We start from the raw sequence: 144179 nt of genomic DNA, 5'->3' as shown, positions 1-144179 counted from the left end.
TAGGCGCTAATTTCTGAAAGTAAAATGTGCGGTGCTGGCTGCACATTTTCCTTTCTGAATCACGCAGGAATACCTAATAGGGCCATAAATATGCATTGCATGTTGCGGGCGCTATTAGGTTCGGGGGGGTTGGACGCACGTTTTCAACCCCTTCCCTGAATAAGGGGTAACACTAGCGCATCGAAAATGCGAGTCCAATCGCAGAAAGGGCAGGAACAAATAACAACTCACAATGGGCCGCCTTTCAAACACAAACTCAGATTAAATATAGAGCAGATCAGTATCTGAATCATGACAACTTCATCCATAAAAAAGCAGCTAAAATTGTGAGTGCTTAGATTTCTATTGTGCAATACTGTGTCAGACCAATGGTGCACTATTTCCAACAGTGGCCAAGCCAGGTCACAAGTACCCAACAGGATCCCAAATACTAATTAGATACTAAGCTATTAACGCCTAGGGTTAAGTAGTGGATTTCCCTAAATCTACCTGGTTAATATTATTAACTTAATAATGGTTTATGGATTTTTCCTCCAAGAACTTATACAAATCTTTTTTAAACCCAGCTATGCTGACTTTTTAACACGTCCTTCAGCAATGAGTTCCAGAGCTTACTGGTCAATAGAGTGAAAAAAATTTCTCTAATTTGTTTTAAGTGTGCTACTTAACAACTTCATGGAGTCCCTGAGTCTTTGTATTTTTTTTTTTACTTTATTTTTAATTCATATATTATACAATTTAACATAGGAATCTCTGATAACAAAAATCAAGACACATTAAATAAGAAAAATAAAGAGCGTACTAAAGAAGAAAGAAAGTAATGTCCCTTGCTTAGGTGTAAAGAAAAAGAGGAAATCCAAAAATAAAGCTCCAAACATGGAGTAAAAGAAAAAAAGAAATTTCTAAAGATGAACAACATCAGCAAACCTTAATACAACAACCAAGTTAAGCCAGCATTAGACACTGTCACCCTTTTTTTTAAAAATTATGAAAACATCTTAGATGAGATGGCACAAAAAAAAAACCATATCTAGTATTTTGCATTCTCAGGATATATTTATACAGATAATGAAAAATGAAGTATGCCCTAAAAGCCATGGCCTCAAGGTGCATGAGAAGAAATTATTTCCTACAGTCCTGAGCAGTTCTAGCAATGTCCGGATAAATCCAGATTTTCTGCCCTTAATATAAAGTTTGCCTATCACACAAAAACAATCTCATAATAGAATCCCAGTCTTGTGAAAGAAAAGGAGACAGGAGCAGACCTTTGTGGCTCACCTCTGTTTAACCTGAGCGCTCTAAAAAAAAAAAAAAAGTCAGGTCAAGGCTATGCTCTAAACCCTGGCCACCTTGTGAGACTACATTTAAAGAGCCATCCTTATCCCCAGTAGAAAGAAAATGCACGTTCAGGTCAATTTTAAAACCATTACTCATGCAAAAAGGCCCACATGAAAATGCTGAGCAACGCATATTTTAAAAAGCCGCAAATTATGGCTTTTTAGACAAGCCTTTGAAATGGTCAATGAAGTTTAATCCATGCCTTTTATATGATAATGTTTGTGTTTCTAACCTGTTCTTATCCTTTTTAATGCTAATTTTTGTTTCTATTTTAATGCTTTTAATTGATATTGTATTTTTAATTTTCTTCCTTTTATCTTGTTTTTAAAATGTGATCTATGTAAACCGTAGATATAGAACTAGTTTCTGTGCAACGGTATATAAAAACTGTACAAATAAATAAATAAATACTTACATGCGTAAAAGCCGACAGCATTCTATGGAAGCACACATGCTAGCTGTGCTCGGGCATCATCTTAAAATTAGGAGCATACTTACCGCAGCTGGTGTATTTTAAAACATGCATGCGCAACTGCGCGAATGATTAAAAATTCCTGCGGTTCTTTGCTCGCTTATCGATATGTTTGTGCCTGCTCATTTAAAAAATACCATCTCAGGCAATAGGCAGTATTGCTTCTGAGGGAATCTTCATTATTTCCCAAATATATTTCTTAAATAAATCCAAGATCTACAATAAGAAAATTCAAACACTTGTAAATTAAGATATATGGTAGAATTTTCTAGATTTTCCAGCTTCCTCGCATGTATCATGCCTCCTTGAACCAAACTCAGCAGATAATTCTGGAACTTAGTAATCTGCCCATCTAAAACTTCTAATTTCTCCTTCTGTGAGGCTAAAGAGATCTCATTAATCTGAATCCGGCGATGTATGTCAAAAGTCACAATTACTAAAGAAGAAAGTCTTTTCCAAGGAAACTAAGGCAGTCCAGACAGTATCTAATACTACTGCAGCATTTTCTAAGATGACTCAATGAACAGTTCCACATTTGTTAAGGATCACGCCGCCAGGGAGGGCGGAGTTAGAAATATGTTGTGAATCTGCTAAGGACTTAGCAATCTGTTATGGATCACCTCCTCCAGAGGGGAGGAGTGAGTAATCTGTAATACTCCATAGGCAGGGTCAATGATCTGTTGTGGGTTGGCTCCCACAGAGTGGCAGTCTGTATTACTGCTCTAGTAGTGTAAGGAATAAACACTTAGTGGAAATTGGTGAATCCTTGGGCCGATGGCAGATGACAGCCCTAGGAGGATATCTGAGAGGGACCACTGGCTAGGCTGGAGTATGGAGAGAAACACAGATAGTTCTTTATTAGACAGGAAGTAGAACCACCAGAGTGGCAGTAGTGAGTTGATGTGCCCGGCAGGGCTGAAGTCCCTCAGATACTGGAACTGTGATCTCTGGGTTGCTGAGCTGTAGAGAGAGACTATAGGTAGTGAGTAGACAGGGTATGCTGGATACATAACCAGTAGTAGATGATACACTCACAATTGTAGATATCTGTAATGGCTTCTATACAAAAGAGTCTTCAGTATATTCAGGAACAGGAGCCGTAGGCGAGTACTGGTTCCTATATGCAGTCTGGAATAAGAACTCACAATATCTGTGTATGAGATGGCTTCTGGAATAGAAGAAAGTCTTTGGAGAGTTTTAGGAACATAGGCCCTCGTGAGCGAGTACCGGTTCCTATCTGCAATCTGTAATAGTAATGTACCAGATATAGGTATGCGATAGCTTCTGAGATAGAAGAGAGTCTGTGAAGGGTTTTAGGAACATGGGCCCTCTGGTGAGTACCGATTCCTATCTGTATTCTGTAATAGAACTCACAGTGTTCACGTCTGCGATCGCTTCCAGGCAGTAAGGAGTCTTCTGAGCATTCAGGGACATAGGCCCTCGAGGAGTAGTAGGATCCCATCTAGCAGTCTGAAATCAAGAAGAGAGAGCGGGACCCTGAGGAGCGGGTACCCCTTGGTAAGTTTGTGGAGGCAGAGCAGCAGAGAAGTTTCCTCCTTGCTAACCAATCTTCGAAGTAGCAAACGAAGACCTTTTAAGTTGGAAGCGGATGACATCCTTTCGGGGGGACGCCTCCGAGGTTCGCGCCCTTGCCGGTACAAACTCTGGAGTGTGTACGCACATGCGCGCACGCCCTTACATCATCAGGAACATGGCAGATCCGCAGCATCAGGCCAGCCCGGAGATTCCGGGGAGAAGCGGCGAGGAGAAGCCGCGGCAGCATCTGTCCGTCAGAGCCGAAGGGAGTCGCCACAAAGGTAGAGGGTGGAGCAAGGGCGAGAACAGGCACAAACGTAACAAAATTCCACTATCAATGGGATCCATAGAAAGACTTCTAGCTCTATCCTCTTCCCCACTGGCCAGAGGTGTGGAAATATAGCTGATACCCAGGACTGGGCCTGGGTCTAGATCAGATGATATGATTTGGCCTGAGGTCCAGACCCAAGACCTTGCCTGGGCCTGATGTTGGGACCCAACCAAGGCTAGGCCCCATTGCAGGGGCCTGGGTCTAGGCTCAGAGACCCAGCACCAGGCCTTCTCCCTTTATTCTCCTTCCATCAGAACCTAAAATTATGCCTTGTCAATGTTTTGTACCTAACTTGCCAGTGCATATGCTTTTTCCTATTTTTTTTTTCAGTTGGATCTTTTAGCTAAAATGGCCTCTTTCAACTCCCATTTTAATTTTGCCAGCTGTATTTTGGCCTTCCTGCTGCTTTTTTTAATGTGTGGAATACATCCGATTTGAGCTTCCAAGATGGCATTTTCAAACATTGTACATGCCTAAATTAAAATCTTAACATTTGTAGCTGCATCTTTTAGGTTTTTTTTCTATTCTCCTTATTTTTCAGTCTCCCTTTTGAATGTTAAAAGTGGGACAGTAGTTTTCTTAATGCTGTTCCTCCAATTATTAATCAAAGTTGATCACTGTATCATCACTGTTGCCAAGTGGCCCACTACTGTTTATTTATTTATTTATTTATTTCTTGGTTTTTATATACCAATGTTCATGTAAACATATCTCATCGGTTTACACTTAAGGGCAAATATTCATTTAAAAACATTTGCATTTCAAAAGTAAAGGAAAAGGTATAAATACATAGTTTTGTTATAAAATAATAAAATATCAAATAAAATAAAACATAGAATTTAAAATTTAAAATTAATGTTTCTAAAGATTAAAAGAAGTAGTTAAAATAATAAATATTAAATATTAAAAGGGCATAAAATCGATAAAATTATTGGAAGGCCTGTTGGAATAGCCAAGTTTTTACGCCCTTTTTAAATATTTTAATATCAGATTCCATCCGTAAATCTTGTGGCAGGGAGTTCCATAATTGGGGCCTGGCAATGGAAATTGCTCTTTCACGGACATTGTTGAGATGTGCAATTTTGGGGGATGGTATAGGCAACATCCCAGTACCTGTTGATCTTGTCGTTTTTGAGGGAGTGTGGAAATGTAGGACTGAGGTTAGTCATTGTATCTTTTCATTATACAATGTCTTGTGGATTAAAGTTAAAACTTAGGGTCTCATTTTCCACGCCGCTCACACGCGATAAGGGACCTTTCGCACGCGAAAAGTCCCTTATCGTGTGCGATACTAGGATGGGGGTGGAGTCGGGGTGGAGTCGGCCCCAGAAGAGGAGGAGTCGAGGCGTCACCGGGGCCGGCTCTGCGCCGACGCCGCGGACAGCGAAAAGGTAAGTGCCTTTTCGCGGCAGCTTTTGCTCCCAATAGCTATACCTCCTATGGTGGCACTATTGGGTGCGAAACCGGCAGCGATCGCACCGCGACAGTGCGATTGCTGCCATCTAGCGCAGGCCCTCCCCCCATTTCGGCCCCCCACCCCTCATCTTCTAAAGTATCGCAGGCCTGCGATACTTTAGAAAATGAGGCCCAAAGTGTTGGGTTCGATATTTGACAGGCAACCAATGTAGATCCTTCAATATAGGGGTAATGTGCTTAGATTTTCTAGTACCAGTCAAAAGTCTGGCTGCAGAATTCTGAAGCATCTGCAAGGGTCTTGTAGTATTAGCAGGCAGGCGCAAAAGCATCGCATTACAGTAATCTAGCTTCGAAAAGACAAGAGCTTGCAAGATAGTTCTAAAGTCATTTGGATATAAAAGTGGTTATAATCTCTTTAGAACATTCAATTTGAAATATCCATCCTTGATTATTCTTTTTATCCATGCTTTCAAATTTACTTCACAGTCCAGAAAAATCCCAAGATCACGGACCTCAAAGGAAATGGGATCGTTTTTGGCAGCTTCCAAAATTTCTAGTTCTTTTACTTGGCTTAATTTAGGACAAATGTATAGTATCTCAAGTTTTTTTTTTAATTAAGAAAGAGATTCATTTGGGTTAGTACTTTGCTGATTGCAGATTGATAAATGTCCCAAAGTTTAAGAGTTAAGTCTATTGATTTATCGATTGGGATTAAAGTCTCAACATCATCTGTATAGATAAAATAAGTAACTAAAACCAGATAAAATTCTACATAAAGGAAGCATATAAAATTAAAAGAGTGGCAGACAACGAAGATCCTTGAGATACGCCGTAGAGTAAATCAGTCTGTTCAGATTCTTTATCCTGGCATTTCACTTTATATGATCTGTTATTTAAATAGGATTTAAACCATTGTAGAGCTGAGTCTTTTAAGCCTACTTCATGTAATCTATTCATAAGAATTTTATGATTCACCATATCAAAGGCTGATGATATATCTAACATGATAAGAAAATAAGTTTGACTATTGTCAGAACCTCGCAGGACGGTGTCTTGTAATGAAACTAATAGGGTCTCTGTACTGTAATGCTTTCTGAATCCATATTGAGTAGGGAATAAGATGCTATGTGTTTCTAAGTATTCAGAGAGTTGATTATTGATTACTTTTTCTAAGATTTGGATATGCAAGGTAGGTTAGAAATGGGTCTAAGGTTTGATAGATCCTGAAAATTGGGTTGAGGCTTTTTCATGATAGGTTTTACCATGGCAGATTTGAGTATGTCAGGGAACGAGCCTTCAGTGATTGAAAGATTAATAATATCGGAAATTGATCTGGAAATTATATTAGTGATAGACTTTAGACGTTTAATGGGAATATAGTCAATGGGATGTAAGGCTGGATTCAAATTTTTTATGATGCCCTCAATTTCAGTTGAGGAGATTGTTTCAAAAGAAGTCAAAACAATTTTTGGATTGACTGGAAGAACAATGTGACTGGAGTCACAAAAAGGGATGGGTTTTTTTTAGTAGATTAAGAGTTTTTTCTCTGAAGTTATGGGCAATTTCATTGCATTTACTGATAGGGGAATCAGATAAAGAGGGATTGTCGATGGGGTTGGTTAGATCGTTAACATAGGCAAAGAGTGCTCTGGGGTTATATTGAAAGTTATGTATTTTATTTGAGAAAACATCTTTTTTTGATTTATTAGTGGATTCATTATATTTGTGTAGGAATGTTCTATAATTGTTTAAAGAAGTGATAGTGGGGGTTTCTTCCATTTCTTTCGGCCTGTCTCAAAGTATGTTTCAGAGCTTTAAGCTCAGGTGTGTACCAGGGAGATTTCTGTTTATTCATGATCGTCGTTTCTTTCCTGATTGGGCAACAGCTATCGGCTACTTTTTTGGTGAGGGAATACCAAGAATTAACAGCATTATTACTATTTGATAAATCTAATTCTACCAGAGCTTTTGACAGGTGTTTGGTTAGATCATCTAGCTGACAGGGCTTCCTAAATTCTATAAACTTTTTATTAGTCAAAGTTGTACAGTTAGGATATTGAATCTTAATGTTAGCTGAAATCAATCAGTGATCAGACCACGGAATTGGAGTAGCAGTTGGGATTGAGATATTATCTATGTAAGAGTTGATAAATATCAGGTCTAATGTGTGTCCTGCCCTATGGGTTGGGCAATTTACTAGTTGATGAAAGCCTAAGGTTGTCATAGTGGTAAGGAAAGCTTCACAGTTGTGGGACAGTGGGTCCTTATCTACATGCAAGTTGAAGTCTCCAAATATAATTGTTGGGATGTCCATATTTAGATTGTTGACAAAAAATTAAATTATTGGGGAGACATTTAATTCTAATAAGCTAGGAGGTACATAAAGTAGACATAGTTGAAGTATTTGTGATTTCAATAATGCAATTTCAAAATGAGGTGGAGAATTCACCGGTTGTAGTACTAAATTGAATTCCTTTTTAGTTAGTATCATAATACCACTGCCTCTTTTATTAATCCTAGGGACTGAGTGAATATCATAATTGTTTTTAGGTAATTGATTTAAGAGGACAATGTCAGTATTCTTGAACCAGGTTTCAGTTACTCCACAAAAATCAGGATTATGCTCTGAAAGAAGATCTGAAAGAACAGGTGTTTTTTTGACAAGAGATTGGGCATTAACTAGAATTAAAGATAAAATGCATAAACCTAATATAGATGAGTTAGAAACTAGAGGGACAGAAATTATCTGTCTTGAAGTAATAGGGAGTTTTGGTTTGCTTACTGTTTTTTTTACTCTTTTAAGAGAAATGATTGTGGGTATGTACACGTTTTCCATTTTGATAATAAGTTCAGTTAATCAAAGCAGTCTCTGTAATTAGAGAGCTGATCACATATAGCTTGGATATAGGAAAAACTTCAGGGAAAAATAAGGGGCAAAACCAAGGGGCATGCCACTTGGTTGCGCTCCTTCGGTGCGCGACGCCCGGCGCAGGGCGCCTCCAGCCCTTTGTCGGTGCTTTAACCCTTCTCATGGAGCCGATGACGCGTTCAAGTCGGCGTCATCGGCAGAGAAGGGGGGAGGAGCACTGCGAGTCTTCCTGGTGCTGGGAGCTGAGGCAAGCAGAAACAAAATTAAGAAAATCTAGCGATAATCCAGGTCTTGGAGGAGGCAAAGGCAAGTCCTACCAGCAGATGGAGAGTACAGATGAATGCTCTGGCCCTTCGCTGGTGCTTTAACCCTTCTCGGTACCTCTTGCACCAAATCCTGTGTTCCACTAAGCATTAGGTCTAGAATAGCTCCCCCTCTTATCAGCTCCTGGACCAGTTGCTCCATGAAACCATCATTTATTTTATCTAGAAACGTCTCCTCTCTAGCATGTCCTGATGTGACATTTACCCAGTCAGTACCGGGGTAATTGAAATTTCTCATTATATACAGCTTTTATATACAGCCTGTTATTGAGTCTGGTTTTTTATCTCCTGCAATTCCTTCTCCTCTTTATCATCGGATCCTGTACAATGAGCATTGCACCTTTTGGGAAGAGATAGGCCTCTGGTTTTGGCCAGTTTATGAAGAATGCAGCAGGCTAAAAGGTGGTGTCTCGGACCATTTTGGGGTTGTCGAGAGGACACCTCCCAGTCTGACCAGGCAGCAGAAACATGTTTTGAGTAGGCCAAAAATTCTCTTAATGATTGCCCTGATCTGCCTCTGAGCCCTGTTGTAGTGTTTAACTGCCACAGTCTGGGGTATGCTAGGGAGCGCATGAGCCAGGCTTTGAGTCGATCTCATCTATCACTAGTTGGGGTGAAGGCAGAAAAGAGGAAAAGTGAAATATTCCAAGCTGGTTGGCAGTGAGGTTGTCTCATGGTAGAAGCTGTAGCAATCCTTCTGGAGTAAAACTTAAATCACCTACAGAAAGAGCAAGAGAAAAAGGCAGAGGTTAATTGCCTATCTAGAATCCAGCCACTAGTGATGTGGCCATTCTGGAAGCAGTCATGAATTCCTGACTGTGAGAGGATAGGCATGACAAGACCCCAGAAATCAGAGCACTGTGCCCATGGTAATGTCCTTGGCTTTGAAGACCACCTGCATATTAAGGGCGTGGGAACCCTTGCAGTTCTGGAATGTGGCCTTGTTACTTGCAGTGGTCTTATAGCATGTGAGTGCCATCAGTAATCCCCAAACAGAAGGGAAGTTTGTCATTTGGGGAAATCAGTCATAATTTGTTGCTGTTGCTGTCTGCTCTGAGGGAAAGATGTATATATTGATGTGTTTTCCTGAGAAATGCAGTTAGAAACTACATATGTAGGTGGCTGATTGACTTAGAGGTATTGGGAAGGTACCATGTCAAAAAAGCCAGAACCATACACTCTTGAAGTGTACTGACAAGGTGTGGCCTAGGTCCTGCGCTAACTGCTAGCTTAGGTATAGTATGGTTACCTTGTTGAATCTGAACTTGTGCAAGATTTACTGCTCAGACAGATCCAAAATCTGGCCTAGTCCTGCATGTTCTCTCTAAGGGGTACCTCCTTCTTCTCTTTTGTTCTTCCTCAAACATTGCTTCCATAAGTTTATAATACTGATTTTGTCCATCAGTTCACCACCACTCTTCCCTCTTCCTTAAGCTAACTCCAAACAGCCCTAGTGATATACACACCCATGTTAGTTCCATCACACTCACATACACACACACATTCAGTTAACCCCAGTCAGTCCCACTCACCAGACATACACACTCAGAAATTCAGTGACATCCACTGAAAGGTTCCCCCAAAGAATGGAAGCAAACCTTGGAACAGACAGAAGAACAGATCTACAAAAAAAAAAAAAAATCCTAAAAGAACACACCAAACAAACTTGTGGGCAAGAATATGATTTGCCAATTAGCAGTCCTCACACTCTCCCTCTTCTCCTAGCAAGCTGCCATTTTCACTCATCACGAGAAGTCAGCATGCCAAATACCATGTTCAAAAAGATAACAAAGGTTTCAATTTCACGCATTAAATAACAGGTATAAAGTAAAATGTCTTCAGATTTTGAGAATCTCTAAATTGAACTATGGGAAACTAAAAGATATCCTTAATGGGACTCCTGAAAAGGATATCTCAGCTTCCCTCCAAAATAGCCTGTATTATATTACTTTGCTGATAAGGCCAAGTAATACATTTTTATTGTCATCTTGTGTTTTATATAGTTTCTTTTTAATATTTGATAATCTCTCATGAAGATAAGAATCTATCAGATAAATAGAGACAACTGCTACCCTATATATGGCCCTATAGTCTGGAAACTAAAAAAGTACAGAGCTTGCAAGTCCATTATTTTCTTTAAATGGCATGTGAAAAATTTTGACTTTGTAATTATATTAATTTGAAAACAGAAGCAACTCTGAAAACATTTTTTTTTTCAAAATGTCCATCTCTGTGTTTGGTTTAAAAAAGCTACTGCCCCTTTGGTTTTATGGTTTATAATGCCACATGGTGGATTATAATCCTGTTTTTCATTGTTGCCAATCTACATTTATATATGATCCATTCATAAAGTCTAATCAAAGTGCCGATTCAACAATAGTTCACACTTCAGACTCACAAACATACTACAAATTATTATGTATTTAGTTAATCCAATAAAAAGGTATCAATTTATATGTAACCCCTGTGTGCCACATAAGTGTAACTGTTGTTATTATAGGATGTGTAGTGCAAAGTGGAGGTTTTCCCATTATGGGAAATCTGTAAATGCTATAAATGTTGCCTGCATGGGATTAAAAGTGAGAAGATTCCATCTTTTGGTCAGAGGGTGTTGCACCCACTTAATGACAGACAGCTTGTTACAGCCTCTTTGGGCTTGGTTTAAGGAGAAGTTTATACAAACCTTGGCCTAGGTTCATCAAAATGCTATAAATTTTGCATGGATAATGCCTGCGATAAGGAAAAAAGGGTGTGTTTAGGATAATTTTTTCGTTACCGCACCTTGCGTAAGTATTTTATCATGCCCATGATATTTTTCACTTTGCAAGCTGTGAAGTGCCCAGACAGGCTTTTTCTTATATTTGGGCTGCTGTAAAAGTGAGAGTGAGAGTGAGAGTGAAAGAGAGAGACAGAGAACCTCTGGGTGGCACACATAGTAATCAACTATTTATTCCACTATAGGAGGGGCATCTAGTAACTCGAGGTGCGGTTTTGGTGATGGTCTAGGGTTTTAAGGCCAGTTTTACATGCACAGTAAGATGGATGAACAACACAATACACATCAGTGAAGATTTGAGGTGATTTTGACTGTGCATGTAAAACTGGCCCCAAAATCCTAGACCACCACCAAAACCGCACCTCGAGTTACTAGATGACCCTCCTATACCTATAGTGGGCTAATATTGCAAATTCCATTTTGGGCATATCGCACAGCTTAACACCAGGAAAAATGGTGTAGTTATTTCTGGCATTAAAAACATGTGTTACGCTATCACATGCTGCATTAATGCCTCTCATTTTCATAGACTCCTCCCCTTTTGAAAACATTTTCAAAATTTGCATTTGTGTCGCATGACGAGATAAATAACACAAAAGCTTTGGCGTTATCTCGGACGTTAGGGCCCTTACACATTTTGATGAATGACCCTGAAACTTTTTGGTCGGGATCTTCTCCAAGGGGTACAGATCTAAACTGAGGATGTAGCGGTAACCCTCTCCCAGGGTTATCTTAGGGGAGAAGCAGGAGTTAGGCAGAGATGCTCAACCAGAGTCTCAAGACACTTGAAAGAAAGAAAACTAAGATTTCTGCATGTGCAATACTGGTTTTGAAGATTTGAAGAAATCTGTACTTAACTGTGGTGGGAGCTTGCTTGGCCCAGGAGGCAAACTGTGCCAGCAAGAACTCTCTGCAGGGCTTGGTGGATTCCTGTCTGCAGTACCAGGGGGATTTCTTCCGTTGAGCTGATCAGGACATTATGAGTAACCAATTTTGATAATGGAACGAAAAGAGGGCCAGATAGGCCGAATGAAGAGACTGTGCAAAGAGAAAGGAGAGTAACTGTTACTGAGAGGAGAGAAGGATTTGATTAAGAACTGTGATTTTTGCTTTTTCTTATTACTGCTTCTTGTGCTTTTTCACTATGTTTCTGAAGCTACAGCAGTAAACTATTTCTATGTTGAACACAAATACTGGAGGGACAATGGCTTATTTCTTGGGAGTATCCCTGCCTAACTCTGGGCCTGCAGGTTATCCTGCCCCTAGCCCATAGCCCCAGAGATATTCTCCCCACCTTGGGAGAGTGACTCCAGTGCTCCCCAAGGCTGGGAAGCTGACCCTGATTGGATCAGGAGTTTACATATAATATTTTTGTTCATTGACCTTTTATTTTCACACACATTAGAACAAATTATTGCAGGTACTCTAGTGGAAAGTGGATGAAAACTAGGGAGATTCTGTAAAGTACAGCTGAGTGTCGATAATGGCAAAATAGGAGGTGACATAGGAATGGACAAGCACTTGATTACAGCTATGGTAGATGTAGACAGTCTTACAGAAGTGGAAATGGAGAGATTTACAAAAATGAGAAGAAAATGGAAAAGGCAGTTCAGGGTCAAGGAGAATGGCAAGATTATACAGAAATGAAAAAAATATGAGATCATAATGAAGGAGAGACATTGAACAGACAGTATTACAGTATTGAAGAGAATGTTGCTTTCGCCCATGCAAACTTTCATCATCTCGAAGATGTTAAATTGCTGGCTATTTTAGTAGAGTTCACATGATTGAGACAAGTGGACTTTGAAGACAGATCTGGTGTATTGTTAGATGTCTTCAACAAAGAGCTTATAGCAGAGGTGAAAAGTGGAAATATATTTATGTATTTTTATTTATTCAAAATTTCTTATTCACCAATCCCTGAAGGCCCAAAGGAAAATGTTATAAACATATAACATAAATTACATAATAGAACAATAAATAATATTAAAACATAAACAAATAATGTCAAAAATGTAAAACAATATACAATAAAATTAGCACTGAAAACAAAAAACACAAGATTAAATTCTGCATATAAATGCAAATCATTCCTCAAACTCAGGTTTTTTTTGTATAAGTACTCAGACACCTGGAAAAGTAATTTCATATAACCAGGCTTTTATATGTTTTGTAGAAGTTAAATATTCATTTATTCGTCACAGATACCTAGGCAGAGAATTTCATAAAATAGGGCCAGCGCAAGAGAATGTTCTTTTTAACATGTCCACATATTAACCTCTTTAATGGAAAGGAATACTAGTAGAACGTGTCATGATCGTAAAATTCTCAATGGAGTATAAGGGATTAATCGGTCATATAAATATTGTGGGCCTCCTCTATTTTAAGGCTGTAAAAATCCAAGATAAGATTTTAAATTTTGTAATGAAATTCAATCTGCAGCTACTGAAAGTTGCTTACAGCTGGTGTAATATAATCATGTAAATATAGCTTCAATAGTTATGCTACAGAATTTTGAACTAATTGCAGGCATTGAAACTGTTTTTGTAGTAAGCCAAAATATAAAATATTACAGTAATCATTAAGTGATGTCACAAAGGCATAGAAAATAGTTGTCATATCTTCTGAGAGAAATACAGATTAAAACATCACAGTATACAATAATGAAAAGAAGTCTGAATTAATGAAGAAATTGTGAGTTTGTAAAAAAAAACCTCTGAATCTATGATCACCCCTTTGACTTCCAAGTGGAAAGTGAGAGAGAAAAAAGTAGAGAACAAAGCATTACTGTTTTGAGGGGATGCCAGGGAGAATGGGGGATTCACCAGTGAGACTACTTAAATTCTGGATCATTGTGGTTCTTTGTATATTGTTTCTTTCCAAACAGTGAAAAAGTAAATCATATCCTTGACCTATCTTATTATAATCATTTACACCGCAATGTAATGATCTGTTTGGAATAGTTAAAATAAAGTACCAGGCAATAATTTCCACAGTATTTTTGTTATCATGCAAACATTTTCTTCATCAAAGTTGCAATCCTTCATTAGCATGACAATAGCACAACAACATAATACAGTTTTCTAAACTGATACTCTTCTGTGTAACTCAGTACAGTGAAAACACCTGTACAATAAGCATAGTTGTTGGTCCACAGAAAGACATTATTCCTTCCATCAGGACACTAATCATGTGCACACCTCTGGAACAAGCAGATTTCACTCTAATTTGAGTCTGACCAGAAAACACGATTTACTCTAAGATCCACTACAAAAATCCATTAGATTTTCTCCCACAGATGTTAGGGAAATCAGATGCAGATTTGCTAAAAATTGGGTGCCAATCCATTTTATAAAACGCTGGCTGTTAGCTTTCAGTGGGTTATTTTAATGTAAAGGGCTGTCCCTTTTAGCCCCTAGAAATTGTCCAGGCCCTTACAATTTTGTCTTCTGGTGATGTTAGAGTAGTGGTAGGGGTTGTTGAAGAGGAAAGGGAAAAAAAATATTGCAAGGGCTTCCCATGGAATAATTCTGTGGGGAAAAAAGTACTGCAGCAAAAATACGAAAAAAAATCTCGTGATGGGGACCCATTTGTCCGGGGCCATCATCTTCTTAAAGGGCCATGCCTGGCCTCAAAATAGCTAGACTCCAATGCTTGAAAGCCGCTCTGGCGTCTTGAGAGACCCCTTTCCACCCCACCCCTTATGGAGGCAGCCCACAAGTAAAAACAGTAGCCAAATAAAGAATTTAATGTGTGCCCCCTACCCCCAAATCCTCCCTCTTTTAACAAAAGGCCTCTGCAGTACAAGTTCAGATACCCCTCTCCCCCAGAACCCATGACCCACCCTAGCCGACACCCCGGGGCATACCTGGAGGTCTTGTGGTGTGCTGATAGTCAAGTGGGGCCTGGGCTCCCCTAGGCTCCAGGCTAGCCAATCACTGAATCCAAAATGGTGCTGGCTGGCCTTCATTCTAGGTACACCCCTAACATAATGGGGTATACCTAGTAAGAGAGCTGGCTGGTGCCATTTTAGATTAGGTGGCCAGCCTAGAGCCTAGGGAATGCTCCAGGGCCCACTAACCACCAGGTATGCCCCACGGGTGGGTGTGTGTGTGCTATGGTGATTCAGGGTTTTAGAAAGGGTGTCTGGCTTGTACTCGGGGGAGGGGGGCATCAACATGTGACTTAATTTTTTTTGGCTACTATTTCTATTTGTGGGCTGCCTCTAGAGTCATCAGAAGCCTCTTAATCCTTGGGAAAGGGGGGGCTTTTAAATGCTGAGGAGCCAGCTTTTTGGGACTGGCATGGCCTTTTAAGATGCATCCCAGATGCCTTGGGATGCACGTTAGGGTCCTGATGCCTCCAGAAAAAGTTAGTTACAATTCTTGAGTTTGTAACTATTTTTGTGGAAATTACATGGCTTATATTTTTTTGAAGCAAGCTAGGTTATTTTATTTACATAAAATTTGTTATATGATCTGCTTTGCCTGCATTTGCAAGATTATGCAGGCAAGCAGCTCATTTAAATCACCTCTATTATTGCACAATTTATACTTATTGCAGCTTAGTGCGTATACCCCTAAGTTTGTACCTTAGACAATGGAGGGTGAAGTGACATCCAAAGGTCACAAGGAGTGTGAGCAGGATTTAAATGCTGATTTCCCTCATTTGTAGCCCAGTGCTCTAACCTCTAGGCTACTCCTCCACTCTTCAAAAGGTTCATCAAAGTGTTCACAAAATGTTCTAGATTCAGCAAATTGCAAATCTGTTTTAAAAACTGTTCACATATAACTGCAGGGAATCCATTGAGAGCAGAGGAGGGACGGATAGGCAGGCCAGGTAGGTGAAAAGGAGAAGAAACAGGCGAGCAACAATCTGAAGAACTAAAAACAAGGACACTGGGACTGTCTACTTGGGTGTGCACATGCCCAGCGCTTCCCCATTTAAAGGGCCAGCAGTTGGAAAGTCCTGATGATGCCAGATGATATCACTCCCCCCCAGACCTATAAAAGGCCATCGCTGGCATTCTCTCACTGCCTCAGAAACAGGTTCACCTGCTCCTCAGTAGAGTATGTTGCTACTAGTGTCCTGTCTTCAGTTCCCGCATCCTGGTCTTCAGTTACCCTAGATGGTAATGATGTAACAGCATCACATGATCTCTTTCTCTCTCTCTCTCCCCTCCTGCACCAACCCGAAACCTGAAGATCGCACACCATGAACCTTTAAAGCTCCATTCATGCATCGTGAAATTTCCCAGCTCCATGCCTCTCTACCCTTATTCACTGCTTTCAAAAATGTTGCCTCCACATCCGACTATGGCACCCTGCCTACCTCCAGCACCCTAGGTGGCCGCCTTGTCCACCAAATGCTCCCACACGGCCCTGTGCAGATTAATGTAGTGGCCTGGAATTATCCTAAAAAAATGCAGAGCCAACTGTAGGTTCTAAGAGGCTTCAGGTCTAGTACTAAATCATGTAACTGAAAATGTTTGTAGTATTCAGCAAACTGGATTAATAGTACACAATCTGTTTGTCATGGGGAGGATGATTTTCAAACCATTTATGTGGGTTAATATTAATTTATGCATGTAAATTGGCTGGTGGAACTATATTTCCCTGTATCTAGAGGAGGTGTTTCTGGTGGTATGTTTTGTGCAGCATCGAAAAATTATGCACGTAGGTTGCGTATTCAAGTCTAGACCTTGTATTTTATCTTAGACAAAGCAAGTGCAAAAGTCCACAGGTAGAAAGCTCTCTTTGAAACTCGGTGCAAAGTCCGGGGGTAATAAAACGTACCTGAGTACTGTTGTCCCAAAACAGTCTGAAAACTGCCCCCTCTAAGCCGAGACACACACTAAATTCACAGGAACAAAGCGCCGTCCCTGAAGAGATACATAATGTGTAACAGTTCAAAATGTTTTCATGTTTGCCCATTCTGGGAGCCTTTAAAAATATAAAGCAGGGAGGATTTGCGGGCATTGTTCCTTCTAGCTTTAGCAGAGAGCTTTTGCTATCCCCCGAAAGCAAATAAAAGCCATTTTAAATGTTTCCTCTTCAGACTGAGTGGTGGTAAACTAAGTGAAGAAGACAAATGACCAGCTACAGGATTCAATTACAAAATGTTTGTTTCAAAAATTTGTTATGGAAAGAAATGCTGTAAAACAAACACACTCTGAACTATCCAGTGTGTGAGTGTGTATTCTGATAGCACAGAGTTCCAGTAGCTGGATTGGACATGGAGAAAACGGGAATCTTTTGTAATACCTTTCATTGAACCAACAAACAGACACTGCAGTACGTGAGCTTTGAAGACCACTTAAGTCTCCTCTTCAGATCTCCACTTTGCCTCTATTTGTTATGATGACAGCAGATAGCAGAGGAGAATAGCATAAAAAACATGCAAGGTGCACAAAGTAACAAACTTTAATATTGCATATGCACAGGCAAAATGGCAATCCATAGAAACATAGATACATGCCGGCAGAAAAAGACCATATGGCTCATCTGGTCTGCCCATCCATCCAATCTATGTAACCCTTATAATTCCCATCACTCCCTCAAAGATCCCCTATATTCATCCCATGCTTTCTTGAATTTAGACACAATTTTGTCTCCACCACTTCCACTGGGAGGTCATTCCATGCATCCACTACTCTCTCTGTAAAGACATGGTTCCTAAGGTTACTCCTGAGACTATCCCTTTTATCCTTTATCCCATGACCCCTTGCTCTAGAGTCTCTTTTCCATTGAAAGAGGCTCACCTCCTGTGCATGAAACCTTTGAGATAATTTAATGTCTCTATAATATATCCACTATCTCACCTTTTCTCTAGGACAGTGGTCCCCAACCCTGTTCTGGGGGCCCACCAGCCAGTCAGGTTTTCAGGACATCCACAATGAATATGCATGAGAGAAAATTTGCATGTTATAATTTTCTCTCATGCATATTCATTGTGGATATCCTGAAAACCTGACTGGCTGGAGGGCCCCCAGAACAGGGTTGGGGGACCACTTCTCTAGGGTATACATGTTTAAGTCTATCCCCATATGCTTTGGAATGAAGACTACTGATCATTTTAGTAGCCATCCTCTGGACCGATTCCATCCTGCTTATATCCTTTTCAAGGTGTGGTCTCCGAAATTGTACACAGTATTCCAAACGAGGTCTCACCAAGGACGTATACAGGGGCAATATCACCTCCCTTTTTCTGCTGACTATTCCTCTCCCTGTGCAGCCAAGCATTTTTCTGGCTTTTGCCATCGCTTTATCCACCTGTTTGGCCACTTTAAGATCATCAGATACAATCACCCCCCAGATCCCGCTCTTCTTTTCTGCTTAGAAAATTACACCTCCAATTCCTCTCCTTTGGGATTTACAGCCTAGATGCATTACTCTGCCTTTTTTTTATCATTAAAGCTGCCAGTCTCTAGACCATTCCTCGAGCTTTGCTAGATCCCTCCTCATGTTTTCCACACCTTCCTAGCTGTCTACCCTGTTGTAGATTTTGGTATCATCGGCAAAAAGACAAACGTTTCCTGACAATTCTTCCGCTATGTTGCTCACAAAAATGTTGAAAAGAACTAGTCCCAGGACTGCTCCCTGAGGCACGCCACTGGTAAGCCCCCCTTCTCTGAGTAAACTCCATTTACCACTTACTTTTGTCACTTCCCACTCAGCCAGTTTCTAACCCAGTCTGTCACTCTAGGTTCCCATACCAAGGGTGCTCAATTTATTTCTAAATCTCTGTATGGAACCATGTCAAAGACCTTACTGAAATCCTAGTACACTTAGGGGCAGATTTTAAAATCTGCGTGAGCGGGGTACATTTGTGCGCGCTACCCCGGCGCGCACAAATGTACACCCGATTTTATAACATGCGCGCGCTGCCGTGCGCATGTTATAAAATCTAGGGTCGGCACGTGCAAGGGGGTGCACACTTGTGCACCTTGCACGCACCGAACCCTAGGGGAGCCCCAATGGCTTTCCCCGTTCCCTCCAAGGCCGCTCCAAAATCGGAGCGGCCTTGGAGAGAACATTTCTTCTGCTCCCCCCCACCTTGTTTTACTTATTTACGCCTACCTCTGGCAGGCGTATCTTGCGCGCGCCGGCCAGCTGCCAGCGCGCCAACCCTGGCACAGCCGCTGTGCCAGAGGCCTTGGTCCTAATCCCGGACTGTCCCCAGATCGGAGCCACGTCCACCACCCCGCACCTTCCTGCCCCTTTTTCAAAGCCCAGGGACATACGCACGTCCCAGGGCTTGCGCGCGCTGCCGAGCCTGTGCAAAATAGGCTCGGCGTGTGCAGGAGTAGGTTTTCGGAGTTATGCGCATAACCCTTTGACAGTCTACTCCTATGTGCTCTTCCTTGATCCAATTCTCTGGTTACCCAACCAAAGAAATTGATCAGATTCATCTGACAAGATTTACCTTGGGGACAGGGTTGGAACTACATACATATTTTTGAATTGCTAAAGTATGTCTATATTTTTATTGAGAAATATTGTCCACACAAAATAGAAGATGCCAATATATGCAGTCGCTTTTTCCTTATGCAATTTTCAAAGTGAAAGTATATGCACCCTTTTACTTTGAAAATTAGTGCTAAGTTCCTCAGGTAAAATAATCCCCAGGAATGCAAATATGTAGCCAGTTTGAAAATTACCCCTACTCTATCAAGAAGTGTGATTAGTTTGTATTAAGTCACACTGAGGTCAATATTCAAAACCATTGACCTGGATAAATGGCAACTTTTTTAATACTGGTTTACTTATCCAGCTAAAAGTTAGCCAGATATGCAACCGACATTCCTGGGTGGAGGCGAGTTAGTTGAGTAACCTATCCAGCTAACTCTGATATTAGATGTTACTGAAATTGTTTTTCGGCTAAACTATGACTGTGCCCTAGAGCAGGTCTAAAGTTACTAGGCCTTGTGTGGACGGGGTAACTTGCCACTTAACCAGATATCTTCAAAAGACGTCTGGTTAAGTGGCACTGTTTACAAAAAAAAAAAAAATGTTAAGTGTGTAACTGTGGCTCGATTCCCCTTCAGTATTAAATAAATGGCCCCTACTGGGCTAAAACCCACCACCCCCCTCAATCCCCTCTGATGTATGTAAAATCTGTGTTGGGGAATTGTAGGTCAGGCCCCCCCTCTCTTTCTCTGCTTTTTTTTTTTTTTACACTCTATCTCCTTCCTGTCCCCTCTTCCCACCCTCTCTGTCCCCATGTCCCCCAGACCTTTAGAATGCCTGCTGGGGAGCAAGGTGTGTCTTTCCTGTTCCTGGCACTCCCAGCATTGAACTGACAGCAGTCATATTAGAAGCAATAAGCTGCCAGCATTGTTGTGAACTGACTGCAATGCTGGAAACTTAAGCATCCAGCGTGGCTGCTGTCAGTTCAAAGCTGGACGCGCCAGGAGCAGGTAAGAAAATCCTTCAGTCCCGGCAGGTGCTCTAAAGGACCCAGAGGGGGGAAGAATCTGGGGAGGGGGAGGGCAGTCTTCTAGAAAGAGGGTTGCGGGAGGGAAAAGGAGGGCAGGAGGGATCCCCCTCCAACACAGATGTTAAATAAATCAGAGGGGATCAAGAGGGTTGGGGTCTTGTCCCAGGAAGGCCATTTATTTAATATTTGGGGAGGAGGGAAATTGGGCCACAGGCCCACTCTTAACTTTTGTTTGGCAAACAGTGCCACTTAACCTGATATCTATTGCATTTGTGGCTCCTTGGGCTGAGGCAGGATTGGGTGCTACCTGCAAGTAGGAGCCCTGCAGGTTCCCACTGTTGGTAGGTGGACCCAGATGACACAGAGACCCAGTGGGAGCTTCGCCTATATCAGCCCCTCGTTCCCCGCAGGTTGAGCCTTTGGGTGCCGGGGCCAGCAGAGGTTAGGAGGGGGTCTCTGTAGAAGGCAGATGAGGAGATCCTAGAGTTGCATGAATCATAGGCAAGTGGAGGTCAGGCAAGTCTGAGGTCCAGGCAAAGTCAGAGGCAGGCAGGGGTTAGGCATATCCATGATTAGGCAGAGGTCAAAACTAGGGGGTCCATTTGAGAGGAGAGGAGGGATGGATAGGCAGGCCAGGTAGGTGAAAAGGAGAAGAACAGGCGAGCAGCAACAAGGAAGAAATCTGAAAAACTAAAAACAAGGACACTGGAACTGAAGAATTGAAGTCAAGGATGCGGGAACTGAAGACAGGACACTAGTAGCAACATTCTCTACTGAGGAGCAGGTGAACCTGTTTCTGAGGCAGTGAGAGAATGCCAGCGATGGCCTTTTATAGGGCTGGAGGAGTGATGTCATCTGGCATCATCAGGGCTTTCCAACTGCTGGCCCTTTAAATGGGGAGCGCTGGGCATGTGCGTGCCTAAGGAGAGGTGCATCAAGATGGCCCAGTGGCATCCTACCATGTGTGAAGCAGGCGGCGTCCTGTTGCATGTGAGTCTAGCAGCATCCAGCTGCACTGATGGCTGGAAATCTGCAGGCTGCATTGGAAGAGAAGAGAGGTGGTCCAGGCAAGGAGGTGAGTGCAACCAGGGCCGGTGCAAGCATATTTGGCACCCTAAGTGAGCCTTTTGTTATTCACCCCTCCTCCCCCTAACTTAACTACTGGTGGCAGTGGCTCCCTTCTTTGACGGTATTGGCTCTGGTACAGCACCCCTCTAGACCTCATCCTGGCAGGATTTTTCTGCCCCCAAAATCTTGGCACCCTAGTTTGCCTAATGGAAGCACTGACCCTGAGTACAACAGTTCATGGGCCCAGCTCGTGGACCACCAAACGCAACAATATCTTTGAAGATATCAGGATCAGTGGCAAGTTATCCACCCACTCAAGGCTGAATAACTTTAAAAAACTAATTGGTTGGGAGGCGTCAAGATGGCGGCACGCTAGATGCGGAGGCTCGGAGTGCCTGTGAGTTTCTCGGATAAACTTTGGTTTTTGCTTCTAACTAATGCCTCCAAAGAGAAAAGGACGTGTGAGGGTGTTTCCCTCTATACCTTCAACAATTCCCGGGCAAACAACGATCCCCGAACTTACAGCCATTATCCTGGGAGGGGTGGCTAAACTCCCCGCTGACGAAGCGGCATTGGGAGCATCGTTGCTGCCTGGGGAAACAACATTGAGCCCCCCTGACCTGCGGATACCACCCGCTCCAGGTTCATTATCACCACCATTAGCCGCGGACCTGAACACAGAACCAGTGAACAGGCCAGAGGGAGCGGAAGTGGTGTGGAGAGACTTGGGAACATCAGAGGAGCGGGGAAGGTCAGAATTGCCGAACGCAGGGTCCCTAAGCCTGCCAGGCCTCGGTGGAGGAGATGAACGGTCTCGAGTGGAATCTGGAGAAACCGTCGCAGAGGGAGATCTCTTGGGGGCCCAGGGCGGATTTGCAGCAATAGACCTTGTTAAACCGGGCTCGGTGACTCTTGAATCCCTATGGGAGTTGGTAGCCTCATATGGCCCATGTTTTCAAGGGCTGACGAGGCAGTTAAATTCGATGTCTGAGAAGCTGGATAAAGTATCCCAGGAACACGATGATAAGATTTGTGAAAATACAAGCAAGATTATGGAATTACAAACGACAGTAAAATCAACACAGAATGTTTGTCAAGCTTTAATCCTGGATAAGCAAGTAACTAACAGAAGAGTGGAACTTATTGAAAATAGAATGAGGAGATTGAATTTAAGACTCTTGAATTTCCCAAAAGTAATTGGGGAATTATCCCGAGTGACTTTGCGGAGATATATAATAGAAATATTAAGAATACCATCTGATCAGATCCCATCTACAAATAAGGTCTATTTCCTCCCATTTCATAGAAATAGGGAAGGTAATCAGCCACAATTTGATAATTTGATGGAGATATTGGAATCTTCCACAGAAATATATGAGAGAACGACTTTACTGGTTTCTTTAATTACTGAAACAGATGTTAGCTTGTTTATGAAATTCTATTTTCAACATATGAGTGAAAGTTTCATGGGTCAAAAGATCCAAAATATTCCCAGACTTATCGAAGGTAACACAGGAGAGGAGAAAGGCCTTTCTCTCTATGAGGCAGGAATTAAATACAATAGGGGCCAAGTTTCTTCTAAGATACCCTTGCAAAGGGGTTGCTACCTAAACAGAGATGTATACATATTTTCTGCCCGGAACGCTTAGGGTATTTATTGACTCTAGAAAGAGGGCCTTTACAACCTCCTCTCCTAATGAGGAGGAAACGGGTTAAAATCCAATTAGGTTGAAGATAAAGTGGTTAAATGTTAGCTAGCATGATAAGCTATTTCATTGAGATATGATTTTTGTGTAATCTTTCTCCAATATACTCCCAAGATTTCTGATCTCTCCCCCCTATGAAGATTAAGGGGGTCATTTACTAAAGCGATCGCACGCGAAAAGTCCCTTTTCGCGTGCGATCACTAAATGTGGGCGGCGTCAAGACAAGAAGAGGAGGAGTCAGGGCGGCACCGGGGCGGACACCACGAAGACGGCGCTGATGGCGAAACGGTAAGCTTCCATATATTTCATGCCAAATAGCTACACCTTTAATGGTGTAGTTATTTGGCGCGACGCCGGCAGCAATCGCACCACGGAGGTGCGATCATTGCCGGCTATCGCCGGACCGCCACCCCCCCGTTTTGCCCCCCGCCCCCCTGTATTGCGTGATTCAGAGAGCCGGCGGTGTTAGTAAATCCACGCCTAAGGTAGGTAAGCAAATATAAGTCCCCCTGAGAAAGCCAGTGCTTTGGCGACCCAGAGGATCTCGGGGCTTGATGTCCTTTCAAGTTTTTCAAATGAGAAGTTTGCTGCCAGATTCCACCAGCAGAAGCTGGAGCTAGGATTTTGCCATCAGAAAATGTTGCAGCATTTATCCTGTGTAGGATAATGTGAGATGCTTCAGTAGCACAATCTGAAGTTTGGATGAACACTCAAAGTTTAAGTTATTTTTATATACAGAGTATTTTTTAATCCAATATGCTTATTTTTAAAAGACTGTCACTTAACAGCAGGAACTAATTTTTGCACTGACTGGAAGTTTTCACTATAACAATTCTATTTCTTTAGTAGTAAAATTAAATAGCACTATTAAAGATTAGCTTACTTTTAATTCCTGTGACCACCAGGTTTGCCTGCTCTGACGCTGCCCGCAGCCTTCTACAAGCTAGACCACTAGGTGCTGCCTATCCTGCCCGGAGGACCTTCAGTTCCTGTTCCCTTCCAGTGGTCTCCGGTACACTCTGTTCCGGTCTAGCTCAGCTGTTCTCCACTAGCCGCGCACCCTTGCTCTTGATGGGCACACCTCTCCGCTACCTCTCTAGGAGACCCTCTGAGGCCCACCTAAGCCAAGGCAGTCCGGGTACCCAAGGGCTCAACCTAAAGAACCCCTGGACTGTTATTGGTGAAGCTCCAGCTGCCTCTGTCTCCTCGTGTGCTCCACCTCCTGGCGGCAGCGCTCTCTGGGACCTCCCTGAGGGTCGTACCAATCATACGCCAGGCCAAGGGTCCACCTCCAGCGCAACATGTTGGCTTATCCGTGCCCTTTTTTGGCTGTTTAATATTCCATATAATTGAACAAACACTCTAAGGCTTGCCCTTACCACGGTGCTCTGTATCTATCCCAGGTATGCTTAAATTCTGCTAGAGGGCTATTAAAGGCATCCATCATGCTCTCTGTAAATAACTAATTCCCCTACTTCCTCTGTTCCTCTGAGATTTCTTCCCTCTAACCTTGTGTAAGCACGCACACACACCCACCCCTCACCCTCCCCAGGCAGGGTACATAAAATGATGGAAAGAAGCATCCCTGTTTTGCAATGGTCATTACCTCCAAATTTCTTTTTGTGAGTTCTTATAACGGTCATGCAGATGGTGAAGCAGACCTTTAGCATGACAGCAGCATAAAGGTTCAAACTGCTTCCTCTTCCCTTCACTGACTGGATAAAGAGGACACCCCTCACTCCCCTCCAAGAACTATGATCCCATCTATACGCATGCTGGCCAAATAAGTGGAGTAGGCACCAAATTTAACTTCCAGCATGGTTAACTTTATTCTTTGGAATTTCCAGCCAGCATAACTATTTATATGGATGAGGATTTTGTTGTGTATATTATTTAGTAAACATATTAAACATTCAAAGGCATACAAAAGTCGATTTACAGTCTCGTTGGGAAACAGTTAGTACATCTCTTAACCTTCACATATACATTTTATCATGTTCATCACTGAGTGTATGGGCCAATACAAACTTTCCCCTTACAGTGACTTGAACTTTTCTCTTCCAACTCTGGTTAGAAGCAGAGATCAGATTACAATTTAACCATATCAAAATTCTCATCCAATGGGGATCAAATACCTATTGCCTAATACATGGTTTCTCACTCATCCTCTGAAATCCTCTTTTACTAGTCTCTAAAGTGCAGCTTTTACCAGATAGCTGCACTGCCCGGACCTTCTGGGTACTCCTCCCTGAGGGCTCACTGCACCTTTGGATCTCTTCTTCTGGATGCCATGTTAATTCCCCTGGAGGGAAACAACCCACTCCAAGCACCTCTGTACCATTGACCCTCTCTGTGTAAGGACCCTGTGAGCAGCCTTGCTACCCTAGTGGGAGTCCCCATCCTTGTTCCAAAGTGCACCTCCATCCAAGTCCTGCTTTCCACCGAATGCATGTTTTCATGCATTTAAAAAACTATAAATCCTTACACAATCAGTAAAAATTATTGCAGCAAGGTGAATCTTCCTGACTTTTAATCATTTCTGCCAACCTTCAATGTCTGATAATTTGACACCCCATTGCCCTTCGGTTTTTAAAAAAAAATTAAGTCACCCCAGAACCACCGAGTGCACATTTTCATTCACATGTACTTGTACAGTTTATATTTCCTGTATTATGCCGACATTCAGTGTCTGCTTATGGAATCTCATGGCTTAAAGACTCTGATACATATACAGATCACTTTTTTGATTGTATTTTTGAGTCACTTTGAACCATTTATCAAGTACCATGCACAGATTTTCATGAACATTAGCTTGTATTGTAATATATAAGTGTTAGGCTGACAACCAGTGTCAGCTTATGGTATCTCATGGCTTAGAATCTTTGCTACAGATACAGATTATGTTTTTTATTGTTATTGTGTTTTTGAGCCACTTTGAACCACTTATCAAGTGCCGCATGCACATTTTTATGCCTGTTTTTATGCACTGTTTCTATATTATGCCTTTGCTACCTCTACAGATCACTTTTTTTATTGTCATTTTGTTTTTGAGTCAAAACATGGATTGTGCATGTACAATAAAATCTAAAAATATACTTCAAGCCGCTGGGTGTGGCAAAGATCTAGAACCATCACATGCATGAAAATATGCAACTATATTTTAAGCTCTATAATTGAAAGAAAATGTATGATTTACTTACAATACAAATTAAAATATCTTTCTTTCACATTTTATCAGCAATTTTTACAGGTATTTGATGACATTTTCCACATCAAAATACAGTTTCACTAAAACCGCTGCAAGCATATTGTTATACAATTGGGAAGTATGAAGGCTCACACAATCAGTGAACATGATCACAGCACATTTCAGTTCCATCATTTATGACTCAGTATTGTGGAACTGCAATACATGTAGGTAAGTATAGCCAGGTAATTACAGCAAAAATAGAAATAAGAGTACAGATAGAAGTCAAAGTGCCTCAGAAGATGAATCAGGACAAGCAGAAAGAGGGAAATATTCACTGGGTGCACGTATCACTAGCTGTTTTAGAGTGTGACCATATGTGGAGCAAATCTGAAAAGGATAAGGGGTAAAATTTTCAGACATAGAAGTTCATCATATAATATTATTATTAGTGATGACATGCAAGGTCCTGAGGTCTCTTTCCCAGGGCAGTGCGTACAATAGAGGACACAAAGGCAGGTATAGCAATAATGTATTTGCCAGGTAAGTACAGCCAGAAATAGAAATACATGTAGGCCCAACTTGAATTATATTGAAGATATGCACAATACTGAGTGATAAATGATGGAACTGCAACCTGCTGCAATCAGGTACATGAATTGTGTGAGCCTTCACACTTCTGAATTGTATAACAATACCTGCAGCAGTTCTAGTGAAACTGAACTTTTATGTGAAAAATGTCATCAAATACTTGTAAAAATAGATGACAAAATGTGAAAGATATTTTAATTTGTATTGTTGGTAAATCATAAATGTTCTTTCAATTATAGAGCTTAAAATATAGTTGCATATTTTCATGCACATGATTGTTCTAGATCTTTGCCACACCCAGCGGCTTGAAGTATATTTTTAGATTTTACTGTATATGCACAATCCATGTTTTGACTTTTGTTTTTAATGATTTTGTTAGTTATTGCATCTAGTTTTATGTTCACTTGAAAAACATTTACTATCAGCAAGCCAAAACTCTACAATGAGTTTTTATTGAAATCATAAGAAATTAACAGTAAAGAAACTACTGTTGTCACAGACTGTACTGTTAAAACTTTGAAATTATTTGATGAAATGCTTAATGCTTGTTTGTACTATTTATAAAGCATCAATTTTTACACAAATATTGTTTTTCTTTCAATTATAGAACTTAAACTATAGGTGCATGAAAACATGCGTGCAGTGGTTTAAGGTTGTTATCACACAAGTACATTTTTAGATTTTATTGTACACATACAGTCAATATTTTGAGTTTTGTTTTTAAGGATTTTGTTGTTTTTTACAACTAGTTTTATGTTTAATTTATGTTTATATTTACTATCAACAAGCCAAAATACTACAAAGTAGTAATGAAACCACTGTTGTCACAGACTGTACCATCAAAACTTCGAAATAATTTGTTAAAATGGTTAACTTTTATCTGTACTTGTTACAGAGCATCAATTTTATAAGAATGCTATGTTCTTCTTTCAGTTATATAGTGCCTAAAACATAGGTGCATGAAAATGTGCACGCGGTAGGTCTAATGTGTTGCCAAGCCCTGTACATTTTTAGATTTTACTGTCCATGTAGTCGATATTTTGAGTTCTTTTAAAGATTTTGTTAGTTTTTGCATCTAGTTTTATGTTTTATGTTCAATTTATGTTTATATTTGCTACCAATAAGCCAAAATACTAGAATGTGTTTTTATTATTGAAAATCATATGACACAAACAGTAAAGAAACCACCGTTGCCATAGGCTGTATCATCAAACTTAGAAATAATTTGACAAAATGGTTAATTTGTGTCTCTACTTATTGCAGAGCATCTGTTTTTACATGAATCTTATGTTTTTCTTTCAATTATAGAGCCTAAACATAAGTGCATGAAAACATGCGCACTGGTTAGTCTAGGGTACTGACAATTTTGGTGGGTCTAGTGATAAGGGGGAGGTATTTGGCCAGGTAGAAGACCCTGACAGTACCAGCTATGTTCCTGACTCCAGCCTGCTCCAGACTTGGGGGTTACCCTATTCACCAGAACCAAGCTGTGATATTCTGCTTGCTCCTGCTGGTTGAGTCCTCTGGATGAAGAGATGACCTCCAATTCTTTCAGGATCTCAGGCCTCTCCTCTTGAGGGGAAGATCCTTGCAAGGTCCTATTCCCCTTAGAGGGTCCCTAGCCTTCCCAGCCCCTAGCTGGGTTCTCCAGATGATCACATTTTCTGGGAGTCCCTATACCCTACCTCACATTGGAAAAAGCAACAAAAAAGAGGGCAAAAACCCACAAAAACCCCACACTTTTATAGTTCCTACTTTAACCTTGGGCACCCAATTAGAAAACTCCAAAACTTTAAAGGAACAGATACATATTTCCTCATAATAATATGTTTATCTATTAATAAATGCTCAATTACCCAGAATGCCATCCAGTGGCCAACCAGTATTACTACATGCACCAACATTTAAAACATTTTCCAAAAACCAGATACATTGATGATTCCCGGGGTTTCCCATACCAAAGCCTTCTATATGCCCATCAAGCTCACAAAGGGTACACCAAAAATTGAGGTCACCCTACATTTGCATCATGACTCATTGTCCTTGAATTTCTCTTTTTTAGGGAACATGCACATTTCTGCATTTTGTGGCCTGTTTGTCATCCATAAGAAGGTAAGAGAACCTCATTATCAGTCTTCACTTCTCTCCCTTTACACCCTTCTTCATGAACTCCATTCACTGGACAAGTCAGTCTTGTCTGTGCCCTTTTCCTTCACTGTCAATTCCTGAATCTGTGCTTTCTGCCTTGCTGCACATATACCTGGAATAGATTCCCTGAGTTGGTATGCCATGCTCCCTGACTGACCACATTCAAATCCAGTCTGAAAGCTCAGCTATTTGAGGTTGCTTTTAATGTCTAACCATTTTGCTACAATAAATACACTTCCCATTAACTCTTGTTTGTCATACATGTTTGTCTTGACTAGACTATAAGCTCCATAGAGCAGGGATTGCCTCTTATATGCATCTGTACAACTCTGCATATATCTAGTAGTGCTATATAAATGATACATTTTTTATTTATTTATTTAATGGTTTTTCTATACCGACATTCGTTAGATACATCACATCACATTGTAACATAAACAGTAGCAAAAAATTGCTTTTACAGAGAACATATGAGTTAAAACAGTATAGTTGTGGTTACAGGGGGAGGGACAGTAGGAGAGAAAAATGGATGAAACAAACAGTAGGGGTGGAATGGTATTAGGAATTTGAGGGTTGTGGGCTCGGGTAAGTTATATATATAACTGGGGAAAGAGTATACATGCAACGGCGGGTTACTATTTACAAATTAGGGTAAATTATATATAGAAAAAGCAATCATTTATTACATCTTGTACAGGTATTGACAGATAGGGGGGTGGGGAGAAATGGTGTGTAAGAGTGTATATGTGATGGGTTAGGTGTATGCTTGCAAGAACAGCCAGGTTTTTAGTTTTTGTTTGAATTTTAGTGAGTTTGATTCTTGTCTTAGATCGGGGGGGTAGGGTGTTCCATAGTCTAGGGCCTGCGATGGAGAGGGATCACTCTTTGGTGGAGTTGTAATGGGTAAGTTTTGGGTGTTTAAAATTGCTGTGTGTTGAGATCGGGTTGGTCTATTATTGTTGCGGAAGGCTAAGGAGTCATTAAGCCATTTCATACTTGGTTATGGAGGGTTTTGTGTATGATGTTGAGGGTAGTAGTAGTAAATGTTGAGGAATAGTTGTAGTAGTAATAGCTAGGGATATGCATTTGTTTTAAATTAATTTCAAAACTGCAAGAATCAGGCAAATTGTTTAATTCAGGGGGCCCCAAAATGAATAGAAGGCCTTCCGAATTAAACAATTCTTATTTATTGCAATTGTTTAAAATGAATGCATCAGGCCTAAGCCTAGGCTGGGCTTCACCTATGGCACAGGCTGAGGCCTAAAGCAGGAGTTGTATCCTATGCCCAAGTATAACACTGGTGTCTTGCCCTAGGCCTAGGCCCGAAGCCGGGGCCTCGCCAAGGGCTTAGGCCAAGGCCCAAAGCAGGGGCCATGGCTTAGGCCTATATGAAATACTGGTGTCTTGGCCTAGGTCCGGGTCAAACCCAGGGCCTCGGCCGAGACTCGAGCCCCGGTTCAGTCACTTACCTGAGAGATTGGGTATCCAAGGGCCAGTTTGGGTCCTGATGCCTGAGCCTTGGCCTGGAGGCCAGATCCCAATACCAGGGCCTCAACCCAGACCTAGGTCTGATGCCAGGGCCTGGCCTGGAGGATAGGTCCTGATGCCTGGGCCTCAGCTTTAGCAGGGGGTCAGGTGAAGCCCGGAGCCCAAGCCTCACAGCTTCATCAATGCCGTTCTCTTCTTTGTTCTTTAAACCGACTCCATTCGCTGGGCTGACACCGGAGTTAATTAACTCTAGTACAGTCACCTCAGTGGATGGTACCATTTTGATATATGGCATTGTAAGGCATTGCCATACATCAAAATGGTGCCATCCGCATGGTGCCAGTTTAAAGAAGGAAGAAGAAAGAAGAGGACAGGGATGATGGAGCTGTGAAGCCTGGGCTCTGAGCCTGGGCCAGGGCCTGACCCTAGGCTGAGGCCCAGCCAGTGGGACCCAGCATCTGGCCTGGGTCTGGTTTGAGGCCCCAACATCAGGACCCAGCCTCCGGGCTGGGCCCCCGCATTGGGCCTGAGTCCAGGCTGAGGTTCCAGTGTCAGAACCCAGTCTCCAGGCCAGGTCACAGCATTGGGCCTGGGCCCAGGCTCCAGGCTAGGCTGAGATACAGGCTTCAGTATTGAATAGGCCGAGGCTGCAGTAATCTAACATAGCCTCGGCCTAGACTTAACTAGCAGATCCTCACTGGACCAGTTAAGTGGGGACCAGGGAGGTTCTTGGCCCCAGTATCTCTCAGGGTGGGAGGGATGGTGGGGGGAGGATGGGATGGGAGATCTTAGGAGGCCCCAGTTTCTCTTTGGGAGTTGTTTTTGGGAGGTTTTATTATTTTAAATATTTGATTCATTTTTTTACACAAATGAAACGAATCAAACATTCCACAAACTGAAATTCATGGAGGAAATAAAACCTCCCAAAAACAAACTGAAAAATGAAAACACATTTTTTTTTATCCCTGCACATTCCTAATAATAGTTCCCAATGTTTTTCCTGCATCCTCTGGCAAAAGCACACATTTAGGGGCAATATTTGTTCTCTCTCCAACTGTCCCCAACAGTTCTGAGATACCCTAAATGTCCACTGATGGCCATGGAGCAATAGAGTTGCTCTCTTTCTGTCTTCAACCTTTCCTAATGTTCCTCTCAGGGCATGTATATCTAATATATGGCATTTCCTCCTGTGATCGATCAACCAATAATATATTTACTAATGAATGAATGTAATAAATTTCAATCATGCCGTAGTAGGGTGCCTACAAATTTATGCTAGGAAAAAGATTTGTTGCAGCCTTATCTGGTCTTATGGATGTCTGAAACTTCTCAGCTACATTATTGCAGAACAAATATTATGTGGTTGAAATAAGACATGACTTGCTTGCTTTAGAGACTTTCATCTAGAGGCATTAAAAGAGAAGCCCTTTAATTTTTCTGAGTTTTCCAGAATGGTTCATGATGCTATTAGTTTTACCGACTGCATCATTAGAGAAATGGGTTGTATGTCCCTTAAACCTTCTGTATTGGGTAATAAATAGGGTTGCTTTAAAGAGCAAGATGTCAAAAGCAGATAAGTCTTTTGTACTGTAATGAGAGTAATGATGAATAATGGTACTTATGTGCAATAAATTAAGTCTTGTCAGTAAACATCCTTTTTACTCAGGCTATGCAGTCTTCTAATATACAGTACCGCATTATAAGCAATCTGTTGAATTGAATGTGAAATTATCTGAAGCAGTATACAGTGGAAGTCACTTGAACAAAAAAGGAAAAAAGTAGTGCAAGTAATAAAACTGTGTCCTACAGCTTTAATTATAATGATCTATATTTCTACAGGATAGCATCTTGCATACAATTCCAAACACTGACACAATGAATGTTTCCAGTCCACCTCATCATCACCAGATACACAACTCCTGTGAAGTAGATGACTATGAAAAAGTTTACGAAGGCAAAAGGAAAGAAGAAAACTATTACTGAAATGATTATTTATTAACCATAATATAGGAAAATCCAAGGGAAATAAAAACATACAAATTGATAGAAAAAGGTCCATCTAGTTTGCTTGTTTTTTTTCTACATATAGTATAGTGAACATACGGATCTCTTCTCATTTCACCACCAGTATGGCTCCCTTGTGATTGTCCTATGCCTTCTTGAATTGCAATACTTTTAAATACCCCTGCCAGCTTCATTGGGAAGCTATTAAATACATTCATCATCCTTTCTCTGAAGAAATACATTCATTAGGGATATGCATTTGTATGAAATGAATGGGTGAAATGCAATGAATGAATCTATTTTTGTTTCATTTGTAGCTATGGAGGGTGCCCATGAAATTAAACAAAATTTTTTATCTCATTTGTTTGTTTCCCATTCAAGACATGGGCCATTCAAGTCTGTGTCTGTGCTGAGCAAGCAAACAACAGGTGTAGATGTAACGGGTAGCTTCATGCAACACGCCAGCGGCACATGTCATATGCAGTCGCACAAACACTAACCCAGTCGGTTGCAGTCAGTAGGATTTCATTAGCTGGAATCTGCTAAAAAATCAGATCAAATTTAATTAATGACCTCTGACGCAGGCAACATGAGGATGGGAGAGAGAAAGAGTAGGGAGGCACAGAGGGAAAAACAACAAATAACACCTGCTTAAAATGGGCTTAAAACATTGAAATAACAGGGAGCTTATATTATTACAACTTTGATATTATGAAACAGAACTGTACAAAAAGGAATAAGGACTTTTTGGTTATTTGTAGAAATAACCAGTCACAATAAACTAACTCCCCTTTAAGTTGCACATTGGAATAATCCAGCACAGTTTACAAGTACACCCAAAGAAAAAGCACTTTAGTCAAAAATAAAGAATATTTCCAACAGAATATAGCCAATAGGAGAAATATTTCTTATATTACTATTATGTCTGCTACACTCATCCCTCTAAAATTCAAACCAATGGCTATATTTGCTAATCTCTCAGAATAGTGTAATATAATTCTGAAAAGCTCATCCAATCATGTATGGTTGCTCTAGAGGAAAGCAGAACTTGAGGTTTGGCCAAAACCACAAACCTTACTATTGAACAGTAACATGCCTTATACACATCACCTTCAGCCACTTGGTCTAACATTGATTAACCACTATCATACCTTGTATTTCTTTAAATACACAAGTGCAGTTTCCTGTTTCCTTTTTATATTCAACCCACAGTAAACTTAACCCTTAATGACTGGAAAACTCTTGAAAGAACCACTGTATATATATTCATCTAACATATCAACTTGTCAACTGGTTTTATGGTGCATCCTGCCTTAGTCTTCTTTACTAGGTGGATTTTACTCTCAATTTCCTGGTTTTCAGTTTTGCCAACAGTTTGCTCGTTGAGAGTGCTTTCAGCGGTAGTGTCAATGTTGTTCTCTTTACTTGCCCCACTATTCTGTGACTCTGGTTGAGGGTCTGTGTCAGATCTCCTGCATTTGATATCTGTTGTTTCTCAGTGATTTCACCATCCTGCAGTATGCTACATAGGTCATCAGTAATTTCTCTACAGGCAGTTTCTGGTTCTGAACTTTCAACTTCATTTGGCTTTGCAATTTCATTTTGAAGTAACCAATTCTCTGCTGTTTTCCTCATCCAACCCAAGATTCAAATTTTGGTCATTCTCTGAGTGATAAACTATTTTGCTCATGCCATCTATTGCACTGGTGTTGATAGATGCTATTTCTTCAGTCTCAATTTCTAATGAAAGAAAATTAAGCAGCATTACCAGATTCCTGTGGACAATATTTTTGCTCCCTAGTTCCCATATTGCAAATTCTCAGTGCAAGAATTGGGGGATTTACTTCTATCATTTCATACTGTACTGTTTCCCATTTAACAGCAAGTTTCCATTTTCCCCTCTCTTTCTTATTATACTACACTGTCTCCTTATTTAAGGCAACTTTCCTTTACCATTTGGTTATACTGTTTTGCTTGAGCTCTTTCCTTTTCGGTTGCATTTTTCTGAGCTATTCTAGAAGCTTCAGCAAAGATGCTACAAATTTATCATAGCAGACAACATCATCATCTCCTAAGACATTCTGGAAAAGGACATCAACTAGCAGATGGGAAATGCATCCAAAAAGATAAAATGGAGCACATCCTGTTGTCTCATTCATTGTACAGTTGTACATGAACGTCAGAAAGCTGATAACCTGTAGCCATTTACATTTAGCACATAGTGGCAAAGCTCTAATCATGTTTTCTATATATCAGTTAAATCTTTCAACGTGAACATTGCCAGCTGATTGTATGAGATTTTTTCATACCTGCAATTTCTAACAATTCATGAATTAGTTGAGATTCAAAACAGGTTCCTTGATCACTAAACTAAAGAGTAGTAAATCACCTGGACCGGATGGTATACATCCAAGGGTACTAAAGGAACTCAAAAATGAAATTTCTGATATATAAGTTAAAATTTGTAACCTATCATTAAAATCATCCATTGTACCTGAAGACTGGAGGGTGGCCAATGTAACCCCAATATTTAAAAAAGGCTCCAGGGGTGATACGGGTAACTATAGACCAGTGAGCAACTTCAGTGCCGTGAAAAATAGTGGAAACTATTCTCAAGATCAAAATCGTAGAGCATATAGAAAGATATGATTTAATGGAACACAGTCAACACAGATTTACCCAAGGGAAGTCTTGCCTAACCAATCTGCTTCATTTTTTTGAAGGGGTTAATAGACATGTGGATTAAGGTGAACCAGTATATGTAATGTATTTAGATTTTCAGAAGGTGTTTGACAAAGTCCCTCATGAGAGGCTTCTATGAAAACTAAAAAGTCATGGGATAGGAGGCGATGTCCTTTCATGGATTACAACAGATATTTTCGGTTATCTGCAATTGAGTCACTATGTTAAGACCCTGGGCTCCCCAGAGCAGCATCCCGCAGCGTTTAGGGCATTAGATAAGATTTTTAAGTTTGACCGCAATAGGGACCCATCGCTCTCCTCTTATCATAGACGGCTGGCCAGTGGAGCCACCATGGATTCTTACCCAGTCTCTGTCTCTCGCTGGAACAGGGATGGGGTATTCCAACTCACCGTGCCCATTTTTTCTATTAGTATAAAGAGCGCCTTGGCGACTACTGGTAATATGTACTACCGGGAGATGCATCTTAAATTTTTACGCCGAGATTATCTGTCTCCCCAGATTGCCTTTCGCGCAGGTCTTGCTTCCACAGATAGGTGTGTACGCTGCGGGAGGGTGACAGGGACCATATCACATGTTTTTTGGGAATGTCAAGTCATAAAAAATTACTGGCAACAAATCCTTGCCTATTTAGAACCGATAGTGGGAGCCAGGTTGCCGCTATCGCCTTATGTATGGCTGTTCCACTGTGTCACTCGTCACTTAGTGCTGCAGCCAGGTTTACGGGACTTCCTGAGAAAGGCTGGGTTGGTCGGAAAGAAGGTGATCCTCCTGAATTGGCGAACCACGGAATCTCCTTCCTTCTGGTCGTGGAGGAACCATCTACACAAATTGATGCAAATGGAAAACCTTTTTGCTCGAAACTCGCCCAGAAGACGAAAACTTTTTCTTGGCACTTGGGACGCTTATCTGCAAACACTGCCCCATAGGGATGTGAATCGTTTTCCATATCGTCTTAACGATAGAAATCGTGTGCCAGGGCAAGAAAATCGTCTTAGGCACGATTTTTTAGTTAAAAAATCGTTAAAAATCGTTTTTTCCGATTAGTGCGCACTAACTGGGAGTTAGTGCGCACTAACTGAAAATGATACAATTTGACACTTTTCAGGTCAGTTAAGGTCAGTTTAGGAATGAATATGTATTCCTATTGGCTGCCCTCTTATTTATTCATGTTACCAAGTTTCCTACTGACAGTATATGGGGGATGGGAAATGGAAACAGTTGGTAGCTTGACAAAACAAGTAATGTGATCAGTCAATGTGACTAGAACTTGTGCCCTAACCCTGATACCAGGGGTATTGTGATCTTCCTGCACACAGTGCCCTATTCCTGATACTGGGGGTGTTGTGATCTTCCTGCACACAGTGCCCTATTCCTGATACCGGGGGTGTTGTGATCTTCTTGCACACATCCCGATATCAGGGATAGGGCACTGCATGCAGGAAGATCACAACACTCCTGGTATTAATAGGGATAGGGCACTGCATGCAGGAAGATCACAACACTCCTGGTATTAATAGGGATAGGGCACTGCATGCAGGAAGATCACAACACCCCTGGTATCAGGGATAGGGCACTGTGTGCAGGAAGATCACAATACCCCGGAGGAGTGAGGGTCAGGCAGCTCCCCCCTGTCTGTGAAGCCAGCCTCTCACTAGTAATGCAGGGAGGGAGCTGTCTCAGACTTCACCATCCTCCCCCCCCCCCTTACCCACACACCATTCACTAGCTGGGACATGGGGGAAGTCAGGAGTGAGGGTCAGGCAGCTCCCCCCTGTCTGTGAAGCCAGCCTCTCACTAGTAATGCAGGGAGGGAGCTGTCTCAGACTTCACCATCCACCCCCCCCCCTCACCCACACACCATTCACTAGCTGGGACATGGGGGAAGTCAGGAGTGAGGGACAGGCAGCTCCCCCCTGTCTGTGAAGCCAGCCTCTCACTAGTAATGCAGGGAGGGAGCTGTCTCAGACTTCACCATCCTCCCCCCCCCCCCCTCACCCACACACCATTCACTAGCTGGGACATGGGGGAAGTCAGGAGTGAGGGTCAGGCAGCTCCCCCCTGTCTGCGAAGCCAGCCTCTCACTAGTAATGCAGGGAGGGAGCTGTCTCAGACTTCACCATCCTCCCCCCCCCCCCTCACCCACACACCATTCACTAGCTGGGACATGGGGGAAGTCAGGAGTGAGGGTCAGGCAGCTCCCCCCTGTCTGTGAAGCCAGCCTCTCACTAGTAATGCAGGGAGGGAGCTGTCTCAGACTTCACCATCCTCCCCCCCCCCTCACCCACACACCATTCACTAGCTGGGACATGGGGGAAGTCAGGAGTGAGGGTCAGGCAGCTCCCCCCTGTCTGTGAAGCCAGCCTCTCACTAGTAATGCAGGGAGGGAGCTGTCTCAGACTTCACCATCCTCCCCCCCCCCCTCACCCACACACCATTCACTAGCTGGGACATGGGGGAAGTCAGGAGTGAGGGTCAGGCAGCTCCCCCCTGTCTGTGAAGCCAGCCTCTCACTAGTAATGCAGGGAGGGAGCTGTCTCAGACTTCACCATCCTCCCCCCCCCCTCACCCACACACCATTCACTAGCTGGGACATGGGGGAAGTCAGGAGTGAGGGTCAGGCAGCTCCCCCCTGTCTGTGAAGCCAGCCTCTCACTAGTAATGCAGGGAGGGAGCTGTCTCAGACTGGTATCAGGGTTAGGGCACTGTGTGCAGGAAGATCACAACACTCCTGGTATTAATAGGGATAGGGCACTGTAAGAGATGACTGTAGTAGATTGAATAAAGATCTGATGTTTCTGCTCTCCTCACACCAAACAAAAACAACACACAAGCAGAGAAGCCCTTCTTACAAAGCTGAGCTAGTGAGTTAAGTAGGAGGAAAAGTAAACATACTGGTGCCAGTGTGGCTACTTAAAAAATACACTTACCAACAATCAATTACATATATTTGAACTGTGTACAGTTCCAGCCAGGACCACCTTTCTAAAATGCACAGTGATTGGCAAATTCAACATGCACTAGCATTTCAGGTGCCTGCTAACAAAAATAATAAACAAACAAGTTCTAGTCACGTGAGTGCTGATCATTACATTACTTTTTTTGTCAAGCTTCCAACTGTTTCCATTTCACATCCCCCCAACCATATTGGTAACATCAATAGATAAGAGCACAGCCAGCCAATAGGAATACATACATACATATTCATTCCTAAGTGACCTTTACTGACCTGGGAAGTGTGAACACTTTGTTTCATTTTCTGTTGGTGTTCGTTAGTTTCCAGTTCCATTTCCCATCCCCCCAACCATCACCTCAGTGGTAACCTTGGTAACATCAATAGATAAGAGGGCAGCCAGCCAATAGGAACACATATTCATTCCTAACTGACCTTCAGTGACCTGGAAAGTGTTTATTTGTATCATTTTCAGTTAGTGCGCACTAAATCGAGTTAGTGCGCACTAACGGGGAGTTAGTGCGCACTAACTCGAGTTAGTGCGCACTAACACGATTTAACGATTTTTAACGATAAATCGTTAGAATTTCTATTGTATCGTGTTCTATAACGATTTAAGACGATATAAACATTATCGGACGATAATTTTAATCGTTGAAAAACGATTCACATCCCTACTGCCCCATAGAACTCGCAGTCTCGTTCTGAATGACTGAATCTTTACCAAGTTGAGGAATATCCGGACTGGAATTAACTTCTATATAATTTTGGTCTCTGAAAGAGGGAGGGGGGTAGGGAGGGGGGGAAGGGATTACAGGTCTTCTTGAACTTCACTGTTGATTGAAACGAGTGATCTTTGTTAGTTTTTCTTGACACTTTGTTCTGCTGCGTTGTTTTGGATATGTTCGTGTCATGTGTGTTTTCTTTGACTTTGCATACACTCAATAAAAATATATTATACATAAAAAAAAAAAAAGACAGGAAACAGAGAGTAGGACTAAATGGTCAATTTTCTCAGTGGAAAAGGGTAAACAGTGGAGTGCCACAGGGATCTGTACTTGGACCGGTGCTTTTCAATATATATATAGATATAGATATATATATAAATGATCTGGAAAGGAATACGAAGAGTGACATTATTAAATTTGCGGATGATACAAAATTATTCAGAATAGTTAAATCACAAGCAGACTGTGATACGTTACAGGAGGACCTTGCAAGACTGGAAGATTGGGCATCCAAATGGCAGATGAAATTTAATGTGGACAAGTGCAAGGTGTTGCATATAGGGAAAAATAACCCTTGCTGTAGTTACACAATGTTAGGTGCCATATTAGGAGCTACCACCCAGGAAAAATATCTAGGCATCATAGTGGATAATACTCTAAAATCATCGGCTCAGTGTGCTGCAGCAGTCAAAAAACAAACAGAATGTTAGGAATTATTAAGAAGGGAATGGTTAATAAAACAGAAAATGTCATAATGCCTCTATATCACTCCATGGTGAGACCACACCTTGAATACTGTGTACTAGGAATGTGAATCGTGTGATCGATCATCTTGAAGATCGATTTTGGCTGAGGGGGGGGGGGGAATCTGATGGTCTTAGTTTTTTAGGTTAAAAATCATTTTATCGGGGGAGGGGGGAGGGCAGGAAAACCGGCACACCAAAACAACCCTAAAACCCACCCCGACCCTTTAAAATAAATCCTCCACCCTCCCGAACCCCCATTTGATTTGCCTTAAGCAAGGTGTGTCTAGTGGAGGTCCAAAGTTGATGTAGTTCATCAGCAGAAAGTTGGGCCACCGGAGATGGCACAGTCACAAGAAGAGGCAGAGGTGGGCGAGGTTGCTTGCCATAGACTAGTTGAAATGGAGATGAGCCGGTGGCAATGGAAGGGTGTGAGTTGAGAGTGAATTCAGCCTATGGAAGCAAGTTTGTCCAATCGTCTTGTTTACTATTGACATAGATATGTAGGAATTGTTTGAGGGTTTGATTGGTCCTCTCTGCCAGACCATTGGTTTGTGAGTGATCTCCAGAACCTGGCAGTAAATTGAGGTCCTCGTTCGGATAGGATGCTTTTGGGTAGACCATACAGGATGTACGTTGTTTTAGTAACGTCATCCGGAAAGAGGGTTGGCTGTAGGAGAAAGTGCATGTTGCACTGATTGATGAAGCCCCTACAGGAGCGGGGTTCACGTGCGAAGCGTGGAGGAACTGGTAACCGAATTATTGGATGGGCATCAGAGGTTGCTGGTACTGACGGCAAGGCAGGGTTCATGGGACCGATAGCATCAAACCGTTGGTTCAAATTTTCCACCGCAGAGACGAGGGCATCTAGTGTCTTTTGTTGGTCCAGGATTCGTTGGGCCATCCCTAGAATGACCTGATGAGCAGAGGCCTCTGCTGGGTCCATAGACTTGGCAAACTGTTATGAAGGTTGAGGAGATGTGGACCCTTAGTCCGAGGAGGAGTTGATACTACCTGAGGAGGCTGCTTCTCAGGTTCCCCCATCAGATGGCGAGGCTGAATTGAAGCAGGAACCAGTTGTATCTTCACCACTGGAAGCCCGTGCCCCCCCCCCCCCCCCCGGAGGAGCCCGTAGGAACCTGGACTGCTGGGACTTAGGTGGCCCTTGAAGATGAAGAATCGTCAAAGACCAGTCCGGGATCGAAAGCAAGAGTTCACTTACCACCGGTCCGAGGTCACACATCAGAGAATCATTGATTACCAGTACGAAGTCAAACACCAGAGGATCATCAATTACCAGTCCGAAGTCAAACACCAGAAAGTTGTCCAGGAGCCGGAACAGGAGAACCAGAGGCACCAACAGACTCACGGGAGTGAGCAGACTCGTTGCTAAGTCAAAGGACAGGAAGAAGAAACCTCCTTAAATACTTCCCTAAGCCTGACCTATCTGCTGCAGCTGAAGCTGGTTAAGGTGACGAGACCCCTTTAAATGCTTGCAGGAGGCGCAGCCTCACGCTTAAGAGAAGGGCCATCCGAGAGGGAACCAGGAAGTGCTGCCGTGCGGCCCAACGCCGTGAAGAGGAGGTCGAGAGCTGCTCCCTCCGTCGGGGAACCTGGCAGGGGCTCGGCCAAAGGAACTGCACCGAGGAGGGACAGCAGGGTCCTGCCACGGGGATGCCTCCCCGCCATCGTTGAGGTGCTGGCGACGGTCCCGATGCCGTGGAGGGAGGTAGGAGGGGCCAGCCGCAGACAGCCGCAGGTGGAAGTTATAACAGTAGAACCCCAGAGGGTAGAGAGAGCTTCCAGCAGCAGCAAGAAGCAGCAGAGCAGCTTAGACTGGACAAATCCAATCCTTGCTAACTCAAAGTCAGTCAGCAAATGGGCAGACTAACTACCCAGATGTTGTGATGTCACTCTAGGGGGATGCCCCCGAGGTTCGCACCAACGATGGAATAAAGGCGTGGGTAGTGCGCGTGCACACCCTAAGAGGCCCTCAGATGAATCATGGCGGAATGCCTTGCCATAGCCATTCCGGGGACGCCGGAGAGTGCGACAAGCAGACGCGGCAGTCGCCATTTTCCCAAGGTTGGTGGAGAAAGCGAACATTGAGGTGAGGCATGTGGGACGAAGCAGTCTGAGTGCGACGGACACAACATCAACCAGTCAACTAGCTACAGATGGACCAAAATCCCTTTCTTGCACATGAGATTCTCTTAATGAAGGCCAGTCTGCATAATGTTGGGAGTGGTGACTGAGGTCAAGCAATGGGGCAGGGGATTGCCTTGAATGGAAGGGATTTAAGGAAGCTGGAAGAGTGGTCGAAGATATGGCAGCTGAGATTCAATGCCAAGAAGTGCAGAGTCATGCATATGGGGAGTGGAAATCCGAATGAACTATATTCGATGGGGGGAGAAGGGCTGATGTGCACGGAGCAGGAGAGAGACCTTGGGGTGATAGTGTCTAATGATATGAAGTCTGCGAAACAATGCGACAAGGCGATAGCAAAAGCCAGAAGAATGCTGGGCTACATAGAGAGAGGAATATCGAGTAAGAAAAGGGAAGTGATTATCCCCTTGTACAGGTCCTTGGTGAGGCCTCACCTGGAGTACTGTGTTCAGTTCTGGAGACCGTATCTACAAAGAGACAAGGACAAGATGGAAGCGGTACAGAGAAGGGCGACCAGGAAGGTGGAGGGTCTTCATCGGATGACATACGAGGAGAGATTGAACAATCTAAATATGTACTCCCTGGAGGAAAGGAGGAGCAGGGTGATATGATTCAGACTTTCAGATACTTGAAAAACTTTAATGATCCAAAGACAACGACAAACCTTTTCCGTCAGAAAAAAATCAGCAGAACCAGAGGTCACGAGCTGAGGCTCCAGGGAGGAAGACTAAGAACCAATGTCAGGAAGTATTTCTTCACGGAAAGGGTGGTGGATGCCTGGAATGCCCTTCCGGAGGAAGTGGTGAAGTCTAAAACTGTGAATGACTTCAAAGGGGCATGGGATAAACACTGTGGATCTATCAAGTCTAGAGGGCGTGAATAAAGAGGAGGCATTCAAACACTGCACGGAGCGGCAGTAGCCACAGAGGCATTCACGGAGCGGGATGCCAGTGGCCAGTAGTTGGTGTTCCACCTTCATGGAGCGGAAGGATGGAGGGCTGCTATCTCAAAAAATAAAAAAATAAAAACAGGGGTGGGTAAGAGTATGGGGTAAGGGTGTGGCCTGCTTGTTACAGCGGTTGCTACCCCTAATTGAGCTGGACGTTCACTTGGATGCAGATACGGCGCTGCTCTCTAAATTGGTGGTGGGGTGGAGGGGAATTAGGGCTGGAGGGTACTGGAAGCCAATAGTAACAGGTGGGAGAGAAAAAAAGGGGAAAAAATGGATAAAGTGCGTAGCTTGCTGGGCAGACTAGATGGGCCTGGAATGCCCTTCCGGAGGAAGCGGTGAAGTCTAAAACTGTGAACGACTTCAAAGGGGCATGGGATAAACACTGTGGATCCATCAAGTCTAGAGGGTGTGAATAAAGAGGAGGCATTCAAACACTGCACGGAGCGGCAGTAGCCACAGAGGCATTCAAACACTGCACGGAGCGGCAGTAGCCACAGAGGCATTCACGGAGCGGGATGCCAGTGGCCAGTAGTTGGTGTTCCACCTTCACGGAGCAGAAGGATGGAGGGCTGCTATCTCAAAAAAAATAAATAAATAAAATAAAAACAGGGGTGGGTAAGAGTATGGGGTAAGAGTGTGGCCTGCTTGTTACAGCGGTTGCTACCCCTAATTGATTAGGGCTGGAGGGTACTGGAAGCCAATAGTAACAGGTGGGAGAGAAAAAAAGGGGAAAAAATGGATAAAGTGTGTAGCTTGCTGGGCAGACTAGATGGGCCGTTTGGTCTTCTTCTGCAGTCATTTTTATGTTTCTATGTTTCTATAATGAGAGCTGTTGGCAATGTAGTAGTTGGCCAGCCATATTGGTGCAACAATGATTCCTGGATACAATTGCTCCCCACTCTGGCATCTAATAATGCCTCGACTTGATCGGTGACCTCTCTGAAATTGATGCAAACCATTATCACCAATTATGGGGAGAGAACTGATGATTCCGGGTTGTCTTTCCAACCAGGCCCATGTTCAAAGCTTTCCTGGACTTCATGGGGCAGATACTAGTTGTCCTAGACTGGCAGAATATAGACAGAGGTTATTCTGTCTTCTTCATTTCTCCTCTGACGAGAGGAGGAGGAGGAGGGGTTCCAGATTCTGACACAGGTTGCTGGGGAAGGTAGAGCTTGGTGGTATCAAGGATATGGTGGAGGGAAGCGTTTTTCTCTTTGGCTTGCTCTTGGAGTCATCAGTCAATGCGACCTGCCAGTGAAATCAAGTCATGCAATGATATGGGAATGTCTTGGCCAGCCAATTCATTTTTTATTCTGCTTGAAAGACCTTGCCAAAATATGGCAGTGAGTCTGTCCTCCCTCTAGTGCAGTTCAGATGCCAGAGTATGGAATTCTATAGCATATTCTCTGAGAGTCCTTGAGCCCTGCTGAATCCAGAGCAGGTCAGCTGCAAGGAGGAGGTCTGCCCTGGTTTTTCCAATACTAGCTGAAAATGTTGGAGGAAATCTTGGAGGGTCCGGAGCAGAGGACTGTCACATTCTCATATGGGAGATGCTCAAGCTGGAGTAGTGCTGCCTAGCAGGGAAAGAACATAGGTCACCTTGGACTGATCGGTGGTGAATAGAGCAGACTGTAGTTCAAAATGCATGAGGCACAGATTGATAAATCTACAGTATTCTGTGGGATACCCATTATAGCATGGAGGTGGTAGAAGCTGAGGAACCAATCTGTGGCCAGACACAGAGTGGGAAGGAGGCAGGCTGCTGGAAGCAGAGCCTTTGCAGGTGCTGATGTCAGGGCGTCCATACGGTGCACAAGTCTTTTTCAAGCAGGGTGGTCACCTGGTTAAAAACCCTATAAGATTTGTGGGCTCTTGTTGCTGTGATAAGGTTGGCTAAACCTATGGCAAAGGCCCAGTAGGTCCTTAGTGATAACTGATGGAGCTTTGCAAGAGAGAGACAAGTCTGGAGCTTCACCTATACCAACCCATTTCCCATTGGGTTGAGCACTTGGGTTCCAGGGGCTGACAGGTCTTAGGCAAGAATCTCTTAGGAAGCTATGGGAGCAGAGGTCCAGAGGCAGGCTAGGTACAGTGGCAGGTGGCAGGCAAGAATGATCAGTGTCCAGGCTAGGTAGGTACAGTGGCAGGCGGCAGGCAAGAAGGGTCAGTGTCCAGGCTCTGGTCAGTGGCAGGCGGCAGGCAAGAAGGGTCAGTGTCCAGGCTATGGTCAGTGTGGCAGGCGGCAGGCAAGAATGGTCAGTATCCAGGCTAGGATCAAATTCAGAAGTCAGTCTGAGGGCAGCAATAGGGAACAAGGAAAAGGACTGACACAGTAGGGCAGAAAAGAAGGCAGTGGCTGGATAAAACCGGACTGAAGAGACGAGGCAGGCTTGGCTAGAATGCAGAAAGAAGCAGCAACTCACACTACATGGGAATGTGGGTGACCTGTTGCTGAGGCACTGGAGCACAGTCTGTGGAGCCCTTATATAGTAAGGGCTGAATTACATCATCAAGGGGCATCGTGGAGGCTTTCCCACTGTGAGCCCTTACAAGGAGGATATGTGCACATGCACACATGCCTACGGACATCCAGGGCAGGTGTAGGCTGGTGGTGATGAGAGGCCATTCTCAGTGGCGCTGGAAAGTCGGTGGCGTACTCACCACAGGACAGTGTTCACAGCATCCTGAGCTGCGCTGGATGGTGCTGGGGTGAGTACAGCAGTTCACGGGCCTTCCCGCAAGTCGCGTTACTAATAGACACACACAAACATGCTCTATCACTCACACAGGCAAGTTCTAGCACGCACACACAGACACAGACAGACTCTAACACAATATGCTTTCACAGACAGACACATACAGAAATGCTCTCATAGACAAACACATGTACATGCACGCAGACTTGCTGTATCACAGACACAGACAGACTCTAACGCGCACGCAGTCATAGACATGCTCTAACGCACACACATAGACATAGACAGGCTCTCCATTCTGAAGTGAGACAGCTTCAAGAATTTGTTCTCCCTTTTGAAGTCCAGCATGGGACAGAAGGACCCTCTTTCTTGAGAACCACAAAATAAATTGAATAACAGCCCAAGTCCTCCAGATCTCGTGAACCTGAAGTCAAGGAGTCTTTCCAGAGTTGATCTTACAGCCTCCATCCTTCTGTCGGAGTGACAGAGGGAAACCATAAAAGCAGCAAAAATGGGATGAGAGAATTCCAGTGTGTAACTACGCTGAATGATATCTAGTACCCAGTACCCAGTACCCACAGGCCTGAAGAAATTTGGTGCCATCTCTGGTAAAATTGAGAAAGACGGTCATCTATCTCTGGCAACTGAGATAGTACCTGCAAGTCCTCATTGTATGTTTCTGGAGAAACCAGATTCTGAAGACCCATCTTTATTACCTCCTTTCTTAGATGAACAGTATTAAGTAGTTTAAGAAAGATTTCTGCACATTTATCAAGAGTTTTATTCAGAATAGAGGGATTTTTTCTTTTAATTTAGCAAAGATCCTCTGGTTCAAGCATAGCATCATCACAGATCTCCCAAGCATCATCAGCTGTTTCATTATCTATCTGACTGCAGTGAAGTTTGTCTAAAGGAGAGATTGAACTGAGAACTTATGCTAATATTCTGGCCAGAACATAGGTGGGAATTTTTAAAATTCACATGTTTAATTATTCGCTTGAAGCAAATTGAACTGAGATATGGGGCAGATTTTAAAAGGTACGCGCGCGGCGTACATTTGTGTGCGCAACCCGGCGCGCACATGTACGCCCGATTTTATAACATGCTTTTCTTTGGTCATATGAGTCCTCTCCATTTCTGCACTCTCTGCTCTGTGGAAGTTGGTGTGCTACACAACACACACTTTTGTTAATGGAGATGTGACTTGGGCATGAAAAGGTCTGGAAACACTACTATAGAGTAAAAGAATCTAAATATGTTATGTAAATGTGCATACACACTGATTTTGCTTATATTACTTGCAATAATAATATGGTGTGTTCATTTTATTTTATGGTGGTTTCACTTTCTGTTCCAGCTTCTCCTCCTCACCCTGGCTTGTGTGATAATGCTACACATGCCCATTTTAAATCATACAGCTGACAGGTGGAGTTATTTATGTGGCCCCTCCCATTGGTGTGGGGTTTATATTTGGGCATCAGTGTGCATAAACCCTTGCCTAACAGCTTATAAAACCTCTTTATGTGGAGGCCTCTGCCAAATGATTTAGGATACCCCTCAGGGGTCAGGACCCCTTAACTGGAATGCTTTTCTCATGCTGGAACTTCAGAATAATCTGGGTCAAATCTTTCGGCTCAGGGAGACCAGGACTTAGCCAATGCCCAGGAGGATTTTTTAGAGAAGTAACAACTGCCACTCCATGCAGGCTACCCCAAGCAAAAATGTAAACTTTAGGGGCAATAAAAAAGATACCCCATTTCTTCATTTCCGTTCTCTAGTCAGATGTATTTTCTGTTCAGTTTTCTTGTGGATTATACCTCCAAAGAAGAGAGTAGCGATATGAATCGTTTTTATAACGAATTGAAATATCATATAATATTTCTAATTCGTTATATATCGGTTAAAGCGAGAAACAAACACTTTTTCCCCTGAATTTTCGTGAAAATCGTTTTTCGGGTTAGTGCGTGCTAACAAAAAAATGTTTATTTTTGTTATTTTTTGTTAGTGCGCGCTAAGTTAGTGCACGCTAACTCCCATTAGTGCGCACTAAGCCAAAAAATGATTTTTTTTACTTAAAAAAAAATGTTGATCCGCGGGAAGACGAGATTTTCCCGAGGCCACACGAACCCAAAAGCGCAAACGATCGGGCATCCGATGCACATTCTTAGAAGAGGGACCTGTTTTGGAGATACAATTTAAGCAAGTCTGGACTCTTTACACAGCCTCAGTGTAATTGTTGGAGATTAATAGAGAGGTCTGTTCAGCCTTAAAGCAGCAGATGACTCACCCCTTGATCCAATACAACATCTGATTAACCCCTTGGCTTTTAAGAATCCTTGAGTCCATGTCTAGATCTACCCCCAGCACAGAGTTACATCAGTATAAAATAATGCAGAGAATTAATTCAGCTCTTTATTATAACCTTCTCTTCTCTGAGTGAACCTTTTATATTCTGATCATTCAATGGTCTCATTGATTCCTTGGCAGGCTCTCTACTTCTAATGTATTTTAAAAAAGATTATTCATGAATAATTATATTTATATGACCCTGAACCATTAGTGTGTTTTTAAGGGTAAGTCACCAAATATAACAGGATTTTGTCAAAGAATATGTTTCCTTCTTGGTTAATTTTGGATTTTAAGTCATCATGGGGTAAATTTTGAATAACCTGCAGGCATTTTTAGCTGCTGTATATCGTAGCTAATTTTCAAAGGGAAACTATCCCGTTTCCTTTCAAAAAAATTGCCTACAATGTAAGCATACTAAAAACACCCACATACATTTTCAACTCTTAATTGCACAGACAGCTGGGGTAAATGAGCACATGTGCCCTTTAAAATAAAATGCCTGCAGGCCGTTTTACTTCCCTGTCCTAAAGAAACAGGAATACTTCTTTTTTAACTTGGCTAAAAGTAGGCAGGGTGAGGTGGGAGAAGGACACTAGCAAGCCTTGATGAAGATGGCCTCCTCAGCACTCATACAGAAATTTGTTTTTTCTGATTATTTTATTGCTGCCCCTAATAATTAACAGCTTCTCCAAGATGGCCTCAATTAAATCTTCAAAAGGTGAAGCGTCTGGATCGGGAGCAAATTGATCAAAGCAAGATCCCCTCTCTCCAATGAAGATGGTTCCGAGAAAAGAGTAGGAGGTCTCACTATGTGAGGACCCTATGGTCTCCCACCAAATGATCCTAGATTCCTGTGATAGGAATTGTACAACAGAGAGGGAGATTCCATCCTATCAGCACCACCCCCTGAAGTGTCTTAGATGGTTGGATCCTTGCCTTGAAGTGGGTGCTAGGAGCAAGTTAGGTGTGGTCTTTTGGTTAGGAGTTTTAGGAGTGATGAGCTCTTTTTGGTTGTCCTGTCTGAGTGAGGCCTATTCCCCTCACTTGGCTTTCTCAGTAGAGGAGATTTTGGACAAAAGCACTGTTCCTGCCTGAAGGATTTGCATCTTCTTTTGTTGAAGAAAGACTTGGTCAAGATTTTTACTTTGAGGGTTGTTTGGACTAGTGAGAAACCCTGGACCTTTTCTTGGTGTTAGCCATTCCCTGGATCCAGAGGCCAGGGAACTTAAACCTGCTAGCCCTTTTCCCAATAAAAGAAAGAGCTGAAGTGACAGTCTCACTCCAGAATGAGTTTTGGATTTTCAGTGATTTTTTTTCTCCTTTTTGGTTGTGAGGAGGATTCTGATCCACACATCCTCACGGGGGATGTTGTGTTGGGACAGCCAGCTTCCTGCTAACATCAGACTTTTCCTTCAGAGAAGTCACGTCCATCAGGAGTTTGGGAGTAAAGAGCAAGATCAGGAGACCCCATTTGGATCTGTACCCTAAGGGACATGGGACATAGGCTTGAGTGAAGCAAACTGAACTTTTCTGGACAAAGATATGATTTTTCCAGGACTCAGGGGATTCCCCTGCTAGTAGGATTTCTCTGATCCACTGAGGCAGCTGAGGCACTCAGTACAGGAGTGGTAGGTCTAACCAGAAGCAACCTGAGATTAAGAACACATACACAGCAAGAAGTGGTACTTAATTTCAGCGCAGAGCTCCAAATAAGGAACTCAGTTATAATGTTACACTGTTAAATAATGATTGAACAATGATTGAACAGTGATTTGATTTCTGAAATAATCAGTAAATTTTATTTGAAAACCCAAACTATGTCCAACATCTCTGTCTCTGCAGCACCACAACAGCACGAGTGACAGTGAGATACACACACCTGCGCACGCATGTTATAAAATGGGGCGTAGATTTGTGCGCGCCGGGTTGCGTGCACAAATCTACGCCCACACGTACCTCTTAAAATCCGGCCCTTAATGACTTACACCATTTAAACTATTCTTTCACTTAATTACTGTTAAATTTTATTCTCGCCTGTGTATATGGTCCAATTTTACTGCTTGGTTTTTTAGCTACTTAGTGGGCTTGGTAGCATTGATTGTTCACTGCAATAAAGTTATTTTAGGATGTTGCATCATTGACATGAACTTATTGCACACAGTGCAGCAGCTGCCGTCTCCTATAATACTAGGAGTAATCTGCAAATTTTAGGTTTAACAACTCTGCTTAATTACTTTTTCTGATATATGATTGACAGAATGATAGAAATCTTAATAAGTGAATTCTTTATGTTCATCTCCCATGTTTGTCTTTTTCATATATTGGATGTTTAGTTCTCATTGCTCTATTCACATACTAGTCGATTTTAAAAGCCCTACACGTGCCAAAGCCAGGAGATGTGCGCGTGTCTCAGCCCGGCGCATGCCGCACGGATTTTAAAAAAACGCGAGAGTACACGCGTATCTTCTGGCACATGCACATAAAATTTTCAAGAAAGGGGTGGAGTACAGGTGTGGTTTGGACAGGGCATGGACAGGCTGGGTCTGTACCATGAAGTCTGCGCATAAATCTTTATGCGTACAAGTGCTCGCTGGGGTCCCTACCCTGTAACATTATTTCTGCTATGGACTGCGTGTAAATTGTGAAATTAAAAAAATAGAATATTCAGGGGGGTTTTAAGGCTCACGGCTAATAGAGTAGACTATGGGGTTAAGAAGTTCTCTTCTTTACTAGGGCGAACTGGGAACAAACTGGGAAAAGAAGAAAGTGCATCGGCACGCATGTCTAGTAAAATCCCCCCCACTGACGCGAGCAAGACGCCATTTGCACACACATACACATGTCAATATGAAATCATGTGCACATGTACGCAGGAATAGCTGATTTTAAAACATGAGCATGTTTACGTGCATTTACACGCATATGTTTTAAAATTGCTGCATCCATGTGCACGAGCTGGTAAACACACACACATGTGGGCCTGCACACAGGTCTTAAATTTTACCTCTTAGTGTGATGAAGTTGTGAACTATTATAAGAGAACATAATGCTAATATAGGGCAGTGAAAAGTATTTCTATGGGTAGCTATTTTATTTTCTCCTATTCTGTATATTTAGGATCAGGAAACATCTGACCTATCTTTTTGATAATGGGAAAAAGAGACCAGGACCAACTGATTAGAAAAATACAAAGATCAGACAACAAAGGTAAAGAACATTTTTTTGAGATTTTAGCAATTTGACTATGCCATCTTTGGGAATGTGCATTTCTTATATTTTTGTATTTTGCTCTTTCTTCAGTATTTCACTGTTCAGAGTCTAGTTTCTCGGGCTTTCTATTTTGGTTTTGTCTGCATGTTTCTGTTTCTAATTTGTAGTCTCTTATTTCTATATTAGGTAAAGGTCAGTCTCTGTTTTGCCTGCTGTGTGTGACTGAAGTGCAGTATTTCTGCTCGCATGTAGTTTCTCTGTAGTCCAGCTTGCTCTGTTATTCCAGTAGGTGATGTGGTAATGATCTAGGGCTTGGTGTAGTATTTGCATTGCTGCTTTTTCATAAGGTTGATGTTATTTGAATCCTGAGAGTCAGTGCTGTGACTTTATGGTATGGAAAGGTTTTAGATGTCTCTTTCTTTGCAGGAGTTTGTGTTACTTCACAAAATAGCAATGAAGGGATGTTTTTACTGAGGTGACACCAGAATTTGAATATTTTTTTCATGTTAGTTGTAATGTGAATTGTCCTAGCTCTGCTCTGCACCTGTTCTAATGATTAATGATATTTCATTGTAGTTATGATGATTTCTGACTTTCTGCAAAGAGGATTCATGAAAGAACACATTACCTTTTGTTTTATTACATGATTAGTTCTAATTGTTTGTTTTCTTTGCTTTTTACATGGTATACTTGTGGATTTATAAACTGCAATAAATATAAAATAAATGAATACAGATTAATAAGGAATTTTTAATTCTGGCAAGGGCTTGAAATAATTGAGGTAAAATGTTTTAAAGTTTCATGCAAGATGCATAATGGCTGTTGCAAACTACTTAGGGAGCAGTATATGGCGTTATTTATCAATAAGAAAACAAGTAGTAGGTCTCAGACCTGCATGCCTACAGCCCACCCATGTTAACCTTGTGCCCACCTAAAAAATCAATTCTTGCTACACCACTGGGCCAAAGAAAAGGAAAGGAAACCACGGCCCACTGTCGGATCCCATACCGGCGGCATTGGGGGGAAAAAAAGGAGGCAGCGGGCCGCCTCCAGGACTCAGGTTGCCGGCGGCCAAGAAATTAAAAGAAGAGCGCAGGCAGCCAAGGGAAAAAAAAGAGAGGCCGCTGCTGGAGCCAGTGACGGCCACTGGCCAACAAACAAGAAAGAGGCTGCGTGTTGCTGCCGCCAGAACCAAGGCTGGAGGTGGTGGAGAAAGGCAAAAAAGCCGCAGCAGATAATCAGAAAAGAAAAAAAAGAGTCCATGGGCTGTTGCTGGAGCCCATCCTGTGGCAGCCAAAGATAAAGGAGGCGGCGAAGAAATAAAAAAAAGAGCTGCGGGCCGCCACTGGATCCCAAGCCAGCGGTGGCTGAAGAATAAGAAAAGGTACAATTTGTACATACGTGTGGGCGTGGAAGCTAGCTTGGGGGGCAGGGATGCAGTTTGTGAGTGTGTATGAGAGGGTGTGTGTATGCATATGAGAGGGTGAGGCTGTGTATGTGTGTGTGTATATGAAAGAGTGGGGGTGTGTATGAGAGGGAGGGTGGGAGTGGGTGGATGTCTTTAAGATAGGGTGTGTGTCTGTATGAGAGGGAGGGTGGGAGTGTCTGTATGAGAGGGTGTGGGGGTGAGTGCGTTTCTGAGTGGGTTTGTGTGTGTATGAAAGGGTGGGTGGGTGTAGATGGGTCTCTATATGAAAGTGTGTGCATGAGAGGATGAGTATGTGTGCATTTTATTTATTTTTTTTTTTTTTTTTTATATATACTGACATTCGATCTGAGATATCACATCGGTTTACATTCAGGTACTGTAGGTATGAGAGGGTGGGTGAGGGTGTATGTATGGGTGGGGGGTGTATGTGTGTGGGGGGTATATATATGTGTGTATATATGAGAGGGTGGGTGGGAGAGGGGATGTGTGTGCGTGAGGGGGGTATGTGAGTGTATGAGTGGGTGGGGGTATGGGTGTGAGAGAGAGGGTGGTGGAGGTGGTGTGTCTGAGAGGGTGGTGGGAGTGTAAGTATGTATATTTGAGAAGGTGGAGGTGTGTGTATCATAGGTATGGAAGAGGGAGTGAAGTGAATGAGTGTATATGTGTGTATGCATATATAGATGAGTGTGGAAAAGGGAGGGGGTGAAGTGAGAGGGGGGCAAAGCCAGAGGGGCCAGGGTGCAGGCAGCAGATTGCCTTGAGCCGCCCCTATTACCAGTCATGAAGACTCTGTAGAAGCACAGAGGGAAAAAAACAAACGGACAATTGATGGGGTGTGTGTGTGTGTGTGTGTGTGTGTGAGGCAGAACACCCTGGGCCTCTTTTTTATGACATCCAAGCCAATCAGGGCTGGAAGAGCTATCACTAAGTGCCAGTTGTGAACAGCTGGTAAGTTTTAGCCTGGCCTGAAGTTGAACCAGGAGAAAGAAGACAACTCTTAAAAAGCATGGAAAGAGAGCCTATCACACCTTGAATTCTGAATTATACAAAGGTGAACCCTTAAAAAGTGGCAGGCAGAGAAGCATGGGGTCGGCAACCACCCCAAAGAAGCTGAAATGACCCTGCATTAAGTGCTGTCAGCCCTTCCTGATACCTGGGCTGAAAGAGTCTGATCCAGAAAAGAAAAGCACTCCAGATCTGATCGCATGCATCTCAGATAGCTGTGAGCAAAAGGGCTGAATCCACTCTGTTGCTTTGCAGTGACAGAGAGGATCCCCTTTAACTCTGTACCACAAGACCAGCAGAGAGCTCAGACAACTAGAGTGTGAAACCCAGAACCCAAAAGCGTCCGCAATTGGAATCCTTTACGGTGGTGAGAAACAAGGGTTTAACTCCCAGCTTTGGACTGTGGATTAGTAAACTAGGATTCTTTAGCACCTTCATGCATGTCTGGGCTAGGGTGATGTGATATTAATTCTAATTCCTTAACCTGCTAAGTCCTGCTGTCAAGTATTTTTCTGTGTCGCGTTTTCTAGTGAGAAATGTCTTGCCTGACTACTAAAGTTATTACAGTAACCCCTGGGAGGAAGGCAGACCTCTGATAAAGTGATATTCATTATCTAAGACAAACAGACTGATGCAATTCTCTGATAATCTAAGGCTGCTGGTAAAAATATATTAGGGAATTATAAACCTATGCTATGAATCCCTATAAACTCACCAAAGATCCCCCTTTGTTTTTTTTGTTTTTTTAAGAATGTTTCCCAGTTTTTCCATTTGGTCTTAGGAGGTGACTTTAATTTAGCCCTGAATCTCATTTTGGATCAGAAGTCTTCATAAAAAAATGAGGCACTCTAGATCATGGGCCCTTCGCCACTCCATTATTAAAGAATTGGGGTTGTCTGTCCCCTGACGTCTTCAACACCCTTCAGATCAGGATTATACTTTCTTCTCTTTACCACATCAGTCATATTCAAGAAGAGAAGATTTCTTCATGGTATCCAATTCTTTTCTACCATTTATTGAAAATACTGAGATTCATAATATTGCGGTTTCAGATCATACAGCCATAACATTAGAAGCATCCATTCAAGTTCACTCAAATCATACTGCATCTTGCAGATTTAATGATGGAATTCTTCAGAATGTGGACTTCCAGCAAGTTATTAAACATTGCTGCAGATACTGTTTTGCTAATAATACTTCTGAAAATTTTCCAATTCAATTTTAGTGGGATGCTTTTAAGGCCACTATAAGAGGCATAATTATAAATTTCGCCATAGGAAAAACCAAAGAAAGAAAAAAGGACATAGAAGAATTGGATAATGAAATTAAAGCCTTGGAAAAACAGTATTTAAGTAACCAGAAGTATCATCTGTTACTCAGCCTGTAAAAGCTGCAATTTATGTTTTCTCAGAAGTCCAAGTTTTATTCTGAAATCAACAAAACTGGAAGATCACTGGTCCAGTATTTGTATAAGAAAAAGACAGACAGAGAATCTGTTCCATAAGATCCAAAAATGGTTAATTATTATTACAATCCTGGTAGCTGATTTTCACAATCTCTATTCTTGTGATTGTTCACGATTGAAATACTTGTACTTATGAGTTTACATATTGTATTTGTGTGTCTGATACATTGTGGATATTTTATTGTACACCGCTCTGAATCATGAAAAGGCAGGTAAGAAATCATTTAAATAAATAAATAAATTAAGGGTATTTATTATACACCAATTTACAAGCAATATCATCTATCCCCCTTCATCTTTTATCTGGAATGTCCTTGTACTGAAACATTATTTGGTATTAAATGTGACCATCTTGGCTTTCAAGAAGACTGAAGAATCCACCAGTAGCACTTGACATATCTCACTTAAGATGCCCGTTTGGTTTAATACCTCTTTTTAATATTAATAAGAATGTCATTAGATGGAAATCCTGGTATGAGTTGGGAATATGGTCACTTTGATATTTGATGAAGGGCAGTTTAAATCTTTTGACAATTTATGGCAAGAGATTGACCTTCATTACAACCAATTATTCCAGTGGATCCAAATCAATCATGGTAATTTTGATTAGCAAGATACATTTAGCGCTACTTATTGATAATTTGAAAATTGAGCATATTTGTTTCAAAATATTAGGTTCAAAACATATTTCTAATTTTTATAATTTCCTCAACCTTATTCAGCCTTCATCATACTGTTCCATACTCATCTGTGAAAATTGTTGAATAAAGAGGACCCTAATACCCTTCCTTAATCTATGAGGGACCAGGCATCTGGCCTGGTCTACCTTAAATGCCAGAGAGAGCAAGAGCACTGTGGACAGGATCCTGCTGTGCGAGAATAAGAGTGCAGGACCAGCTGGGAACAGAAAGGCATGTGTCTCTAAGAGAAAGCAACTCCTGACAAGTCTCTATCCTAAGGTAAAGGCTGCGTAAAGGGGCCGATTTTAAATTTTACGTGTGCGGGGTACATTTCTGCTCGCTACCCGACGTGCACAAATGTACACCCGATTTTATAACATGCGCACGCTGCCGCTCGCATGTTATAAAATCCAGGGTAGGTGCATGCAAGGGGTTGCACACTTGTGCACCTTGCGCACGCCGAGCCCTAGGGGAGCCCCGATGGCTTTCCCCGTTCCCTCCGAGGCCACTCTGAAATCGGAGCAGCCTCGGACGGAACTTTTTTTCGCCTCCCCCCCACCTTTCCCTCCCTTCCCTTATCTAACCCACCCCCCAGCCCTACCTAAATCCCCCCCTACCTTATTTCACAGAGTTACGCCTGCCTCTGGCAGGTGTAACTTGCGCGCGCCGGCAACCTGCTGGCGCGCCATGCCCCAACACAGGCCACTGTGTCTGAGCACTCGGCCTCGCCCCTAGACCACTGCCATGCCCCCGGACATGCCCCCGGACATGCCCCCGGACCGTGGCCCCGTCCCCATCCCTACCCCCGGACCACCCCTTTTTCGAAGCCCCGAAACATACACGTGTCCCGGGGCTTGCGCACGCTGCAGAGCCTATGCAAAATAAGATAAGTAAGATACGTGTGTAACCCTTTAAAAAACTACCCCAAATTATGCTGCTGAAGGTAAGCAGATTGCATGTTAATGGATTTTATAATAAAGCTAGAATCTTTAAGAAGAAAGGCTGGAGTTTCATGTGGCTTATGCCTCCAGCCTGATTTACTTGGATATCCCACAGGACATATTGACCATGACTTTTTAAAGCAATAATTGGCGTCTGGATTGGAATCCTTACCTCTTGATCACATTGCTGAAGTGTCAAAGGCTGGGATTCCCTACTATCTGATGTTCTAGACAACCTAACAGCTATTAAATCTTTAAAGTTGCATAGAAATAAATTTACTGAATGGTTTAGTGAAGTGTTTCATCTGAATGTCAGATACTGGGATGGAGAGAAAGACTGGAGACACCATCTATTTCCTGATATTCTTGCTTGATATTTACCAGGCTAAATGTGATGTTGTTAAGAAAGCTTATTAGAGAGAGGATCCCGACATTTCAGCGTTTTTTTTATTTTCACCATGCCTCATACTAAAAGAAAAGCACGGGTTAGAGGTGTAGAGAATACCTCTACACCTCTACAAACATCTCAGCCCTGTATAGGCAGCTTTTTTCCGGCAATACCACCACTAACACCGGGAGATCAGGTCACTGGAGGGTTGGCTATGGAGCATGAGCCATCTTCCCAGACTGAAATATCTTTGAGCCCTGGATCACCGGCGAGACCAGCGCTTCTAGGCCATGTGGAGATAATGAGACAGAGGGAAGCTACCGAACCGCCTGAGGGAACTCGAGATGGAGAAGGAGCGGCGTGGCAACGTAAAATAACTGCAGGTCTTACTACTATGGAGCAGCAGATAAAGGTACAGTCCCAGGGAGGTATAGGTGGAGAGGGACCGGACTTTACTGCAAAGCTTGACGATGCAGGCCCGGAAGATAGCGCTGGCGGAGCATTGGGTGGAGGAGGTGCTAATGGGGCTCAGGAAGCTCCTAAACTGGAATTGATACTACAACCTATGGAGGAAATATCCCTGGTTACAATATGGGGTGTGCTCCAATCACTTGAAAAAGCAATATTGGGACTTACCAAGGAAGTTATAGATGAAAAACATCAATTAAAACAACGCTTGTGAAATAGTTCCCCAGAAGCAAAATCTGGAAAAAATGGATGTTCGGCTAACTGAAATGTATTATCCAAAGTGAAAATTAAGTCAATAGAAGGTTGGAAAGAATCAAAAACAACATGAGAACACATAATTTATGATTCTTAAATTTCCCAGTTTTGAAAAACATAGCGCCGTTGGATTTGTTCAAGCTTTATATTGCACAGGTTTTGAAAGTACCAGAAGAAGTAAAGGGGTGGATTTGAAAAGGGTTACGCACGTAATGTACGAACGTAACTCTTTTAAACCGCTCCTGCGCGCGCCGAGCCTATTTTGCATAGGCTCGGCGACACGCGCAAACCTCGGGACACGCGTATGTCCCGGGACTTGAAAAAAGGGGTGGGGAGGGGCTGTCTGGGGGCTTGGCGGGGGCGGGACAGCTGTGCCGGGGGATCGCGCACTGGCACTCGACTGGCACGCGCAACCTATGCCTGCCCGGAGGCAGGCGCAACTTATAAAATAAAGGTAGGGGGGTGATTTAGGTAGGGCTGGAGGGCGGGTTAGGTAGGGGAAGGGAGGGGAAGGGAGGGGAAGTTGGGGGGGTGCGAAAGGAAAGTTCCCTCTGAGGTCGCTCCGAATTCAGGCCTTGGAGGGAAATGGGAAAGCCATCGGGGCTCCCCATGGGCTCGGCGCGCGCAAGGTGCACAAGTGTGCACCCCCTTGCGTGCGCCGACCCTGGATTTTATAACATGCGCACGGCTGCGCACTCATGTAATAAAATCGGGCGTAGATTTGTGCACGCCGGGTTACGCGCACAAATCTATGCCCGCGAGTAGCTACTAAAATCTGGCCCAATGCCTGTAATAACTAAAGTTTATTACCTTTATTCAAATCAACAAAGTTCTGGAAATCAAGATGAACAATCATTGCCTGATTTATCATTGTTACTGGAGTCTTCTCAAGAAATGGTTGTAGCGCAAAGGAGACCTTTACTAGTCTCCTTTGCATTTCTGATGGACAAAAATAATATTTTTAAACATTTCTTTAGAAATAATCAAACTTTATTTTTTGGCCATAAAATATGGTGCTATCCTGATTTGGCAAAACAAACCCAGATTAGAAGGAAATCTTTTCTGAATATGAGGGAGGAGGTGTTACATATGGGTGCAAAGTTTAGACTGTGTTTTCCCTGTAAGTTTCGTATATTTTAGCAGGATCAGATTTATGTCTTTATGGAACCTATACAGTTAAGGTCCTTTCTGAATTTTCATAACCCTCCTAGCTGGATCCAATGCTTGCATGATAGAAAGAAAGAATAGTGATGGACCTGTCAAGAACGTCATATTAAATTTGATATTTAAATTTCTTTGATAAATATGCTCCTTAGTTTTCCAAGCTCTCCCGTATTTCTTTTATTATATTAAGTGCAGTAAAATTTGACAATTGTTATTGTAACAATAGATAGGAGGGCCCGGGCTTACTGGCCCGAGCCCGCCCCATAACGGACGCGCCACCCTCGAAGTATGGCGGTCCGCAAGAGGAAAAGGGGGAGGAAGGGAGACGGGCAAGACGTCATCGGAAGGCACTCGCGGCGCCGACCGATGACGTTCTCGACCCCTTAAAGGGTCGAAAGGGGCAGCCCCAGCCCCTTTTCCAGCCAGATCGGGAGGCGAAACCCACCCACCCACCCTACAGGAAAGAGGGAAGCAAGAGGGAAATCGAGGTTAATAAGGGCTACTTCAGGTTAATTTAGCGTTTTATTAGTCGTAGGACAATCAAAAGTACAAGATCAGGGCGATGTCGCAGCTTAGGGGAAGGCGGTTACCCGGGCCGGTCAAATAGTGAGTAGGGGATGCCGGCGGCATCACCAGACTGAGTGTGAGCCGTCAGCGCCATGGGAGGCGCCGCTAAGGCGGGGCGCGAAGAAAAGCACCAAGGGCGGGACCCCCGTCAGGGTGAGGTCACGCGGTGGGGGATCCTGGCTACAGGACGCCTGGCTTGGTTACGGCAGGCGGTCAGAGGCAGTTCATCGGCTCGGGTATACCAGGAAGGTATTATATATGTTGTTAAACAATAAAAGCTGCGGCCTTTTTACACCAAACAACAGTTGTCAAGTGTTTGATGTTATTTAGAATTATCATGAGGGAAAAAACAATTGGGAAAAAGGGGGACGGGAATAGAGGACGCCACACACTGAGAGTAAGTGGTGACTGCGTACGTTATTATTTGCCCCATAAGTGTTTGCTTTTCTGTACTTAAGAAATTACCTTAACAAGTGGATACTTGTATTTATAATTAAAATTCAATAAAGAAAGAATTTAAAAAAAAGAAAGAAAGCTTATTATGCAGCTCAATTTGAGAAATCTGGTCACAATCCTCTACAGCTGACAGTTAAAGGTGAATTTTTAAAGCCCAGCCATTCATGTTGTCAGATCTTAGAAATTGGTGTCCCACAAAGCTCAGCCTTATCAGCCATTCTTTTTATCATCTGTTTAGCACCTATATGTAGGCTTTTGGCTGGGTTCAACATGGGATACCAGTTATACGCTGGTGACATCCAATTTTACATTCCTATGGTATCATTTTGGTCTGCCTCTGCTGCCACAGTAACCTTTTGCCTATGAGCCACCAAAAAACTGGTTAAGCCATAATAAACTAGCATTAAATCTAAACAAAATGGAAATGATGATCCTGCACAGGATGAACAAGTTTACCATGCCTCCTTCTTTTGTTTTTGAACTGAAATTCATTCGGCATGCAGGAGACTAGCAATTGGGGGAGAAGTTAAGATGGCAGCTTAACCTGTGCAAAGCCCTGCCCGTTCGCTGCTTCCTCTGCTAATTTACGTGTTTTTCTGTGACTAAAATGCCTGCGAAGAGGAAGGGTCTCCTCATCCTTACCCAGGCAGAAGACAATCCTGCAGTTCACAGGAGTAGCATTGCCATTTAGGGCCCAACTTCCAGCTGCCGCAGCATGTGGAGGAAACCCACCCCAGCTTTGGAGGAGATGTCGCTGAAGCCCCAGGATGAACGTCAACCACCGGCTGCACGGGCAGCCATGTTGTAGCATCCCATGTGCAGCCCCGGGGAGGGAGTCCAATTGTCGGAAGTTGAGGGAGCAGTGGCATTGGAAGTGTCCGTGCTCAGTTCCTCATTGATTGACGGAAAGAGAGCCATTGCGTCTGTGCCGGCCAATATGATCACCCGGACTGAGAGTGGAAGTGAGAGATTGTTTGCTGGGCCTCTCCCATCTAATGGTCTACCAGCTTGTTTGGAAAAGCCTGCGGTGGTGACCATAGACCAGGGCATCCCGAACCTGTCCTGGGGACCCCACAGCTAGTCGGGTTTTCAGGATATCCACAATGAATATGCATGAGATACATTTGCATACCATGGAGACTCACTATATGCAAATGTATCTCATGTATATTCATTGTGGATATCCTGAAAACCCAACTGGTTATGGGATCTCCAGGACAGGTTTGGGAAGCCCTGCCTTAGACTCTCTGTGAGATTTAATGTCTTCTATGGGAAAAGCCTTTTTAGACTGCTCTTTGAAGATTAATTCATTATCACAGCAAGTGGACACTATTGCTAAGTATAATGATACTTATCAACAGGAAATCTCTGACAAGTTTAAGAATATGGAAGAAGGAATACAATATGTTAAAAGTGTTCAGTCTACAATTATTCAAGACTGAAGTGTTTTAAACAGGAAAGTGGAATTTATAGAAAACTCTTTAAGGCATTTGAATTTGCAAGTACTGAAATTTTCCCAGGGTTGTGGGAGAGATTCCGCGAATTACTATAAGAAGATATTTCCTTGAAGTTTTGGAGTTTAGTTACAACTGAATCTGCTCCCCCCCTGGATAAGGTGTATTTTCTACCTTCTCACTCTAGTGCTCAAGTTCAGATCCCTCCTGTAGATTTAAATAACTTATGTGATTATTTAGAGTCATCTAATTTTGAAATATCTGAGCCACTTTGCTAATATCTCTATTTACTGAAAAAGATCTCAGTATTGTTATGAAAAGGTATTTTAAGAAATTGAATGCATTATTCATGGAGCAAAAAGTCAGGATTTTTCCAGTCTTAACGAAATCAACTCAGGAGAGAAGGAAGGGATTCTTGGCCTTGCGCCAAGATACCTTAGCAATTGGAGCAACCTTCTTTCTAAGGTTTCCGTGGAAATGTATCGTTAAATATAATAGAGATAATTATTTTTTTTTTCACCAGAGCAGCTTAAAAGCTTTATAGATTCTAAGAAGACTATGTTCCAAGCTAGTAATGTCTAGGTTATTTATCATCCTAAAATGGAATATGTGTATGTCATGTAAGCTATGTCATTACCATTTTTAGTTTCCCTGATTATCTCCTTTTTTTTTTTTTGCTGATCTCCGTCCCCCATCTATGGTGGTTTAAAGAGTATTTGTTTTTTCTATATAAAGTTACTTCTTGTTTATTGTATCCTCCTTTTTTTTTTTAAATACCATATTTCTGCACAAAGTGGATACTTTGAAAGTTGTAGAATTGATAAATAAAAAATAAAAAAAAGGAGTCTAGGAATTTTCATTGACCAGAAAACCCAAATGCAGAAGCAGCTTAAAGCTGTTATTAAGTCTGGTTATTATAAACTTCAACTCATACACACATTAAAATCTTTAAGGTGAATTTTATGATAAAGAAGCAGACTGGCTAAACACAGCCTTACGAGTACACATTCCACAAAGAAACCTCCGCTCAGCAAACAAAGCACTACTAACAATCCCTTCAGTAAAGTCAGCAAAATTAACCCAAGTGAGAGAAAGGGCTTTATCATTGGCTGGGCCCATACTATGGAACACGATGCCACCCGAACTTTTAAAAAAATCTAAAAACATGGCTCTTTAAAAAAGCCTTCACTAAAGAGTATGGAAGGTAGAGATGAAAGTACAAGGTAATGCAGATGAGAATGAATTTAATCAATCCTACTTTTAAGAAGTAATATTTCAAAGTGATAGTAACTCAATAATATACCTGGACTTGACCAACATTACTCAAATAATGATTTTATTTATGAAATTGTAACCGAACTTTATTGGCACCTGTTAGAATGTAAGATATCCTACATTTACTTACCTTAGTCTATGTGCCTATTTGTAAACCGTTGCGATGGTATATAACTTAGCGGCGGTATAGAAAAGTTTTTAAATAAATAAATAAATAAATAATAAAAGGCCGATGCACGCTAAAATTAGAGGATGTGCGACTATATAAGTCTCGCAAGCACCGAGTGGATTTTAAAAGCCACCTGGAAACACACATAAATGTCGCTGTGCACACATCTCAGAACTTCTCAAAAAGAGGTGGAGTGTGGGCAGTACATGGCCATTTTGGAACTTTCACCAGAAACTTGCACATAAATACTTATGTGAGCCGGCGCATGCCTTAGCCCCCTGCCGTGTAACTTTACGACTGCTATGGATGGCATGTAAGTCCAAAAAAAAAAAAATAACAAGCCATTTTGGAGGGGTTTAAAGGGCTGGGGTAACTGGGAGGTGTACAGACTATTAACCCTGGGAAGAGGTTGGAGGACCTATTTGTTAACTGGGCGAACTGGGAACGAACTAGTAAAACTGGTAAATGTGTCGGCAAGCTTCCTGTTGCGTCCATCGCTGCTCGATGCCCTCACTCCACCCTCCTTACCACTGTGGCGACTCCCTCCGGGTCTAATGGAAGGTTTGCTGCCGCGGCGTCTTCTTGCCATCTTCCTCTGACGTCCCTGGAGCGGCACGATGCTGTGGATCCACCATGTTCCTGATGACTTAGGGCGCGCACGCTCCGAATAATGTACCAGCAAGGGCGCGAACCTCGGGGGCGTCCCCCTGAACTGACGTCATCCGCTTCCAATATAAAAGGTCTCAGTATTTGCTAATGAATTGAGTTAGCAAGGATTCGTCCAAGCTACTCTGCCTCCTCGGACTTACCAGGGGTACCCGCTCCTCGGGGGCCTCACTCTCTTTTCTCTATTTCAGATTGCCGATAGGAACCGGTACTCACTCCTCGAGGGCCTATGTTCCTGAACACTCTGAAGATTCTCTACTGCCTGGAAGCTATCGCAGATACAGACAATTGTGAGTTACCATCGCTCTCTCAGAGCTTTCCCTGGAACCAGGTACTTGCTCCTCGAGGGCCTAACCCTTTCCAGCTACTGAGCTTTCTAAAGACCTTATGTGAGATCTGTCATCCAGTTCTGGCTATGAACACAGCATATCCTGTCTACTCACTATCTATAGTTTCTCTACAGCTCAGCAACCCTGGGATCGCTATTCCAGTACCTGAGGGACTTCAGCCCTGCCAGGCATATCAGCTCACTACTGCCACCTCTAGTGGTTCTACTAACCTGTCTAATAAAAGAATTATCTGTGTCTGTCTCCGTACTCAAGCCTAGCCGGTGGTCCCTCTCAGGATATCCTCCTGGGGGCGCAGTCATCTGCTATCGGCCCAAGGATTCACCTATCTACATTCCTCTACAGCTGAGTGTCCTCTCCAATCACTCCGCTGGTAACAGATGGCTACTCCTTCCCCACCAGGAGTCTTCAGCAACAGATTCATTACAGTTTGTTATTACTCCCTCTAAAGGAGCTGAGCATATCAGTTTACTAACTTCTCCTTCCTCAGGAATAGATTATAACAGATTGCTAACTCTGTACGGAGATTCATAACAGATTGTTAACTCCTCCCTCTTGAGGTGTCATTCACAACCAGCTTGCTCACTCCTCCCCTTCATAGGAGTTTAACCATCACAGATAGCTAGCTCCTCCCTCCAGAGGAGTTCACTCATATCAAGATCGCTAACTCCTCCTACCACAGGAGCAGATCCTCAATAGATTGCTAAATCCCTAGCAGGTTCATAACACTTCCATTTTAAAATCCCCCCACTTACACGGAAGAAGCAGGATTTGCATGCACAGGTGCATGCCCACTTAAAATTTAGCACACATACAGCCAGACTATTTTATAACTTGCATGCATATACACATATATGTTATAAAATAGCCATGTTCCTGGGCGCGGACCAACGAACGGACCCACATGGCCCTATTAGATAATCAGAATTTCACTCTGTAGGTCAGGCCTTAATTATGCCATGTCAGGACTATTGTAACTCTCTGTACTTCGGTTTGCTTGCAGTTTCCCTGCGCACACTACAGGTTTTAAAGAACTCTGTCATGCACTTTATTTCCGACTTGGACAGGAGAGCCCAGATCAAGCCAGTTTTAATTGACCTTCAATAGCTTCCTGTCGGTATAAAGTTGTGTTGCTTGTCCATTGGTTGCTTGGGAGAACATCCCTACCTTGGGCTAACTTCATGCTCTGATTATACAATGATAGTCGAGCTTTGAGGTCTTCACAAAGAGATCTTACAGATATTCCATCTATTTGGTTTGTGAGATTGGCTGAAACCTGTGAAAGGATTTTTTCAGTTGCGGGCTCAACCCTATGAAACTCATTCCCCCTTGCACTGCGATCATCAGCCTGTACGAAGAAGTTCAAAAAGCTCCTGAAAACTCACTTGTTTGAGCTAGCTTACAAGTCTTAGGCACTTTTCTGACTCTGTTCGATTCTTAAGGCTAGTCCTGGGTGGACACTGTTTGTTTTCTGTCTTTGTGATGTCATGTCAGCATTTATTATTATTATTTTTAATTTATTTTGTTATTTTATATATGATTATGAATGTTTCCTTTGTACACTGCCTAGAGCTTTTTTTTGGCAACATAAAAAAAATTTAAATAAATAAATTGCTGTAACTCTTTATATGTGAACTTGCCAAAGTATATGTTACATTCTTTACAATTAATAAGACTGTGGCAGCATGGGTTTTGGGTTCATGTTCAATAAGAGATCATATCACCCCAGTATTCCAGCAACTCCATTGGCTCCCCATTACTCAAAGGATCCAATTTAAGATCGTGCCCTTAGTATTCAAATCACTTCAAGATGATGGCCCAGATTATCTAGGTTCGCACCTTGAGGTCTGCTGAAAAGGGTCTTTTAATTACTCCTACTACACCTAAAAATGTAAAACTTAGGTCACCCATATGCGGGCCTTCTCCACCATTAATCCTGCTTTATGGAATGGACTGCCCAAGGAGTTTCCTCCTCAGCCTCTATTATGCTTTCAGTTTATTTCGTTGCTCATCGGGCAAGCTGGACTCCAATTAAAGTTGAAAAAAAATCTCAAAAAGTAGTTACATTAATTGTTGGTCTTGTTCCCTAGAAATGGATTAATTTTTGCATCTTTTATTCTTCCATCCTAATCTGAGATCTCACTGGTCTCAGGTTTGGAAGAGAATTTGTGATGTGCCTCATATTACTGAAAAATTAGCAGGTCATTTTAAAAGGAGTTTCATGTTTAAATGTAACATAAATTGTAGCAATTTTAAAAAGCCACTTACAAGTGAATATCCTATGGTCAATTCAATGACGTATAGGGGCAGGTTTTCAAAGGGGTACGCGCATAAGATACGCACGTACCCCCCGAAAACCTGCCCCAAGCTCCCCCTGCGAGCGCCGAGCCTATGTTGCATAGGCTGCCGGCGCATGCAAAGTCCTGGGATGCACGTAAGTCTCGGGGCTTTCCTGGGGGGGCGTTTCGGGGGGGTGCCGGGGGGGTGTGTCGTGGCGGCGCGTCATCAGGGGCATTCCGGGGCGTGGCCGCGGCCTCTGGACCAGCCCCAGGACCAGAACATGGCACGCCAGCAGCCAGCCTGGCACGGGCAAGTTACGCCTGCTGCAGGAAGGCGTAACTTTTGCAATAAAGCTAGGGGGGAATTAGTTAGGGCTGGGGGGGGGCGGGTTAGTTAGGGGAAGGAAAGGGAAGGAGTGGGGCGCCGGAAAGAAAGTTCTCTCTGAGGCCGCGCCAATTTCGGAGGGAACAGAGGCAGGCTGCGTGGCTCGGCGGTGCAGGCTGCCGATTTTGCACAGCCTTGTGTGCGCCGACCCCAGATTTTAAAAGATACGCGCAGCTACGCGCGTATCTATTAAAATCCAGCATACTCTTGTATGCGCCGGGTGCGCGAACAAAAGTACTTTTTAATAATCTGCCCCATATTGTAGGAATTTTCAAAAGCCCACTTATATGGGTAAAGTGCATTTATATGTGTAAAACCCAGTTTTAATCATGTAAATACTTTTTAAAATCAGTCCCTCTACATTTAAAATTGTAATATTAAAATCTTTAGCTCTTGAGGCTCCTCTCAACTCCTGAAAAGATGATTTTAGATTTTATGCTATCGATAACTATTAAGTTAATTCTGAACAATTGGTGGGAAACAATCTGTACTTATTCCAGGTATGAACAAAAAGCAGTAGTGGGTAAAGGTACTTTTCTCAAATCACAGAAGGTGAAATCGTTTCTACTTAATTAATTTACCCCTTTCTTTATATTATCGTTATTACCTTATTAAGTTTATAAACTGAAGCACTGTTCTTGTAAATAATTTCCATTTTTGTTCCGTTTGTTATATATTATGTTGTTGATTGTAATTATTTTCATTTATATTAAGCTTTAATAAAACATATTGAACAAAATGTGGGTGGGCTGTGAAAGCCTGGGTCTAACTTTATTTGCAGTGAGAGGGATACTTTTCATCCAGGGCAATCTGCCCAAGATAACATCTATTTGCCTGGGTATATCGCTTTGAAAATTGTCCCCCCCCCCCCCTTGTCTAGATTTTTTCTGGAGTAGGGTCACTTTTCAGTGATGGAAATGAGATCCCTGAGTTTATCATTTTATGAGATGTTTTCTGATCTTTATTACTTGGCTCTTGGTTTCCTTCTTTTCTAGAGGAATTTTTTTGCAAAACTTGGTTTAATTGATTCTCTTTTTTTATTATATATTCGTTATAACTGCTACTAATTAGCACATCTTACCTGTGCCTTGCATCCTTCAGTAGTTTATCTTGCAAAATTCCTTTCTTGAAAATTACAGAATTAAAATTAACAATTATGTATCTTGTGTTTCTTTAGCAAGATTCTCCTCAAATTCTTTTTGACCTAGCTTATATTTCTTTTTTAGAGTTTCTGGACCTTTCTGCTTTCCTCATTTGGACATCTTCCATTTTTTAGTAGCATCATTTTGTCTTTAATAGCTTCCTTTACTCTGATATTAAACTACATAGAGGGCTAAAATCAAAGCTATGTCCATGAGTAAAATGTTGGTTTACCCATGTAAATGGGCTTTTCATTCATTGCCCACCTTCTACATGGATAGAAATACTCATGTATGACAGCAATGGGGATGCTTTTACCTTTGCATGCTTAGAGACGTTTCTAGGGCAGGCTTTCAAAGGGGGAGGCACTTAACACGGGTAGTTCACAATAATCAAAATTACCTGCATATTTTTGCCTTGAAAAAAGTACCTGCACAACAAGCCGGCACACATTTTTGTGGGTAAAGTTAAACTGCCTGCATAGTTTTGCTTTGATTACTCCGGCCCACACCAATGATAAAACTTCACCATGGGGTATGCAGCAGTGCAAGCACTTAAATTTTTTACTTCATGGTCTGTATCAATATCACACACCGGAATGAAAAGGTAAGATGGACACATCTGTAATAGCAGGTTTCTATAACGTGTCTTATTACAGAGGATCCTTGCACAGAACAATAACGACCATAGATATCAGTGACACATCAGCTCCTACACAACAATCCCCATTAATCAAGGAATGCAAAGAGGAAAGCATTACCCTCTCCAAGGGAGAGAACTGCTGAATATGTCAGTCACACAATCAGCAGGCATTAAAATTTAGTGCATGGCTATATTTTATCCAGAAGGGGGAAAAAAAAGAGCTTACATCTCCTTCCCTTTAAAGCACGTGTAACTTAATGCAGCCTGCGAGGTCGGACAAGGGTGAAGAGATGAGGACTGGCTAAATACTGGAGCAATTCCCAGCCTGATAAAAAGCCCACGCCACTTTTCTTTGCTGTCAACAGGAAAAAGCACTGAGAGAACAGAAGGTTTGATCATGGAGGCTGAAAATGTATTTCCTAATTTAGCTTTTTAAAGCACCGTCTTTTATCTGCATTCTATTTTCTCTTCCTCCATATATTGCTACCCACTGTCAGGCTTATGCACTAAAAGATTTCTCCCATTTTGTGTCTATAGGGAAAATGCTTAGCACATAGATCCTTATATATATATATATATGAATGTTTTTTTATCAATTAACTTTCCACAATTCATTTCAGCTTCTATTAATGTGAAGGGGACATGCTCACATTATGGAAATCCTTAGATTTAAGATACCTATTCGCTCTGTTCCTCCCCACCCCCACCAGCACCATTCTCCGAGTTCTCCTTACCATTTACTTCCTCCATTCAAGAAAAGCAGCCTCCCTGCACTGGTGTTAATGAATGTGATGAAGGACTTTTTTTTTTGTATGCAGTTTATCCATTATGTTCTTGACTCTTGGAGGTGCTACAATAAATTGACATGCTTCTCTTTGGGAAGGAGACACAGCTGAAGCAAAATGAGAGTCTGCTGGTAGATTACTTCTCAGTGCACCTTGGGTCAGGTTGCCAGAGGCTAATGAGAAGAGGGAGCTCTGGTTTGTAGCTCCTCCTCAACCATTCTGAACTGTGCATTAATGGCTCCCCAGTTACAAATTGCAAAGTCAAATGAAGGCACGCTACTGGAAACCAGCCCTCAAGTACCTGACACTCTCTGTTTTGACTTGGGTGGTTGGAGTCTGCAGAGACAGTGGAGAATAAATAAACCTCTCAGTATTATTCCGACAGGAGGCCTTCATTTTTTTCTGTTAGCTTGCTGAAGTGGCACAGGTTTGTCACAGAGTGATATTTTTGTTTGGAGGGGAATAGAAGAGCTATACCTACTCCAGGGGTCAGTGAAGCAGACAGACGCGCGGAAAAATCAGACCACAGTGTCACCCTAACCAATACTTTCAAGATCGTTTGTGTCATGTTTCTTTTACTGGGCCTGGGCTAAGAAGTAATTTTGTGATAGCCTCCCCTTCTTTGCAACCCAGCTTTTGCTGTAGCAAACTGATAAATGATTTGTATCAAAAATAGCTCAGTATTTTCTAAAGGAAAAATCTCAGGGGCAAAACAGGAGCATCTAGCTGTAGAGTGTTTACTGTCTAGTAAACTGAATATGAAAAAAAATACAACCTAGCTTGCAGGCAGTATCTCATGCTTACAAATGTTGAGCGATTGAGGTTATACGATTTCTGTACTGTAGATCTATAAATTGTTATCCTATGAGAAAATATCATGAAGCCACCTTGAACGCCAGCTGCTGTAGAAAACATACACTTCTAGGTTGTTTTTTTTTCCAATAAAGCTATTTTCTGTAGGTACAGAGGGCTGAATTTTCAAAGCCATTTTCATGCATAAATCCAGAAGAGATAAGAGAAGGGCTACTCTGTGCGGGTTATATTATTCACAGTGAAGGGCAATTAACCAAGCATTTTCAAAGCAAACATACTGTAAGCATAGGTTTGCTTTGAAAGTGTGGAGTAAAGTTTGCGAGACTTCACCCCAGCCCACACAGTTATAAAATGACCTTCAGGATGGGTAAAAGTCCTTTTTTGATGAAGGCCCATGGAGTTCTGTTTTCAAAAGCGCTTCCCTGTTTTGTACTTGTAGCAAAGCTCCTTTGCCAATGACTTCTTGGAGTTGACCCAGAGAAGATTTCTCCTTGAGTTTATGTTTTACAAGAGCATGTCTTCTGCTAGGTTCTGTATGCCAAGAGATTCGCTTACTATGCGTATTTATTTCAAATCTTTTTATCTAATCTCGATACAGGCCTTGTATCTCAGCTGCCCCACAGCCAGTTAGGATCCCTCTGTGGGGGCCTCATCACTGCTGCACAACAAGCAACAGTCAGTCAGTATACTGAGATCAGGATCGTAGGAAAGAGATTCCTTCCCAGGGAGGAAACGAGGAGGGGAAAATCCTCAACAGAAGGAATGAGGTACACTTGATGTTTCTATGTCTGTCCTAGTACGTACATTCTACTGTGGAATCACTCTATAAAATAGAAATTACCAGCGCTCCCAATCTCTAATCATTGTAATCAGTTCTGTTTGCATGTGTATATTGCTGACATATAAGGCTGTTGTAGTTCTTGTCTGCCATTTAATTGCTTGTTTTTGCATATTTCGTGTGATTGATGATGTTCTAGAAATCTTTTCCCCTAAAGGAGACTTTCTAAATTATTTTGTTTAGATGCTAATGATTGTATTTCATTAGTGGCCCTCTCATCCAGAATCATCCTTAAATGAATGAATATGCCATAATTAAAAATCTGAATTATGAATTACTTTGAACGGAGACAACATTGTCCCGATTTCCCACTGTGACTCAGTGTTAGTTCAATTATGTAAATATGTTTAATCATCCCCCTTTTGTTTTTTTTAATTATTTAATATTAATGCAGTGTTGCCCCTTTATTGCTACCAGAAGGGATATGGCAGCCTAAACAGAGAGCACTTACTTGGACGAGTGATAGGCAGTTGGCTAGATTAAAGCATTTATCAGAATGTGTTACCAATTGCATCAGCAAGCATGCTATTAGCAATCCTGGTTAAAAAAAAAAATCCATACACCAAAGCACCAAGGAGGCACAGTAAAAGTTCAGAAGCTGTGATCAGACAAACACACACCTGCCAATTAACAGTTTATCTTAGCTGGGAATTATTTTAGACTTTTAAAAGCTTCCCTTTAAAGAACATAAGAAATGCCATGCTGGATCAGATCAAGGCCCATTGAGCCCAGCATCCTGTCTCTAAAAGTGGCCAGTCCAGGTCACAGGTACCTGCAGATCTCAAAAAGTAGATCTATTTTTTTATTATTCATTCCAGGGATAGCAATGGCTTTCCTTAGTCTACCTGGTTAATAATGTATTAAAGACATTTCCTCCAGAAACGTATCTAAACTTCTTTTAAAACCCCACTATGCTAGTTATCATGACCATGTCTTCTGGCAACAGAATCCACAGCTTGATTGTGCATTGAGTGAAAAAGTGCTTTCTGTGATTTGGTTTAAACCTGTTGACTGTTAGTTTCATGAAATGTCCCCTTGCTTTAGTATTATTTGAAAGAGTAAATAACTGCCCTTTATTTATCCATTCCACCCCACTCATGATTTTATACATTTTTATGAATTCTCTCAGTCATCTCTTTTCCAAGATGAAGATCCCTATCCTGTGTAGCCTCTGTTCTTGGGGGAGTCATTCCATCCCCTTTGTCTTTTATTTTTGTGCCCTTTTTTTGCACCTTTTCTAGTTCTGCTAGGCATTTTTTTTTTCTCTGGAGAAATGTTTTATTGGTAATACTTCCATCAATGCAAGTGCCACCATTGGTATGTTTGATTGGTGATGTGATTAATAGGGATGTGCAGAGCAAAAGTTTATGTTCATAAGTCCATAAGTCGAAAGGGGGTCCCATTTGCGGTCAATATGGACATATGGAGAATTCCATAAGTTGAGTCTATGTCCATATGTGCAAATAAAAATTTAAACCCCTCACCCTCCTTAATCCCCCCCCCCCAAGACTTACCACAACTCCCTGGTGGTCCAGAGGGGTCAGGATGCCATTTCTGAACTCCTTTGCAAGGAGCACGTGACGTCGGCGTCACGTCGGAGTGACGCGGCGTCACGTGATTCCCCGCGGGTTCGCTCCGGGACCCTCGTTCGACCCAAAAGGAACTTTTGGCCAGCTTGGGGGGGCCTCCTGACACCCCCAAGCTGGGGGTGTCAGGAGTTTAAGTTCAAAACGAATGCACACCCCTAGTGATTAATGATATTCTTTCCAACGTGGAGCAGTTGACTGTCCTTTTACAGTGCTAATGGCTAAAATGTAAATGCTAAGAATATACATTCATTTGAAACAAATGGGTAAAATGCAATGAATGAAACCGTTTTTGTTTCATTTGTGGACACTCTAAAATGAATGGAAAGTGCCTACAAATTGAACAAAAATTGTAGTTTTATTTATTTATATTTCCCATTCGTCTATGGCCCATTGAAAAGTGCTGCAATGAGACTGTTAAGTATAGAAAACAAGGAATTCCTGAGTGAGGTAGTAGCTAGGACAGAGCTGAGGTGGGAAAAGAAGGCAAGTTGACAGAATAGAGGACCAATAAAGATGAAGCTAGCCCGTTCCTGATAATACATCTTGGGGGTCTTGTTACTACCTAGCCTTGCTGCTGCACCCCTTATGCTACACTTTGGGGTCTTGCTGCCACACTGCCTAGTTGCCATGCACCTGATGCTATATTTGGGAGTCTTGTTGACACTCTACCTTGCTGCTATGCCCCTTATGTTACACCTTGGAGGGTTTTCTGCCACTATGCATTGCAGTCATACCTCTGAGGTACCACTTTGGAGGTTTTGCAACCACTCAGCCTTGCTGCCATAACCAAGACTCTACACCTTGGGGGTCTTACGGTTCATTTTGCCTTGCTGCCCTGCTCCTGACACCATACCTTGGGCATCTTGCTGCTACTATACATTGCTGCCCTGCTCCTGACACCACACCTTGAGGAGCATACTGCCACTCTGCCTTGCTGCCATCTATACCCCTAATGCTACACCACAGGAATCTTGCTGCCACTCTTCCTTGCTGCTATACTCCTTATGCTACATCTTGGGGGTCTTCTGCCAATCTGCCTTGCTGCTATACCCCTCAGGCTACACCTTGGGTGGTCTTTCTGCCGCTATAACTGGCTGCCATATCCCAGACTCTACACCTCAGGGGTCTTGTGACACTTTGCCTTCCTGCTCTACCACTTAGACTACACCTTGGGGATCTGTCTGACATTTAGCCTTGCAGCCATACCACAGACGTTATAATTTGGGGGTATTTCTGCCACTCTTCCTTGCTGCCATACCCCAGATGCTATACCTTAAGGAGTTCTTGCCATCGTGGGTGGCTGCTTTGCTCCTCTTTTGGTGCTGTGGGATCTTCATGCCACTCTTTGTGCTGCTTTGTCCCTCTTTTGGTGCCTGGGGTTTCTTTCAGCACCTTGGCTGCTTTGTTCCCCCTTCATGGTGCCTTAGGATGTTCATGCCACTCTTGGTTCCACTACCTTTGGGGGTTCATGCCACTGTTATTGGTGCCCTGCCTTGAAGCCTTGGGGTGTTATTGACACTCTTGCAGCTGCTGTGCTCCTTTGATGGTGCCTTGGAGAACTTCTTCCACAGCTCATACCCTTTTGCCCTTTTACATTGCTTTAGGCTATTCATGCCTCTTTTGGTGCTATTTTGCCAGTCTTAGTGCCTTGAGGTTTTTCCCCCCTACTGATGTTGTCTACCCACAAGTTTCATTATAATTGATTAAAACCCCCCAATTCTGAAGCTCAAAATAAACTGCATTGTTTCCCTTATTGACTTTAATGGGAAACAAATTAAACAAATAAAAAAAAAATCAAAACATTTTTTGTTCGAAACTAATGAAACAAATGGGGGTGTGCTGAACTGAAACAAAACATTTGCCTCTGCACAACCCTAGCAATCTTTTTTTGTAGGTCAATTTTTAAAGCTATTTACTTGGGTAAATTGAGATTCACCTGGGTAAACTCATCTGTCCAAATATTGCCACCCTCATAGCTGCCAAGCCTTATGCATAGGATTCTTAATGCGTGTACTTTTAAGCTCATTAATAAGGGGTATTCCTGGGGCATGTTTAGGACAGGGGAATAAAATAAGGACACGGGACATAATTTTTCAAATCTGCACTCATACTCCACCTCCAGAAAAAGGAAGTGCAAAGTCTGCAGGGACTTTTGCCCTCAGAATCCAAGTAAGTGGATTTTCAAAAGGAAAGGTTGATTTTAAAAGCATATAATACTGGTTTGTACGCCTTGCATGAGCAATATGCATTTTAAGAAGCTGCAAAGTAGGGGGCAGAAAAGGGGAAAAGAATGGGCATCCCAGGGCGGGGCCAAGATTTACGCATGTAAGTCCGCATTTTAAAAACCATGCCGCACATCTGGAGATCTTGAGTTTTAGGATGCTTATCACAGAATGAGGGTTCTGGGCAGGGGCGGATTGGCCTATCGGGGGATCGGGCATCCCCCGGTGGGCCGATCGCTCCAGTCACGTGGTCTGCCGTGCGCAGCCGTGACAGAGCCATGCTCAGCAGACCACGTGACGTGTCCTGGGCCGGCCTGGGCGGCGAATACCCGGGCCGGTCCCGCCGCTGGTTCTGGGTCAAGTGGGGTGCTTGCAGTAAGAAGAACTAGAAGGGTCCTGAAGACCCCCATATGAACTGGGCAAACTGGTGGACTACTTAGAAAAATTGGTTTCTCCCTCGTGCACACGTTTTAAAATCCACCTGCATACGGCGGGTAAAACCTGCTAAAGCCCTAGCCAAAATACGTGCGAGAGAGGCTCTTTAAATGGTACTCGTGTACTTGTGAGCACAATTTAAAATTGCATCTCTCTGTTTGCGCATTTATGTGTGCACGCATGTTTCTTTTAAAAATTACCCTGATAGTTTTTTTTTTTTTTAATTGCCTGCTAGGTCTGCAGGACCAAAACTACCCATATACATTGCATTTAGGTAGGTTACTAAAAATTGCAACCTTTGAGATTAATTTTCAAAGGGACCTTTGCAGGTGAAATAGTGTTTTACCTGCAGAAATGGCTACTTTGAAACTTGCCCAGCCAATATGCTTGTAAAATTACATGCATGCACCCTGTATGTGCATAATTTTTAGCATATTAGAGAGAGGCATTCCACAGGGCAGAGTCTGAGCGGGATTTGCATTGACATACATACTTTTCAATTTTGAAAAGTATGCACATAAATTTGCCTGAAAACTTTCCCTGCGCAAAGTAGCAGGTATAATTTTGTGCAAGTAGTTTTCATGGGTTAATTTTCAAAGCACATAAGTAACTCAGGCATGTATCAGCCCCCAAATGTATGCACTCATTATAAAATGACCCCCTTCAAAGTACAAAATGCAACATGACTAATTTGCTAAAATTAAAATAGCTTCTATCTGATTCGAGATGAAGGTGAATATGAGATATACAGGGGTTCACAGGCACTGACAATGTGGGAGTACTCTCTGAACTAATGAAAACGGACTTATTCTTCATCTCCCAGAACAGTAGAACTAGAAGGGTCCTGAAGACCCCCATATGGGGGGTCTTCAGGACCCTTCTATCTTAATATCTTAATATCATAGAGCTTGTTCTCTGCCTCAGTGAAGAAAAAATAGGTCTGAGGGCAAAGAGTAAAACCCTCTACAAAGGGACAGCTCACGGAAGAGGAAATTCTCACTATGACTGCCCGTCTCGTGATTATGTTGATTGTCCTCCTTTCTGGACATAAAAGTGCCTGCAGGGGAGCCAGCGTTTGCATACCACATTCACAGAGAAGGACAGTCAAGTAGAAAGGAGTTGCCTGAGGCTCTTCCACTGTATAATATTTCCCTGCTGCAGCTCTCAGCCCTTTAATTTTATTTATTACTTATATACCACAGAACTAGATCCTAAAACCCTTATTCTCTGCTGCAAATCACAGCTACTATCAAGTTCCTCCTCCCCTATCCTTACATTCTCTCTCACCTGCCATTCTGTCATTTGCACTATCCACTGCTTTTGAACTTCAAATTTGTCTTCCTCTCATCCTTCCATTTCCACTATCTCTGACACCATCTCATTGTTGTCACTATCGGCACCTCTCCGACTATCTTCTCCATATTCTCCTGCCCCTCCTTGTACTTTCAGTTGGGAATATCAATCCCAATCCTGGCCCTAGAAGGCTATTTTCACTTCAACATCCCATTTCAAGCCATAACCCCTACAATCTTATCACTATTCCCCTTCTCCTTCCCTCTTCTCTTCCTTTCTCATGATCCCTGGGAAATGTAATCTCTATCTCCAAGAAGCTTGCCTTTCTTCATGACCTTTTTACCTCTCATTCTATTCATCTCCTTTCTTAATGGAGACCTTGCTTTTCCCTGAGGACAATGCTTGAGTTGCTGCTCTCTGTTATGGAGGTCATCTTTTCTCCCACCCACTCGTCCAGTAGGCCGTGGTGGTGGTGTTGGACTGCTGCTCTCCCTCTCCTGTAGATTTCAACCCCTTTCACCCACTTCAGTCCCACTCTTTTCTTCCTTTGAAACACATTCCATCTGCCTATTCACTCCACTACCTCTCCAGGTAGCTGTCATCTATCGACCCCCTGATAAATCACCCTCCTCCATTTTCACTGACTTTGATTCCTGCCATTCCTTCTTCATTGACCCATTTCCCCTTCCCTTATCCTTAGTGACTTTAACCTCCAAGTTGATGACCCCTCTAATTCTTATGCTTCAAAACTCCTTTCTTTATCTTCTTCATTTGATCTCCAACTCTGCTCTACCAACTCTACTCACCAGCATGGCCACTGCCTTGACCTAATCTTTGCTTCCAACTGCTTTCTGTCAGACTTCTCCACTTCAGTTCTTCTGATCTCAGACCATCACCTGATAACTTTCACATTAAAACACCTTTGCCCACAAACTCATCCAGTCACCACTTACACTTTTAAGAATCTCCATGCTGTTGAACCTTGTATCTTTTCCACTGCTGTTTCATAAGAACATAGAAGTTGCCATACTGGATCAGACCAAGGGTCCATCAGGTCCAGCATCCTGTTTCCAACAGTGGTCAATCATTATTTCTACAACTTTGTCTGAACCTGTTGATGAAATAGTTTCTTCTTACAACACTATACTATCTTCAGCCTTAGATGCTCTTGCCCGTCCTGTTTGGCACACTATTTATTTTATTTATTTATTTAAAGTCTTTTCTATACTGTCGCTAAGTTATATACCATCGCAATGGTTTACATGTAGGCACATAAAATAATGTAGGAGTAAGCGTACTATAGTACATTCTAACCGCTGCCAAGAAGTTTCAGTTACATTAAATCATAAAAAGACTCACAATTGTTTAGTGATGTAGGTCCTGGCGAAGTGTACCTGTAAGGTAAGTTTACAGATTAAAATCACATTCTCTGTGTTTTACTGTTACGTTAATTGTGTAATAACATTTTTAAAATCTTATAATGCACATTTTGAGAATGGTGCTGTGTGCTGGTGCTCTACTGTTTATTCCTGTATATTTTCTATTCTCTGTTCTCTTTATAAAAGGCTTGTTTAAAAAGCCATGTCTTTAAACGTTTCTTAAATGTTTTGAGGTCTCTCTGTAATCTGGTCTCTGCTATTTTGTTGGTTGAGTCTAACCATGCTTCCGTTGCAGAGCTGCAGTCTTTGTAGTCAATATTTGTTAGTTTTTCCTCTAGTTTGTCTTTTAGTTTTTCAATATTATAAGGTGGTTGATACTTGAATTCTATCGGTTTATAAATTAGTTTCATTTGTGGTTTAAGGAATTTAACGTTGGAATGAATAAGGAAATGGTCTGACCAAGGGATTTGTGTGTAATCAGTTTTAAAATGTTCTAAACATTTGTGGTTGATGAAGGTGAGATTGAGAGAGTGTCCAGCTTTGTGTGTTGATTTGTCCGATATTAGTGAGAAACCAAATGCTGTCATAGTGTCTCTTTGTGTCTGGCATGTATTAGATAAAGGGAGGATGTCCATGTGAAGATTAAAGTCTCCTAGCACTATGGAAGGTTTAGAGATGTTTAAGTGTGTTGTAAGAAACTCAATTAGTGGTGAGATATTTAATTCTAGGAGGCTGGGTGGACAGTAGATGAGGCATATTTGTATATTGTTAGTATCAAAAATGGCAATTTCATGATTTGTAGGGGGTGTTATTGGGATTAATTTACATTTGAAGGCTTTTTTAATAATTAGTAAGAGCCCACCTCCTCACTTATTTATTCTGGGGACTGAAAAAACCTCATAATTTCTATGTGCTATTTGACTTTTTTAGAACTACATCTGATTTTTTTAGCCATGATTCAGTAATTGCAATGAAGTTAGGTTTATTGTCATATAGTAAATCTGTGATGATTGGGAATTTCTTTGCAACTGATTGTGCATTTACTAGGAGGAATGTTAACATTAGCAGGTTGTTTATGGTAGAGTTTTTTGAGTTAGTGGGCCTTTTTATTTGTATAAGGTTACTTTGATATGTTTCTTTTGACTCTTTTGTTATATAACTATTTCTGTTTTGTAAATAATTTTTTCCATATTTACCTTTGTTTAGGCAGACTGTGATTGGTTGTTTAGCTGGTACTTCTCCTTCTTTGTCCATGTTCCAAGTTGATTGGTTTTGTCTTGTGGAGTATATGGTTGTTCTTAGTTTCTCTGGGGTGTACGAAGGGGCGTACAAAGGGGCATGCCCCTTAGGAGCACGATGCCAGCGTGCGGTGCCTCCTGCTCCCTTCCTGCAATTTAAACCCCCCTCTTGGCGCACTTTTCGATGTCGGTGACATCAGACGCGTCAGCCAAGGGGGAGGAGCGAGGCTGGTCTTCCGGGTTCGTCGGCGCTTCGTGGGACGGCGTCTGGAGCAGAGGAAAAAAAAAAAGAAGAAAGAGAAAGCAACAGTAATCGGGTGAGACAGGGAGGGGGGAGGGAGGGGGACAGAGAGCAGTGAAATAGAGGAGAGAGGGAGAGCAGAAAATAAACAGGAGCCTTAGGTGTCTCTTCAGGCAGGTCAGCTGTGCCAGTCGCACTTCTTCCTCCAGCTCCCTTCCTGCAATTTAAACCCCCCTCTTGGTGTGCTTTTCGACGTCGGTTACGTCAGAAGCGTCAGCCAAGGGGGAGGAGCGAGGCTGGTCTTCCAGGTTCGTCGGGGCTTCGTGGACGGCATCTGGAGCAGAGAAAAAAAATTAAGAAAGAGAAAACAACAGTTATCGGGTGAGACAGGGAGCACAGGGGAGGGAGGGGAACAGAGAGCAGTGAAATAGAGGAGAGAGGGAGAGCAGAAAATAAACAGGTGCCTTAGGTGTCTCTTCAGGCAGGACAGCTGCGCCGGTCGCACTTCTTCCCCAGCCTTGGCTCACCCTTAGAATTCACTACCTTTGTTTCTGTGCCTGCTCTGCAGAACGTCTCTTGCTTAAATCCCATGTCCATTCAGACTTTCTGCACTTCAAATTCATTCTGACCACTTTCCAGTATGCTATTGCACTAGGCAAACAAGACTTCTGTGTACATCTGAAAAACTCTTACATCCAACCCTCGTCATCCCTTTGCCACACTCAATTCCTTCCTTGAACTTCCCTCTCCTCCCTCCTCCCCTTCATTCTTTGCCCAGACTATGGCTGACTACTTTCATGACAAGATTCACAAAATTAGTCTTGAATTCTCAACTATGTCAACTTTACCTGCCTCTCCCCCACTTCTTTCCTCTACTCTTCTATTAGCCTCCACCACTCTCTTCTTTCCTGAAGTCACAGTGGAGGAAACTCCTCATCTTCTTTCTTCCTCCAAACTCACTACTTGTTCTCTGATCCTGTCCCTACCCAATTCCTCAGCTCTGTTTCCACTGCAGTCATCTCATCCTCAATCTATCAATCCCCACTGTTACTGTTCCTGATGCCTTCAAATGTGCTTTGATCATACCACTCTTTAAAAAACCCTCATTGGATCCTACCTGTTCTGCCAACTATTGTCCCATCTCCCTCTCCCTATTGCCTCCAAACTACTTGAATGTGCTGTTCACCACTGTTGTCTTGACTTTCTTACATCTCAAGTCATTTTTGATCCACTCCAGTCTGGTTTTCACCCTCTACATTCAACTGAAATAGCCCTTGCTAAAGTTTCCAATGACCTGTTTATTGCTAAAGCCAAAGGTCTTTACTCTGTCCTTATTCTTCTTGACCTGTCTGCTGCTTTTGACACTGTTGACACTGCTTTTGACACTCCTTGATATTCTGTCTTTGCTTGGATTTCGGGATTCTGTCCTGTCTTGGTTCTCTTCTTACCTCTCCCATCATACTTTTAGAGTTTCCTCTGGTGGGTTTCTCCTTTACTGCCATTCCACTATCAGTTGATTTGCTTCAGGGTTCTGCCCTGGGCCCTCTTCTCTTCTGTTGTGTTCCACGGCCATGGAATGCCATGACCATGGTCCCCTACCATGCCCTTGATGGTGACCCACCGCTGGAGCTCTGGGGGAGGTTCCTGATCCTTGCCCATCACTTCGGCACGGGCCCCAGTGATGGCCACCGGGGGGAGCCATCCCTGCTCCTCCCTCGTGGCGTCCAGCAGCGTTTCTCTCCACGGAGGGAATCCAAGATGGCCGCCACCATCTTTAGGTGCGAGGCCGAGCCTCCTCCTCAAATTTAAAGGGACCTGATCCCTTTAACTACAGTCAGCTGTTCCCTATGAGCCAGAGCAGAGGAAGTATAAAAGGAGGCTTCCTCTGCTCATTCCTCGACTTGGCAACTTTTGGGTTAGTCAGGTCTGCTTGCTTCGGTGAGTTCTTCTACTTTGGATCCTTGTTCCTGTCTTGTCTTGGTGTTCCTGGTTCCTGACTTCGGATTGGCTAGCGGTGATTCCTGGTGTGTGACTTCGGACTGGCAAGCGGTGATTCCTGGTGTGACTTCGGACTGGCAAGCGACGATCCCTTGGTGTGTGACCTCAGACTGGTAAGCGACGACCCTCTGGCACTTGACCTTGGACTTCTTCTTGACCATCGTATCCAAGGGCCCACCTAAGCTCCAGTGGCCCAGGTCCCTACGGGCTCCTCCCGGGAGGACCGCTGGCTTCCAGGGGTGAAGCTCCAGTCAGCCCTTGCATCGTACACTCGACTCCTTGACCTCTCAAAGGTCCACCTAAGTCCCAGCGGTCTGGGTCCCTAGGGGCTCCTCCTGCGGGGACCGCGGGCTTCCAGTGGCGAAGACACAGTTCCTTTCTTCAACATCATGACTCTTCGTCTGCCTCCACAGTCGCCTCAGTCTCCAGTGCCGAGGGTCAGCTGATCACATCTTCTGTTCCTGCCTCGCCATCCGACGGGAGAACCTACGGATCTTCCTCCTAAGGTATACCATCCTCCCATCAGCCCAAGGGTTCACAAGCCTGAGCATAACATCTTCTCACTGTTTATTAATTCCCTTAGTGCTCAGATTTTTTCTCAAGACTTTCAATACCATTTTCATGCTGATGATGCCAAGATTTTACGCCAGAAATCCAGTCCTGAATCTCAGCCTGCTTGTCTGATATTGCTGCTTGGATGTCCCATTGGCATCTTAAACTCAACATTGCCAAGACAGAGCTCCTTATCTTTCCTCCCAAGGCTACCTCCCCTCTTCTTCCTTTCTCTGTTTTTGTGGATAACACTCTCCACTGCAATCTGTCCTAAATTCAGCTGCAAACTTATCTTTCACCAAAGTCACTACATTCATGAAATCCCTCTTCTGAAGTCACTGTATTTACTCCTATCCACTCCCACATACAGTTCAAGCTCCTCTTTCTCACCTATAAATGTCTTCACTATGGAGCACCTCACTACCTCTCCTCTCTTATCTCTCTCTACACCCCTCCTCGTACACTCCACTCATCGGACAAGTCACTCCTATCTGCTCCCTTCTCCTCTACCACCAGTCCCCAACTCCATGCTTTTCACCTGGCTGCACCACATGCCTTGAATAGTCTTCCTGAACTGGTGCATCTTGTTCCCTATCTTGCCTTGTTAAAATCCCATCTAAAGACCCACATTTTTTAAACCACTTTTAAATCTTATACCTTAATTGTCTGTTAACTAACTTTCTTTTCTTTTTAACTATTGTCTTGCTTTATGAAATACCCCAAGTCTCTTGTCCTGTATGTTTGCCTTATTAGATTATAAGTTCTATTGAACAGGGACTATCTTTTTGTATGTTTGTACAATGCTGTGTAGGTTGTATAATGCTATAGAAATAATAAGCAATAGTAATAGTAGTAAAACCTCCTTAACTCTGTGTACAATACCATTCACAATAAAAAACCTTCAGACAAAAAAACAATATAATATCCAGCAGGACCCTTGCTCCTATATATTCTTCATCAGCAATAGAAATGGTGAAGGAGAGAAACAGAAGAAAGGGAAGAGGTAATTAACAGTTGGTTATATTGGATGAGGAGTAGCGAGGTATAAGGCAGTATTAGCCTGACCAATGGCCAATACTATTTTGAATTTCGCACAGCTGAAGCAGGAGAAATACACTCTCCGCTCTCCCATTATCCTTTTCAGGAAAATCTGTTAAATATAAGAGACTGGTCATGGGATAGAGGGGCTACTAGACCCCAGGAATGGTGATTGTGTAGGGTGTAAAAGCCACTAGACCCAAGAAATTGTGTAGGGTGTAAAAGCCACTAGACCCAAGAAATTTTCTTACTCGATATTCCTCTCTCATAGAGAGAGGAATATCGAGTAAGAAAAGGGAAGTGATTATCCCCTTGTACATGTCCTTGGTGAGGCCTCACCTGGAGTACTGTGTTCAGTTCTGGAGACCGTATCTACAAAGAGACAAGGACAAGATGGAAGCGGTACAGAGAAGGGCGACCAGGAAGGTGGAGGGTCTTCATAGGATGACATACGAGGAGAGATTGAAGAATCTAAATATGTACTCCCTGGAGGAAAGGAGGAGCAGGGGTGATATGATTCAGACTTTCAGATACTTGAAAAACTTTAATGATCCAAAGACAACGACAAACCTTTTCTGTCAGAAAAAAATCAGCAGAACCAGAGGTCACGAGCTGAGGCTCCAGGGAGGAAGACTAAGAACCAATGTCAGGAAGTATTTCTTCACGGAAAGGGTGGTGGATGCCTGGAATGCCCTTCCGGAGGAAGTGGTGAAGTCTAAAACTGTGAACGACTTCAAAGGGGCGTGGGATAAACACTGTGGATCCATCAAGTCTAGAGGGCGTGAATAAAATGGAGGCAGCAAAACACTGCACGGAGCCGCAGTAGCCACAGCGGCATTCAAACACTGCACGGAGCGGCAGTAGCCACAGAGGCATTCACGGAGCGGGATGCCAGTGGCCAGTAGTTGGTGTTCCACCTTCACGGAGTGGAAGGATGGAGGGCTGCTATCTCCAAAAAAATAAAATAAATAAAAAATAAAAAAACAAACAAAAAATAAAAACAGGGGTGGGTAAGAGTATGGGGCAAGGGGGTGGCCTGCTTGTTACAGCAGTTGCTACCCCTAATTGAGCTGGATGTCACTTGGATGCAGATACGGAGCTGCTCTCTAAATTGGTGGTAGGGTGGAGGGGAATTAGGGCTGGAGGGTACTGGAAGCCAATAGTAACAGGTGGGAGAGAGAAAAAGGGAAAAAAATGGATAAAGTGCGTAGCTTGCTGGGCAGACTTGATGGGCCGTTTGGTCTTCTTCTGCCGTCATTTCTATGTTTCTATGTAAATTGCGATTGTGGGGGCAGCGGGGACACTAGCCGACTCTGACGTTGTGGAGAAGTGAGATACCTGACTGGTGGGGGGTCTGCGGCACTGATTGAAGACATTTCAAGATGCCAAACTTGAGTGTATTTTTCACATCAGTGTATTTTTCATATCAGGGTCGTTGGGGATGCAGGGTTTAAACACCCAGTCATTATGGCGGGAGAATAATTACAAACTCTTAGGCCTGTCTTTTGTGCACCATTGTGAGGTGGCTATGCCTAACCACCTAGCAGTGAAAATCAGTGCTCAGTATTTTTATTTATTTGTATGTTTTTTTACACCGAAGTATTGGTGTTGGCCTTCACTCCGGTTTACAATTATAATAACGATTTACATTAAAACATCAGGGTAACAAATATAACAGCGATTAGGCATTAGAACCACTTTCTGCCTTTCTTCCCCCAATGCTAGGAATGCCTCTGGCCTGCCCAGTTTTTAAGCTGCTAAATTTAACTGTCAAGTGAAACCAGGAAGCTATATATAGTCATTCAGCCCTAGTCATACTTCAAAGGAATTAATATAGCTTCCTAGCTCTCAAAGTTAGTCAGGCAGACTCCTTGAAAACTGAACCCATAGAGCTGCAGCACTTTGTTTTTTAGAACTGTGTTTAAATAAAATTAAAAGTCAACCAACAAAAACAGGTAATATTATTTTATGGATTAACAATATACTTGTGACTAACTTTGGAGAATTATACTCCCTTCATTAGGTCGAAGCAGTGTGATAAAGGGAGCATAGCTCTCGAAAGTGAATCTCAAATGTATTTAGTCCAGTCAAAAGGTATCACTTACAATTTATTTGTTGACCTTTATTTCTATATTTCCAAGTGGACTAATATGGTAGCCAAACTACTTAATTTAAGACAGAGCTGTGTTTGACATTCATATATGTGTTCACCTCATACATTACTGTTATTGTACTCATTAGATCTACATACATATATGCACTGTCTATATACTATTGTTATTGTACTTGTTATAATCCTGCTTCTCCCACTAACACTCCTTGTGACCTTGGGCAAGACACTTTATCTTCCATTGCCTCGGGTACCCACTTAGATTTTAAGCACTTTAGGGAAGGGAATTATTGCACTTGAATACTTATTGCCATTGTACAGCGCTGCATATGTCCAGTAGTACTATAAAAATGATAAGAAGTATTATATTAGTAGTGAATCGTGGGAGCTGAGACTCTTAAAAACCATCTTCCTTTGTGGACTTTTTTTTTTTTTATTAAATGAGGAATCAGAAAATTGTCAGAATATCAAAGAGACCTAAAATAGAAGCTCAGAAGTAATTTTATAACTGTGCATGCTAGGTGAAAGTCTGGGTGTACTTTTTACATGCAGATTGTACCCTGTATTTTCAAACCAAACTTACACATACAGGTTCACTTTGAAAATGCTTGGTAAAACTGTCCTGGTACACAGACAGAAAAACTCGCAGAGTGAGACCTTCTCTTAGGAAGGCATAACTTATGTGGATTCAATTACACACATAGACCCTGATTTTCAAAAGTATTTACATGCTTAAAAATAGTTTTTATATGTGTAAATGCACTTTATCCGTGTAAGTAAGCTTTTAAAAATTGCTACAATATATGCCATTAAATTGTCCATAGGTTATACATGTGTAAATGCACTTTACACACGTAAATGGCTTTTGAAAATTGCTCCAATATGTTACATTTACACGTGTAACGACTTTGAAAAGTCACCTGATATGAGATAATTTTAAAAAGAGTTACACGTGTAAATGTAACTACTATTGTAGTAATTTTCAAAAGCCATTTACCTGCATAAAGTGCACTTATGTGGGTAAATCCTTTGCCTAAATCAATGGCATATATTGTAGCAATTTTCAAAAGCCCACTTACACAAGTAAAGTCTATTTACACGCGTAAATCCCATTTTTAAGCATATAAATGATTCTGAAAATCTTGCCCAAATTTTTAAAATAAAAATATATGTATCTAAGTCCTAATTCTGGTACAAACTCTGTTCCCCTCCCCTACAAGAATGCCTCTCCCCAGTTCACATAAAAGTATGTGTGAAACCAGGTTGTGTGTGTGCTTTTATGTGCACTAAGCCCTGAGCTATTTTATAACAACCATTTTCTCACATAAAACTGTATTTTATGGTGGAAATGGCTTTGAAAAACAGACCCTCTATGGATAGATTTAGCAAATGCAAAAATTACTCTAGGTTTGCCTGGTAATTTTCCCTTGAAAATCTGGAGCCTGTTGTGCATAAGAGCAAACCATTGATGAATCTGCCCCAAGGTTTTTTATTTTTCTACTTTGTAGCCAGTGAAACCTTTTTTAGCTTGTCCTGAAATATATGATGGTCTTTTATTTCATCACGTGTGCTAATATGCATCCATTCCCCTCACTAGACAGGCTTTCACTGACTGTTCAAAGGCACAAAACCTTTTCTAATAAAGGAAGAGGAACTAGAGCAAGCCCCTTAATTGCATTGCTGTAATATCTGTCAAAGATCTTGGAATGGCAGAGATTTGGAACACATAAACTTTTCTTGTGCTAAGTGAATAGTAGATGCCTAGAATTTCTAACCGGTAGAGATGACACCAACCAAAATGGTGAACATTCAAGCATGCTTCAGACTCATGTAAATGGTAGTGTCAAGGACAAGGGAAAGAAATGATTAGAGATCAGGTAGGGGGGTCTGCTGAATGCTGTGGAAAGGGGTCACTGGGAAGAATGGGTGGGCCAAGTGGTTCTTATCTATCAACAGTTAATATATTTGTGTGTGTGTGTGTGTGTGTATATGTGTGTGTGTGTGGATGTGTGTGTGGATGCGTGTGGGTGTGGGTGTGAGTGAGCGTATGCATATAATGTATATTCGAGCAGATACCTGGTGAAATTCCCCAGAAGCCCTTGTTCACTCCCTTCCTCCGCAGTCCTACCCCAGCACACGTTACCCCTAGAACTCCCCGTGACCCCTCCCCAGCTCAGGCCCAGAACTCTTTCCCCCCTCCTCAAACTGACACTAATACATTCCTACCCCAATCCCCAGCCCAAGCCCAGAACTCTCTTCTCCCCTCTCTAACCTGAACTCGGCACACTCCAAATCTCATCCCTGCCCAACCTCAGCATTCTCTTTAACTCCATCCCAACATACTCTATCTCCCCTCCCATCATCTCCATCTTGGATATTTGCCGCTTCCCCCCACCCCCCTACTCTCAGCCTGAACCCAGCACTTTCATCCCCCACCCCCAGCTGCAACCTGATCAAATCAGAGCAATTTTGCTAGTTTCCCTCTCCTACCCATCTATCTGCTTTTGTTTTCCAGGCTGCTTGTCTGTGTGGCTACATCTGGTCCTGCGACTCTCTGGTTTCTTGTTGCCTTACCGATAGCCCTGTGTCTGCTATCCATGTAGGCTTCTCAGCAGCAAATACGGTGTCGATGTGCACAGCCCACCAATCCCCATGTCCGCTGCTCTTACAGTGGAGCATACGCATGTAACTTGCAATTTAAATGTGTATGTGCTTAATTTCAGAACTTATGTGCATACACACATAAATAGAATTTATACACCTATGCACATAAGTCAGAACTTATTCATGTATACTCTGAGCTATGTGCCTAGCTTAGCAAGTATGCATGTAAGTTCTGAGCTAGGCGTGTAGGCACCTCAGTGGACAGTAGTTTGCACATTCATACCCCACCAATTGCTGAAAGACAGACACCATCTTATGTATATATTCTTACAATTTAAAGTCAGAATTTCATTTCTTTTACAAGAAAAATTTCAGCCCATAATGCCAGGAATATCTCTTTAGAGAGAAGACAAAACCCTTAGGGTACAGATGATGGCAAAGACCCTTCCTGGAATTCTTAGATATGCTAATGGCTTTTCACTCAAGTCATCCACACAGACCCAATCAGGCCAAATTACCCCGGCAGTTTGCATTCATCAGACAGAGACAAAACTAGGCTGTTAAAACAGATGGAAGTGTAATTTTAGAACAAAATACTGGATTGTATTGAAAAGCTGCAGATCCCATGTCCGTGGGACAGGGATAGCCCCAAGATCAGAGAACAGCATGATAACATCTCACAGTATTTCAGCAGTTTGCTTTTCTCTCTCCCCCTCCCTGAAGGAGGAACAAAGTGTATAATAACAAAACAGTAATAATAGAGGACAGTATGATTAATTCAGTGGCTTTTGCATAAGCATCTGGGTAAGAAATTTGGAATACATATATTTTTAACTATATGAATAAATGCATGCCTTTTCTGGAAGTGGGGATGGAAATTCTTGCTTAAATTATGAGGTTTAAAATTCTTCAAAAGAGAGATATATAGGAAAACTGAATGGTTCAGTACACTGACATAGGGATACAAAGCTATAGTCACCTCAAGGCCCTTCTATTTAACTCCAGTCTTGGTTGGTAGTGACTGATGATCATTACCATCTGAGGGTTATTTCGTGATCTGATACGAGTTCTTAGCAGACAGATGTCTCCATGACAGCATCTGTTATCACAGCTAGCTTAACATACTTCCAGCAATGGGCCTCCACGCCCAGAAGGGCACCTGGTGTGTCATGTTTCCGGCTACAGCATTGAGTTCTGCTACCTATGGTTGTTCTGGTATAGTCTTTGGCACCAACTCCTTGGTTGTTTCCTGCTTTGCTTGAGACTCTCCTCACTTCCTGCTTTATAAGCCCAGCACCCTGGACGTCCTGTAGCACTCCCTGATGATGTCATCACTCTTCCTGTATATAAGCTTCTCATTTAGTTGGGTGATGCCTGAGAAATAGGTTCTGTTTACATGTCTCTTGAGTCTTTGAGGCATGGAGGCATGGAGGCATGGAGGTCTTTGAGGCATGAGTCCTGGCCCAGTCTATTCCTGATCTCGCCTTGCCTGCTGCCTGGCTCTACCCTTGCCTGCTTTTTGGGCTTTGCCTTTCTCTGGCATGGATTGTATTTCATCACCTGTCAGCTGACCAATGCAGATCTGCTCACAGGCTGCACATCTGCCATCCAGCACAGGCCCATAGGAGTCACATGTTCACCTCCGACCAATCTAGAAGGACTGTCGGAGAAACTGGAGGGCTGCCTCCCTTAGAGTTTTCTTAGGCCATGAAACCTGCTGATGCACCACTCCCAGACTTCCTGTGGAACCTCCCTCAAGCTGTCCAACAGCCACAAAGTAACCAAGTTCTGGTCATGCAGACATTACAAGATCTTGCTTCCCATAGGCGTTGGAAAGGGGGTGCACAGGAACCATGACCCTTCCCCAAATTTTGATGGCAAATGGGAGAGCACATTATGTCCTTTCCACTGTTGCCCCCAGTGCTGCCGTGATCCCCTCACTTACCTTCATAGCTCCTGGAGGATCGCAGCGTTGCAGTTGCTCGGTCTGCTTCCTCCTTCTCAGCTGCCAGTGCTTGAATGATGTCATTAGGCACTAAGAGCTGAGGAGAAGGAAGCAGCCCATATGACAAGGCCACAATCCTCCATGAGCAGGTCCAGCTGGGCCACCGCAGAACCCATCCTGCAGCAGCTGAAGTAGTAGTCCAGCCATCACTGCAGCTGAAAATGAGACCAGAGTGCCTTCCTGTCTGCATGCATGTTTGTGTGAGAGAGTGCCTGTCTGTATGTGTGTGTGTTTGTGCCTGCCTATGTGTGTATATGTGTGAGTGCCTTCCTGCCTGGTCTGTGTGTGTGTCTATCTGCGTGAATGTGTGTGTGTGTGAGAGTGCCTTCCTGCCTGCATGTGTGTGAAAGAGTGCCTGCGTAGGTGTATGTGTGAGTGGGTCTTACCACCTGCCTGTGTGAGTGAGGCAATTTCCGTTTGTGTGTGTGAGACTGTCAATGTATGTATTTACATGTGTGTGTCTGTGTGTGTGTGTGAGTGCCAGCATGTGTACATGTGGGTGTGTGAGAGAGACTGGGCCTGCCTACATGTGTGTGTTTGTGTCTTCCTGCCTGCATATGTGTGTGTGTGCACCTGCCTGCATGTGTATATATGTGTGTGTGTGTGAAAGAAAATGCCTTCCTGCCTGCCTGAGAGTGTGTATGTATATATGAGAGGGAGTGCCTTCCTGTGTGTGTGTATGTTTGTGTGTGTGTGAGACAGTGCTTGCCTGCGTATGTGTAAGAGAGTGCCTTTTTCCCTGCCCATATGTGTGTGAGTGCCTGCATTCTTAGGATGATTGGCCATTAAATGATCCCAGGTATAGAGAGTGGGAGATTTTTCAAGTCTTTACTAGTTTTAATTTTGGGGTGTTATTTGATGTGCCTGCATTGGTGTATATGTGAGTACCTGCCTGTGTGTGTATGAGAGAGTGTCTTTCTGCCTGCTTGTGCATATGTATGAGAGAATGCCTGCCTGCCTCTGAGTGGGTGAGTGCCTGCCTGTGTGTATGTGTGTGAGAGAAACAGTGCCTTCCTGCCTCTGTGTGTGTGTGTGTGTGTGTGTGTGAGAGTGCCAGCCTTCCTGCATGTGTGCGTGTGTGAGTGCCTGCCTGCCTGTCTGCATGTGTGTGTGCTCCTGCCTCCATGTGTGTATGTGTATATATGTAAGAGAGTACCTTCCTGCCTGCCTGTGTATTTGTGTGAGAGAGTGCCTGCCTCTATGTGCATGTGTGTGTGTGTGTGTGTGTGTGTGTGTGAGAGAGAAAGAGAGAGAGAGAGAGAGATGGTGTGGGCAATATTTTAGAGAATGAGCTTGTGTGAGTGTGAGAGAAAGGATAAAGTTTATGTGGCCACACTCCCCCTCTTCTACAACATTCTCAGGATGATTGGCCATTAAATGATCCCAGGTATAGAGAGTGGGAGATTTTTCAATCTTTACTAGTTTTAATTTTGGGGTGTTATTTGATGTGTCTGCTGTTTTGAAGTATTTTATTGGTTTCTGGGAAAATATTAAAACAGTTATATGAGATTTTACTTATTGGATGATCTATTGTTGGCTGTTCTGAAATATTTATTCCTTTTCTTAATATGGTTTTACTGTTATGAATGGGCAGAACTTGTGGCAAAGTTGGGGGTGGAACTAGGGCGGAACTTTGTTGGCCACCCCACCCCCAATCAAAAATGCGTTCCTCTGCCCATGGTCTCCACCAACTGCAATCCTCGCTATCTACTACCACTCTATCTGCAGTTACACTGCCTAAGGCCACAGGCCACTGCCCCTGCTCTGCCTCAGGTCACACCTACCTTACGCTTATCCATGCAGCAGTAACCCCCAGGCCTGCCTAATCCACTTTGAGCTCCAGCCAGCTGAATTTGTTTCCGAGAGAACGAAGGTTGGATCTGTGATTTCCTTGCTGTCTGGGCAGACCCTGGCGTGGGCATCTACATGCTACAAGGCTTCTTAGCTACCTTTCAGAGAGTCTTTGATGAACCTGCTTGGGTCTCTCCCACTGCCGCAGAACTACTCCATCTATGGCAAGATTCCCAAACCATCGGGCAGTGTGCCATGCAGCTTTGGATGCTGGCAGCTGAACTTGCATGGAATGAGGAGGCACAGATGGCAGTATTTTGGCATGGCCTGGCAGAACTAATAAAGATGAATTGGCTGCTCATGACCTTCCTGCCAGTTTAAATGATCTCACATCTCTATGCTCCCAGATTGACTTCCACTTCCAGGAACGTTTCTGTGAATGTGGGACTTTCAGATGCCAACCTCGTCTGGTTCCTAATTTTCAAAGGCCAATACTGGCTTTTGGCCAGTCTCCTTTTGTTGTGCTTGCCGGCTGCGGGACTGTTCATCGGATTCTGCTGCCTGCCTCGACCCTTGGACAGTTCACCGGACTCTGCTGTTTGCCCCTGCGACGCAAGGTCTAAAAGTGGGCACATGACTCAAAACTGGCCTGGCACCATGGATCTCACAAAAATTTAGATGTCATCTTTCATAACCTATTGGTGGCCCATCATAATCAAGGATGTCCGGAACCATGTGGTTTCTTGTAGCAAATATGCTCGAAACAAAACAACTTATAAGCAACTAGTGGGTCTACTCCATCTACTTCCTACATTCCAGAAACCCTGGATCCACCTCTCAATGGACTTCATCACAGGTCTATCATTTTCCTTGGAACACACCATAATATAGGTGGTCATCGACCATTTTTAAAAAATGGCTCACTTTATTCCACTAGAAGCCTTGCCAACTGCTCTCACTCTGTCCTGGTGTTTCTTTCAACACATTTTTCACTTTCATTCCTTTCAGCTCATATCTCAGCCAGACATGATGATTGGATCCAAATGCTCCACTGGGCAGAGTTTTCCTATAATGACTATGTCGGTGAGTCTGCAGGTGTGTCCCCCTTCTATATAATGTATGGACAACATCTCAGACTACTTCTATTCATTTCACTTACTACAGGATCTCCAGCCACCAAGAGTTTATCTGTCAATTTCCAGGAAATCTGGGATGAGACTCAATATCTTCTTTCAAAGGTAGCCAACTGCTATAAGAAATATGCAAATAAACCCCACAGATCTGCTCCACAGCTGGCCCCTGGGGATAAAAAATGGATGAGCCCCAAGAACCTACATCTCTGAGTATCCTCCATTAAGTTTGCTCCCAGGTTTATTGGACCATACCAGATAATAAGTCAAATAAATCCGGTCACATGCACACTTAAATCCCTCCATCTCTACAGATTTCCAACTTTTTCCATGTCTCATTACTCAAAACTATATGCTGGAAAATGTATGACCCCCACACCCGTCTCATTGGAGTCCGATGCCGAATTTAAAGTCCAAGTTTGTAAAGTGTAGACGCTACCATTTAGTGGATTGGAAAGTTTTGGGGCCCAAGGAGCGATCTTGGGAACCTGCAATCTTGTGAATGCCCCCCACCACCATCGAATCCAGAAATTCCATCATCTCTTCCCCCATAAGCCCATCAAGAAGGGTCCTGGAAGGACTTAAGGGAGGGGGTACTGTAACAGGCCTCCGCTCTCAGAAGGCCACTCGGTATGTCACGTTTCCTGCTCCAGCATTGAGTTCTGCTACCTGTGGGAGTTCTGACATAGTCTCTGACACTGGCTCTTTGGTTGCTTCCTGCTTTGCTCAAGACTCTCACTTCCTGTGGCATGCTCTGATTATGTCATCGCTGTTCCTGTATATAAGCTTAATCATTCATCCAGGTGATGCCTAAATAACAAGCTCTGTTTCTGCTTGTTTTAGTCTTTGAGCCTTGGATTCTTCCCCTCGGTGCTGACCCAGTCTGTTCCTGATCTTGCCTTGCCTGCCACCTGCCTCAACCCCTGCCTTCTTTTTGGATTTCATCTATCTCTGGCCTGGATTGTGGATCATCACCTGTTGGCTGACAGATGCAGGTTTGCTCGCAGGTTGCAAATTCTCCTTCTGGCACTGGCCCAAAGGGTTCATATGTCCACCTCCAACTAGTGTGAAAGGGTTCACGGAGTGGCTGGAGGGCTGCCTTCCTTACACTAGCACAGAACTGGTACTCCACTTCTCAGTCTCGGAAGGGTAATGAAATATAATTAAAACTGGCAGACCCACACGCTTTATGTCTGGAATTGATTCTCCTAGTGTTGGGCTGAGGGAAGGACCTTGCAGGTGATAAGATTTTTAACATTGTGATGGTGCACGACCAAATGACGGTAGAGAAAAGATTTTAAATAAATAAATAAATAAACATTGTAGATTGCTTATTGTTCTTGGGCTCAAAAAGAGGCCATGGAGAATTGCTAATAAGGAATAATGTCAAATAACAAAATGTGTTTTCACAGAAACATAACATATAATGCACATCTAGTCTCTCCAACTTCATTCATTTACAATGCATTAGACCATAATTGATCTCTGGCTTTCCTTCCATTACTTTTCAATTAAAGATCCTCTATACTTATTCCAGGCTTTTCTGAATTCTTTTATATATATATATATTTATTTATTTAATTCTTTTCTATACCGGTATTAGTGGTTACATCATACCAGCTTACATCCGAACTGAAGGTAGAAAGTACATCAAACAGGGACAGGGGGTGGGACTACAAGGAACAGGAGAGAAGGGTAGCTGGGAACTGGCAAACAAGAAGTCAGCATAAAGAAATAACATGTTAAACAATGTAACATAACTTAACAAATAAATTCAAGTAACGTTATCCTCTATCACTTCCATTATGATGCTGTTCCCTGCATCCAGCACCTTTTTTGTGAAGACGTGTGTCCTAATGTAACTCCTGTATAACCTTTTTGAGCTTCATATCATAACCTCTTGTTCTAGATTTTTATTTCCTCTGAAAAATGTTTGGTTATGTGCAACTTTGTAAACTACTTTGAGCTTAAAGAAAGGTGGTAAATTCATAAGAATATAAGAAATTGCCATGCTGGGTCAGACCAAGGGTCCATCAAGCCCAGCAACTTTTTTCCAATAAAGGCCAAACCAGGCCACAAGAACCTGGCAAGTGCCCAAACACCAAGAACATCCCATGCTACTGATGCAATTAATAGCAGTGGCTATTCCCCTATGTAAACTTGATTAATAGCAGTTAATGGACTTTTCCTCCAAAAACTTATCCAAACCTTTTTTTAACCCAGCTACAATTATTGCACTAACCACATCCTCTGGCAACAAATTCCAGAGCTTAATTGTGCATTGAGTGAAAAAGAATTTTCTCCGATTAGTCTTAAATGTGCTACTTGCTAACTTCATGGAATGCCCCCTAGTCCTTCTATTATCCAAAAGTGTAAATAACCGATTCACATCTACTCGTTCAATTCCTCTCATAATCTTAAAGACCTCTATCATATTCCCCTCAGCTATCTCTTCTCCAAGCTGAACAGCCCTAACCTCTTCAGCCTTTCCTCATAAGGAAGCTGTTCCATCCCCCTTATCATTTGGGTTGCCTTCTCTGTACCTTCTCCATCACAACTATATCTTTTCTGAGATGCGGTGACCAGAATTGTACACAGTATTCAAGGTGCAGTCTCACCATGGAGCGATACAGAGGCATTTCTATTTTATTAACCATTCCCTTCCTAAGAATTCCTAACATTCTGTTTGCTTTTTTGTCTGCTGCAGCACACTGAGCCGACAATTTCCAAGTATTATCCACTATGATACTTAGATCATTTTCCTGGGTGGTAGCTCCTAATATGGAACCTCGTGTAACTACAGCAAGGATTATTTTTCCCTATATGCAACACCTTGCACTTGTCCACATTAAATTTCATCTGCCATTTGGATGCCCAATCTTCCAGTCTTGCAAGGTCCTCCTGTATTGTATCACAATCCACTTGTGATTTAACTACTCTGAATAATTTTGTATCATCCGCAAATTTGATAATCTTACTCATTGTATTCCTTTCCAGATCATATATATATATATATTGAAAAGCACCAGTCCAAGTACAGATCCCTGAGGCACTCCACTGTTTACCCTTTTCCACTGAGAAAATTGACCATATAATCCTGTCTCTGTTTCCTGTCTTTTTTTTTTTTTTAATTCTTTATTTTCATAGTTTTTACAGACAATATAGTCAAACCACATTGACATATTAGAAATTTAGAACTGGTTGAAGAAATAACATCATAATTATACATCTTGATAATTAAAGTACACATTTGTTCAATATGAGACCACAAATGGGGACTGTATTATAGATACTAGCAACTTAGGAAATGACCAGGTTAATAATAAATATCCGCTAATTTCTTATTCCAATGAAACACTCGTGATATTTATGAAGAAATATTTGTAGGGGTTATTCTATTCTGTAAAAAACCTTCCAATTGATCAGGATTAAAGAAAATATATTTTATAGAAGCTAATTTTATCGAACATTTGCAAGGATATTGCAACATAAAGGTAGCACCAAGGGCTAATACCCATTGTTTTTTCATTAAAAAAGCTTTCCGTCTCAATTGAGTTGGCTTAGCAACATCAGGAAAAATAGTTATCTGTTGACCAAGAAACTTTTTCTCTACACTACGGAAAAATAATTTCATGGTCCATATTTTATCAGGTTCTAGAGCGAACACTACTAATAATGTGGCACGACTCTCAACAGTAATTTGAGAGTCTTGTAAAAATTCAGTTAAATTTTCTAATACATTAATGTTGGGGGTAAGTTATTTTGGTTCTCAATATTTCTTACAGGTATATAGAACGCTTTTGTTATTGGGGGAATAGTTTCTTGAGGCACTTTAAGTATTTCCACATAAAATTTCCTTAACATGTCTATAGAAGACATAGTTGGTGATTTAGGGAAATTTAATATTCTCAAGTTTAACCTTCTAGAATAATTCTCTAGACTTTCCAATCTACGAGAATTAAATTCTTGACCTTTTATCAGAGCCACATCTGTTTTACCCAAAGTATCACATTGCTTCTCAATCTCAATTAAACGTTCAACATTTTTCTTAATAGCAGTATCATGGGTCTGTACCTGAGAATGAATCATGTCAACAGATTTATTTACTTTCTCAATTTTTACCCCTAATGAGGATTCTAGACCTTTTATTGCAGTCCACAGTGTTTCCAGGGTGATTATCGATGGTTTCTCAGGCAAAGCAACGTTTGCCTGGACATCTAGTTTCGCAGTGTCCTCCTCTCTTGGAGGGTCTGATGCCGCTCCCATTAGGTGCAATAGACCCTCCTGCGACTCTGCCAAACGCAAAAAGTCCTGATTTGGTAGCGAGCGGAGATCAGGAGTCAGGGAGATGGAATTCCCGGGGGATGCGGGCATAGATGAATCTAGGCCAATTCCCAACATACCTGACGGAGTGCTGGTACTAATTGGTTGCATGAAACCCTCAATAGTTGGTTGGGAACTTAGGGGGGGTACTGCAGAGTTGGGAGGAAAAACTCTTACAGTTCCTTTCCTCTTTTTCCCCATACGTTCTTGAAGGTTACTCAATGAAATAAAGGAGAGACGAGAGAGTTGCACTTACTTGGACACTTTGATGTTATGTTCCAAGAAGGGTAGATGTTTCAAACCAGGAGTCCGCGTTTTAAGGAGAGACAGTCCAGAAGATAAAACTAAGCCGCGTGCCCCTTTGGCGCGCGCGGCTTCGGCACGCGCCGCGGTGGGGGAGTTTTTAAACCCCTCGATGGTCTCCGGATGATGACGTCACTCGTCGGGACGTCCTCCAATCAGCCCCGTCGGGGACCAGAAAGCAACTCGGGTCTCCCGGTAAGGCCTCAGCGGTTCCTCAACACCCCTCTCTCTCCTTTCAGTCCCGCTTGTACACCGCGGTGGGGGAGTTTTTAAACCCCTCGATGGTCTCCGGATGATGACGTCACTCGTCGGGACGTCCTCCAATCAGCCCCGTCGGGGACCAGAAAGCAACTTGGGTCTCCCGGTAAGGCCTCAGCGGTTCCTTAACACCCCTCTCTCTCCTTTCAGTCCCCTTCCTGTCTTTTAACCAGTTGTAATCCACAAAAAGACATCGCCTCCTATCCCATGACTTTTTAGTTTTCTTAGAAGCCTCTCATGAGGGACTTTGTCAAACGTCTTCTGAAAATCCAAATACACTACCTCTACCAGAATACAGGTCAAGAATTAATAATAAAATCATGTCGGCTCCATTGGAGGGTCACTGTATGGAACAAGAACACAATTTTGCTGATTTGATGTGGACACTGATTGACATTGGAGTGAGCACTAATGTTTTTGCAGACACAGCGTCACTTCTGAATTACAGAGAACAACTTTGGATTCATAAGTTGGGGACAGAAGCCCCGATCGGTTTGAATGACCAGGTTGACTGCTTATCATTACTTTGATGTTTCGACTGGTGTGTGAATTTTTAAAGGGAAGGCTGGAGTCATTTGCATCATCAAAAGGTCACATGATGTTGTCCCTTTAAATTGAGGATGCCATAAATGGGAACTTAGGTCCGCCATTTTTGAAGAAGGTCGATGCAGTGCGTTGCAAGCAAAAATAAAAATGAAAATAAATGGAATAACATATTGGTGAGCTGAGAAGAGGTGTGGGTAAGCGGTTTCCCCTGAAGAAGATGTCTCAAAACCTGCCATGTCAGGCTAAAATGCTACTATGGACGATTTTCTCAGCGGCTCAGTTAACAGCGTGGTTTGAAGATCTTGCGACCTAGTTGAGAACTATAAGTACAACTTGACTGAGCTAAGTATTTTTCATTCTTGGATTTAGCTAATTAATGTTGTGAGTTTAATATTCAATGAAAATTATAGCCACCATTGGATTTAGTCAATGATTTTAAAATTATAAACAACATTTGATGCAGCTTAAGATTTTGTGAGCTGTGGAGAACATATAATTGGGAAGTCATCAAGATTAAATGAGAATCATTGCTTTCTATAATACTCAAGCGGTGAACTGTTCCTATTTTTTAGACAAAAAAATCATAATAAATTTAAAAAACATTTTGGAGCGAATAAATTATTTAAAAAACTTAGGTGGTCGGTGGTTTGTTTATGATTAAAAGCAAAAATGAGGGTAACCTGGCTGGTACTCTTTGAGGTTTCTGAAACAACCACTGTCCATCATTTAAAAAAAAAATTTTCGGCATAAGGAGTTTTTTTGAATATGGATTTTTTTTCTTTATAGAGGATTTGTGAATTTTTACTCTGTTTAGAGATATACAATTTAAAGAAGAGAAAAGAAGAAAAGAAAAAAAAAATAAAAGAGGGAGGTGTAGGTTTTTGGTGTTGCAGACTCTTGAGAGAGCAGACCTGTATTATCAGCAGAAGAGCTGTGGACAGAGGCCTGAGAAAGCCTAAGTAGGATGTAGGAATCTAGCCATGGAAACCTTGCTTTCAGATGATCTAGTGAACTCCCAGGAGCAGTGGGGATAGAAGAATACTCAGAGGAATGAAGATTACTTGAGAACTGGACCACTGTCATGGAAGAAGGCTTATGTAACTAAAAGTCTGAACTCTGAGGAAAGGGCCTGGGCAATTGTGAAAATCAGTTTGTTCTTTCCTGTTCCAAAAATCAGAAATATAAGTTCAGAAAACATATAATTTGCATTCATTAAATGACTTAATGTTACTTTCATTACTGATGAAGAAACAACTTTTCAAGCGTGAGTTATATTCAGTGATGTCTCTGGTTTTTCCTACAAAACTCCTAAGTAGCTACCAAAGGCAAAGTGAAAACACATGAGCCCTGAATCAAATTCTGAGTACTTTTGTTTGTTTGTTTATTATTTAGAGTTAATTAGTTGCCATACCAAAAAATACGACATACAATTTCGAGGGGCTAATTTTCAAATGGACTTACACATTTAAAATTGGATTTTTCACATGTAAATGCACTATACACATGTAAATGGGCTTTGGAAAATTGCTATGATATATGCTAATTTTACGCATGTAAATCTTTTTGAAAATTATCCCCAGAATATATGATACAATAAAATAAGCATTTAGCAATCATCAATACAACATTACAAAGTACAGCAAAATAGATAAATTATCACCAGATCACAAACAAGCTAACTCAATTTAAAAAACTTCTGAGGCCATTTAGATGGATAACTGAAAACGTATCCATCTAAATGGCTTAGCCACAATATTTAATGACTTATCCAGCTAAATTCTAGCTGGATAATGAATTTCTAGCATCAATTTAGCTGGATAAATTGGGGGCATTCCTGGGGCGGGTGGTAAGTATTCCGGAGAGGAGCGGAGTTAGCCGATAAATTAACTAGAGTTAGCTGGTTAACTTATCTGGCTAACTCTAGTTGTGGTTAACTTATCCGGCTAACTCAGATATACTTATCTGGCTAACTTTAAAACAGCCAGGTATATTCAGTGTATCTGCCTAACTTACAGGCCGATACAGTAAAGTCCGCGGGAGAGCGGACGAACGCCCGCTCTCCCGGCGCGCGTCCCTAGCGCCTCCTTTTTGACAGGAGCAGCGGCTGTCAGCGGGTTTGACAGCCGAAGCTCAATTTTGCCGGCGTCGGTTCTCGAGCCCGCTGACAGCCACGGGCTCGGAAACCGGACGCCGGCAATATTGAGCGTCTGGTTTTCGGCCCAACAGCCGCAGGCCGAATTAAAATGTATTTATTTTTTTTTTACTTTTTTTACTCTTCGGGACCTTCGACTTAATATCGCTATGATATTAAGTCAGAGGGTGCACAGAAAAACAGTTTTTACTGCTTTTCTGTGCACTTTCCCAGTGCCGGAAGAAATTAGCGCCGACCTTTGGGTCGGCGCTAATTTCTGAAAGTAAAATGTGTGGCTTGGCTGCACATTTTACTTTCTGTATCCCGCGCGCATACCTAATAGGGCCTTCAACATGCATTTGCATGTTGAGGGCGCTATTAGGTGCCGCGGGTTGGACGCGCGTTTTCCTCCCCTTACTGAATAAGGGGTAAGGGAAAACGCGCGTCCAATAGCAGGCTAACAGTGCGCTCCATCGGAGCGCACTGTACTGTATCGGCCTGTTACTAAGCTCCTCAGCAGCTGAATATCGACCCCATCTATAATTTTCCAAAAACATTCTGGTATTGTCCTTGAAGGCAGGCATCATGCTCAACCCTGGGGCTTAATCCCTGTGTAGTACAAGGGGAGGGGGGGGAGGATAGACCTCTAGGACCCAATGTATAGGTAAGAAAACTCTCCACTGGTTGCATGTTGCTGACTGGCTGTAGGTACCAGAATAAACAGATGTGACACTCTGGCTAGATGGTCCAACTCAATCTTTACTTGTAAATCTTCCAGTGTGATTAGCTGGCACCATATACACTTAATTCTGGTTATATTGATGTCCCAAAGTTATTCTTAAATGGCTCTTTATCTGTGAAAGTGTCCCTCAGTATTGGAATCCTACCTTGGCCTCACCCTCCCGGGCATGGAGACCGTAGCCTTTCAGAACCTGCGCATCCTATCTTTTCGGGGTGTCTGCTCGCCACAAATCTGTAGTACTGCATTTGCGCCCTAAGTGGATGCACAGTTTATACAACACAGCATAGTTCTTCTATGAAAGTACGAGCTTAAGTTTCATTATGTACGAATATTTCAAACGCAATAAAAGCACTTATTTTCGCTTCCTAGTTTATAAACATGTGCGTACATTTTAGCTTCGAAAAAAAAAAAACCATGTGCATGTAATAACCCTGATTTATATGTGAAGGCAAGTATTTTATAAAGTATGCGTGATACCATTTTGAAAATATTTACTTGCACGCATACTTGAAATCACCAGTTCACTTTACCAATGCTTCCACCAGTCCTCCCAGTCTGTCTCCAGGTATCTAAACCCTCTAGCACTTCAACTCAAATCACACCAATTCAGCTAGGCCACCCACTCAAAAAGTGCAGATAACAGACAAGTCCGATTTCACTTGCGCTAGTCAATTATCAAGTGTAAAGGTTTACGAATAAGTTTGATAATGTATACATATATATCGCTTATAAAATAGCATCTTCTGTGCGCATTTCTTGACCCTACCCTGAAATGCCACTAGACTGCCCTGTTTTTGTGCTAGCAAAATGTGCATGTGAAAATGAAAATACACACATGCTTTTATTATTTATAAAATAATATATATGCAAATACATGCTACTTATGAGCATATATGCTATTTTTCCACACAGTACCCCTTTGAGAATATACTTAATAGAATAGAATATTTTAGTGTGTGTCATATTGTTGTATGTGTGTGTCACATAGATATATATACACTGTATGTGTATATATATATATATGGTGAGAGAGAGACTGATATAGATATATAGAGAGAGACATGGAGAGAAAGAGAGGGAGAGTGTATATTTATCTTTTGGTGTGTGTATAAGTCTCTGGTTTGCTATCACACAGATCAATTGTATGACACCTTAAATAATGACTCTGGAGCAGGAGGCAGAAGTAGTTCTCAAAGCAATTGAACTACAGTAAGAATCAGGCTTATGTCACAATGAAATCACTACAATATTCACCCTCTCAGCAGGAGCTCCAGTACTATAAGGACTGAATCACACCACTTGTGCTTAGAAAGGGTAGATCATTCAGATTAGGATCAAAGCCAGAGTTTGGAATCTCCCATGTCAACTCTCTGAGCTTTTGCTGTCACCTTTCACTAAAAAAATAAATCTGGATTTTTTTTTATTTTTATTTTGTTTGCAGTTATCCTCTAAGTTGATGTACCCACATCTGCTAACACCCTCTGCTATTATAGGCTTGTAATTGATCATGCAACAATAACAAATTGGTATGAAATGACACACTTGAGTTGCATATGTCCCTCTGAAGTGGAATAGTTTGAGGGGGCCTTGTCGGAGCCCGTGCCCTTTCACATTTGGCTCAGGCCTCCCTAAAAGCAAGATAATGTCCCATCCAGGGCCAGTGGAAGCACTAGGCGGAGTAGGCTATGCCTCGAGTGTCAATGTTCTGGGGGCAGCGTGGGAATAATATCTCCTCCTTCCCTCCCACAGTGGGGCCCAGAAGAGCAAGTGATGTAGTGGGCCCATTCACAGGAAGGTGGAAATACCATCTCCATTAGGAATGGGAGTACAGCAATTGCAGCATCTGCTAACGGCAGTGAGGAGCAGAAGGCCTAGGAGCCAACCTGCAGTGCAATCAGACAAGGAAGAGCAGCTGAGCCTCCCCACGTTCAAGAGAAGGAATGAGGGCCATGCACCGTCAGGAGGAGGAGGAGCAACAGTTGCACGCCCCCTGCCCCCAAACACACACACACACACACACACTCACCTGCAGTGAAGATCAGATGAGACAATGGGGCTGCACATGGGTAGGAGTTGGAGGCAAAGCATTGTCAACCCCCATGGCCCAAATAAAGGAAGAGTTCCATGGCTGTGGAAATTAAAGGAGGAGGCTGCTGCTGCTGCTGCCTTATGTGCTTTTTGGAGGAAAAGGAAGTGAGTAAGTGAAAGAGCATTTGTATGTCATTCAGAGCATTTGTGAGAAAAAGCATGTGTGTGTGTGTGTGTGTCTGTGTGTGTCTGTGTAACTGAGAGCATGTGTGTGTGTGTGTGTGTGTGTGTGTGTGTCTGTGTGTAACTGAGAGCATGTGTGTGTGTGTGTCTGTCTGTGTGTGTGTGTGTGTGTCTGTGTGTGTGTAACTGAGAGCATGTGTGTATGTGTGTGTGTGTAACTGAGAGCATGTGTGTGTGTGTCTGTGTGTCTGTGTGTGTGTAACTGAGAGCATGTGTGTGTGTGTGTGTGTGTGTGTGTATATGTGTGTGTGTGTGTGTAACTGAGAGCATGTGTGGGTGTGTGTGTGTATATGTGTGTGTGTGTAACTGAGAGCATGTGTGTATGTGTGTGTGTGTGTGTGTGTGTGTAACTGAGAGCATGTGTGTGTGTGTGTGTGTGTGTGTATGCAATGTAACCGCTACTTTGCTAGTGCACCAAACAACAACATAAAGTCCAAATTAGCACAAAAATACATCTTAGCTACTTTCACCAGCAATACAACTGCTCTCCTAAACAGGCCAGCTCTACTAGACAAGAGCCCTCCTCCCTTAGGTCCTCCCAGGTACCTGAAGGCAGCTCTTTTTCTCTCTAAGCAGCTTCTAGCTGACTTCTCTGCAAACATGAATGCCTTAGGTCTCTTTCCTCAGAGGAATAGCTTCCTTTCTCAAAACTCCCTCCAAGGACAGAATCCTCGAGAAAGATGAGAAATTTCAAATTCCTCCGCTTCCTGGTAACATCTTCTCTTCAGGTCCCTTAGGGCTTTCCCTGTTGAACCCCAGACCTCTTTCCTTCATGGAAGCACTGGATTGCCCTCCCTTGGGTCTCAGCCCCCTTCTTGTTCCAGATTCTCTTCAGTTGTAAGAAGGTCCCATTCCAGGTACTTTCCCCATAAAAGGAAATACCCCTCTAGTACTTCTCCAAGGGGACATAGCACACTCAGAGTGTGGATGATTGGAGTAGCAGGATAAAAACTAGGAAAACCTAGGCTCAAATACCATTCATGCTCCTTGTGACCTTTGGCAAGTCACTTCACTCTCTGTTGCCTCAAGTATGAACTTAAATTGTAACCCTCTGGACACAGGGCAATATGGTACCTGAATGTAACTTCTCTTGAGCAAGCAATGAAAGGGTATGAGCTAACTAAAAATACAAATGATGGATGGCAGTCTTGCTTCTCCTCCAACTCTACGTTCAGTTCCCTTTTCCCTCTGAATATGTGTCACATGGGCACAGCAATTTAATCAAACCTATGGCACCTCCTACTGGGGAGTGCCAAACCTTAAACCTACCTACACTGACCTCTCTAAAAATAGCAGGTTCTGTTGAGACCACTAACTCTGCATTACTGGCTTAGCAGATTTGTTGACTGTGGCTATAACAGTTAAGGATAACTCCTCTATTATTGGGCAAATGTGGGGATCCTCTTACACTATTCTGCAAGGTCTCTTTGAGTGGAACAAACCATCCCTCCATGTCCCATTTGTATTAATTCAGATTGCCTCCCAAAAATATAAATAGAATATAAGATAAAAATTGGGATGCTCCCAATAAAAATTATATGGTTTTGCCCATTGGTGTCTTCCATTGTTCTCCCCTGTTTTTGTTTAGAGGCAGCCTGTAATTAGGGATTCCCACTTGTGGGGACCGATATCCTGCTTGTCCTTCGAGAAAACAAAGAAAACAAGAATGGGTTAATGTAAATCACTTGTTTACTCTTTCAGATAATACAAGGACTAAGGGGCATTGCATGAGGTTAGCAAGTAGCACATTTAAAACAAATTGAAGAAAATTATTTTTCACTCAATGAATAATTATTCTCTGGAATTCATTGCCAGAGGATGTGGTTAAGGCATTTAGCTTATCTATGTTTAAAAAATGTTTGGACAAGTTCAGGACCAGTGCTAGTTTTTTTGCTGCCCTGTGTGAACAATTATTATGCTACCCCCCCCCCCCCCCCCCCCCCCCCACCACCACCACCACACCACCACACCACCACACCATTCATTCTCTGTCTTGGGCCTGTCAAAAAAAGCCCAGCTCTTTCCAACAAACTAAACTTTAAAAACTGTCACCTCTACCCTCCGGGTCTTCACCCCATCCTCTGGAACCCATTGCTGGTGCAAGAGTATTAGATGCCCTAGGCAAATCTTATACCCTTGCACCCCCGCCTACTGCTCTTTCCACATACACAGTTAAAAATTATGCATTAATAATAATTTTACATAAAAAAATAACATATGTATTTGCATGCTCTTTTTTAGTGCCAACCAGAAAAATTCAACAAAAAAAGATACTTGGAACCCATATAGCATTAGGGCCTCTGTAATACATGTTAGGTGTGGGCTTGACCCTCCGAAAGCCACGAGTAAATTATAATTATAATATAATAAACCTCCCATACCAAAAGAGCACTAACTGCCAGCACTTAAAAAGTTACCACCTCTCAAATATATCTCTAAATAGGAACAACCAGACAGGGAAGAGGAATCAAATCCCAATGTTCACAAAACTGTAAAATCCACAATCTTGAGAACGAATGACAATATCATAGAGATGTGAATCGTGTGATCGATCGTCTTAACGATCGATTTCGGCTGGAAGGGGGAGGGAATTGGATCGTCGCAGTTTGGGTTTTTTAAATATCGTGTAAATTGTGAAAATCGAAAACCGGCACACTAAAACATCCCTAAAACCCACCCCGACCCTTTAAAATAAATCCCCCACCCTCCCGAACCCCCCCAAAATGCCTTAAATTACCTGGGGTCCAGTGGGGGGGAGGGGAAGGGGGAGGGCGGGAAAACCGGCACACTAAAACAACCCTAAAACCCACCCGACCCTTTAAAATAAATCCCCCACCCTCCCGAACCCCCCCAAAATGCCTTAAATTACCTGGGGTCCAGAGGAAGGGTCCCGGTGTGATCTTTTACTCTCGGACCTCCAGTGCGTTGTAGAAATGGCGCCGGCGCTACCTTTGCCTTGTCATATGACAGGTCAAAGGTAGCGCCGGCGACATTTTGTTTTTTGTCCCCCGATGTCAGGAGCGTAGGAGATCGCTCCCGGACCCCCGCTGGACCCCCAGAGACTTTTGGCCAGCTTGGGGGGGGCCTCCTGACCCCCACAAGACTTGCCAAAAGTCCAGCGGGGGTCCAGGAACGACTTCCTGCACGCGAATCGTGTATGGCCGGCGCCATTTTCCGTACGGAAAAACGATTTGCGGCAGGAGATAGCTCCCGGACCCCCGCTGGACCCCCAGGGACTTTTGGCCAGCTTGGGGGGGGCCTCCTGACCCCCACAAGACTTGCCAAAAGTCCAGCGGGGGTCCGGAACGACCTCCTGCAGTCGAATCGTGTTGCCGTATGGCCGGCGCCGTACGGCCGGCGCCATTTTAATGGCGCCGGCCCTACGGCAAACGTAGCGCCGGCGCCGGCGCCATTTCTACAACGCACCAGAGGTCCGAGAGTAAAAGATCACACCGGGACCCTTCCTCTGGACCCCAAGTAATTTAAGGCATTTTGGGGGGGTTCGGGAGGGTGGGGGATTTATTTTAAAGGGTCGGGGTGGGTTTTAGGGTTGTTTTTTTCTGCCGGTTTTCCCGCCCTCCCCCTTCCCCTCCCCCTTCCCCCGATTTACGATTTTTTGATGATAAATCGGGGGAATTGTTATTGTATCGCGGCTCTAACGATTTTTGACGATTTAAAATATATCGGACGATATTTTAAATCGTTAAAAAATGATTCACATCCCTACAATATCATAAGGCAAGAGCTCACAAAGATCTTTAATCTGCAGCCTCTCCCATGCAATGGGCCACAGGCTGTAGTCAGCTTTTTTGAGCAATTTTTCAACTAATCCTTTATTGTCACTCGATACTCTTTAACAAACAATCACTCAATGTTATTCAATGATAAAGTTCATTCTAACCCGCATCTTTACCCAATTAACTCGCTACTTATTATACTAAATGTTACCCAATAAAATATGAATACTTAGCCACACATATAGGTCTTCTTAAACCATCAAAACCCATCGTTCAAAACTCATCCCGACTTGACTGCACATCAGTCTTCTTCAGAGGAATATTGCAAATTACATGAAGGCAAAATATTCTGTAAATCCGGACTTAGTTTTACGATCGTTTGAGACGCTTTGGTGCCATTATTGAATCCTGTGAGAGACACACACACACATTCACAAACGTACACATGCTCAGACTCACGCGAAGAGAACTCCCTATGCTTCAATACCTCAACCTTTCCTGATATAAACTGAAGAATTTACTGCTCAAAAAGAACTTACTAATATTTAGACCTCTTATTCCATCATCCTTAGAGCTTGCATCTGTCTCAGTGTTCCCTCTGTCATACACACACACACCTGCTCTCTCTTTCACATATATGCATCCTCTTACATGCACATCCTCAGATACCCACACCCACACTCCACTTCTGCTCAGACACACACACACACATACATGCTCAGAGACACACAAGCATAGATACACACAGGTTTCCTCCTACTCATACATATACCAAAGCCTCTCCCAGCAGCCCTGGCCCTCCACTTCTGCCGTGGGGCAGGTTGGAAGCTACCTGGTGGCTTGTTTTTTCCTTCTGGCTACCTAGTGGGTTAGGAACCATGTGGTCCTGCAACTCCTCATCTTGACTTCATGGCTCTGCAACTCATCTTTGCCGTGTGGCAGATTGGGAACTATTTCGTGGCCCTATGGCTCCTCCATTTCTTCACCTCATGGCACTGAAATCTCTCATCTTTGCCACGCGGTGGGTTGCAAACCACTGCATGATCCTAGACCTCCTGTTCTTCACCATGCGGTGCTACAGCTCCTCCGCTTCTTCGCCATGCAGCCCTCTGCCATACCTGATCTTTGCTGCATGGTGGGTTGAGAACTGCCACGCAGCCCTGCAATGCCCTCCTCTTCACCGCTGCAGCCCTGCAGTTCCTCCTCTTCTTTGTGGAGTGGCAGAGTCAGCAATTCATTCAACTCGGTTGTGGTCCTGAGACCGCCACCCCCTCCAGGCCACTGACTTGTGCAAGTGCATGGCTTACCCAGTGGGTTGCGCCAGTCCTGGACAAGTTTCTGGAGGAGCAGTCCATAAACTGCTATTAGTCAAATTGACTTGAGAATTAGCCATTGCTTATTACCAGCATTAGTATCATGGAATCTATTTAATGTTTGAGAGTTTGCCAGGTACTTCTATCCTGGATTTGCTCTGTTAGAAACAGGATGCTGGGCTTGATGGACCCTTGGTCTGACCCAGTATGAGTCTACCTCCCCTGGGAGTTAGTTTCTACTATAAGCTTTTAAATAGGACAGAGGCAGCCATGATGTGGGTATTCCCACAATGCTCAATGAGGGCATGTAAATACACTTTTATCATCATCATCATAATTTATTTATGACAAGCCTTTCCAGCAAGGGAATTCAAGGTGTGCTTCAGATAGAATTATTAATATAGTAAATCACAGCAATTTTTTATAAGACATACATTAACAATTAAAAGAGTTAAATAGTGTTGTTGAAAAAAGGTACATAATATAAATAGTGTAATATGCATAGGTGGTGCAATATCGCTAAGGGGCCATATTCAGGGTATGTAGCTAGAATTTGGCCACATAATTCAGGGGTGGGCAGGAGGCATATTGGGACTTGCCAGAGTTAGCCGCATAAGTTATGCAGCTAATTCCGATATTTGTGTTGCGTCCATCGGTCTCAGATGGCTTCGACCTCTGGCCTCACCTTTCTTCCTTCTCTCTTCTCAAGCCTTGGGAGGTTGGCTGCCACCGCGTTCTCATGCCGCTCTCCCCGGCGTCCCTGGATCGGCAACAGCGATGGCGTTCGCCATGTTCTTCCTAAGACCTCCTAGGGTGCACGCGCGCATGCCACCCATGTCTTTATCTACGTCATGGCGGGAACCTCGGGGGCATCCCCTCCAAGTGACGTCAGCACATCCTGGTATTTAGCCTGCCCTTCGTTTGCTAAGAAATCAAGTTAGCAAGGACTAGGATTGGAATGCTCTGGTCTAAGCTGCTCTGCCGCTTCCTGCTGCCACTGGAAGCTCTTTCCGCCCTTTGGGGTAATTCTATGCTAACTTGGGTACCCGCTCCTCGGGGGCCCTTCTACTTTCTTTCAGGTGCCTATCCTGGGATACCAGGTACTCACTCCTCGAGGGCCTGCTCCCATCTACATCTTGATATTTTCTCAGGACCTGCAATCCCATCAAGGTGATGTCAAAAGAGTTCTGCAGAGACTTCGCGAGAACCACCTGTACGCCAAATTGGCCAAATGAGAATTTCATAAAGAATCCGTGCCTTTCTTGGGTTACATCGTCTCAAACAAGGGATTGCAGATGAACCCTCAGAAGCTTGAGAGTATTCAAAAATGATCACAACCCACTGTCTGAAAGCTCTAAGACGATTTTTGGGATTTACCAACTACTACCGGACCTTTATTAAAAATTACTCTTCACTGACTGTTCCATTAACAGCAATAACTAAGAAGGGAGCCAACACCGCTAATTGGTCTACAGAGGCTGTGACCGCATTCCAGAAGTTAAAAGATACCTTTCAAAGCAAACCATGTCTTCACCATCCTGACCCTGCGAGACCCTTCTTTGTGGAAGTCGATGCCTCTGATGTAGGTGTTGGGGCCATGCTAAGCCAGACTGGTGACTCAAAGACTTTGCACCCCTGTTCATTCTTTTCCCGACGCTTCTCGCCAGCGGAGAAGAACTACGGCATTGGGGATAAAGAACTGCTGGCAATAAAAATGGCATTTGAAGAATGGCGCCCCTGGCTTGAAGGTGCACAACATCGGATTACTGTTTTTACTGATCACAAAAATCTGGAATACCTCCGTCACGCTCAACGTCTCAACCATAGACAGGTGAGATGGTCCCTGTTCTTCAACAGATTTGATTTTGTACTAAAATATCACCCTGGTGACAAGAAAGTCAGAGCAGATGCATTATCTCGGTCCTTCCTCTCAGAGGATGTTCCTGATGAACCTCAGCATATTATTGACCCGAAGCGAGTGGTCCTCTCAGCTACACATCCGGTACCCCCGGGCAAGACCATTGTACCCCACAACTTAAGAAAGAAACTGCTAAGATGGGCTCATGATTCAAAACCTACTGGACACTCTGGTCAACGGCGAACACTGGCCAAGCTACAAAAGTACTATTGGTAGCCCACCATGAAGGAAGACACCCTAGCTTACGTGGCTTCCTGTTCTAATTGTGTCAGACAGAAACCTCCACCTGGACGTCCTCTGTGCTTTTCTGGATATCCAAAATCCTGCTGGAGCTTTTAGAATAGACCTCCCATTTTAAAGACCATATGTCAAGAGTGGTGTATATAATCTTGTTAATGACTTGGGAGGTTCTGGCCTGGATCTTGGATTGTGATGCTTTTGTTGTGGCAATTAAATGCATTTTTAATGATCCAGACCACCTGATTTCAGCCTTTACCTTCCGGCTCCACATGAAACATGGGAGCAACAGCAGTATTCTGTGGAGCTCTGCACAGTCATGGCAGAACAGACTGGAATAATGAGGCCCTTGTTGTGACCTCTTGAAATGGATTAGTGAATCAGATCAAGGATGAGCTGATCTGATGGGAGCTGCCTTTAGAGCTGGATGCCTTGATCCTCTTGTTTCTGTACCTGAATGCCGATATCCTAGAATGACAATGGGAGCTCCAGTCTTCTGCCACAAGCCATATGTTCCATGCAGTCCCAGAGGTAAACCCTGCTCCACCACTTGAAGAGCCTATAGAACTGGACTATATTAGCACTTGCCTTTCCCAAATAGAGAAAGATCACAGGAAACAACTGGGGCTTTGCTTCTATCGTGCTGACCTCGGACACTTGGTCACAAATTGTTCATATAAATCTAGGTCTGGTTAACATTAATCACCGGCATCACAGGAACAGAATCCTTTGGACTTTATTGATGTTTTCTTCAATTATGTTGCCCAGCATCTCTTACAGTTTGTCTACTTGTGTTGGTCATTGGGGTTGGCAGAAACTCTGGCTCTCATTGACTCCAGTAGGCAATTTCATTATCCTGGATTTTGTCTATTTGTACGGAATTCCGACCCAATCCTATATGGTCTCTGTTGTTGCCATTAATGGTCAACCCTTGAATCAAGGGGAGGTGCAATGGGTGACACTGGACCTGAATTTACTAGTGGTTTCATGGTACTGTGAAACCATTTGTCAGAGAACCAGCAGCCAGGGCTGGTCTTGAGGAGTAGCACTCAGGTCACTCCAAAGGCCCTTTCCGACCACAGATAAGTGTGAACCCTTGTGCTGCAACATGACCTGCATAGCCCCAGGGCTGGCCATGGTCCACGCCGCAGGCGGGTGAGTGCATCCAGGTACAAGCTAACTGAAGACACAGAATCCAAGCAAGATAAGGCATCAAGTGAAGACTAAAGACAAGGAGTCCCAGCAAGATGAGGCTCCAGATGAAGACTGAAGACAGGAACAACAGATCCAGGCAAGACCAAGGCTCCAGCAGAGAAGGCACAAGAACTCAGGAACTCAAAAGACTATGACCAAGACTAGGAACTCAGGAGCAGGACTCTGAAGACATGAAACCGGACTCTGGTCTGAAGGCTGAAAACACTAGATGATGGAACAAGGCAAAGACCACTGGAACCAGATTCAGAACAGGACGCTGAAGCAGGCTAAAGACACCAGAAGCTGGGAAAAGGCAAAGATTAGGACAATGGAACAAGGCAAAGACCACAGGAGACCTTGCAGGACCGTAGACTTGGAATTAGAAGCAAAGATCTAGCATCAGGAATGAAGACAAGGACAAGGAACCCACAGAACCAGGAGCAAGAATCCAGAGACCTTGCGAAGGCAACAAAGAAATGACTAAGGATCCCTTTTATAAGGCTGGCAGGCAAGGACTTCATCTTAGGGTGCCATAGACTTTTCCCACCATGGGCCCTTTAAATACAAAGCTGAGGCAGTGCATCTAAGGGATGCTGGGGACTGCTGGAGACAGCAATGTTCAGGCAGTGTCAGAAACATCAGCTCTTTGGCCACGCAGGATGGCGTTGACAGCATCTCCAGCCACAAAGAGCAGCAGCACACAGTGCCAAGAGCAGAGCTTGTGTCCAGCCAGCAGTGATGAGTGAAGCCACTCACAGGACCTTCCCACAAGGGGTAAATCTAACACCATTTCATTCTGGATCCTTGATTTGCCATATTGTATGGATCTTTAGGAGTTATCTTGGCTTCAGTTACATTACACACTCATTGACTGATGCTCAGGACCGCTTGTCTTCTTGCTTCTCCTCTTATGTTCTAGATCCAGGATCAATAGACTCTACCCTTGTGGCCTTTGTAGTAGAAATACCCCTGGGTCTTCTGAGGCAGTACCACGCTTTTGCAAATGTTTTCAGCTAAGTAGGCAGAGACGCTTCCTAGGCCTCAGAAATGTGATTGTGCCATCTAACTGTTTACTGGAACATGCTACCACATAGCCAGACATGCCCCTTCTCTGGCCATGTCCATATACATTAAGGAAAATCTGGCGCGAGGCTGTCAAAATCCCCTGCCAGTGCAAGATTCTTTTTCATACAAAACAAAGATGGTTTAGTTTAGCTTATTTGTTTTCTTAATTGCTTTTATAATTAGTAAATCTAAGTGATGTTCGATATATAAAATTTGTAACAGAAATACACAATGGAACTAAGACCAATCAATTACTTATAGGACAAATATTTATTTATTTATTTGAAAAATTTTCTTGAACACCAATCACCATTTGTAGGTGGTTTACAATAAAATGTTCATAATCATAGCAGCAGATATATGCAAAAATTTCAAAACATAAAATCAACAATAAAAACAACCATGAAAACAATCACCATGAAAGTATCAGATAACAACTAAAATTAAATCAGTTTCACCACAAATTATATACATAAAAATAAAACATTAAAACATAAGTTAAAATAATAAGACTGAATTTAAAAAAAGTAAAGGTACAATTAGGTTAAAACAGATAATATTTAAAAGACTTGCATAAAATTAAATAGCCATGCAAATGTGTGTTAATCCTTCTCAAAGCAAACAGATAATGGCAAAGAATTCCATAAGAGAGGTGCCAAGTAAGAAAACTGATAGGGATGTGAATCGTGTCCTCGATCGTCTTAACGATCAATTTCGGCTGGGAGGGGGAGGGAATCGTATTGTTGCCGTTTGGGGGGGTAAAATATCGTGAAAAATCGTGAAAAATCTAAAAATCTAAAAATCGCAAAACCGGCACATTAAAACCCCCTAAAACCCACCCCCGACCCTTTAAATTAAATCCCCCACCCTCCCGAACCCCCCCCAAATGACTTAAATAACCTGCGGGTCCAGCGGCGGTCCGGAACGGCAGCGGTCCGGAACGGGCTCCTGCTCCTGAATCTTGTTCCGGCGCCTCGCTGAACAACCTCCTGCAGTCGATCTCCTGCCGGCGCCATTTTCCGTACGAAAACGATTCGCGGCGGGAAATCGCTCCCTGACCCCCGCTGGACCTCCAGGAACTTTTGGCCAGCTTGTGGGGGGCCTCCTGACCCCCACGAGACTTGCCAAAAGTCCAGCGGGGGTCCGGAAGGACCTCCTGCCGTCCAATCGTGTTCGTCTATGGCCGCCGCCATTTTTCGGCGCCATTTTGGAAAATGGCGCCGGCTGAAGACAACAAGATTCAGGAGCAGGAGCCCGTTCCGGACTGCTGCCGTTCCGGACCGCCGCTGGACCCGCAGGTTATTTAAGTCATTTGGGGGGGGTTCGGGAGGGTGGGGGATTTAATTTAAAGGGTCGGGGGTGGGTTTTAGGGGGTTTTAGTGTGCCGGCTCACGATTCTAACGATTTATAATGATAAATCGTTAGAATCTCTATTGTATTGTGTTCCATAACGGTTTAAGACGATATTAAAATTATCGGACGATAATTTTAATCGTCCTAAAACGATTCACATCCCTAAAAACTGATCTCATGGGTTTGTTCTAATCTAATCTCCTTAGGGGAGGGAAATCTTAATAACTCCTATTGCAAAGAATGCAAAGTGTGTCCATGTTGGTAAGAAATAAGTACATTTGAAAGATAAGGGAGAATATCCAAGTACAAGACTTTAAAAGTAAGGCATAAATCGTACCCAACAAGTAATTGCTAGCCACTAAAGATCTTGCAATAGGGGAGTTACATGATTAAACCTCTTCCTTCCAAAGATCAATTTCACACCTGTATTTTATATGATCTGCATCTTTTTCATAAGGCTTACAGGTAAGCCATAATAGAGGATATTACAATAATGAATAAGGGAGTGAGGCCTTAAACATTTTGTTTTGGATTTTCCCCCCCTGGGTTTTGTTTCTTTGCAGAAATGAAAAAAACATTTTAAAAATAAAACAGGACCTCTTCATGCCCCACTGTGCCCCTCACCCTCCTCAAAAAAGTCCTGGGGCCGGGAACTATATTGGCCCCCACTTACCCCATCTGCGGGGGTCCTAATGGGCAGGCGGGATGTCCACCACCCCCTGCCCCGAAGACATCAATATGGCTGGCAATGGCACTGGTCAGCCCTAAGACTAGCGCCATAATGTGACATTAAAATGACGACAGAAAGCCCGGTGCCATAATGTGATGTCAAAATAGCACTTTCTCAGGACCAGCCAGTGCCATTTTCTTGTACAGCCGAACAAAGATATCTTTAAATGGAATAGGAAAGCCAGCCATCAAGGCCGAAGAGAGTTCAGGTTTGTCTCTCTTCCTAATAATCCACATTGCTTTAGATTTTTCTGGATTCACTTTTGATTTAAAAAGGAAAAGCCAGTTGGAAAGCTTTTGATAGGCAATCATTAAATTTAGTAAGTGATTCAGAGCACTTTGAATCTAAATACTGTATATGATGACCTAAATATTGTTGGCATAAAAGAAACAACTAAAACCTAGGCTTTGAATTATAGTAGGCAAGGGTGTCAAACATTGATTAAACAATGTGGGGGACATTATTGATCCCTGCAATACTCCCCCAAGTAAAGTGCTGTACCTGCCACACATTTGTAAGCTTCATGCCACACATTTGTAAGCTTCATGAAGAATTGTTGATATAAATTGCCTGTCTCTCTCGACGCAGCCTCGGCGAAACATGGGTCCATGTCGGGGGACCCCTTTGAAAGTTACAATAACTACAGTGGAGTTGCCATATGAATAAAAAGATTTATTTGAATATTTATAACGGACTATGCAAAGGTTTTCTGCATTCATCTTGCTGATATATGAACCCTAGGTAAGCCATGTTTCAGTTTTTATCTCCAGCATTCCTGCTCAACTCCGTGTTCCTGGTCTACTGGTGTGCTCCAGCTTTCTGCTCTGTTCCAGACTTCTCATTTCTTGTTTGTATCAGGGGCTACTCCCTTTTTAATGCTTCGCAGATCCCCAGCACCTGAGGACTCAACCTGAGAGGAAGGTGGTTGTCATAGGCAGAAGACACCCAGCTTCTCTGTTTTTACCATCTGCTGCCTAGATTTGCTTCTCCAGACATTAGGCCATTCATTCCTGGGGCAACCCACAGATGAGATAGATGTCATGAGGGGCAAAGCTGTCAGACAGTGGAACAAGCACTTCAAGGCACTGTGACAGATGTAAAGCAGAACAAACAGTGCCAGGAAAAGCCCAAGGTACCAAAAGAGGGGCAAAGGTTACCAAAAATAGTGGCATGACTATCCCATTACATTATAAGAGGGTCAAGTCAGCACCAATAGTAGTATCAATGCTCCAAAGCATCAAGAGAGGGGTAAAGTGGCCCAAATAGCCAAGCCACCATAAGAGGGGCAAAGCATCACAAACAGGGCCATCTTTCATACAGTACTATACCGTATCATCGGGAAAAGCAACACCTGCTTGATTTAGGTTTAAGGGGAGGCTGAAATGCTATGCATGCCTAACTCTCCCTGATGGTACACTGGTGGCAACTAGATGATATAAGAGCAGAAAGCACTAGCCAGATATAGGTGAGCTGTGCTGCATACCCAGGTGATGGACCAAAGACATATCTTAGTTCATATCTTACAGGTGATCAGGGGAATGATGAAAGGCAGGCTAGCCTGGAAAAACAGGAATATTCCTTGTTTTTCATTACAGACAGGGGCAGCAATGTGATCAGTGCAATGAATGAAGGGTGCCTCAAGGTAATTCATTGCTTCGCCCATTGTTACACTTGACAGTAAAGGACTTCTTCAAGCTGAGGGGCAACTTTGTTCTATAGGATCTGATACAGAGGTGTAGGAAAATCATGGAGAATTTTAATTGGAGCATGAAGGATGGGTAGCAGCTATGGCAGAAATAGGAAGCAATGAGGGCACCTCTGCACCCCTTATTCAAAATGTTGGCATCAGGTGGAATTCCACTTATTTCATAATGCAGATATTATTGGAGCAACAGACACTGACATAGGTTTGGATTGCTCCATAGAGCATCAGATTGGTTACCCATGACACAAGTGTTGCATGTCCTGAAGGCCTTCAAAATTGTCATGGAGGCCTTGAGTTCGACAAAAGCCACCCTGGAGAAGGTCATGCCCATAATCAACCTCTTTGGGGAGAAGTTAGATGGTTTCCAGCAGGAGTAGGGAATGGCACCAGAGGTGTTGGTGCTCATGAAGGCTTGCATCTGCAATTTAAATTCAGCCCAAACCTCACAAAGCAGGATTCTTACATGTTAGCCACCTTGTGTGACCCACAAGTGAATGGGAGTATTATCTTCCATTCCAATAACTGATTTTTAGGTTGCAGAAATATGAGCACAAGAGGAAGAGGAAACAGCTGAGGATAGCAAGAGTTTCCAATGCAGTACTGTCAGTATCAGCAGCACTCTAAAAGCAACCAGTTCTTTCCCCATCCTTATCCATCCTTGGTTCTCCTGATAAAGGCCATTGCTACAGTACTTGGCAGTAAAAAGTATTGACCACTCCACCAAAGGATGCCCTAGCACATAATTCAGTCATGCGAAACCTTGCGGAGCTCATTCAGATCATAGCCACAGACCCCTTGGCATACTGGGAACACAAGGCGGCGGGTTGGCCAGTCTTCATCAAGGTCACCCAACATTTCCTTTGCTGCCTAACAATTAGAGAGAGGAAAAGTGGCCCAAACAGCGGCAGCAACACCAAAGGCACTGTGAGAAGGGCAAAGGAGCACCAACAGTGGCATCAATACCAAAAGGCACCAAGAAAGGGGCAAAGTGGATCAAACAGCATCATGAAAAGTCATAAGATTACCTGTAGCAGTTCCATGGCCAAGATCAGATGTGACTTTTTTAAGAGGTAGAAACCAGCTAGAGATGCAGGGTTGAGTGAGAAGCTGGAACAGTAGCCCCCTACTTACATCTTCTCTGTTGATATTGTGCAGGGACAGAAGGAGGGAGACTCAGTGGAGGATAGCAACATCCAGAGGGCACTAGGAGCCAAGAGCATCAATAAAAATCAGCACAGCATTCTCTGTTTTGTTCTAACCAGTGTCTGCAGCAGATCTTTGATGAATATACTGATTCATTTGAATCATGTTTTAGACGTGAAGAAGTGAAGGAAGGAGACATTGAAAGTCTAGTAACTGCAGAGGAATTGCAGATCCTGGTCACTCACTGGCATGATATTCGGTGAGCAACCACAGGTAGATGGTATATGTGCAGAAATAATAACTGATAATGCCGGGACCAAGAGCAAACTCCAGCAACAACAGGTAGTCAAAAGCATGGGAAATGCCCCTGGCCTTTTCCCCTTTCATCTACCCTCAACCCCCCAAGAGCAGTACCCAAGGATGCAAAGAAAGGATTCAACAAGAAATCAAACATATGGAAACATAGCAAAAGGGTCATCAATCACCAAACCAGAAACCCTAGTCCCTTACTCCATTTATGTAATAAGGAAACAATATCAGGGTCACTTCAGACTTCCTCCAGAAATTTCCTCTGGCTTCACCCTGCCCAAGGATAGTAAGTTCACAGTCTCCTTTCTAGATGGTTCAATTAGATTTTTACTTTATGTAGAGTTCTGAGGACCAGGTTACATGACAGTACCACTATAAACCTTCTCCAGAGTTTTCTCTGGCTTCAGGTCACTGCTTTGCCTTCTATTTGTGGTATTTTGGAGTCTTCATACCACTGTTGTTGGTTCTGCTTTGTCCCTCTTGTGCTGCTTTGGAGTGTTCATGCCATCGTTCATGCCCTTTGCCCTTCTCTTGGTATCCTGGAATACCTGTTGGTGCTGCTTTGACCCTTTCACTTTGCCTTGAAGGTTCTTGGAGGGAGCCCAATTTCTTGTGTATTCTTGACTGAAGAACAGTATTTCATCTATCGGGAAAAGTCATGCTCTTTGCCTGAATGCACAACTTTGGAAGGGACAATCATGGACTGGTGAGGGAAGAATGGGACATTTGCCTAGCCAGTCAGAGCAGTCAAATCAACCCTAGCGATTAATGGGGTGAGAAATGTCACAGCCAGATCCCCCTTATATCTCTCAGATGATGCCTTGGAGTCTTCATGTCACTTTTGTTTTTGCCTTGGATGTTCTTGCCTCTGTTGGTACTGTTCTGTCTCTCCCACAGCACCTTGGGGTGTTCCTGCTACTGCTGGTGCTGTTTTGCTCCTCGCATGGTGCCTTGAGGTATTCATGCCGCTCAGTGGTAATTTTCTAACAAAATCAGTGCTAGCTCTGGGCCAGCAGCAGCTTCCATCTTTCACTTTTTCCCAATGAAGAAAAGAAAGCAAGTTAAAAAGGATTCCATGTCTTCAACAATAGGGTCCAAATTGGCGACCTGATATGACCTGGTAAAAAATCACCACTGATGTCTCTCTTTGGGCTGCTTCACCCCTTTCATGGAGCCTTGGGGTTCTCGTGCCACTTTTATTGGTGCCCTTTGCCCCTCTTTTGATGCCTTGTGCTGTTCATGACACCATTTGTGCTCCTTTGCTGCTCTCTTGGTGCCACTGTTGGTTCCTCTTTGCCCTTCCTACAGTGCCTTGAAATGTTCTTGCCATTCTTAGTGCTGCTTTGTCCTGGTTTAGTGCCTTGGGCTGTTCATGCCACTGTTGTTGGTGCCCTTTACCCCTCTTTTGGTTCCTTGGGGGGGTTCATGACACTGTTCATTCTGCTTTGCCCCTCTCATGGTGTCTTGAGGGGTTCAAGCCTCTGTTGGTGTTGCTTTGCCCCTCTCATGATGCCTAACAGCAGTAGTTCTCATGCATTGATTTCTTGCCACTAGATTACTGTAATATTTTATACCAGGGTGTATGAAAGGCTCAATAAATTGTATGGAATTTCTTCAGATTACTGTGATGAAAATTCTTTTTGAAGCTAAAAAATTTGATCATGTCTCTCCTTTATTAATTGATCTACACTGGCTCCCTATTGCTCTTTGAATTAGTTTTAAGATACTTAATATTGTTTTTATATATCTGCATAGGGGCCACCCACAGTACTTACCTGATTTATTATCACCCCATTGCCCATTTGTTCTCTCTGTTCCTTCCAGGTATAGCTGCTTGCTATCCCACCACCTCTGTAATCGGGTTAGAACAAGCAAGCTGATCAGCTTTTAGTTATATGGCGCCCTCTTTGTGTATTGCTTTGCCACTTACTTTGAGGCAAGAGAAAAATTATTTAAATTCAAGAAAGAGATTAAAGCCTTGCTTTTTTAGGCCTTAATTTTTGTTTTCCTTTCTTCCTGCTTCCCAGGCCTGTTAATTTATTAAGAATCATTTTTGTTTATTTTCTGTCCTTGGCCTCATTTTGTCATTGGAATTTATGAGTTGTATCTGCAGGTTCACGTTAAGTATGATTGGTTTATTATTATATTTTTGCTTTGTGATAGAAGGTTGAAGCATGCATAGATATAGGTTTTAATTATACTCAATTTTGTTAAACCATATTGGGACAGATTTTCGAAGACCTACGCGTCTAAATCCAGGAGGATTTACGCTCGTAGGGGGGTTACGCGCGCCGGGCCTATTTTCAAAAGTCCCGGCGGCACACATAAAGCCCTGGAACGCGCGTATGTCCCGGGGGCTTTTCTGAATGGGTGGGCAGGGGGCGTGACGGGGGCGGGGCAGGCGGTCCGGGGGCTTGGTGGGGTGGTCCGTGGACATGGCTGGGCGGTCCAGGGGCTTCCGGGAGGTGTGGCTGAGGACTCCGGCACAGGGGGATCGGGGGGGGGGGGTTTCTTTAGGGCTGGGGGGAGGGACAGGGAGGGGAAGGTGTGGGGGATGGAATGTGGAAAGCCAACGGGGCTCCCCGAGGGCTCGGCGTGCGCAATTTGCACTAGTGTGCATCTCCTTGCGCGCGCCAACCCCTGATTTTATAACATGCAAGCGGCTGCATGCGCATGTTATAAAATTGGGCATACATTTGTGCGCGCCAGCTTATGTTTTAAAATCTGCCCCATTATGTTTTTATTTTTCTCTGGTTATTTATTTTTTTGGTTTTGTTAATTGTGACCTTTGTTATATTTTAAATTTTGTAAATTCAGGTACTTTTTGGTTTTCTTTATCTTATGATTATGTGATAAATCAAGGAAATAAACTAAAGTTCTGAACAGAGTCCGCAGGACATGCCCAGCCAGTATGATCTCCGGAATATTCACAGTGGGTGTGCTTGAATGAGAGCTGCATATAAATCAAATAAATAAATAAATAAATGGAGGCAGTGTATGCAAATCTTGCTTATGCATATTCACTGTGTATATCCAGAAAACCAAAACCTAGATTGGGTGTGTCTCAAGGACCGGGATGAAAGCCACTGCCAGGGAGAGTTTTCACAATTGTTTCTGATACTTTGCCCCTCTCACAGTGCCTTGGGCTGTTCAAGTCACTGTTGATGCTACTTTTCTTTCCTCCATTATCGGTGTTTTGGAGAGCCTAAAATAAGATACATTGCTCCCCCCATTGATTGTAAGGGAAACGAATGAAACAAAGTAACAAATAAAATGAATGAACATGAGAACCAAAAGGAACAAAACACATACGAAATAGCAACCGAACCAAGCCAAAAATGCTTTATGTGCATGCTCCTATTTCAATGGTTTCTCAATGTACGGTGAAGACATTAAAATATTAAGACCATGCAGCTATAAGCTGCTAAACAGATCAATATGGCCAGATGCAGAGCAGGAGCAGTAGAGCAGCAGTGAGAGGGGAAAGAGGTGGCGTACGACAGGAGCCACAAGATACTGCAAAGCAAGGGGAAGAACAAGAGGCTTTGCATAATATCTGACCAGTAGGCAGCTGCAGGATCAGCTTCTCACATTAGGGCCGATGAAATAAGACCTGTGCTGAAGTTGACGCTATTTTTCTGCGCGCATTTTTTTTAGTGCATGCGGCAAAATCAGGCGGCTCCACGGGATGTAATAAGGGGACAGCATATGTCCCCTTATTAAATGAGATATGCGCAAAAAATGAGTGGAATACCTAATACTCATGCTACTACACACATAAAAGCCCCGATGCAGAAATACACGGGAAAACAGGCACTAAAATAGACGCTCATGGACAAAAGTTGCAGACTTATTTCTAATGATTTCAAGTTACTACTATTCAAACGTAAATTGTTTCACCTCCTACAGCCCTTTTATTCAAAAAATAAATTGTTTCAGCTCCTACTGGTCCTTTCACTCCATAGTTTTCTGATGCCAGGTTGGGTATCCGTGCAGCCTTTTCCTTGCCGGGTGCCCTGCTGGGGAAGAGCATGGATCAGCCCTGCTGGTAGAGAGCAAGAGTGGGGACGGATGGACAAGCAATCTCTGGGGGCTACAGACAAAAGTGCAGACACCATCCAGAGCCACAGCATCGCCGGAACTGGGACCAAAAGCTTCCAAAGCGGTAGGAGTGATTGCGTTCAGCAAGCACCAGGCAACCAGCGAGAAAAAGGCTGCATGGACACACAACCTGGCATCAGAAAACTATTCAGGAAATGAGAGTTTAAAGAAGCTCAACAAAGCTAATGAGAACTAATGTCAGGCACTTTCACTTAACTCTTACCCTGGCCCAGGCAATAAAAAACCCGCATTAAAATATCTCTCTGCCAGCGTGGTTCCCTGCATAGCCCATGTGTGTGCATGTTTTTTATGAGCTAAATATGTTATTGCATACACGAGTAAGATTAGCGCAGAAAACCATATGCAATTACCCTCGCAAAAACCCATGGCAGCTTTTGCGCAGCTTATTACTTCGGCCCCATTATGCCACAGGATCACAGGAAACCTGAGTCCCTGCAGTAACATACTTATAAAATCCACAGCACCTTTCTTCCCTAAACTGGTTTTGAGCTCAAAATGCTTTTTATTTATTTATTCCACTTACCTGTTCCATTACCCCTGCCTGTGATTACTTGTCTCTCACCAAACTGAGCCCTATAAGTTTGTCTACTCTATAAAGAAACAAAATGAGCACACACACAGCAAATACTAACAATTCAGTAGAGGGAACTTGGCATCTTTCTTGTAGGTTCTCATCCATTTATCAAAGCAGGGAGTCTAAAACTAATGTCATTTATGCAAGTTTGCCACCTGCTGGTCTGCTTGCAGAGGAAAAAGACATTTAAAAATGTCAGTTTCTGAGTTATATCTTTGTTTCATATTTTTGTTTAAGATCAGAATGTTTTGTCTGCATGCCTGCAGTGACTAACTTTATTTTCAATACTTGAATGCTTTATGGTTTTACTGTGATCCTGAAATATGGTTAATACAGCAGAAACTTTATAATAATAGTATTTATCATTTTATGGCACTACTGGATGTGCATTGGTGTACATCATAACTCCCTACCCCAAAGAGCTTACAATCTAACTGGGTACCTGAGACAACTGGAGATTTAGGGGCCATTGTACCAAGTGGCAAATGGCTTCGCAAACATGATTTTGCACTTTAAAAAGGAAATAGCGCATTTAATCATGTTTGAGAAATTTTGCATGTTATTTGCCAAGGTGAAATGTTGTGTTTGCGAAGCCATTTGCCCAACTTATACAAAATAGCTTAAAGAGCTGAAAAATCCTATAAATCATCTCATTAATGATTCTGTATAAGCAAAGTTTAACATTCACATTTCAGAAAATCAGATTTTGTGTGAAGCGTAACTACACCGTCGAAGTGTAGATATTTTTTTTGTCTGATTTTGTAGAAACCTTTTAGCAAACCTTTGAACTGAGCAGAATTTTGCATACTATTCAAATGAACCAGCAACGTACATTCTTTTGCATGTTACTGGCATATTTCCAAGGAAAACTCTATGGCTTAGTAGTACATTGGCCACAGAGTGACTTGTCCAAGGTCACAAAGATCATTGATGGAAGATGAACGATTTGAACACTGGTGTCCCTGGCTCCCAGTTCATTGGTCTAACCACTAGTTCAAGCCTCTCTTTATTTCCATCTGCATGTCAAACTCCTTTGAGGGAAAGTTAAATGAAAACTGTACTCAGTGGAGGAAAGTAAATAGTGAATTGCCTAAAGGATCTGAACTGGGACAGGTGCTTTTAATATATTTATAAATGATCTGGAAAGGGGAACGAGTGAGGTAATTAAATTTGCAGACAACACAAAATTATTCCAAGTTGTTAAATCACAAGCAGATTGCAGGAAATTGCAGGAGGACGTTATGAGAATGGGAGATGGGGCATCCAAATAGCAGATGAAATTTGTTGTGGACAAGTGCAAAGTGATGCACATAGAGAAAAATAATCCAAACTGTAGCTGTATGATGTTAGGTTTCACATTAAGAGTTACGATCCAGAAAAAGGATCCGGGTGTCATCGTGAACAATGCATTGAAATCTTTGGTTCAGTGTGCAGCAGTGGGCAAAAAAGGAAACCGAATATTAGGAATTATTAGGAAAGGACTGGAGAATAAAACAGAGAATGTTATGAAACGATATCATATCATTCCATGGTGAGACCACAACTTGAGTACTGTGTACAATTCTGGTCATAGCATCTCAAAAAAATAATATAGTAGAACTGGAAAAGGTCAGAGAAGGGCAACAAAATTGATACATGTGATAGAATGGCTCCCCTGTATTGAAGGGCTAAAGAGATTAAGCTTCTCAGCCTGGAGGACTGAAGGAAGATATGATAATCATAAATAGATTATAATGGATAAATGTTAATTGATTGGTTATATCTTAAAAAATACAAAGACTCTGGGACACTCTATCGAAGTTAGTAAATGGTACATTTAAAACAAATCAGAGAAAATGCTTTTTTATTCAATACACAAGCTCTGGAATTCATTGCTGGAGAATGTGGGAAATGCAGTTAACAAAACTGGTTTAAAAAAGGTTTGGACAAGTTCTTAGAGAAAAAGTCCATAAACCATTATAAGCTAAGTAGACTTGGGGAAAGCCACTACTTAACCCTGGGCATTAGCAGCATGGGATCTATCTATTATTTTGGGATCCTGCAGGTACTGTTGACCTGGATTTGTTCACTACTGGGAACGGGATACTGGATTTGATGGACTATCAGTCTGACCCAGTATGGCAATACTTATGTTCTTATGTATTGCAGTTTATTCACCAATTTCACTTTAAAGAGAACTTGGCTTTTACCTCTGGGTATAATTATGTGATTTGGTCAATATGTAGGTATCTGCAGTAACTTGTAACAATATATAGCAATGAAAATTATTTTCCATGTTATACTGAATTTTGCTCTTTAATGCAGCTTTTCGCAAGAGATATTTTGTTTCACATTTGGGATTTTTTGTTTAATGTTTGATAATATACCTTTAGTATAAGCAATAACAGAAATGTACCTACTTATATACTGCTGTAAATATTTGAAGCATATTTTCAGTTTCAAAGAAGCAGCATGAGAAGTATGGAAACCAGAACTTAAATGATAAGAATGTCTGGAAAGGATAAGCAGCAACAGACAATTGTCTGTAGGTATACTAAATAATTGCTATATGCTATGGGGATATTGCAAACCAGGAGATCATTACACCAGAATTATACTCAAAAACTTACTGTTCCATTAACACCACAGGAAAATGTCTGTCTCATTCAATCAGAGGATTAGATGGCAGTAAAGAACCGTAAAGTCCAATAAGTCTGCCAAATGTACTTCCTTTTGCAATGCCATAGATCCCAGTTAACCTCTGTCTTCCTTTTAGTCTCCAGCCCCTACAAGGTGAAGCAAAACCCAGCATACTTAAAATTTCTCAGGGGTATGATGAAGTTCAATGGAAATGCATATTAAGTTTTTGCATTGCCCACAGAATCTGAAGACAACCATAGAAACTCAGAACTGACTGCAGATAAAGACCATTCCGTCCATCCAATCTGCTCATTTATATCTGCTCGACTTTATTTCTTCTTCCTATCCCTCAAAGATCCTCTGTTTTCTTAAATTCTGATAGGGTCCTTGTCTACACCAGCTCCATTGGAAGGCTGTTATGTGCATCCACTGCCCTTTTTATAAAGAAATATTTACTAGGGATGTGAATCGGGCTTCGGACGATTGAAAATATCGTATGATATTTTCAAAATCGTCAGAAATCGGGGGCTCCCCCAAAACGATAGGAATACCCCACGATATTGTTCGTGGGGGTTCTCTTATCGTTTTGGGGGAGGGTGGGAAAAACGCACACAAATATAACCCCTAAACCCACCCCGACCCTTTAAAACTAATCCCTTAGCTTCCCCCACCTTCCCGACCCCCCCAAAAAACTTTTTACAGGTAACTGGTGGTCCAGTGTGGGTCCCGGGAGCGATCTCCCGCTCCTGGGCCGTCGGCTGCCCCTAATCAAAATGGCGCCGATGGCCTTTACCCTTACCATGTGACAGGGTATCCGTGCCATTGGCCGGCAGTACTCCCTCCATGTGACAAGGGCCGGCCAATGGCACGGATACCCTGTCACATGGTAAGGACAAAGGCCATCGACGCCATTTTGATTAGGGGCAGCCGACGGCCCAAGAGCGGGAGATCGCTCCCGGCACCCACACTGGACCACCAGGTACCTGTAAAAAGTTTTTTTGGGGGTCGGGAGGGTGGGAGAAGCTAAGGGATTAGTTTTAAAGGGTCAGGGTGGGTTTTTTGTTTATTGGCTCGGGTGCAGCCGATAAAAACGCGATCGGGCCGGATGAAAAAAAAAAACACAATGTGAATCGGAACCGGAATCCGAACCGATTCTGGTTCCGATTCACAACTCTAATATTTACTTAGATTGCTCCTGTGTCTACTCCCTTTCACCCTCATCTCATACCCCTTCATTCCTGAGCCTCTTTTCCATTTAAAGAGACCCATCTCATGTGCATTTAATCCTTGGAGAAATTTAAATGTCTCTATCATATTTCCAATTTTCTTGCTTTCCTCCAGGGTATACATGTTTAGATATTTACGTATGTCTCCATATGCATTATGATGAAGATTAGGGATGTGCGTTTGTATTTAATGAATGCAAAAATGCAATGAATGAGGCCATTTTAGACTGCTTCTAAATAGAACAAACCAAAAAATGTTTCTTGGGTATTTGTATATTTTTTGTATTAAAAACAAATGGAGCCTCCAGCAGGGCCTGGCCTGGTGCCAAGCCCTAGGCCCAGGCCAGGCCTGGCACTGAGGCCTAGTTCAGTGCTGAAGCCAAGGCTTGGTCCTAGCCTGGCACCAGATCCCAGCCCTGAAGCCTGGTCCTGATGCTAATGGAAAGACCCAGCACCAATGCCCAATCCAAGGTCTGGTCCCAGTATTGAGGCCTAGGCTTGAAGCCAGTGCCCATCCCTGATAACTAGACCCAGCACCACTGCCCATCTCTACGGCCTAGGCCCAGCACTGATCCTAGCTCTGAAGCTTTGTCTCATTGTCAAGGCCTGCACCTGAAGCCTGGTCTTGGTGCAAGGCCTAGGCACTTCATCAGGGTCCGATCCTGAGGTCTGGTCCAGTGGCTCAGGCCTAGGCCCAGCACTGGGTTCCGGCCCCTAGGACTGGTTCCACATTGAGGTCTAGGCCTGATCCTAGTGCTGAGGCCCTAGCCTGGGCCTCCTGATGCCTTCTTCATATCTCAGTGCTTCAAAAATAACAATGTTCACTTAAAGAATAATATATGAGTGGCATCACTGTGGTGTCTTCCTCCAAAGCAGATGGCACCATTTTTATGTACAATTATAGAAATGTACAGCTGTACATCAAAATCTGCTCTATCGGAAGGCATTGCAGTGGACAGCATCATTTTTGAAGCATCAGAGCATGAAGAAGGCCTCCTGATGAATGTAATCCTTGGCACTGGAACCAGGCTTCAGGACTGCACCCTGGTGTCAGACTTATGCTTTGGTACCAGGATTAGGCCCCAGGGCTGGCCCATGTGCCAAGCTTAGGCCTCAGTGCTGGGACCAGGCCTCAGAGCCAAGCTGTGGCACCCGGCCTAGGCCTTGGTGATAGAACCAGGCATCAGGGGGATGAGCCTAGGCCCAGACACTAGAACCAGGCTTCAGGGCAGGTCCAGGTGTTGATTTTGGGACCCAGCCTCAGGACCAAGACCAGGCACCAGGCTTAGGCCTTGGTGATGAGACCAGCCTCAGGGCTGGGTCCTGGTGTCGGGACTATGTCTCAGTGAGGGAATCAGGCCTCAAGACCAAGTTTAGGTATTGGCACAGGATGAGGCCTCAGAACTGGGTGTAGGCCTTGGTGCCAAGACCTGGTTTCATGATCAAGCCTTGGCATTAGGACCAGATCTCAGGGACAAGACCAGGCACCAGGCTTAGCCTTGGTGATAGTACCAAATCTCAGGGCTGTGCCCTGTTGTTGGTCCTAGGCCTCGGCTATGAGACAAGGTCTCAGGGCCAGACTTAGGACTTAGTGCTGGTACCCTGCCTCATGGTCAGGATTTGGCGTTAGGACTAGGGTTCAGGGCCAGGCCTTGGTCCCAGAACTAGGCCTCAATGCTGGGCCCCAGCAATGGGCCTAGGCCTCAGTGCTGTGCTTGATGCCAGGCCCAGATCATATGATGGCCTGTTTATTCGGGGGGGGGGGGGGGGGGTGGTTAACAGTTTTGGGGGGGGGATTTGGTAAATGAACTGAATTGAAAAAAATTAAAGAAACTACATCCAGATGAAAAATACGATTAAAAAAAAATGAAAAAAATGAAGTGAACTGAAAATGTTGGGGCCTATACATCCTTAATGAAGACCATGGATCATTTTAGTAGCTACCCTGTAGACTGGCTCTATTCAGTTTATATCCTTTTGAAAGTGCAGTCTCCAGAATTGTACACAGTACTCTAAATAAGGTTTCATTATAGATTTATATATAGGCATTATCAGCTCCTTTTTCATGCTGGTTATTCCATCTTTCTGGCTGGTTATTCCATCTGGCTGGTTACCATCTTTCTGGCTTTTGCATCACCTTGTCTCTCTGGCCACCGTAAGATCACTAAATTTGATTGCCCCCAGATTCTGCTCTTGTTTTGTGCATAGAAGTGCTTCACCCGTATACTGTACCATTCCTATAGGTTGTTGCTACTCAAATGCCTAACTCTACATTTTTTAGAATTAAATTTTAGCTCATTCCTTAAGCTTTAGTATAGTCTTCCTCATGTTTTCCATACCTTCCAGGGTGTCTACCTTATTGCAGGTTTTCATGTCATCCACAAAAAGGCAAACCTTTCCCAATAGCCCTTCTGTAATATAGCTGATGAAAATGTTGAAATGAACTGGATTGAGAACTGATCCTTGTGGCACCTTCCCTTTCCTCAGAATGAACTCTGTTTACCATTATTTTTTGTTGCTTCCCACTCAACCAGTTTCTTACCAAATCAGTCATTATTACTCTTCACTTCCTAGGTGCAGTAGCTGTTGAGCTTGTAGCTTTGAGATTATGCGCATGCCTCCTTTCTGCTGTACTTTGTGATTGCTGGTGGATTATTGTTGGCTGGCTTGTGACTATAACTATTTTGAACCACTTGTACCACCATGTTTAGTGTCTTTATGGTCACTATCTTTTTGTTTAGGGCCTATTAGAAAATTCACAGGAAGTAAACTATGGATTGCTTTAGAATAATTAGGGGTTCATTGCAATACTGAAAGATGGGGTTGGCTTTATTGCTGACTTGATTTCAATTCACTTCTAAATAAATTACAAAAAAAAACATTCAATTAACATATATACTCTTAAGGTTGCAGGAGACACAAAAGGCACAAGGTCCCATAACTTGAAGGCCTATTTTATAAGCTATCAGTCTGACAGGGGCCCCACTGAGCACAGAAGTGAAAAAAATGCCTTAGAGGATGGAGGTCTCCTTTGAGAACTCTTCAGGGATGAATGTGACCTACTATGTAGAATCTTGGAAACCATACCACAGTTTCTGTTTGCAAAATGTGATAATTTATTATAAGTGTACTCACTGTAGAAGGAAGTGTGATGACTGAGTCGTAAATTTAATCTAATTCAATGAATCACACACTGGGCCTCTCCCAGTGGGTGATACATGCATATTTCACTTTTATCTTAAATATCAAGTACTTATCACCAACAATATTCAATAAAGAGCCAAAATTATTGACAGTTGGCAAACAAGTTAGGGTAGCTATTGGCAGTTCTCTCTAGCTCTGTTGTTGACTTTTGTTTGTGATTTCATCAGGACTGCCATAGCAACCCTGACTCATAATATATTTGCTGTATTTGAAACAAATTTTAATCTTCAACCAACTGCCTTATATTTGTAACCCTTCCTTGAGAAGGGGATCACACTTTCCAGCCCTGCTGAGCACCGACTCACTCGTTGCAGGATGGAGTAAAAGAGATTCTAAGAAAGGGAACAGGATAACCTAAGAGGTTCATACTCAACAAACAGTCCATACACTTGTGTTGCATTTCAACCAAAAATATAGATTTTACTGAGAATAAAAAAGCAGGCACAAAAAATTATTAGTACACAGTCCCAGAGCAAAAATCCAAACAGACAGTTTTTCAGGTTTCAAATCCAAATTTGCAGACACATTTCTTATGCTGCTTAAGTCACTTAACACTTCACACTGGATTTCCCTAGTGCTTTCATAGAGGCCTTTTCATTTTCAGGCCTCCCCAAGAATGTTAGAGAATCCTTCTCAGGTTTCACTGATGGCTAAGTGGACCAAAAGAAATCCTGCCCTTTTTCCTTAGGATCCACACCATCTGCAGGAAAGTGACATTCCTTCTCCCAAGGATCACTTAAAAGCCTTGAAGCAGAGCAGAGCCCCTGCTCTCACTCCCTACAAACTCCTTCTAAGTATATGTCAAGTTTTTTTCATTCATCTCCCCACCACTGACCTGTGGAGTCACCTGTCATAGAGCTCCTTTTGTTGTCCCGCTGTTTGAGGGATGGACCATCCTGCCACTCTTAGATGACACTGTTCCTTAGGAAGTAGGAACATGCCCCATTCTGATACACAGTGAAGCCAGGCAGGTGTAACAAATTAAAACAATAAAATGATATAAGCACATTTGTCAACTTGAAAATGGTGATGAACATTCTGTTCACCTAATGGATTATTAGAGGGTACCAAGAGCTGACCAATCAAAGCTTATGATTCTCTTTTCACTCTTCTAGACGATGCCCATAATAATTGTAATATTATAGTTTGTTAAACAGATGAAGCATTGATGGTACAAAATGGGACTGCCTGAAGCATTCTAGTACTATAAACAAACATGAGTCCTTTTTATGTTATATTTTTTCAGTAGCAGCATCATTTACCAATGAGAATTTTCTTTCTGTTTTGAGTTTGAAGTATTGACACATGAGAAAGGAGAAAGATCATCATCACCATTGCCAAACCATGTGGAAAGAGCAGAGGAGGCTTGGAAGCTTCTGACGAAGGGGGAAGGAGGAGAAATTAAAAGAAAGGATGAATGGGAGCTCAGGGGAGTACAAGTTGGTAGGGATAACCAAAGGATGAGCAGAAAAAAGATGATAGGAAAAAATTAGAAGAGAGCAAAAACTTAGAATGGAAAAGTGTAAGGACAGTAGAAGAGTTATAGGAAGTGATGAGGATGTGGGCAAAGAAACTGAAGAGAAATAAAAAACTGAGGAGAAGAAAAAAGATCAGAGATACAAAGCCACATCCAGAATCAGATGAGAAACAAGGAAAGAAAGCAGAAGACTTTTGGTGAACAGATTTGTATTTAGATTGTAGACCTCTGCCCACACTTCCCAGTGTACACCCAATATCAGCCAGTGATCTCTCAGCAGGGTGCATTGACATACACAAGTCCTCCTGACAGCTGGGCATGCACAGACATTATTTTTGTTTTGTTCCTGGGGGGGGGTGTGGGAGGGGGGCACATATCATTAGTTATTTGTTTAATTCCTTTTTGTCTATTTAAAATGAAAATAAAACCAAAACAAACACAATTTTTGAAAAAAGAAATGAAAAGCAAAATGTAGAAACGTTAAGTGCCTGAAATGTTTTTTTCAAATAATCACTCCTGACTCTGTACTGCTATCCCTCCCCTCATTCTTGCTCTTTACATTGTTTGAAATTTTCTTTCCCTACTCATGAATGCTCTGCCAGTGAGTCAACTGCAAATGGTGGCAAAGGTCAAGATCTATGCCCTCCAGGGACAGATTTATTTATTATTTATGTTCTGCCTTTCAAGCACTTTCCTGTTCCCAAAGGGCTTATAAATTTGCGCCTATGGTAAGGAAGGTGAACTAACTTACCCCAAGACACAAAGAATAGTAGCAGGATTTGAACCCTGGCTTCCCTGGTATGCAGCCCAGCATTTTAACCACTGGACTTGGCTACTCTACCATGTTGCTGTGCCTAAGCACTTTTGGTGCGTTCTATGCCCCAGCTCCTGTAATGGTCTGTTTCAGGGCAGCAGAGTGCTAATCTCTGCTGAATGAGATTCAGCCACTCATAAATGTTTGTGAACCCTAGACACAGGCATAATGGGTGCCGACTGACAAATCCAGCTTGGCCCAAGCTGGAACCATTCTCTTGTATGTAAGAAATGAGCAATAGGGCCTGCCGTTGCGATCATCGGTCTACAGGCTGCCCCACAGACCGCCACTCTTACCTCCAGCCCTGACAGTCAGAGCTTGCCTTTGCAACGAGGTTCCCTCCTCCTAGTTGCCATTGGTCCTCCCTCTTGTTCCAGTTCCGTTTTCCCTTGACTGCGTTGGATTGACCTCAATTTTGCCTGCCCGACCATTCCCATCTGCTGCCTGGAACCGACCACTGCCTGCCTAACCATCCTTGTCTGCCGCCTGGAACCAACCACTGCCTGCCTGACCACGTATTGACTGATCATCCTTGGACAACACTCTGGCTTGATCCTTGCGCCACACTCTGCCTTCCACTTCACTATCGTTCCGGGAGACCACCAGAGGCCCACCTAAGTCCAGGCGGTCCGGGCACCCAAGGGCTCAACCTGCGGAAACCCCGGACTGTTATTGGTGAAGCTCCAGCTAGCCTCTGTTTCCTTGTGTGCTCCGTCTCCTGGTGGCAGGCGCCCTCTGGGTCCGGCCAGAGGGCCATACCAATCCTGCACCAGGCCAAGGGTCCACCTCCAGCGCAACACCCACTTGACCTTTTTAAGTTACCAGTTCAAATTTATCAAAAATATGTCACTTCAATTTAAATTTGTAACTCTAGCTAGAATTGTTTGTGCAGTTTTACAGTTCAAGCTCACATAACCAACCAGCTGAAGCACTAGACACTTGAATTATATAAGCAGTTAGCAGGGATCCTAGGTGCTTGGCCACTCTCACTAGTTACTGGCTCTCAGTATAAGCCTTGGAAGCCTGCTTAACTCTCAAAATACTACAAGCTACCCTAACTAACAAAAGTTAATAAAATATCTATCTATACCCATCTCCTGCAAGATTCTTTCAATTAGTCCCTATAACACAGTATGTCTGACAGAATATGTACATGCTATACTTAAGTGCTGCTTAACCCTTTCTTGGAGGCACACCTAGCCGGTTGGGTTTTCAGGATTTCCACAATGAATATGCATAAAATATATTTGCATATCCTGGGTCTCTAAAGTATGATCTATTTTATGCATATTTATTATGGATATCCTGAAAACCCAACTAGTTAGGTGTGCTTCCAGGAGAGGGTTGAGAAAAACTGCTATAATTAATTTTATTTATTTATTTACTATTTTTCTATACTGGCTTTCATGACAGGTATCACATCAAACCGGTTTACATTTAACAGGGTGTGCAATATACAGAGAACTCGAGCAACTATAACAAGTGCATGGTTAACGGAAATGCAGTTACAATAAAACAGGGAAGTACACAACTGGGAGCGGAGGAGGAAGAAGAAAAGAAAGATTAACTGACAGCAAATTATTTACAGAGATGCAAAATTAATTCCAATGTAGAAGAATTGATATTGTGAATGAGATTGATGACATAGTGTTGGTGTTGGTGAATGGTTTCTATTTGAACCCATTGTTAACAAAGTGTTTGTGATGTTGGTAACAGGGATCAGTCGAAGTCTGGATTGGCTTTTTTAAAAAGCCAAGTTTTCAGCCTTTTCCTGAAAGTCAGTAAGCACGGTTCCTGTCGCAGGTCGGCTGGGATGGAGTTCCATAAAGTTGATCCTGCTGTTGAGAGCGCTCTTTCCTTGAGGGATTTATGTTGAAAGGTTTTTGCGTGTGGAACATGGAGTGATTCTTTATAACACTCCCTAATGGGTCTGGTGGAGGTATGTTTTTTGAAAGGAATTTGTACGTTGAGCAGGGCGTGTTGATGGATGACTTTGTAAATGGTGGTGATGGATTTGAACATGATTCTGTAGTGAATTGGTAACCAATGAAGGGCTTTGAGGATTGGGGTGATGTGGTCAAATCTCTTGGAGTTAGTCAGAATTCTGGCGGCTGTATTCTGCACCATCTGTAGAGGTTTGGTATGGGATGCAGGGAGACCTAGTAGAATAGAATTACAATAATCTAGTTTGGAGAAGATTATTGCTTGTAGAATTGTTCTGAAGTCCTGGGAGTGGAAGAGAGGCTTAATTCTTTTAAGGACATGTAATTTGTGGAAGCAATCCTTAGTAGTTTGATTGATGAATGGTTTTAGGTTGAGACGGTTGTCAATGATAACACCTAGGTCTCTTGCGTGCGAAGTTTGAAGGTTGGCTGGTAGGTTTGAAGAGATGTTATTGTTTTCTGGGGATATAAGCAGAAATTCTGTTTTTGAAGCATTGAGAATTAGGTTTAGACTGTTGAGGAGGTGTTTGATCTCAAGTAGGCAGCTGTCCCAGAATTCTACTGTTTTTGTAATGGATTCTTTTACAGGGATCATGATCTGAACATCGTCTGCGAATAGGAAATGTTTCAGGTTTAGTTTCATTAGCAGTTGGCAGAGTGGGAGCAGGTAAACATTTAAAAGGGTGGGTGAGAGGGAGGAGCCCTGCGGAACCCCTAGCGAGGATGAATAGTAGTGAGATTCTTTAGTATAAATTTTGACCTTGTATCCTCTGTTCTCCAGGAAGGTTTTAAACCAGGTCAGTGCTGTGCCAGTAACTCCGATGTTTGCCAGCTGATTTAGAAGGATGTGATGGTTGACTGTATCGATGGCTGACTGTATAATTGTTTTCAATTAGCTGAAAATAAAAATAAAACAAGGTTCAGCTGAATGTTTCGCTAAGATTTCTGTCACCTAGTTCAGATATATTCTAAATCGTAGATTTTATTTCACAAAAGTTTAATCTATCTTCTAGTTCAGAGGAGGCAACTCCAATCCCTGAGGGCCAGAAACAGATCTGGTTTTCAGGATATCCACAATGAATATGCATGAGATATATTTGCATACAGTGGAGGCAATATACACAAATATACCTTATAAATATTCATTGTGGATATCCTGAAAGCCAGATCTGTTTGTGGATCTCTAGTAAGGAGTTGCCTGCCCCTATTCTAGCTTAAACACCACACCAGACAATACAAAGCTCTTCAGAAAAGGGTCAGGACCAGGGGGCATGGTGTCGTGTAAGCCAAGTGGAGCTTCCCTTTCTAAACGTGCCCAACACTCTTCCCTGATCACCTGCTTCTGGCCTGAGGTCTAAAGGACAGTGTTGATACTGACCCTGGCCAGGGTGGTGTTTGCAAGCAGTAGGGGGAAGGATGACTGACTGACTGACAGGGAGGATCGAGAAGAGGGAGCAACCGGAAGGGGGTGAGTTTGACAAGAAAGTAAATTCCATTGGGGAGCGAGGAGCCTGCACTGTATTCAAGGTAACACAACATTGTATTGCTTACAGGAAAATCACTGTTCACCAGAACGTAGAGGATATAAAAGCCAAGGTACCGCCTCATCTGTTGTGTGGAGTTGGACTTGTTCCCGCATATCCGAAGTGAAGTCCCAGCTCCACATGATAAGTGCTAACTGTTACGGTGCTTGCCATTGTCTATATGTAGGGCCAGTTTTGAAACACCAGTGGTACTTTGCAGCAGGGGCGAAGTGTTCAGCTTAAAGCGCATGCGAGGATTTTGAAATCACCTTGCTGCCCATAGTTGGCCCGGTCCACCCTCCCCCAACTCGTTTCTTTTTGCTGCAGGTAAAAGCACCCGTCCTGTGCAATATCAAGGGCACTTTTACCTATTGAAGGAGAGGGAAATTTTCAGCAGGCCTTTTCCCTGGGGTAAACAGATTATTTACCCTTGGGGAAAGCTTTGAAATAGCTGTCTTATGGAGGCTAATGTCAGCTGACCTTGTAAATTACTCTCTACACTAAGCCTGGTAGCCCATTTACATTAGAGTCTATTTTCAAAGGAAAACAATTATCAACCCTAAAAACAATTTACTTTACCACCTGCAATTTGGACTTGGGGTGGGGAGAGGGATGCAAATCTAGACAAACATTATACTCGCAATCTATGTAGCTAGGCTTAGAACAGATAGCAGGATCTTTTCTAAAAGAAGCAGTATTTTACAGGCTTAACTGTTGTTACAATGGTGTCATTGTTCTGGCACATGATTTTGTTAACACATTTACTATTGCTCATGGCAATTACCACATTCTTAGCTAATGTTTCCACAACGTTTGCAAAAGTTTGGAATCTGGCAGGTTAACAAACCTCTCAGGCCTGTAAGTCATTGCCGTTATACAGGGTGATGACAAAATCCATGTACATCTACAGTTTTCAAATGCACTTACTGGTGCACGGGGGATTTTCCCATCACTTTGTGAAATTATAGTGGGCAATGTGTAGCATATGTTGCCCACACTTTGACACACCAGGTTAAGTATATTTTTGGCCTACAGAGCACTTTTCACATTTAGATTGTGGGGATCCATTGCCAAGTACTGTGAGCTGTTTGGACTATCTAGTCAGTCCTATCTTTGTTACCCTCACTTTCCCTCAGTGGCCATCTTATTTCCTGTTTAGATAATGTATTTATATTTAGGCTTTTTCTTCTGTAAGTTTCCAGACCCCCGGTCCTACTACATGGTCTTCATACTCTGGTTCCATCCTTGTTACCTGAATCCAGAAATCTTTATTGTCTGCCTTCAGCGTTCCTGTTTGACCTCCTTCATGGTCCTGGATTCCTGGTGTGCTCAAGCTCACCTCTCCATTCCAGGCTTTTAGCTCCTTGCTTGCTCCAGAGGCTTCCCTCTGCCTCATGTCTCACCAACACTAGCACCTGAGGGCTCAGCTTGAGGGGCATAGGCAGAAGACACTTGGTTTTGCATCTCTGTTTTGCATCATCATTGGCCTAGAATAGCCTCTCCATACATCAGGCTGCTTATTTCTGGGGCACTCCTCAGACAGGTGACATCACATAGATTGTGTGCCATTGTACATGCCAGGGCCTTTGTAGAATGAGCCACAAGGTTTCATTTATTTCTCAAGTGCTTCTATTTTGGAGACTCGGGCTTTCATTTTTCTTTTCTTTCTACCCTTCTGCAGCATCCTCCCAGGTCCTGGAGCCCTCCTTGCAGGAGGAGGAAGAAGAAAAGGAAGAAGAGGAGGAAGAGAAAGAGGAAGTAGGAAGAGAAGACAGGCCCACCATCTACTGTAGAAGGTCCACCATCCAAGGCGAAAGCCAGACCTCCGTCACCCTCAGGGTTGATCTCATCATGGAGACCATAGTTCACATGGCACAAGTGCGGCTCCAAAATGTTGCTTTGTTGCCTGGGTTTAGGGACTTCAGGGAGAACTTCAGGGGGGTTTCACAGTATTTTCATGCCAGACATTGAGCACTTATGGGCTGAACTGTGGGCCATCCTTACCTGTCCCCAGCAGCAGAGAGCCAAGGCTCAACACCTGCTGATCCCTCAGTTTAATTTGATTTTATTTTCTTTATTTTCAATATGTTTAAAAAAAAATCCTAAAAATTTCAATCTGCATTTATCTTATGTATCCTGTGTTTATTTCACATAGTAAATGTGTCAGGATTTATGAGGGTAATTTTCAGACAGCCATCATAGTGATAAAGCCTACGTATACACTGTACATGCAGACATTACCAAGGATTTTTAAAATGAACTTACGTGCATAAATTCAGTTTGAAAATACTTGGGTAACTGGTGGAGTATGCCCATGAATTACCTCACACAAATTTACACCTGCTCCAAACAGGGTGTAACTTGCTTGGAATAATTTACGCATAGGGAGCCCAACTTTCAAACCTGTTTGCAGTACACGGTTTGTGAGTATAAGTAGATTGTAGAAATGTATACAAGTATTTTATAAACCATGTAGTAGATGCCATTCGGTTTATAAAATACCATATATTTCTACCCTGAAAATACACGCGTATGTTGTAGTAAAATGCATATTTCTAATGCCAGAAAATGCATACTTTATCTATTCCATAAATGTACACACGTACAAATATAATATGTCTGCTTAATAATACTGAATTAAACACAGAGGTAGGTATTTCATAAAGTAAATGTGTATACTGTTCTGAAAATACTTACTTGCATGTATATTTGGGCTCACCAGTTCACCCATTCCTTCCCCAGTTCATCCAGGCCCTCTAGCACAACCTCCACCAGTTCACTCAGACTTTTCACCCATAAACTGCAGATAAAAAACATGTCCAACCTTAATTGCCGGAGCCTATTGGCAGTTGTCAAAAGGTTTGGTTAAGTTCAGTAAGGTATGCGTATCTACCTCGTACACAACAGCAACTTGTGCATGTAAATCTGAACCCCTTTTTTCCCCTTTTTTCCTTTGGTAAAATATACATGCCATACTGCAAATACACGCAGACCCCTGGGTTTATAAAAGAGCATACGTGTGCATGCATATGCTATTTACATGTGTACATGCACTTTTTATATGCAAAACCCCTTAAAAAATACTCCATAGTTTTATAAATAAAAAAAACTATGTGCATAAACGATGAATCCACCCCATCCCCACCCCGAAATGCTTCAGCTCAGTACGTATAAAAGTATGCATGCTAACTGAGTTGCATGTGTACTTTTATGCGCTCAGTCCCCTTAGGTTTTCAAAAGCAGATTTATCCTTTTGAAAATTACCCCCTCCCCCATTTGTGCTTTTTCACATATTTACAAATATTTCAAAAAGAAGGTGATGACCCAAAGCCAGGGAGCATTACAATTATCATCATCCTTTAATTCTTTCATGCTTTTCCAGCTAGGGAGTTGAAGGCGTGTTACAATATGTTAAGACACACAATTTACAGAGTTGTAATGGCAATATAAGGTTTAAGCATATAAAAATAACTAAATAATAAAGTTAACATATATGCAGTACAATAAGTTAATCAAGATATAGAAACTTATGGGTGCTGGTGAGCATTTACAAGCACAGCATGGCATAAATTCCCATTTGGAGAGTTATAGAAATAATAAAAACATTCACACTTGTGTGCAACAGAGTCAGATTATAGGAGCTGAGGTCTGACAGGGTGAAGGCTACTGTTCACATTCATAGCAGGCTAAGCATTCTCATTCACAGGGTTCAAGCCACAGATAGAAACTATGCACTTGTATATAACAGTGTACAATAAAGAAAACTTAAAAACTTAGGAAAAGATGCCTATAGTATACAATAAATACAAAGTTAAAAACTTACAGGACAATGGCTAATATTTTTCTTTACCTTAATTTATTTATTTATTTTGAAGGTTTTATGTTCTGCCTAGCACAAGCTTGAAGCTACACCATTCTAAGCAGATCACAAAACAACACACATTAAAATCATCACAGTCCACGATACATGAATTATATATTTTCAAAGGGCTTACACACATACATGTAGCATATATTGTAGGATTTTCAAAAGCCCATTTACACACGTAAACCTTTTTAGAATTACCTCCATAGTAACTTGGTATCAGGAGGATTGGTGAAAGTCTTAGAAGTCTGATTGGGAGGATATCTTGGAGAGTTCTATAGGTCACTGGTTGGGTGATGGTTATTTTGAAGTGAGTGTAGGTTTCTTCTCTGCGTTATTGCTGTAGGCTAAAAGCTCTTTGAAACTACAAGGTTGTTAGCATTTTTCTAGAGGCTAGTAGGTCTGGGGCTTGCCTAATGTTTGGTAGTAGTAGAAAGTTCCATAGAGCTAGGACTGCATCTCTTAAGATCCTTTCCCTGGTGCTTACAAGGTGACGTGCCTTAAGCACTGGTACAGCTAAACAGGCTTTTGATAGCGAGCACAGGGGCAGGAAGGCATGTAAGGTAAGGTGGAATCTGAGTTCAAGTAGTACTTGAGGTCTGTCAGGACTTTGTAGGATAGAGTTAGGATTTTAAATGTGGCATGGTAGAACATGGGAGCCAAGGCTTTCAAGGTAAGTGAGGTAAGTGTGATCCTGTCAAACTTTCTCCCATTTGCCTGTATTCGAGCTGCAATATTTTGAATGAGTTGTAGTTGTTGTTGTGTATGTGGGCAAGACTGATGCTACCTGCAGGGAGGAGCCAGCAGGCAGACCCAGGCAAAGCAGATACCTGTCAAAACCTTCATTTATACCAGTCCACATTCCTCTCGGGTTGAGCTTTAGGGTACCAGGGCCAGTAGGACTTGGAAGGGATCTCTGCTGATGGCAAAAGAGAAGGTCTGTACTTAGATAGAGTCGTAGGCAGGTGATGGTCAGGCATATCCGGGATCCAGGCAGTGGTAAGAGGCAGGTAGCAGTCAGGCATATCCGAGCTTCAGGCAATGGTCAGAGACAGGCAGCAGTCAGGCATATCAAAGGTCCAGGCAAGGTCAGAGGCAAGCAGAGGTCAGAAATATCTGGGATCCAGGCAGAGATCAAAACCAGATATCCATGTGAAGGAAAAGAGGGCCGGATTGGCTGGGCAGGTAGGCAAGGGCAAGAAAAGCTGGACAAAGACTGAAGACAGGATGTATGAAGCCTGAAGACTGAATGCCGAGAAGCAACATGCACTAGTGAGGAGTAGCTAGACCTGTTGCTGAGGCAGAGAGAAAAGGCCAGGGAAGCCTTTTATAGGCTTGGTGTGTAGGGTCTCAGAAGGCACCGCGGGCTTTTCCCCCCTCGGGGCCCATTAAAAGAGTGAGGTCAGGCGTGCACAAGCGCGACTAAGGAGGAGCATGGATGGATGGATGGACCCAGCTAGGGAGGTGCAGAGTTGGTGGTGTCTCGCTGTATTGGAGCCTGGTGTCTTAGTACAGCGAGAGCCAGTAGTGTCAGGCCATGACGGAAGCCCGTCAGGTGGCCCTGCTGGGGACGTGAGTGCGGCGGTTCACAGGGGCAGCCAATGAACCACCAAATGTAATAGCTGCTGCTTTAGTCTGGAAGGCATCCCATTGTAGAATTTGTTGTCAAAGTCCAGAAGGATGACTGTTGCAAAAGCAAAGTCTTCAAGGAGAGATTGAAGATATAGTCAGCATAGTTAGAAAAAAAAGCTGTTTTCACCAGTACTTAGACTTGGGCTTCAGTGGTAAGTTTAGAGTCCAGTAGGGATCCTAGGATTCTAACTTTGTGTCTGTAAAAACAACAGACACATTATGAAATAAAGAAGGTGATGATGATTTAGAGAGCTTTGGGTAGTTTGGAAGATCCAGAGCAGAAGGGAACAGCTAGGAGGATGGGAATCTGGGACGTCCATATTCAGCCACTGTGCGGCTCAACTAGTTAGCTGGATAAATCTATCTGGCTAACAGCCTGTATATTCAGTGGCATGGGAGTGCCACTGAACATACCTGGCTGTCTTAAAGTTAGCAGGTTAAGTCTATCTGGCTAACTTTAGGACAGGTCTACAGGATGATCAGACTTAGCTGGATACGTTATCTGGCTAATCTGAATATCAGAGTTAGCTAGATATATTCTGCTAATTCAGCTCCCCCTAGTTATGCTCTCAACTAGCTAACTGGTGGGTGGGGTGAGGGTGAGTTAGCCAGCTAACTATTTAGCTGGATACGCAGTTATCCAGCTAAGTGGCAGCTGCTAATCCTGGTTGCACTGAATCTGGACTTCTAGATTTTCTGAAAGCTTCATAAAAGATGAGAATACTTAACAGTCCATGCTTATCCAAACCTGGAAACTCTTGCTCAATGGGTGAGACGTGGGATGGTGTTTGGTATCTGTCAGGGAAGGGACCAGATCCTGTTGCCAAACAGATGAGAGAGAGGCAGGAGCCTCAGGAGTCAGCGGTGTAGGCAGGAGGACATGGGATGCACTGTAAGTTAGAAGGGTAACCCAGCTGAGATGGCGGCAGGCAAGACAAGAGGCAAACATCATTCGATTAAAAGACCAAAATATGACAGCTTCCACTAGGACTAGCTTAGTACCAACTTTATAAAATTTGTATTTATCTCATGCCTTTTCATTAAGGAACATAAGAAGTTGCCATATTGGGTCAAACCAAGGTTACATCAAGCCCAGCATCCTGTTTCCAACAATGGCCAGTCCAGGTTACAAGTACCTGGCAAGTACCCAAACATTAAGTATATCCCATGCTACTAATGCCAGTTGTAGCAGTGGCTAATGCTATTCCCTAAGTCAGCTTGATTAATAGCAGTTAATGGACTTCTCCTCCAAAAACGTATCCAAACCTTTTAAAACCCACTAACCACATCTTCTGGCAACAAATTCCAGAGCTTAATTGTGAGTTGAGGGAAAAGGAATTTTCTCCATTTTGTTTTAAATGAGCTACTTGCTAACTTCATGAATTGCCCCCTAGTCCTTCTATTATCCAAAATAGTGAATAACTGATTCACATTTATCCATTCTAGACCTTTCAAGATTTTATAGACCTCTATCATATCTCCCCTCAGCCATCTCGTCTCCAAGCTCAACAGCCTTATTCTCTTTAGCCTTTCCTCATAAAGGAGCCATTCCATCCCTTTAATCATTTTGGTCTCCCTTCTCTGTACCTTCTCCAATTATATCTTTTTTGAGATGTGGCAACCAGAATTGTACACAGTACTCAAGGTGCAGTCTCACCATGGAGCGAAACAGAGGCACTATGACATTTTCCTTTTTATTCACCATTCCCTTCCTATAAATTCTTAATATTCTATTTGCTTTTTAGATGGCTGCAGCACATTGAGCCAATGATTTAAATGTATTATCTACTATGGCACTTAGATCTTTTTTCTGGGTGGTACTACTACCTCCTAATATGAAACCTAACATCAAGTAACTACAGCATGGGTTATTTTTCAATATAAGCATCACCTTGCACTTGTCAACATTAAATTTCATCTACCATTTGGATGCCCAATCTTCCAGACTCACAAGGTCCTCCTGCATTTTATCACAATCTGCTTGTGATGTCACTACTCTGAATAATTTTGTATCATCTGCAAATTTGATTGCCTTACTTGTTGTATTCCTTTCCAGATCATTTATAAATGTATTGAAAAACACTGATCAAAGTACAGATTCCTGAGGGTACGCCACTCTTTACCCTTTTCCACTAACAAAATTGACCAATTAATCCTACTTTTCTATTTCCTAACTTTTAACCAGTTTGTAATCCATGAAAGACATTGACTCATATCCCTTGACATTTTAGTTTCATAGAAGCCTCTCATGAGGGGACTTTGTCAAATGCCTTCTGAAATCCAAATTCACTGCATCTACCAATTCACCTTTATCCACATGTTTATTAACCCCTTTAAAAAAATAAAGCAGATTTGTGAGGCAAGACTTCCCTTGGGTAGATCCATGCTGATTGTGTTCCATTAAACCATGTCGTTCTATATGTTCTGTGATTTTGATCTTTAGAATAGTTTCCACTATTTTTCCCAGCACTGAAGTCAGGCTCACTGGTCCATAGTTCCCAGATCCCTGGAGCCCTTTTTAAATATTAGGATTACACTGGCCACCCTGCAATCTTCAGGTACAAAACTAGGATTGATTTAATGATAGTATACAAATTTAACTAATAGATCTGAAATTTCGTTTTTAAGTTCCTTCAGAACCCTGAGGTGCATACCATCTGGTCCAGGTGATTTCCTATTCTTTAGTTTATCAATCTGGCCTACTACATCTTCTAGGTTCACAGTAATTTGGTTCAGTTCATCTGACTCATCAGCCTTCAAATCCATCTCCAGAACTAGTATCTCCCCAACATCCTCATTAGTAAGCATAGAAGTAAAGAATTCATTTAGTCTTTCTGCAATGAACTTATCTCCCCTAAAAGCCCCTTTATCCCCTTGGTCATGTAACGGTCCAACCAACTCCCTCACGGGTTTCCTACTTTGGATATATTTTTTAAAGTTTTTATTATGAGTTTTTGCCTCTACAGCCAACTTCATTTCAAATTCTCTCTTAGCCTGTCTTATCAATGTTTTATACTTAACTTGACAATGCTTATGCTTTTTCCTATTTTCATCAGCTGAATCCTTCTTCCAATATTTGAAGGATGCTTTTTTGGCTAAAATAGCCTTATTCACTTGACCTTTTAACCATGCTGGTAATTGATTTACCTTCCTTCCACCTTTCTTAATGCGTGGAATACATCTGGACTGAGCCTCTACGACTGTATTTTTAAACAATGTCCATGCCTGTTGTACACTTTTAACCTTTGCAGCTTCACCTTTCAGTTTTTTTCTATTTTACTCATTTTATCAAAGTTTCCCTTTTGAAAATTTAGTGTTAGAGCTATAGATTTACATATTGTCCCCCTTCCACTCATTAATTACTGGTTAATACAGTAATGAATCAACTGATCTATCAAAGCAACTAAAACTCAATTTTTTTGAATTTTATTGTACTTTTTATTATGCAATTTCAAAATAAAACATGATTTTAAG

The 144179-nt window shown here is 42.8% G+C and overlaps 2 long non-coding RNA genes across 3 annotated transcripts; one reads left to right on the top strand and one right to left on the bottom strand.

The window, feature by feature from the left end:
- Positions 1-29006: 29006 nt before the first annotated feature.
- On the top strand, positions 29007-137333 carry LOC115090191. 2 transcript variants are annotated; one of them, XR_003856331.1, is made up of 4 exons: positions 29007-29163; positions 51100-51189; positions 70564-70732; positions 93272-93425. It is a non-coding gene; the product is annotated as an uncharacterized LOC115090191 (long non-coding RNA). The 2 variants fall into 2 exon arrangements; XR_003856330.1 differs by lacking the exon at positions 93272-93425 and adding an exon at positions 136890-137333 and having other exon boundaries at positions 29015-29163.
- Positions 32023-122414, bottom strand: LOC115090192. The gene is made up of 4 exons (XR_003856332.1): positions 122352-122414; positions 78918-79534; positions 77702-77736; positions 32023-33233 (listed from the first exon to the last, which is right to left on the bottom strand). It is a non-coding gene; the product is annotated as an uncharacterized LOC115090192 (long non-coding RNA).
- Positions 137334-144179: the final 6846 nt, after the last annotated feature.

This window comes from Rhinatrema bivittatum, chromosome 4, assembly GCF_901001135.1.
Source record: "Rhinatrema bivittatum chromosome 4, aRhiBiv1.1, whole genome shotgun sequence".
In the NCBI taxonomy this organism is placed as follows: Eukaryota; Metazoa; Chordata; class Amphibia; order Gymnophiona; family Rhinatrematidae; genus Rhinatrema; species Rhinatrema bivittatum.
Note: the sequence above shows the minus strand (reverse complement) of the source record. Positions and strands in the feature narration are given on the sequence as shown.